Source organism: Cygnus olor, chromosome 19 (genome assembly GCF_009769625.2).
Source record: "Cygnus olor isolate bCygOlo1 chromosome 19, bCygOlo1.pri.v2, whole genome shotgun sequence".
In the NCBI taxonomy this organism is placed as follows: domain Eukaryota; kingdom Metazoa; phylum Chordata; class Aves; order Anseriformes; family Anatidae; genus Cygnus; species Cygnus olor.
The window spans coordinates 11,477,706-11,618,831 of NC_049187.1; the positions used below are offsets into that span (position 1 = coordinate 11,477,706).

Consider the following 141,126-nt stretch of genomic DNA (forward strand, 5'->3'; position numbering starts at 1 on the left):
AATCTATTGAAACTTCACTTCTCAAGATCAAACATCTTAAGCTCCATATTATTCACATTTGTCTACTGTTTCTAACTCATTTCCTATTTTCCAGCTGAGGAACTCTGCCAGAAGCGCTCTTTGCCAGAGATTAAAACAATTTAGGAAGCAGACACCCAATTCCTTTCTGTGGATAGTAGGCAAATTGGATATCTGTGAGAAGCAAGCAAATTTTATTATCGACAGATAGTTTGCTACTTAACTATCCTTAAGAATCCCCAAGTATTTACAGGTTTTTGTTGAGTGTCTCGAGCCAAACAGAAAACATCGGAGCGTGCTCTGCTCTGTGGAGGGACCTGGAGCCTCTTGGCCCTGCCTGGCCCCTGTCCATCTGTCTGTGCGCCGTCAGGTGCACCTCCTGCGCCATGCTGCCACCCCTCCAGGGCAAGCTGCTCCCGGGCTGGGTGCTGCAGCCCCATCCCTTCCCCGTGCAAGTGAGCAGCAGCTCAGCACCGGAACTTGTGTGCTTGGGATGTGGCTGCGCATGTCCAGGTCGCCCAGCACAGCCGCTGCCTCGCCCACCGTGGTGTCGGAGCCTTGTGCTCCATCTTACCGCTGGCTTTTGAAGTGCTCCCGCAGGGGCTGCAGCGTGACAGCTCCCAGAGAGCCGACCCCTGGCTGGGGCAGCTGTGGGCATGGTGCGGGGGGTGCCCGGGCTGCACTCAGGGGAGCCTGGCACTGCCGCACGTGTCGCTGCCACGCGTCACGCAGCTTGTGCCGCCATCACCGAGCACAAGCTACTGAAGTGAGAGCAAGTGTCTGGGAGAAATGAGCAGAACTCAAATGCCACAGGCTGAAGCTCAGCCGTAAAGGAGTCTTCATGGTAGCTGTGTTCTGTTCAGGGCTCGATGTTTTATACCCACCAGAAAAGCTTTGTTCTGAGTTCGTTGGAGGCAATGTGCTGTTATCCTAACGCAGCTTGTGCTGTGTGAATTTGCTTGGATGTTTGTAATGAGGCCAAGGGACATGTGAAATAGCATTTATGTCATTAGCAGTGGCTCTCATTGATTTGTATCAAAATAGCTGTTTTAAATGTAATTACCACTAATTTGTGAAAATGCACCATTAGATATGTAAATTCATTGGCTAATGGCTGCATGAGGCAGACTACATTGAGTGGCATGACGTGGGCTAACGAAACCGGCATCATTTCTCAGCTTGCTAAGCAGGTTCCTGTGAGCTGGTGGGTGCCAGAGGGCTCGCTGGCCTCCCCCGGGCTGCGCCAACATCAGCGTGCACCGGCAGCAGGGTGGGAGCGAAGGGGGCTCGGAGGGGCCGTCCCGGCAGCGTGGTCCTCAGTGCCCTGGTGCACGGCAGCGATGCCTCACGGCCCTGCTGCAAGCGTGGTACGCAGGGCTTGGGTGGGTACTGCCAGGATCCAGGAAAACAAAGGGGCAATGGCTCTTAAATTTACACAAAGATCAAAAAAAATCATGGGATCGTTCATCAGGATTGCTGTAGTTCTTGACCACATAGTAAATGATTTATTTAATCTTAATATATTCCATAAAGAGTCCCCATATTTCCATAAATATGTCATATCTACCTAATACATAGTAATGAACCTGCTCCAAGGGTAAATAAATAAGATCTAAGCTCAGCAAGCCAATGTTTATCAAAGGGAGATATACAGATATTGAGTCCTTTAAAGTACCATTCTTCACAGCAATCGCAGCCAAGTTAGGCAATTTATAACATGTCAAGTCAATTAGAAGTCCCAGTGGGCACAGCGTGAGCCTGGGTGTGGAAAGGGGGAAACCTCTGATGAGGAGTGGGTCTGTGTTGCGTGTCCAGGGGGTGTGCACTCCAGTGGGTGTGAGCACGCTCGTGCACGGCCGCACAGCTGGCACACTGCTGTGCAACGCCGCAGGGAAATGCCACCAGTGCTGCTCCTCCCTCACGGGTACTTCAGAGCTAGCGGGGAGTTTTTTCCAATACATTATCCATCTACTATGGCTATTTTAACATGAGTTACTTTATTTTGGGATCTTTTAGTCTCCATGTTTAGAAAAAAAAATCTTATTTTTTGTTTTGAAGCTTTTTTATTTAAAGCAATTGAAGTAGTTTCAAGATAAATTTTTCTTGGATTGCTTTAATTTTACTTATTGCATTATTTCCACGGAGTTATGTGTAGTAGCGCATAACATAGCATAATATACTAGTCAAGTATTTATTTTTATACAAATACATTATGATACAATTGCAAATGGAATTAACCATTAATTTGTAAAAGTTGCACCTTTTAATCTTATTTTCTATAGCAAAGTGTTTCCTGTCTGTGTTGTAATTAATTTGACAAAGTCAATAATAATAGAATATTCTGATTATGTCAATATGACATGTAATATTATGCACTTCTACTACTATTATGCATATTATGACATGACTTGACATGATATGACAGGTCACATTATGCACTACTACTGATGTCATAAAATAATGTAAAAGTAATGAAAACAAATTTTGAAATGAAAAATTTTTAATGAATTCATGATTTTTTCTAAGACAAATTCCTAGGCCAATTGTCTTCATTTCCAATTTAAAAAAAGAAAAGTTCGTTTTCTCTTCATCCAGAAGGCAAAAGGGTTCTGTAACATTTCCCACGAGCAGGGAGCCCCTTGGTTTTGATCCGCTCACCAGCCCGAGCTGCTTCCTCAGCGCGCAGCTCACTCACGGCCCACACGGGCACCTTGATGCCTGCAGCCTGGCATTTGGCACGTCTCACCCGCTCATGCACGGGTGCTCTGGGTGCACGTGGGTGGGTTGCCCCGGGCAAAATGTGCCACAGGGCCCCTGTCCTGGGGCAGAAGCTGCTGGAATGCAGGGCTGTGTGGTTCCCTTCCCTTTCCCTCTGCCTGCCGCTCTTCAGCTCTGCTGCCACTCACCCTGCTCTGCTCGGGGCGCTTGCAGAGGACGTGGATCAGTCTGCTTCTTTCCCAAGTAAAATATTTTATTCCTCACCCCCTACTTCACTGCCTGCTCATTGCTTTGGTCACCCACAATACAATCTGGTTTTGTGCTGACTTTTAAAATCCTGAAAAGTGGGACATAGAAAACTCCGTGTAAATCTCGGCCGTGTCCTGGCAGCTGATAAGATGTGTGTAATGGAGACGCTTGCTGACATCAGAATGGCAAATGGTTTATTTGTGAGCTTTTTAATGTGAAGTGTGCAGCATGCTGCTCCTATTTTATATTCATTTTTACTGAGATACAGTGATAATTCTCACCTCCCAGAGACACCAAGCAGTTTGGAAAACATTTATAACAAGTCATTAGTGAGCTGGATGCTTAAAACTCTGAGTCTGTCCTGGTTTCATATACGTTGTACTTCTGAAGGTGTAGATTCCCTCTGCAAATCATTAAGAAAAATTGGTACTTGCTGGCAGGTAGGTAGGAGTTTTAGTGGCCTGGAGATTTAAGCAGAAATCGAATATGGTCACCAGGGAATGTAGATTGTGCTCGACATTCTCCTACCTAAGAACCAGTCAGATAACGCAGCAGCTGGAATTTGGATTCATTTTTAATGAAATACTTTCTGCAACAATCCTACAGCAGCCCCAAATGGTGGCAGATCAGAGGACTGCCAGGTGGAAGATCTCCGCCTGTCTCAGCTAATTCAGGAGCCCTTTTCTCCGCACAGGGCCGGGGCCGCCTGGGGAGCGGTGGCTGCGGGCGTGCAGCTGAGCACAGCCGTGGCAGGCAGGGGCACGGGGCGTGCGTGGGGCAGGCGGCAGCTGGTGACTGCAAAGAGCTGCACCAAGGAGAGGCCCCTGGCAGCCCCGAGCCCTTTCGCCTGCGGCCGTGCACCAGGACGGACCATGCGGCGCAGCTGCCGAGGCGCCCCTTCCAGCACATGGCTCAGCAGGGGTGGCGCCAGGCACGCCCAGGCCTGCCGGCTACGTGCAGCCCCCGCAGCCCCGCGAGGCTGGGCTGGCGCGGCTTTCCAGCGCTGTCTCCCTGGGAAGGGGGAGGACCTGCTCCAGGGCCCGCTGGCCCTCAGGTGCGGTGGGCAGGCGTGCACCTGGCTGGCTGCTGGGTGCTGCTTCCCAGCCTGCTGGGCGCCTCCAGCACCTTTGGGTGCCCTGGCACATCCTGCGCCCCCCTGGCAGTGGGATGGGGGCACCAGCAGCATGGCTCCCACTCGGCAGCCTCGCTGCCAGGTCACTGCTGAATCCCCTGGCACCGCTGCCCAGCACAGAGGAGCCACGTGGGTACGTGGGCTCTGGAGGCCTTTCTGAGGGGCCGTGGGTCTCTATGGCAATGCCAGCCGAGTGTGACAGGCCTGGCCAATGCAGTCCACAGAGGAGCCAGACCCAGACGGGGTCTCCTCCTGACCTGAATTTCCAGCCATTATAGGACCTGCGGCCCCACGCCTACCTCCCCAGGCACTTGGAGCCCCCCCCTCGATGTTCCTGTTTTACCATGACCAAGTCCCATCTTTGCCATTTGCCACCTCAGGGGGCAGTGGAAGTCTCTGCACAGAGTTGTCCCCTCATCCTGCGCTCAGACTCATGCCGGAGGGGTCCCAGCAGCACTGCTCCTTCCTTGCCAGCGCTGCAGTTACTGCAGGAGGTGCATTGCGCGCGTGCTTCGCTGAGGCTGCTCTCTGCTGCTGTTACTCCTCCACTGAAGCCACCACAGGATCATGCAGGTGACAGCATGCTGCTGCTCTCGGGACAAATTTGCTTCTACCCACATCCCACCTCTCCTCAGCCCTGCGGCGGTGCCAGCGCTCCTGCTCCTGCAGAGCCTGAACCAGGAGGAGCACAGCACCCGCACACATGCAGCCACGGCCCCTGTCTGCCCTGCTTCAGGGCAGTGTCACGGTGCGGGAGAGGCCCACATCTCCAGCGCAAGATGGGGCTGCTTTCGCCGTACCTCTTGCACAGGAGTGCAGGGGCCAGCCCCCTGGGATATTCCCCACCTGGCAGCAGCGGGAAGTGCTGGGCGAGCCCTGCAGAGCCCATCCTTCCCTGCAACCTCTGTCCAGTAGCGTGTCTTGTTGGGGCTCTGTCCTTCGTGCACTGGACAGGCAGCACATCTGACAACAACTCCCAGGCACAAGGGACCCCGGTGATACAAAAAAGGTCATTAAGGGACCTCACCAGGGTCTTTTTCAAATGGAAATGTCATTTATTATTATTTAGTGCTGAGAGTGCTCAGAATAAAAGCAGCTGATGGCTGGGGAAGCTTCAGCCCTGACAGCCTCTGCTCCCAGTCACACATGACGTGGTGTGGAGCACCTCTGAGCCACCGCCCTCCTGTTTGGCAGCTGCAGGACTTCCCTGCCTGCCTGCCAGGCGTGGGGACTGGTTGGCGAGGGGCTGGGTGCTCCCCACATGAGGTCCCAATGCCCAAGGGGCCCCGGAGCTGTCAGAGCAGGTGGCCAGGTGGGTGCCCAGATGCCAAGAGCTGTGCAACGCTGCCCCTCATCAGCACCCTGACCTCACCTGCGCTCCAGCCAAGTCTGCAGGAGGGAGTGGGACCCAAGGGGACCACCAGGTACGGAAGCAAGGGCTGGGTCTCAGCTGTCCTTCAGTGGTGCCACCCTTGCTTTCTGGGGGGTACAAGGCTGGAGGGACCACCAGCCTGCTGCTGCAGTAGGACATGAGCATGCAGCATCCTCCGTTTCTGCTTGAAACGCAGCACAGCAGAGGTGTGGGAAGTGCCCTGCAGTGCTGGCTGCTGCCGTCCCTGGTGACGCTTGCTGTGGCTGCCAGCTCCCAAGGTCAGACAGGGCTGCCAGCACATCGGACCCACAGGAGTTTCTTACAGAGCTGTGAGGCAGCAGGGGATGTGGGTGAGGAGCTGCAACATCTGCTGATGGCTCTTCAGAAACCGGGGGACACCAAGAGATGCTCGGGCACAGACGTTCTGATCCTGGTGGCCCAGCTGCATGGGCCAGCCCCATGCCCCCACTAGGCTGCAGCTCCGGCTGTGCCGCTGGCACAAAGGATTGCAGCCGCGCTGGCAACACCAGGCTGCCGCCGACCCCGGGGTCCGGCTTCCTCCTGTCCTCCCGAGGTGCTGCTGGGGCAGGGGAGGGATTCCTATAACCGCTGCCCATCAGCACCCGTCTCTGGGTCAGAGAAGGGAATTATTAGTGCAGCCACCACATAAAGCTGAAATCCCAGCAAGGGCCCAAAGAGGAGCACGTTGCCCAGGCACAGCAGCCTCCACTCCCCAGCTCCGCTCGGCCACCGGCCTCCCCACCTGCGGCACGGGCTCGGGCTGTGCAAACAGCCCTGGCTGGGAGCTATCTCGGTGCAGGCGCTCGTTGGAGTGCCACTGCCACCTCCATGAAAGCAAATGAAAGAGTTTCGATCCAAATTGCATTTCCCCTCTTAGTCTGGAGTATGTCGGCACATTACAGCCTATAATATTCCACTGCTGCTCTTTTGCATGATTTTTTAATTAAAAAACTATGGAGTAAACAAACATTCTGCTCTGGAGTAGCCCTGCAGAGACCCATCGATAGGCACATTTACATCCCTACACTTTTTCAAGAAAGTTTATATCTTAACAACAAAAAAATAATAATAATATTACCCACCCAAACAGTTAGTATTGGATAAAAGTTTGAAGTGAAAGGCAGCTGGCAACCTTCTCCAGCCCATGAAATGATATTAACATTTTATTATTCTAAGGTGAGCTTTTTGAAACGGAATTTTAAATGTTACCCTGCTGTTCCAGAACACAAAAACCTTTAATTTTATGCAAATGAACAGCGAGGAGCTGAGCGCTTAATGTAAACGAACACTTTCTTTGTAGGAGAGGTTGGAAGAGAAAAAAAATTTCCCAGGGATTCTTTAATTGCTGTCTGAAATTATGTAAATCCCACTGCTAGGCAGAACGCAATTATCCCGTGCCCCTCTCTGCCAGCATTGCTAATGTCTAACAAAATATCGGTGGGTGACATTTAGTCGAGGTAATGCAAATGAGAATTAATTTTTTTCCAAGACAAAGGGCAGCTAAAAGATCACCTCATTCATATACAGCAGAGGGGGTGTGGGGAGGCAAAACCAGAGGACTCTGGCAGGGAGGGGTGGTGCGGGAATGCAGGAAGACAGAGGAAAGTTGTAGTTGTGACAGCCCACGGGAAGCTGGGACCAGGCCAAAGTTGATGAGCATTTCTGTATCTCTTTATTTTTTAAATGAATGAACCTCTGGGCGGGGGGCTGGTTGTTTGTTTTTCTGTTTAATTCATGGTCATCCTGACAAGGGGGTAGGGTGGGAAATGTGATTGAAACCCCCTAATGGCTCTGCCTTGTGTTGAGTAAAGACTGCTTGTAATTTATCACCTAGTTGTGCTGATAACTAGCAATAATTCTATTAAATATTCAAAGTGAGGCTTTCGCAACACAATTATCAAACGGGATTTGTTAGTTCAGAAATCCTTCATGAGCACAAAAAGGTGCACAGTGTGCTGTAGGGTAATGGGCTTCCCTTACTGCTGCTGCCACCGACTCTGGGGCTACCTCCTGGAAAGCTACATCCCTGCCAGCATTTGGAATGGGGAGGGGGAGGCTGCTTCTATTTTTGTAGCAGAGATCAGGGAATTCACACAGGATTTTTCCTTCTTTTCTCTTTTTGTTTCCCTTTCTGATTTTTATTTTTGGTTCTTGAGTTTCATAGCTATCTTTGCTTCTAAGTCCGCATCTAAGAGCTTGCAACTCTGCTTACCTTTTAGAAGAGAAAAGCAAGCCCCAGTGGGAGATGGTGCAAGGCAGGGGCAGGTATATGTGAAGAATGATGAAGTACATAGATGCTCAGAAGCCCCCGGATCAGGGTAAGGAGTGCTGCTGGAATTATCCTTTGAAATGTACACTCTCTGCAGGGAGGCCCAAGGGATCATCCTTGCTGGAGGAGACGGGCTGAGTTGCACCATCTGCTTGGGATTTAGGACAGGCAGATCTGTGAAAATATGAATTAAAAATACAGAGTACCAGGAAATAGTTTCCTCTTGCCCATCTTTTGATATTATACCAAGCAAACCTGGGTGGCTGGTGCCGCCTGTGTGCCACGGTGTCCTCACGGCAGGGCTCCGCTGCCCGGGGCTGGCTCCAGCCAGCACGGACGCTGCCACGGCTCGCGCCGATGCCCCCGCGCTTCGCATTCAGCCCTAGCGTGTCAGCACCCTGCGGCCCGTCTCAGGCAGTGGGGCTGGTGGGCAGGGCCGCGGTGGGAGTGCTCGTGCCTGCTGCAGCGGGTGGTCCCGGTGGCCGTGGCAGGGGGCGCGCAGCCCGCGGTTCGGCCAGGGGCAGCCCGGCTCACATGCCTGACAGTCTGGTGTGCGGTGGCGCTCATCCACGGTGCCTCGGCAGGGGCACCTACACAGCATCCTCTGGGCCTGGGCCGATGCGCTGCCCCACGCTCCGAGGAGCGGCCAGACCTGGCTGGGTGACCCCGCCAGCGCAGCCTGCAGCCCGCACCCGCTGCACAGTCACCTCGCGAGTGCATGAGCTCCAGCGCTGAAAGGAACAGACAAATCATCCGTTTCCTATCGTGTTCCCTTCCCTTGAGTTGTTCAACCTGGTGCATTGGAATTCCCAAGTGAAAGGAATTCCCAAGTCACCCACAGGGAGCTCTCCAGGCTGCCCAGAACCTCCTGCAGCTGTTCCGGGAACCACAGGGCTGCGCACCCGTGCGGTCTGCCCCGCCGGCGGCAGTGCCGGGGATGGAGGTGGCTCGGTGCCATTGCAGGCAGAAGCTGCCCCTTGCCTGCAGGGCACTGCCGCCGTGCAGACAGCAGCTGTCCTTGTCCTCCTAAAATTTATAATCTTTATAATCTAAGATTTAGACTCTTCAAAGCTTTATGCCTGTCTTTAACCTGTAGCACATGCATAGTCTCAGTGGGATTTCTCATCTGCTAAGAGTTAAGCATGTGCATAAATCTTTGCAGGCTTGGGGCCTAAGGCATTTCTGCTCACACATGCACACACATTCCTGCGCACACGAGTCATGGAACGACTGCCGTGCAAATTCTCACTCGCAAGGCTGTGTGTCAGAGCAGGGAGGCATGCCAAATCCTTTATGCTCGCACCAACCTCCTGAGCATTTCTCAAGCTTTTTGGATGCCGTGGTGGTGTTGAACTTCTGACACCACCTTTAGCAAATTCCCATTCTCTGTCTGCATTTCTGGGAAGCACAAGGAGGGCTGTTAGCAGGCAGTAATTGTGCCAGAGGTGAGCGCAAGCAGGGCGCAGTCATTCACAGTCACAGACAGCATTTGGGTCAGGGTGAGAACAGCAGGTAGCTCAGGAAGAATACTGGCATACCAGGTACTTGGCATGAAAAGGAGAGCATGCTGAAGGCTTGCTGTGCTGTGAGTGCTCCTCTCGCCTCCCTCCCCCGAGCTGCACGCTTAGAAACACGGCCAGGGCAGCAAGCGCTGGGCCCAGGGCTGCCCTATGCAGGCTGGCACTGTCCAGTGCAGCCTTTTGTGTTCACTGTTGTGAAGATTTTTTAACTGGCTCTATCACATCAGTTTCGGTTTCATCAATGCAAGCTAGCCCAGAGTGAAATCCAGGTAAGAAACCAGTGCAGATTTTTTGGTGGCATAACAGAATTGACAAAGCACCACGCCTATCCCAGGCATAGCATTCTGATAGCCTGTGTTTGTGGGGTGCTTCTGCAGGTGCTTGTACTTGGCAGCACAGTATTTGCAGGGGTCTGGTCTAGGAGACTTCACTACACGAATATATAGCCTTTACTTTCTAAGTAGTAGTTTCTGCCATCAAGTGATGAAAAAAGAAGCAATACACTTTACATTTAAAATCATCACTGCAAAACTCCTTTTTTGCCCTCATGCAACGTTGATGTTGTTTTAAGTCAGATGACATGAACTTTCATGAAATTACTCTTTTCACTTCATATCTTGAGTTTGCAATGTGAATGGATACGGCCTTTTTAATTTAGGGTTAGAAAATCCAGGCAAAGACATCAGGTGAGAAGTGGCATTTCATAAATGTCTTGTGTTCTACAGCATTCACTTTGTTAAGGATGAAATCACATTAGTTTCCCTAAAACATCATCTGCACGCTGCACAAAGTTATTGCTGTTAGAAGCAAACCCTCGGAGAAGAATTGCACACACTGGCGTTTGTGATCTGCAGCTTGCTGCGGGCTGCTGCCCACTCGCCGCTCGGCCGCGAGCGCCCGCAGTCGCTCAGGTCAATTGCTATTTGTCAACGGGAGCCGTGGCTGTGCCCCAGGCAAAGTGCTGATCACAGCACAGCACCCTCTGAACTGACCCGGGCATTTAGCCTTTTCTGAGAAATATTTACAGAAAGGTCAGCAAATGCTTTGTGACAAGATGCTAGCACATCCCTAACCTACTCCCATCTCGCTCCATGCCTCGCCTCGTGTTCTGGGCACAGAGCAGCAGGAAGACGAGGTCCTGTGTGCTGTGGTTTCCAACCTATTCCTTAACATTGCAAAAGCACCTCAGTGAGCTGATCTGCCTACCTGGGAGGGATGGGCTTCTGTAGGTAACCCAGTCTGTTTCCAGGGGACGCCTTGCAGCAACCAGCTCCTTCCTTTGTGGCCCCATGAGGTCCGCACCTTCCCATATAAAGAAGAGCTCTGCTTGTTCTGGTTGCAGCCTCCCGCGGTGCCACTGTACCACCATCCCGCAGTGTCGGATTTGGGAGCTGTGGCTGAAAGGGAACGAACAGGACCTGTTATTAGAATGCTGGTAAGGGGAGAACGTTACAGCGGGGTCACGGGGAGGATGGCTCTGTGCACTGCACCATAGCAGCACCAGCTGTCCTTTGCTGACAGCACCAGGTACCCTAGGCTCTGAAGCCAACTGTACTTCCCCGTCCTATTGACAATCATTTCTTGTGGCAAACGTGCCTTTGCTGTGCCCACCATGGCTGCGTAAGGTAAACTCAGCCACCAGGCACTTGCTGACCTGCCGGCTGGCTCCGTCTGGGACTCCCGGCCTGACAGGCAGCAGAGGGAGGCGAGCTGGACATGCCCCGCCTGGCAGTACCAGTTGTTACCCGCGGAGAGGCAGACAGACAGACAGACAAAGCAGCAGCAGGAACCGATCACGCCGAACAGATTTAGCAGCTAGAAAGTCCCTTGTGAGAAAATAGAGCTGTGAGGGGCAAATGGTCCCGAGGAAGAAACCGGCTTACTGTCCCTGAGCCCCCCCTGCCCTGAGATGGCCTGGGTTTCTAAGCAGATCAGAGTAAAAGCCTCCCGTAGCTGGGTAATTCTGCCTCTTTCCGATAAGCCGGTAACCCCATTAATAGAGAGTCTGGCATGGAGGGAGCTGTGCTGGGAAAGCGCTGCACCTCCACATGCACAGCAGATTAAAAAGGACTTAATCACAGTGCAGCCACAAAGTGCACTACATGGCATTATTCCTCTGAAATAAAATTTTATATACAGCCTATCTGAGAGCAGCACAAAATAAATACTTTTAAAATCTATGATTACTGTAGGTTTTTTTTTTTTTAATTTTATATTGGTGGCTGAGTTCTGCTCTTGCTCCAAAGGATTAGAGGGATAATTCTATTACAATTTAGTAACAAGATTAAAAGAGCCAGTTATCCATTTATGGGGGTCTATGGAAACGAGCAGTGGCTTCTGGAGGTCTCAGGATCTGGGTAGGTGTATCACTCACATCACAGACACATCCAAATCAGGTTAAGGCACAGGCAGGACATGCATGAGGTGAAAAGGTCTCCAGGGCCACCTGTCCTTGCATTATCATGAGAAGTGTTCAGGGACTCAGAGGGCAGAAAGGACACAGATGGGCAGACTTTCTAGCGTGAAGAGTCATGGGCCAGAGAAGAAAGGAGGAAACAGCAAAAAATGCTCTAGAGATAGAACTGTCCACACAACCCACCAGGAAGGAAGCACCAGTACTGCCACATACCGATGTGAGGAGCTGTTCCACACAGCAGCCAATGCCAGGTGCCAGGGGTCGCAGTTTTGTTGCTCTAAGTTATCCGTGATTTTTCTGCATTGATAAAGGCTTGGCTCTGCAGATGAGAAATCTTGAGGCTGGCAGTGGGAATTCCTGCTGGGGTGGTGAGCTACGCAGGACATGGCTTGTCCTCATTCCTCCCACGTGATGCAGGTAACAAGGACAGCACTGTAATTACACATCTGAATGTCAGCTTTGCACTGATGATCAGTTATACAGTTATGAGGATATCTGAGCATTTGAGTACAAAATGTGCTTTCCATGAGCACTACTAAGTTTCCGTTGCAAGGATGTCAGCTGAAGATGACCATGGCAGGAGTCACACCCAAGTGAAGGAAGGGAATTATTTAGCTCTTCTGATGAGTACGTGCAAAACTATTCACAGTGTCTCAGACTGGAAATTCCGTTGTCAGAAACTCCCTTGCAAAACTGTTGTACACATCAAGCCACACACGTGCAAATGGCATGAAACACTCAGGGTTATAAACTAGCTGATGCTGTCATTGTTATGTGTATCTTCTGTACTGATTAACTGATTAATTGATATTTAATTGATTGCACTGTCAGAGTAGGACTTTAGCATGTGCTGATTGTCTCACCAACTGTTACTAACAAGTCTGAATTGCATTTAGTATAAATCCATAGGAACTGTACGTAGGAAAGGTGCAGAAACTGCTTTGGTGGCAACAACGAGCTGAGTTCACGGAGTACGGTCAGTGAGCAACGCCATCATTCAAGTATGAAAAGCTCTTTCTTCTTGCTTTTAAAAATAATTGTTTAGATAAATTTGAATTTAGCTGGTCAGGTGGGGTAGGAACTGTCCTCTGTTTGATTGTGCCAGCACGCCCCATACTCACCCGGGTGCCGACCCAGCGTCCGTGCCATTCTGCACCGCTGCCTGCCTCGGGCAGGGGACCGCTGGGGCAGCAGGACAGGGCTTGCAGGCTGGGCAGGATCCGGTCCACCGTGTGCTGGACCTGCTTTGCTCCTGGGGAGTGGTCCTGTGCATGTACGGTACTTGTTTTGCTGTTTGTCAAGAGCTTCTTTAAAGGCCTCTCTGCAGTTACAGCCTACAGCAATCTGTCCTTTTCTCCTCAAACAAACCCTTTATAGACTTGTTCTTGTGAAATTTATGGGTTGTTGGGTGAAACATTAGGAAACATTGCATCAAAAATGCGGAATGCTTTTCCCAGCCTGAACCAAGGTCTGTGGCAAGTGCTGCCTGCTGAGATATGGCCCTGACAAGCCTTTTCTTCACAGCGGCTGGAGCTCCTAAATAACAGCAGCCAGCATGGGGAACCTGGCCTCGGGGCTGGGGCACCTGCAGCCCCTTCGGCCTGTGTCAGCGTGCAGGACCAGGTCATCCCTCCGGAATTACACAGATGCAGAGGATGTCACGGACCATCTTTTACAGATGCGTAAGTAGGCACGCCGGTAAACCCCCCGAGTTCACCGAGAGAACAAAGCTGGCTGCAAAGCAGTTCTAAATGAAGTATGAGAATTTGAAACGACCAATAGGTTTGCAGAAGAGCCACCAGACAATTGTAACAACGTTGTCTTGCTGTATTAGTTTAATGTCCACTTGAATCACTGACCTTAAGGTCTGAAAAGGACTAAATCTAGAAACAGATGATTTTTTCCATGCAACATGACAGAGGGGCTGTGGTCGCTTCTAAATGCAATTTTACGTTCACTTATGGAAATGCATTGTTCCTCGGCTACTTTAAAAAAGAAACCAATATATGTTCTCTTGAAAGGGGTTAGACCTCAATTATTTTAAAGCCATTGTGCACCACGGCGGTGACATCGGCTGGCGGCGCGGCAGCGCCGTACCAATGCTACCCCCTTGTGACCACAACCGACGGCTCGGGCTCGGCGCAGCGCGGCGCCGGGGGAGCCGCTGCCGGGCCGCGGGGCCGGGCGGGGCGGGGCGGGGCCGGGCGGGGCGGGGCGGGGCAGCCCGGAGCGGGGCCCCCGAGCGCCGCCCGCCCCCCGGTGCCGAGCAGGGCCCGGCCGCCCCCCCCGCGCCGCGCCCGGCCCGCAGCGGAGCCGACGGGGAAGCCGGCCTCGGGGGGTCCCCGGCGGGCTCGGCACCGCGGGGTCCGCCCCCGCCTGGCCGCGGCCCCCGTCCCCCCCGGGCCGTCCTGCGGCACCGGCACCGCCGCGCTCGGGCGGGCGGAGGCGCGGCCGGGTCCGGAGCGCGGTGCTCGCACGTCTGCGCCTCGCGCTGCTCGCTCTTTGCGTCTTGTTAATGAAAAGCATGGATGTAATTTCAATTAAAGATAATTACATATTTAAACTTAACATTAAATTCTGCACTAAAACAAAATTACATGAAATCTCAGTGTGCAGCCGTGCTGCAAGGCAGCGTGTGAGGCGCGGAGGAAGGAAATGCTGTTATGCAAAGTGAGCTGATCCCTTCCACACTTATCTCCTGCCCGCGTGATGCTTCCCTGTCCGGCAAGTGAAATCGAGTCTGTTCCCACACGCCACCTTCCCGGCTGATGCCTCACACGCGGTTGTGCTGGGCAGGCCCTGCAGCCACCCAGGCATGGCTATTACAGCGTGGTGTAATGCAGACAAAAATTAAATACCCCATGAGCGAGAACATCCATCAGCGAGGTTACAAATGGGGCTTTGGTGAGATTCTCATTACCAGCAGCAGTCACTGCCTTGGCCAAGCAGTCAGTTCCCAGCCGCCTCTGGTATCCATGGGAGGAAGCTGAGAGACGATGCAGTCAGAGGACCTCTGGTACTGACCAGGGTTCGGCCTCCTGAGTAAAGCTGGGAAGGTGTTCTGAATTAGCGATGAAAAATGTGGTTCCCGGACTACAGAACTGTTTTGTGAAATCCATCAAATGTTTGCCTAAGAAGCAGTTTGCTGAAAATTGAAAACTTTTTTTGATTTTTCTTTACAATACCTCCCCAAATCCCAAACACATTTCATTCTCCCAAAAGCAAATGCATTTATTTCCTGTCCCCAGACACACTGAAAATCGCTGGTTTGAGATAACATAAATGGATCTTTACTCTCCTTGCTCCCTGTATGACCAGCATCTGCCTCTGCCCGAGGAGTCCAGCATTGTCCTCGTGCTTGCTCGCATGTCAGCCTCTCGTGAGCACAGCGTGGGAGAGCAGCCGGCAGGGGAGCATCGAGCATCCAACGCCCCCCCGGCCCTCCACTGCAGCTCCAGCTCTGGTCTGTCGTGATGCCCTGCTGTGGCAAACCAAAGACACTGCGGCACCATCAAACCTTTACAGAGAGAGGCTTTTGTTTAATAAAACATGAAAATTATTCATTGTGTGATTTAATTTGATAGGAAATTCATGCTGCTCCTGTAATAATTATTATCATTATTGATTATTGCAGTGTGGCTTAGCAGCTGCAGCCAAGGGCCAGAGCCCCACTGTGCACGTTGTGTTGGAGGGCAGACCTTGCCCTCGCAGATACACTGCACAGCCAGAACTGGATGCAAATGCAGCATGGAAATAGCAGTTTCGTGCTGGATAAGGGTGAAGCCTGCTAGCAGACTTATAGCTGCACCAGGTTACACAGTTTGAGGACGAGAGAGTCAGGACTTCAGCTGAGCAGACACAGTGCCCGTGGAACAGTGGGCAGTCTCACCCTGGTGGTGCTATCATTAAGTTTCAGCGCGAATGCTGCCTGCAGAGCCCTTTGCTTCCCTCCCTGGCAGCAGCTGCCTTCCAGCCTGAGGCGAGGTGGCTGCTCCTCAGCTGGCTGGAGGCTGGGGGGAGGAGGCTGCCAGGTTTTGCTCGTTCCCCAGGAGGATGCCCTGAGCTGGGGTGAGGGTCACAGCCCCACAGAGGGGCAGCACATGGGCACCCCCGGCACCGTGCATGGCACAGCCACCGCACACAGTGCTGGGGCTGCTCCTTCCGCATCAAGTGACTGCAGTTATCAAGCACTGACAAGTGGCATTAAAATTTATTAGCCAGCATAAAGTTTTATTTAAGGGATGGCTAGAGATTTTGTAGGCTCTGCTCGTCCCTACTTTGGCTGTCGGTGTCACCTCCAACAACTGCCGGACACAGCCCCACAGCCTTGAGCCGCTGGCCGTGTGTACGGGATGGGGTCACAGGGACACGGAGTGTGCTGTTCCCCTGGCAGGTCCCGTGGTGGCCTCGCACCCCATGCCCGCTGCTGCCAGCCCCGCCGTGCCACCCGCCCGGCGCCTGGCGAGGGAGCTCCGCCAGCAGCGCTCCCATTAATCAGTTTGGCAATCGTGAAATACGTTACATGCGTACTGGAGTTTAAATCCTGGACTCACTAATGGTTTACTACCCACTAAATCCCCTTCATGTTATTTAACTTTTAAACCTAAGGAATATTCCAAATCAAAGAGGCTCTGTGTCATGCTCAGTCCATCTCAAAGAGCCAGGAATTAACATCTCTTCATGGCTCGACAGTGCCTGCCGCACTGAGCCACAGCTCTCTCCTTATTAATATTTATGATGGGGAGAGAAAGTTGCATAAATCTTAGTTGATACTTAATTAAACCCCACTTCTTTTGATTTCTTCTCTTTCAGCTTCGCTTAGTGTGGACCGTACAACTATTAGATGCTCATCCTGCAAAGAATAGCCTGGCACGCACAGCACACACACGGGGCTAAATAGGATTTAATGTCCGCGGCCACCCCTGCTTATCTCCTGTGAACGGTCCCCGCTCATCTGCTGGCTTTTGTCATCTTGGGCTTGCTGGGACGTCAGCTGGAGGCTTAAGATTATAAAGGCCCAATAGGCTAATGTGAGCCATGGCTGGAAAAGCACAAACCAAACTTCAGCCCCTTTGTTTTGTTTTATCTGTGTCTTGTGTCTGATCTTTCGTGTGATTCATAAGAAAACAGTTAACACGCAGCTGACATATCTTTGATACAATGATCATACAGAGGAAGCAGCTTGACCCCTGAAGGTTCTCGCATACAGCAGGATTGACACTTCACATTGACTTTGCTTCAGGCTTATCAACAAATCTAAGCCAATTTTATTAAAGAGCCGTGTGTGGTGTGTGGAACATGCCAGTTAGAGACAACTTCATTTATAGATGGCTCAGAAATCAGGCAAGTGCTTGGCTGATTTTCTTCTCATTCATGTTTTCACTTTGCTGGCAAATTTAACTTTAAAAAACTCATTGCGTGTTTCAGTGAAGGATGGAGAGTGGTAAAACCCCTCAACATTTCCTGGCCCTTTATTAAGAACTGGGAGAGAGGTGGCAGGTCCCTGTTTCAGGGTAATAAGGTCTGTCAATGAGTAAGCGGTGGCTGGTGAGAAATGCAAAATGCCGCGGTTGCGGTCTGTCCCAGCCGGACCAGGGCAGTAAATCACCCGGGAGTCAGAGCCGAGGGAGATGCTGCCGCACGCCCTGCCCGTGCAGGCTCATTCGGGCCCGGTTTGCTGCAGGCGGACGGCTGGAAACCCTTCCTGCACGGCAGCCGCCAGCGGAGGCAGGGGGAGCGGCGGGTGTGCGGCCGGGGGGTGAGTGGCCCCTGCGCCCCCGGCACCCTCAGTGCCCCCGCGCCCCTGCTGCCCCTGTGCCTGTCCTGCCCGGGAGGCCCCCGCACCCCGGCTGCTCCCGGGGCTCCTGTGGCTGCTGTCGGGAAGGAAAACTGGGGGAAAACTAACTCCCCAGAAATACCACCCCAGATTCAGCCAACCCCTTCTGGGCGGCCATGTGTAGGACTTTTCTAAACTGGTTTACCAGTTTTGTGCTTTATTTTTTAGCTCCATTTAACGTGCGTGTAATATTTTTAGCACTGAAAGAAGACCAGGGCAGGGTCCCTCAGGATCAGAAGCGGGGCAGTAAGCAGCCAGCAGGATCCACTGCTCTGAGGCATCATTTGGTAATTATGTCTCTTTTTATTCATGCAAATTTTATCAATATTATTTATATATTCAAAGCCATTTATAAATAATATATACATTTATGCTAAGGTAATTGCCTCAACTCGATTATTTGTCCCAGTTTTTATTGTCTATCCAGATGCTGAATATTAAAAGTATGTTTTCTTGTGTACATTAGTAGCTCAGAGCTGGATGCCTTGTCATGGGAACAACGCTGCTGCATCTGTGTGTGTGATGGGAGCAGGGAGAAGGTGGAGGGCAGCTTTGAGACCACGGTGCAGGAGCAGAGAGATGCAGGAGGGACCGGGCAGAGAGCAGGGAGCGTCCTGGGGCTGGGGGCTGTGCCGAGGCCCCAGGCGAGGGCCGTGCACAGTGGTGCTGTCCTGCCCCAGTGCCCCAGGTCCCCCACAGAGCATGGCGCTGCCTGGGAGCCCTGGGAGACCCGCTGTGCACAGCACGGGATGAGCACTGGAACATTCCTCCCAAAAGCAAACACAAAGTGAGCCAGCAAAATGCCCCAGGCAGCCCCAGGTGGGCTGTGCCCTCCAGGAGGGGCACGGTGCCTGGGAGTTATGGCCCAAACCCCATCCCAGCATCGCTCACATCCACCTCCCACCTCCTCACTTACCAAAACTTGACATCGCAATGAAAAAAGATTAGGAGCATTGACAGGCCTGCAAAGGTGACAGCTACAAAGAAATATGGAGCAATCACATTGTCAGAGTGCCTATTAGGAACCTAAAAAACCTCAGCTCTCCTGCACAAGCAAAACTGATTTATTGCACAGCACAGTTCATGAACTCATCAGTGGTTTTGCATGGAGAAGAGATGGATTTTCTTTCAGATGTTTATGGTGTGAGCAGACTGTCCTGAAAGTTATTGTTTGATTTAATAAAATCAGTAGTGCTTGCTAGGGTGAAATAAGAACAGACCTGGATCTCCATCCAAAACACAAGCCAAAACCCATCCTGAGGCCTGAGGAAGGTCCATGCAATGCTGAGATAATGTTGCTCAGGAACAACCAGTACCGCCCTCACCGGATGGAGGACCACCAGCACGGAGCAGGGCTGTTCTGCGGTGGCGGCAGCCTGGCTGGGGTGAGGATTATGTTTTTGTCTCCCAGGAAACTCAGACCATGTAACCTTTTCTGACTGGCTTGCCCATTAAGGTGCAGCTTCCTCACGCGTTAGCGCAGCGTGTGGCAAGCTGGCGTGACCACCGTGCTGGCGCTGGTGCAGCAGGAGCAGCGGCTGCAGCGGCTGCGTGATGCCCGCAGCCCGGTGCCCGCAGCCTGGTGCCCGCAGCCCCGTGCCCGCAGTCTGATCAATGCCCACAGCCCGATCAATGCCCACAGCCCGATCAATGCCCGCAGCCCGATCAATGCCCACAGCCCGGTGCCCGCAGCGCAGCGCTGCAGCAGCAGCCAGCACGTGCTCCTGAACCCCTCCCTCCGGAAAAGGGAGTCTCAGAGGTGTGAAATGAAGTAAGAGGCTTGGCTTTCTGACAATCTTGTATTTCTGTTAAACATGTAAATATTTCCTTCTCCTGCATAGGATTATGCTGCAGATGCCCCGGGAACAGCTGTGGTTTATGTAGATTTTAAAGGTGAACTTTCATGCTCAGTGAAATTTTAAAAGCAGCTGATTTACACATGAATCCATTTCTCTGCAAGTGCCTATGTAGCTGTTTCTCTTCCTTAATGGCTTGTGACTGCAGAGCCGTGCTGCACACAGGAGGTTCCCCGGCGGAGGAGCCCTGCCTGTGGCAGCTCGACCGCCCCGGCCGTGGCCGCAGCCCTGTACCCTCGCCCTGGGCACCACGGCCCGGCCGCGGCACGGGTGCACCGGGGCAGGGGCTGCATCCCCCATGGGCGGTGGAGGCCACCGCAGGGCTGTGCCCACCTCTGCCTGCTGGGCGGCTCTCCCGAAGCCAAGAATCCGCATTGCAAACACAAAACAAGCGCTTCTGCAGCTACTGGTGCAGACCCAGCAGGACGGTATGGAAGGTTGTTTATGGGCAGCAAGTGCTGGTGACTTGACCATCTGCAGAGCCCACGGAACAAGGGATCCATGGGCTGGTGTTGCCATTTAATACTGTTTATAGCAAACAGTTCCGAAAAATTCATGTCTGCTACTAAGCTGCTCTGCTCCGTTATGCACTGTGCAGGGGGCGCATCCCCAGGTTTCGGAGCTGCAGGACATGACCTCAGGCACGCTGTCCCTTCAGCCGCGGCGCATCAGGGACCGGCCCCGAGCCGGCTGCCATCACAATGCGCTCCTGGCCACGTCAGCACCAGTCCCTGAGCCCTCGCTAGCCCTGATCCTTTAAAGACACTCTCTCTTTTTTCCTTTAAAAACACAAACTTTAAGTGGCTCTGAATAAAATAAAAGAGAATAACTGAACTGTGAAGGGTGATGATTGTATTTCTTTCACTTGTAAGAGAGACCTTTATAACTCTCTTGGGAGGAAAAAAACAATAATGGTCCTTCATGGATGAAGTGCTCTAAATATGGTGTATATTTTTTAAAATACCAGTTCTACAGTTATTGAAACAAATTATTGTTAAATGCATTTACAGCATAATAACTGTGCTAATTTGCTGATAAAAAGCATCCAGCGTTAAACCCCCCATACATTATTTTGTCATTAGCATTTGTTAGCTCCTCTTAGGTATTTTCAGACAGAAGGCTTTGTTCTGTATTTAGCACACAGGCCCTGCATTCCTCGCTTTCCCCTCCCTTTGGGATTTGCTTGTGCGCAGAACTGGAGCTTTTTTTTTAACTTCATGTTTAAAAACGGAAAATTTATTTCATTTCATTAATGGGCATGGGAGGGGAAGGGAAGAAGGGAGGAGGGCACGTGATTTAGTGAGCAGCGCGTCACGTGCCAGGCCAGCGTTTGCAACAGCCACGCCGGGCATGGGCGCTGCCCCGAGGGCCATGGGGCTGTGCCCCGAGGGCCATGGGGCTGTGCCGATCCCCCCGGGCACGGGGCACAGACCCACGGCACCACCACGGCCCTGGCCTCGTGCTGCCACCCGCCACGTGCGGAAGCATCAGGCTGCACCATGCCGGGGCCTCCTGCACAGCTCCTGCCCACCAAGGACACCACCGTGGGCACCCCACGAGCCGCGTCTGTACAGCGGGTGTCACACCATGGGATGGGATGGGGACGGGGATGGGGATGGGGATGGGGGGTGAGAATAGGGAAGGAGAACCTGGGTGTGGTCATGCCACGAGGAGATGGGGCAGGGCGGGCGGGAAGGGGTGGCACGAGGATGCCTGTCCCTGAGCATCCCCGCGGCAGCCCGTGTCCCAGCGATGGAGCTAGAGGCACCACTGCTGCGGGGACAGCCCCCGTCCATCCCCACCGCCGCCTCTCCATCGGGCGGGGTTTTCTAGAGCCACTGTTTCCATAGCAACTGTACTGTGATCAGATCATCACCAGGGGAAAAAAAAAGGAAAAAAAAAAAAAAAAACAGCTTTATTATCAACACAGATCTTCCCAAATTAACCCCTTGCACACCCGATGAGCACTAACCTGGGACTCAGGTCTCATGCCCGGCTGCAGCAGGAGCTGACACCCACTCCCACCTTTCTGGCCTGGTCCCCACTCTCCCATCTTGTGAAAGCCCCAGTTTCAAACCCAAAAGATAGCGGTGGACCTTTTCCAAGGACCTTTAGAGGCTGGGGGTTGTTCTGAGGGATCAGGGCTCAGACAAGCCCTTGAAACATCCCTGGACACAGGTTTTTCCTCTCCGACGCCAGCTCGTGAAGTGTCAGAGAATGCACCTGGGTGGATGGTGAGCGTGAGGGACAGTGGTTGAGCAGCCCTGCAAGGAAAGCCGTGGGAAGTTGTCCAGGACCAGGTGGGCTGCACCATGTGCCATGGGCGATGAGGTCTCATCCTGCTCTCTGGGCGCACACCAGCGCACCGCTGCTGTAAAGCCTGGCACTGACATGTGGGGAGATAGCATGGAGGAAAACATTTTTATAAATTTTCAATTTAAATGAGGCTTGAGAAAGGCCCAGACTGATAAAAGGCATCAGAGGGTGTGAAGTGAGCATGCCTCACATGTCCCTGCCCACCGTGCTGCTGTGAGCGCCTGAGGACGCTGCTCCACCCAGGGCAAGGCTCCCAGCCCTGCCCCGCCACATGCGGTCGGGGTCTTCTGCGTTAATGAAACATTAATTCTCCCAAGTCCCCTGGGAGGGTGTGAGCCTGTTGAGTGTCCCTTGCAATCATAAATGTTTATTATTGGCCATGTTACTATCAAAACTTTAAGTCATCATTTAAGCAGCATCAATAAAAACACCAGCAGTGTGAAATGTGTGTTTCCTCGTGTAATGCGGTGCTCGGGGAGCCGTAGGAGTGACATATGGATCAGGTGGAGGGAGGAATGGGGAGCTCCGGGCTCGGGTCCCAGCCCACTTACCCCTCCTAGCTCCATTTAAAACAGGAGATATATATTTCCCCCCTGAAATCCTGAAATATTACTGCTAATTCTCGGTATGAATGTTCCCTGACCCTTCCTGTGGCCTCCAGATGCAGCCGCAGCACAGATAAATAATGACAGTAAGTAGCGAGGAGGGAATCAGAGCTGCAGCAGCAAGGAGCGATGGTGCCGGTGGTAGCAGAGCCACCTAACACAGCGCAGCCGAGGGGCTTTTACGGGGCCCGGCTCGGTGCCCCCGCACTGCTGTGTGCCCCCCCCGTCCCCGCGTCCGCGTCCCGTGCCGGAGCGGCGCGTGCGGCCCCACGTCCGTGCTGCCAGGCTCCCCCCGCTGCCCCAAAACTGACGGGCTGCAGAGTGAACACCTTAGACAAATCAATTAAGATAGCTACTGTATATTGATTAATACCCCAAGCTATAAAAATATAATTGATTACCTGAAGAAGAGCAGAGGTAATGTACAGAGAACCTGTCTGAAAAGTGATCAATACTTACATTCAGGAAACTCACCCAGGAGTATAATTGGACAAAGCAGAATTTGGGCCAAACCAAGCACCGGGAAAATAATTTTGCTAACAACAAGCCATTAGGAAGCCTGCAGGACTGACCGCCATCTATCCCAGGTTTAGTTTATGGCCACGGCAGCTGTAGTAACATTTTTATTTTCATTCCTTTGGTGAAGAAAGCGGGCCCCTGGGACCTGCCGCTTTTTCTGCGGGCTGCAGCTCTCCAGGTGTGGGGAGGAGCTCCTCGAGGGGCAGAGCTGGGCCACGCTGAGGCTCCTTGAGGTTACTGCCATGGGGGGAGGGGTTGCCTGGCATGGCCTGGTGTCACCATGCTGAAGCGGAGATGTCCCTGTGGGCACATGCATCTGCTGGCCCAGCAGAGCCAGGCGGTGCTGGCAGGGTGGGCAGCCCCAAGGTCCAACCCGTGGGTGGAGGCAGGAGCAGTGCCATCCAGCCTCCTCGCCTGCCCTGAGGCTGCATCTGCCTCCCGGCCCAGTGCTGTAACACTCATGGGAAGAAGTTGCTGCAAGGGGAAGAGGAAGAGGGACGGTCCTTGATGGAGAGGGGGTAGGCTGCAAGACCTCTCTGGTCTCCGGCTGGCAGGGGCAGAGCAGCCTCCTGCCCTGACCTGCCTGCAGCGGGGCTCAGCCGGCTCTGCTTTGGGAAGCAGTGGTGCAAGGATGCAAAACGCTTGTGTTTCGTTTTTTTTTTTTTTCTGACCAGCCTGGAGGCACCATGTGGACAGAGCCTCTTCCCACGCCAGGCAGCCCCAGGACCGCCCACCAGCACATGCAAATCCCAGGATGTTTCCTGGCTGCCTTGGCAGCATCTTGCTTCTGGCTGAAGCTCACAGGGAGGCTCCGACCCAGCTCTGCCGAGCGCCTTGCTTGCCTGCTCCTCCTTCGCCTGGGAAACGTGAGCCCAGAGCATGACCCTGGCCCAGCGGAGCAGCTCTGCTCCTTTGCAGCTGCCCCAGCCTCCCCAGGGCTGCCTGCACAGCACAGCCTGCGCCCGGGGCCAAGTGCTGGGAGCCCTGGTGTCAGCGCTGGCCCAGCAAGCACCCATGGCCGGGGCAGCCCCGTGCATGGGGACGCCGCCTGTTGTACAGGTACGGATCCTTGCTTCTTCGTTGGCAGGGTGCTTGTACAAACGGGGGTGCCAGACTCGCTTCCTGCTTCTAACAGGGCAAGGCAATTAGCGAGACATGCCGCAAGATTACAAAATGCAATGAAATACTTAAAATCTACCCTCCAGACTAAAGTAAATCAGACATGACTTTGACAAGGTGAAACCAAAGTGATGAAACCAATCCATTGTGCTTGGGGAATCGATCTCCCCAGCAGGGAGTAGAGAGGCCATCGATTCACAGCCTCAGCAGTCAGGAATGTCAAGCTGCCTGATCTAAATTTCTATATGCATCACTCCAGATTAAATGATGGAGGAGCAGGCTGTGTGCAGGCATTCACCTGCCCGGTGGCACCTGCAGGGATCTGCAGGCTGCAGGACACTGTGAGCTGCGGGGCGCCCGCTGGGTGCCTCCTGCCCTGAGGAGCTGCAGGGGTGCTGGCAGCCGGGGGGTGCCGGGGGGGCCCAGCCTCTGGGCTGCCGGGGCACGCAGGGGGGTCGGACACCTGCACCCTGCCCGAGCACCAGAGAGGGCACGTGTATTACAGTCGCACTGTGAAACCTTCTGTAGTAATTAAGATTTCATTCTTAAAAATTAAATATTTATCTGGAAACATGAGCTCTGGCTGTGAAGACCCTGGGCTGGATCCGTGTCTCCAGACCAGGACAGGGGTCAGGGCCCGTCACGCGTGACAGCACACTGTTGGGGCAAATGCAATCAGCTGCTTTGTCATTGTCATACCAGGCAAGGCCATTAGTTTTGTCAGTGTGAGAATAAAGAGCCGTCTCTGGGGAGAGATGGAAAAACTCGATCCGGCTCCCAGCAGCCCTGAGGGGGTTGTGTTTTACCATTTCTTTATGACTTACCAGCTGGAACAAGAGCAGACTTAGCAGTCACGAGTGGCAGGAGCATTTTCTGCTTCCATCTCCCACTGGGAGTTTGTGACAGAATAGCAGGGACTTGTGGTAGGAAGCTGAAAAGCCAGAGAACAGACTGAGGAGGGGAGGGAAGATGGTGGAGTTCGGTTGTGCCGAACCTGAGATACTTCTGGTGTGCGCTCTGCTCTGCCTCACCCCGCCAGTGGGCAGGGGGCTGCGTGCCCCCAGGTTTGGGCGTTTGGGGGATGGGGCACTGCCCACAGCTCGTGTCACTGCACCACGCTGCTCGTCCCTGTCTCACCAAAGCTGCCTTTTTTAATTGTTAGTGTACAGTAAATTTTCAGTGCAGAGATGCTCTGGTGTAAGTTAAGGAAAAACAAGCAGCCACAGCAGAGGCAGGCTGCCGGGGGGAGCTGGGGCTGCGCCGGGCCCACCAAGGCCAGGGACAGCAATTGGCTCCTGGTACCTGGCTGGGGTGGTGGATTTGCCTGCAAATAATTTCTGGCCTCTGGACTCTTAAACAACTCCAAAATGATCAGAATAAATACATTTTGCCTCAACTTCTTTTCATCCACTGAATGAGTAGGTTGCTCTGTTTAAGCCATTGTATCTCACAACGTATTTAACCATTTTGGTAATAGAGATGATGAGATAATACACAAGTAATTAAAAGTGACCGTGGCCTCTGTCTGTGCTGCTAGCAGAGACGCAGGACATCCTGCCATTTACCGAACAACTGCTTCTTTATTTCTGTCACGTTTTCTGCTTTAATACACGGATATGAGCCATTTCCCTGGGAAAAGCCCGGCCGGGTGGGGCAGTGGGAGCCTGCAGCCAGCTGCCTGTGCCACTGGGCACCGGGGAGCCGGCCACCAGCATCTGGAGAGGGGTCTGCAGAGCCGCCTGCAGCCCTTGGAGGGGAAACCATGTGTGATGGACAGGAGAAGCAGGTTGGTATCAGTCAAATAATCCCTCTCATTAGTCTTCTGTAAACCAGGAGATAAGGCAGTGAAAGGGACAGCTGCTCCTTCTGCTGTGAAGTGGGTGGGGGTTTCCTGTAGCAAATTTGTCAGTGACAGGAGAATCTCCCACGTGAAGGATTCCTCCAGAACACGCTCAGGTACAGCTCGGCTTGCAGCAAAGCTTTATCAGCCCTTCCTCTGTGCCGACCCCAGGAACCCAAATCTTTCTTAAAAGTGCTCTTAAAGAGGCACCATCAAGCAAGGGTCAATGCCCACAGCACCGACGCGCGCTGTCTGGCAGTACCGCAAACACACGGGCACGTCCTCACAAGACGCTCAGCCATTTTCAAAATGGCATCCTTGAAAATGTGCACATTTTGTTTTCAACGATTTTTAAAACTTAGGCACAGCAGTGTCTGCCGGCAGAGCACAAAGGAGAGTCACGAGAGGGAAGCGACGCTGAGCAGTGCAGCCTCATTGTCAGATCTGTGCAAGTGCAAAGCCAGGCTAACAGCGTTACAGTAGCTGTAGAAAAAATGTAAGCCTTAAATATTTAAAATGTTAGCAATGTGATAAAGATATAAGAGCTTCTAAATTATTTGCTTATTTTTTAGCCTCACAAAATCCATTTGCAGTTATTTGTAGCGATTCCAAATGAAACACACACTGGCAAACACAACTGAAAAAAGGGAATAATCTTGGTACATGATAATTGTTTATGCAAAATAAACTGTCACTGCCAATGTTTGGCATTAGTATACATCTTTGTTGACAGTATGTTAGTAATGTTCTATTTTCTGTATGAGTTGTTATGTTTGCAATTACAAGATACGAAATACCACCCGGCACCTACACCAACTTCAGCTTCCCACTCTTTCGCATCACAAGATTTTTGTATTACCTGAAATCTACTTTCAAAATTTCATCTTTCTAGTTACAGATTAAATAATATTAAGCCTTATTAAACTTGAAAGATTTGTTTCCAAGTAGCAAATAGATTCCCCATATTATTCTTTACTGTAAGTAGTTGTTGTTATATCTTATTCATCTGGAAAATAATTTCAAACAGCCATGAAAATAGCAGATTTCTCTCTGTTAAAATGATAGTCAGAGCCTGGGCCGCTGACATATAGTAACATGATTCACTTGGACAGTTACTGACTGCACATCCAATTCATTTCTTCTCTAGAGCACCAAGTTATTATCTGAAATGCACAAGGTGTCTGGGGGTAACATATGATCAGCCGGGGACGCTTTTGACGGCTTGAAGAGCAATCAATAAAAATTGTCTCCAGCAGTTTTGTAGAGTATGGAAGTTGGTGGTGAAATGAAGTGATGGAGATTAACTAGTGGAAGTCAATGCCCTGGTGCTGTGAACCCTGTTTTTTAATTAAAGATCCAAAGCTGCTTTTCAGTTGAATAGGGCTTTTTTCCCCCATACCAAATTCTGTGCTGAAGGATAACTTCCCTCCACTCTGTGTGTGCACGAGTGCGTGTGCACCATGTAATAGCTGCTGCTTCCTCTGCCTGCCCAGGGCTTTTGTGCCTCTGCAGCCTGGCAGTGAGATTTGCATTAGCTGGTGGTACTGGCTGTGCTTCAGCCTGGAGCAGCCCCATTCCCTCCTTCCACGCACCATTTAGGAGAATGCTTTGCTATTGTGGATGGTCACTGTTGCTCACTCTTTGGAAATGCATTTTAAAGATAATCTTTAAAATCATATTGCCCTAATTGACATTCTTGTTCCCAGCTCCCTCGCCCATCCATACCCTTCATGGACAGCTCTTCTTTCATCCACTACAAAAAGGACCTATAATCTACTAGCCTTACATGACAATCATTTAACTTTGGTCTCATATTTATGAGTCTGCATGTACTCTCTCTGAGGTTACTACAAGTTTTTCAATTAACATTAACAGTGTGGGTCTGGGTTCTGTACTCCTTGCAAAGAATGACATTTGTTTTGTGAGTAAGCATGTTGTACAAAGGCTGCTGTGCTTTCTTGCTTATCTGCACGGCAAGGAGATGTTTGCATCACTGAAATGGGTCGTGGCAATGTCAGTGGAGGCACCTGCCCACTCCCAGAGAGCCAGGGACAACCCCAACCTGTCAGCCCTGAGGAAATCCATTTGCCTTTTTAGCATTTCTAGTGGAGGAGAAATACCTCTTTTTAAAGCACTCTGCTAATTTTCTTCCATTAAGCACAGTTCAAAGATATATGTTTTTGGTAGTGACATAATAATAAACATGTAAGGACTTGTTTACAAAGAAATAGTTACTGTTTGCTAAATGGGTTTAATGGAAAACAGCAAAGCTCCCTGCTGGGGTTTAGTACAGGACCACTGTGTATGTAGGGTGGGCAGTCCTCAAACAGCATGCTCTTTGCTTCTCACGTATCAATTACTTGAGCTCAGAAAAGGTTTTCATAACAGCTCCAGCGCCCAAATATCAGATGATTGCACGCTTTGAAGCAAATCTTTCCTTCTGTCTATGCAAGTGTCTTTCCTACCTGTGCCATGTTTAATATTTGGATTTATGTGGACAGCATCTTTCAAGCTAGCCTGGCGATGCTGTGCTTCTACAAATGGTATGCATGTCAGTTCCTGTAAAGAGATGCTACTTTAAATGACCCCTTCCCAGCAGGACGAGAGCTGCATAGCCTCCGGAAGGAGTCCTGAACTCCAGCTCCTGCAAGCTGAGCCTGGCCCAGCTGCTGCAGCAGGAACCAGCCCACACAGCTGGCCGGCCTCCCAGCCCTTGTCCTCGGTGCTTGCTGCCCACCAGTGGCACGGACCTGGTGCTGTTACCCAAGTGGGGGTCAAAAGCAGGCAGGGAATCTGCTCCGGGGTCCCGGGCCATGGTGGGGTCTGGCCTCTGCCCCAGCAGTGGCGCATGGTGGGGATGCGCGACCCAGCTGCTGTGCACGGGAGTGGGAGCGGGGCCACCCGGTGCTGTGCTGCCTGCCCCCGCTGCCGCCACCTGCATGGCCCGTTGGCCCCAGGTGACTGCCTGGGGTCTGGGCTGATAGAGCCAGCCCTTCGGCTCCTGCGTGTAGTTCAGCAAGATGTCCGCAAGCGCAGTATAAAGTAAATGGCAGAAGAGAAAAGGTGAATTGCAATTTGAATACAGCAGCACATGGAGGCAAAGGATGGGCTTAACAGCTTAATTTAGAGCCACTGTGTGGTGTGGTGATGGGAGCAAAGTGCAAATGCTCATGCTGCAGGGGTGAGAGAAAGACCTGGCCCTTGGCCCTGAGGGGCCCTAGGAGGCCCGGGCCACTGCCATCCAAGCAAGCAAAACCTCAGAAAGCAAAGGAGAGAGGAGCGGGGTACTGCGGCCGCAGGGGCACCACAGCCCAGCCCCGCCGCGCTCGCGGGCTCCTCTTGGCGGAGCTGCCTGGGCTCGGCAGGGCTCCAGGAGCCTCGCGCCTTACACGCGTGCTGCAATCCACAAGTAGTGGTTGGCTGCAAGGGTTTGAACTATACCACTTGGTTTAATAAGAAATGTATAAAAATAATAAAAATGGAAACTCATGGATATTATTTGTCAAGTGTGTGCCTAGCAACTCCCTGTTATTTCACATATCGTTCTAGTGGGAACATAAGTAAAACACATTAGCAGTAATTTAAAGTTGCTATGTGCATTGATTATTTATACCCTTACATAAAACTCCAGTCTCTCTGTGCAGTACACCAGCCTTGATAAACTGTGTATGTTAAATCACAATCTCCGAATATGTGGACAGAATCTCCAGGCGAATATTGTAGGTTTTTTTAATATATATAGAGAGAGATAGATCCAGTCTTTGGTAGTGACTTGTTTGGTTCAAGTGCATCTCTAAATCACACTCTACATATAAATAATAAATAAGGGAGGCTCATATCCTTAATATTATTCTCATGTCTTATTAAACTAATATTTCAAAAACTTTTATTTTTCCTTTAGTTGCAGGTCACCGCTAAAGTTAAAAAAAAAAAAATTACAATCTGGCTCTGATGCTTCACAGGAAGAATGCAAGAGTCCCTGGTAAAGCACAGGCATGAATGATTATTCTAATTGCCTGGAGATGCCTTCTGAGATATGGAATAATTAAGCGGTGAGATGATTGAGACCTTCAGCACCTTTGTCTGCGTTCCCCCCCAGGCCCCCTCCTCCCAGGCACGGAGAAGAAAAGGGCCGTTTTCTGAAAGCATGTTTTATTTTTCACTTTATCACGATGAACATTTTATTTGATTTCTTGCCATGAAAAATCTTTCACTGCGTCTGGGCCATTTCTTATGGCCCTTTGTGCACAGCTTTACTTGCAGAGGGAGAGCAGAGCCGGCTCCGGCAGCGCGCGGCCGGCAGGGAGGCAGCGGCGGCTCTGCAGCTGCCGGGGAGAGCCGGTGTGCCTGCACGGCCGCCGGGCAGTGCGAGCCCTACGGCACCGCCGCGGTGCCCCGGCCTGCAGGCGCACGGGAGCGCGCCCTCGCTCCGGCTGCACGTGCCCTCGCCTTCGCGTGGGCATGCGGCTGGCCTGGCCGGGTGCTGCTGAGGCTCCTGCGCGTGCACGCAGGCCGTTGCCTCGGGCTGTGCACGCGTGGAGCAGCGCTCGCCTTCACGTGGACGGCGCACCGTCTCCTACCCGCCTGCCTGAACTGAGCTGCGGGTTATTGATGGCTGTTACCGTAGGAGACTTACCTGTAAAGCCCCGCCATACGTTTACAACACCATTGTCAGCGTGGCGGTGACTGCGATGCCATGGATAAACCAATGGCAACACTGAGAAAGCTCTGAGATAGCAAATCTCTCACAGCTCTCCAGGATCGCTCCCAGGGCCGTGTGGGCGGCAGCGGCTCCACAGGGCTACTGCCGTGCCACGGGAATTGCTGGGGAGTGTGCGGTGACTTGGGCAATTGGGCAAGGTGTGCCAGGCAGCTGGGGACCGCGTGCGCAAACACCTGCAGGATTCAGGGGGTGATTTCTTGGCTCTCCGTGGCAGCTGGGGAGGCAGCCGCCGGGTGCTCAGCTGCAGCCAAGCCAGCAGAAGCCACTGAGCTTGCTCAGGGGGTGATGCATGAGGGCGCCCAGAGGGACAGGCATGGTTCTGCCAGTCAAACCTGGAGTAAACATAATGCATCAAAATTTACTGAGAATTAACATCCCAAACATCTGCTGGAGCAGAGGGTACTTTGGCAGATAGCTGTCACCAAGAGAGCCGCGGGGCCGCAGCTCTGCCGGCAGCAGAGGAGCTGGCCGAGCCTTCTGTCGAGCTGTGGCTGGGCTCTGCAGGTCCCTCGGCACTGGCCGGGTGCTGCCAGGCTCGGCGCACAGGAGCCCACTGTGCGCTGGCATCGCTCGGCCGCGAGCGCTCCTCCAGCCCGTTCTGCCTGCAAGCAGAGCTGCTGAGCGCTCCTGGCTCAGTCCTTCTCCGTTGGAAAATGCCAATTTGTCAGAAGCAAGATGTTTTGTAGGAACGTGCTGCCTTTGACAAAAATTTGTTTCGAAAGAAAAATTGGGGATGTGGGGGGAAGTTTCCCTGATAAGGTCAAAACATTCAGCTTCAACCTTTTCAGAACAGAACATTTCAATTTCCCACTCCAGACTGATATTTCATTTCAATTTTGTACTAAAAATGTAAGTAAAATCAGAAGTTAGAATTAAATGTTCAAATTTTCCTGAAGCAAGCCACTTCTGTTGACCTGAAATTAGACTTTTTACAAAATTCTGTTTTATGGAGCATTTAGGATCCAGCTACTATTGCAGCCCAGCTTTAATTGTTCTCTCTGGATGGAAAGGTCTGGCTTTCTATTTTGCACTGGTTTATTGCCTGAAGAAAGGGTCTCCTATTTCTCATGGGGCTTGCTATTTTTATTGAAATATAAGCAACAAAATTTAAACTAATACATGATAATATTATCAAGGGACATATGAGACAGAGTTAGCATTGCACTCGTGTGACAGTAAAACAGGTAGGAGCTTCCAAGAGAGATGGATGCAAACACAGATAGTGCTTCAAACTCAGCTGTCTGCAGCTTGTCAGACTGATGATACTGCAGTGCCGATAGTCATTTGCATAACCTTTTAAAACGAGGTTTGTTTACTACCGTCCCTCCCGCTCTAATTGCAGGGTATAGGATGCTTTCCCTAGAAACGGACACATTAAATGCTCTGCAGTCTCGGCTCAGCCATGTGAAGCAGCCATGCAGCACTGGGTAAATGAGTGGGCATCTGAGATCATGGGTGACTGCAGCACACAGAGAAAGTCATGCAAAAGGAAGATGCAGCTTAAGTGCCACGTCACATACGTGTGCACGTGGTTTGGGCAGTTCAAAGACAGTTTCTTCAGTGATGGGCAGTGCTATTATCTGATAATACCTGAAATCACTTTATTAGGTGCTACGTCCTGCCTCGGGTGAATTATTCCAGTGCTGTGACTCAGGAGAGCAGTCACTGCTGGGGTGATGGTCTGCACCTGCCGCTGGTGTCTCCTGGCACACAGGTATGAACGTGCTGCCTGCCAGCAGCCCTCGCTCCTCCAGGCTCTGCACTGCTCACCCCTGTTCCAATTACAAGTCTCTGTCAATCAAGGATCCTTCAGAACTCTCCACTAAATCTAGAAAGTTTCTATCCTTAGCAGAGAGCTGATTCTGACCTTCCCAGGATGAAGCCCATGGGCCATGCCAATGCTGCAGCTGGAGCACAGCTGCCGAGCCTGAGCAGCTCGGCTCACGCTTGTCCTGCTGAGCACGAGGCCCCGCGCTCTCCAGGAACACTCCTGTTGGCATGGACCAGAGTCCTGCAGGTTGGAAAGCACAAGGTGCCTGAGGAGAGTGCTCAAATACTTCTGACACCGAGACCCTCTCCCAAGTCAGAAGCTACAGTGAACTCATCTGACAGGCAAACACGGCCACGCCGGTGTGCGAACAAACGGCAGCATCTGTCCGCCTGGCTTCAGTGGTGCTCCTCGTGCGAGGGCTGCGCTCCAAAAGCCGGTGGTGCCCAGGGCCTCGGAGCCAAGTGCTCGCTCTGTGCTCCAGCGCGGGGCGCAGCCTCCCCACTGCACCCAGGTAAGTACACGGGAGCTGCTGAGGCCCAGGCCGGGCGTGCAGGAGCCCAGCGCCCACCAGCAGGAGAGCAGCAGAGACTCACAGCCCCCAAATACAGGAGGAAAGGCTCGGTATGTGCAGAGGGCTAAATCTGGTGGCTGTTGTCTGTGGCGCAGTGGGAGCCTGGCCGGGGCTGGCTTGCCACCGCTGCCCTGGGCGCTGCCCGGGCACAGAGCGGGGCTGTGCTGGTGGCCGGGGACGCTGCGTGGCCGGGGCAGGCGCCGTGGCGGGGTGGGCGGTGAGGGCAGGGGCTGGGACGGAGCTGCCGGGAGCCTTGGGCATGCAGCACGCGTGCGAGCAGGGCTGTGCCAGAACCCCTGCTCTTGGCTTGCGGTCTCCATGTTTTGAGGAGGCTGACGGCACATCAGCGGTTTGCATTTGTAAAGTGTCTTACAATTGTATGCTAGGTGGTAACTGTTTGTTTCCCTGGCTGGAACCCCCGGGGTGCAGAAGTCATCTCTCCCGGTCTTGTGTGGGGCTTCACCCCGATAAATCTGTGCACAGAGAGAGGAAGGTGCTGCTGCCAGGTCACGCCTCTGCAGAGCCGGGTGCAAGCCCCCTGTGCATGCCTGGAGCTGGGTCTTGGGGTGGTGTGAGCATGCGCACGCCTCCATCCGTCGTCTCCAGACAGGGTGCTCAGCCCAGGGCCACGCTGCCCACCCGCTGCACACCCCAGGAGACACAGCAGCGCTCAGAATCCTCTCGTGCTCATCCTTCTCCAGTACTGCAGCCTCTTCTGCGGGTCTTGGCTGGCTCCAGCAGGTGAGGAACCACACGTCTGAAACATTTTGTGCTCCTTTTTCCGGGTTCTGGTTACGGCTGTGGTGGCAGGGAGTGCTGGGCTCCTCCGGTGTTGCCTCCCTCCCCTAGCACGGCGCTGCTGTCGGTGGCAGTGACATGAGAACAATACTTTATGTAAATAACTTCCAAGCGGAGTTACTCATTATTAATGCAGACAGTTCTGAAGGCGAAAGCAAACAGCATTTGGCAGCAAGAACTTTTAATGAGAATGTCATTAAGGAATTCAGACTGCGAACCACAAAGTGATTCCTGGTGCACCCGGCTGACTTCTCTGCCTTTCTGTTTCTTGCCTGTCCACTAAACATAAAAATGTCATTTGTTTTTATAACCCAGAATCCAAGCTTTCTCTCTCTCCTTTTATTAACCAATTTATTAGCAGGACAAGAGCAGCCAGCTGGAGTTGGAGGGCAGTGGCCTATGAACCCTTTTTTTGCAATCGTCCTAATTATTTATTGCTATCAGACATCAGTGTTTCTATAAATTAAACCCTCTCTTCCCATAGCTGCCCCATGGGTTTAAATCAATACAGTGCATCTCACATAATATGCTATTATTAATAAGCAATGGCTTGAGATCATTCTACATAACATTACTCCATAGCCTAGGATGTGCTAAACCAGGGGGAGCGGGGGTCGGGACGAGGCGGAACCAGCCCAGGTAAGGAGGAACACAGCTGGTGCCCACCAGGCAAGGACTGGTGTGGCCTCAGAACTGCATCAACCCTAAAACCGAAGGAAAACTTAAGATCTGAAATGCTCGTGGAACAGCATTTCTGGTCTATGGAACACAGCGGCATTCTGAAATGCATTTCCTCTTGAATTGCAACAAAACTTAAACATTCACGGTAGAACACGAAGAAAAAAAACACTTTAATTTAGAAGCACTGGAGCTGTCTTCTTAATAATATCAAATTGTTTCATTATGTATAAAAATATATTATCAAATACAATATGCTACATATAATGCTAAATAAATATCTCATATTATATGCAATTTTAAGCAAAAGTAATTGAAATAAGAACAGTGAATATATATATATTTTAATATTTTACCTTATCAAATCAAAAATTTCAACCAAATATAAAAAGGGAAAAAAAATTGTTTAATCTTTCTCCCATCAAAGGTGTCATCAAAACTGACATCCCCAGGAGTATTTCCATTTCAATGAAAATGCTTTCCTTGATGGAAAGCTGCTCTCCTTTAAAAACAGAAGAAAATACACTCTGCATCGCTGCCGAAATCCTCAGCAGGGTAAAATTGGGCTGATAAGCTTTCCTCCTTTCAGCGTGGGTTCTGAGTGATTTTGCTCAGTATCTGGCCTGCGCAGTGCTATTTAATCATACGTTTGCTGTGTTACCTGCACTGAACACAGCCACCTGTACCTGCGGGCCTTGCCCTCGGGCACCTGGGGCGGGCAGAGCTGAGGGACGGGCTGGGAGCTGTGCACGGCCCCATGGGGCCAGGTGGGGACCAGCACCTCCCCGACACCCAGCACGCCTGCGCGGCCCTGCGTCGTCCCCCTGCGCTTCTTTTACATTTAATCTTTCACACGATAGAGCGTTAGTATCATTCCAGTGTCTTTGTCGGCTGGGATGCGACACAAGTCCTGGTGATAAAGGATGCCTCAACTGGGCAGGTGTCAGATCCGAGCGTACGGTCACATTTCACTGTTTCTGTTTGGTGTTGATTGCAACTTTCCTGGACCGTGGAACGGGCCTGGCTTCCCTTCTGCCCCACTGTTAAACATTGCAGGGTTTGCTTTGTCTCTGTGCTGGGAGGGCTGTTTTCGCCTCTTCCTCTCATCTTCTCGTACGGTGTATTACAGAGAAAGATCTAACTGCAAAATATTTTAATGATGCAGATGAGCTCTAGCAAATTAAAACTCCTTGGAGCTGGCAGTTCCTCTGCTATCAGGCTAAAGACCTGCTGGTCTCTACGATGTGTTACTTCTTGTGCTTTCTTCTTGGTCCTTATGAAAAAACACCCCATTTTCTCTAAAACAAAACAAAACAAAACCAAACCCCACCTGTCTGGAAGTTACGCCGTCACAGAACAGGCAGCTCGCTCCTTCCCCTGGCATCTTTATAAAATTATAAACAAGCCAGAACGCCCGCAGCTGGACTTTCATCAGCACCAGTCACAATTTTGTGATGAAACGCAACGTGCCCAACAAGGCGTCCCTAACGCACCTCGTTGGGTACGGTGCTGGTCCACCCGTGCTGCACAGAGGCCGTAGCCCAGCGGGCCGCCGCTGGGCGCCGCGGCTCCGGGACGGCCCCGCGGGGCGCGGCAGCCGCCGGCAGCCGCCGAGCCCCCGGCCCGCGGGGCCGCCCCCGCCGCGCCTCGCCCCGCGCAGCACCGCCTGGCGGCCGCCCCGGGGCCGGGCTGCAGCCGCGGGGGCGCCGCCCGCTGCCCCCACGCGCGGCGCGGACGCGCGGGGAGCCCCCGCGGGCCGAGGGCAGCGCCGAGCCCCGGCGAGCGGCAGGGGGCGGGCGGCCGCGGCTCGGGCTCGGGCCGGCGGGCCCGGGGCAGCCCGGGCGTGGGGTACCCGTGGGCTGAGGCGCCTCCTCCCCCGCCTCCCTGCCTTCTTCCCGTCTCTCCCTCCCTCCCTCCCCTTCTGTTTCATCCTTTTTACATCTTTTCTCTTCCCTCCTTTGTCTCTTCCTTTCTCTTTCTTCTCCTTTCTTTCTTTTCTTTCTTCAGTCGAGATTAATTGATGGGTCATTTCTTCCAGGGAATTTGAAGGCTCTCTTCCCAGCCATCGCTTGGGCTAGTGCCAGTGTTTCATTGTGACCGCTCTGTAAATCCCATCTGTGGCAGGCTGAGAAAGAAGAGAAAAGCACCGGTTTGAAAGACTCAGAGATTTTGCCCCTGCAATGAATTGCACAGTCTTTTCAAGGACATCTTCGGGAGTCACAAATATTAGCATAAATACTGCATGCAAATAGAGAAGAAGCCTCTACAGCTCCACTGCAAGAGCTGTTCTCTCCAGCACAATGCGCTGTACGATCACTGTTTGGGAACAGCCCTGCATTCAGGGAGCAGTCAAAAAAAAAACAAAAAAACTTTTTCTTGTTAAAAATAATTATATCTTGTCAAGTATGGTGGCATCTGCAAAATATCTGTTAATCTCAATTACATGATACTTAAAGAGCAGAACTGGAAGCTGTACCGATGGTATTTTTTCTCCCCCTACACTTTTAGAAATTCAGTTAACACGTTTGTACAGTCTGTGCGCCACTCAGGAAGGAGCTGCAGGAGCTATAGGATGCATAGGGGCTGACCCTTCCTGGAGATTTGTGCCAGCACCCTGTGTGACTCCTGTCCTACCTTACTCAAAGCATCACCTAAAAAAGCCTCATTGCTACTGAGCACCCCAGCACGTGGGAGTCCAGGGCAGCAGCCTTTGCAGACAGACAGGGAGCTTTAGCAGTGGCTGTAGCTGGGGCAGAGCTCACCACGAGCGCAGTGCTCAACGTTCAAGGCTTCGCTCACCGCCCCAGCCCCCGCTGCTGGGCCCTGCGGGAGGGAACCTCTGCAGGTGCTGCGGCAAAAGCCCTGCACCGCAATCCCAGAGCATCTCCTGGCTGTGGGCGGGTGGGCCTCTGTTCATCCCTGACAATCGCAGAAGTTTAGATATGAATCTCTTGATTTCTGCAGACTGAGTGTGTGTGGGCAGCGTCAAAGAGTGTTCAGCCTCCTATCTGCAGTGCAGCAATAGCTGGTCCCTGTTCAGGACTTGTGGGGCATTGCCTGCACAGCTGCTGGTGAGCATCTAACTACCAGGGCAGACTCCAGACAAGAGAAGGATCCTTCAGGGACCCCTCAGCTCTCTCCCTTTCTGGTTCTGCTGACTGGGGAGAGGCACTGCACATGTGAAGACAGGGTGCCGGGAACATAAAGGCACCAGTGATAGCAGGAACGGATGACAATACCTGGTGCTACATCGTGAGTCCTGATGAGCTTGTGCACATGTGCCTGGGAAGCAGGAGCTGGGAAGGTCCAAAAGGAGGAATGTGGCTACAAGCAGATTAGAAACACAAAGCCATCTGAGCTGCACACGGCCACTGGGACTGCACAGCAAAGAGCAAGCGCTGCTGCCCCAAGGAGACTGCAGCTGATTACCAGCGACACATCCCGGGCTGTCTCTGCGGCAGAACAATGAGCCCTGGCATGGCCGCCGAGCTTCCTGGCACCTCCGCGCTCCGGCTCTATCTGCACATGCACATCTGTGCCGCCGCCACTGCGTGCCAGCCGGTGGGAGAGCCAGCCTGGCCATCGAGCAACATCCACAGCCGTCATCCTCCCAGGCTCCTGCTATGCACAACACACTGCCTAACAGCTGAGGCCAGAAGCTTTTCCCAGGCTAAGAGGATCGGGGAGCTTTCAGATGCTCTGCCTGCTTGCCTCTCATCTGAGCGCTTGGGCGGGGGTGTGCTGAGGTGCACATGTGGGCCAGAGCCGGGGAGAGGTGTGGGCAGAGGGAGCTGGGGCTTTGGCTCCAGCACAATGCTCATTATCAAAACCTGCGAGACATTTGTTAGCTCGTTAGCACTCCCAGCTCTCGACTGCTGCTTGCAGGCTGGCGCAGGCTGCTCGGAGCACGATGGGGCTGGGCACCTGCAGTCCAGTGTGCTCGCCCGCTGCCGGTGCTCCAGGTGCAGCAGGCTGGAGGCCAGCTTGTCCTTTGGATTTTGTGGTCCTCATCCACCCGGCAGCAGAACCCAGAGCCAGCTGTTTCCTCTGGAAGTGCCGGAGATATCCAAGGGTGATTGCAGAATTTGGGTCCAGGCTTTGAGGACACACAAGAAGAAAAAACATGGCAATTCTTGAGGAGAGTCCTTGCCTGAAGGACCTGGCGCTCATCAGTTTTCTCTAGTCCTGAGTGCGTGCAGCTGCGAGGTGCGCTGCTCTCATGGTGCAAACCAAAATGCCAGCACCTGAAAGGCAGAAACCAAATATGCAGGCACGGTGCAGCTTTCCTGGGGAAAAGGCGTGCGTTGTTAGGATCATGGAGTACTCTTAAATTCCTCACTGATGCTAGCTGTCACAGCATCACCAGCAGGGAACGCTTCCTGGGCAACGCCAGCAGCCTCCCCTGCTGCCAGTGATGGCCTGGCCTCAGCTGCTGGAGCAGCACCGCAGCTGGCGCCAGCCGTGCCCCATCCCCGGCAGTGCCCAGCCGCGGGGCAGCCGGCCCGCACCCGCACAGCTGCTCCCCGCTCGGTGCCCACAGCCTGCGTTTCTCCAGTCCGGCCTTCTCGGAGGCCTGGCCTCGCACACGCTGCGGAGCCTCAGCACGTGGTGCCCGTGCCAGCCCCCGGGGAGAGCAGGAGACAAGAAGCAATCCCAGTGCCTGTGCTGGCAGCCTCGGCTGCAGCAGAGTTGAGGATGAAGTTATAGGGGTGGGTCGGGTGGAAAAAGGAGTTTGGGCAGGAGATGGGCGCAGGAGGGGAGCGCGGAACGGGCAGCCCGCAGCAGGGCAAAGTGTCCCCGTCCAGCACAGCCGTGGTGGCGTGTCGGCGCTGGTTCTGGCCGGCGGGGAGGGCCGCAGGCTGCCCACTGCGTTGGCTCAGCGGCCGCCAGGCAGGGCCCCGCTGCGCTCTGCCTCGCGCTGCTGATAGCGCTACCACGGAACATCACCCCCGAGCCCCGCCACAGTCAGCGAGACATCCGTGAGTGACAGCAAACAACCAGCTCCACACCAAGAGGCAAAGCAGGCTTTGACAAACACTCACTAGAAAATAATAAAGTGGCAAAATAATTCTGCATCGGACACACTTACCGGAGCATAAAGAGTCTGAAAAGGAGACAACATCTTGTATCATCTATCTTCCTTAAATACCCAAGCTGTGACAAAGTGGAAAGCAAAATTATGATGAATGATCGGACATATTTAGTCTGTACCTGTGCTCTTTAACTAGGCCTGGTGAAATGGGTGCTAATGAAAAGCAGAACACCTACCAAAAAGAGGAGATTTCATTGAAAACAAGTCTTTATTACAAATTGGCACTTCGTTTTCATAAAGTGCATAATGAAGGTGCATATTGTGACATAAATTAAAACAGGCAAGTGATGGGTCAGCACTGCAAAACATTACACAAAGACAAATCACCAGTGAGCCCTCGACAATGGCTGTATCTCATTTACAATTTTTCGAGTACATTTTCAGATTGTGAGGGAACACGGCTAGGTTTTGTTCATAAACGGCATGCCATCATTTATTTTACTGCCTCATTTGAATATGATGAATACTGTAGCCCTTTATTTGTTCACAACAACCAAATAATTGTAGATCCGTGGGTTTCTGGGCAATTAATCACATTTTTTTTCTTCCAACAATCCACTATAAACATGACATTGAACAATAAAGTACATTAACCTCTGCTTTGCACAAAAACTTTGCTTATTTAAGCAGTGCAATGGTATCGGCTCCCGCTCTCCTTCAGGATGCAGCCAGATGTGCCGGGGGGTGCCAAGCCCCATGGGACAGCACTGCCCACAGCCCTCTGCCTGCTGGGACGTCCCTGCCAGCGTGCGGTGCGGGGGGCGCCGGGACATGGGAGAGCTGACCTTGGCACTTGTGGGCTTCGCCAGGAGCGGCACAGCTGCCACCATCAAAGGCATGGCACGGCACAGCTCAGCTCGGCACAGCTCGGCTCAGAACAGCTCGGCTCAGAACAGCTCAGCACAGCATGGCTCATAATGGCTCGGCACAGCTCGGCACAGCTTGGTATGGCATGGCTCACAAAATCTCAGCACAGCTCAGCTCAGAACAGCTCAGCACAGCATGGCACAGCAGCACCTGCCAGGACTGAGGGGATGACCTAGAGCCACTGAAATTAGGGAAAGAAAAAGGGGGGAGACGCGTCAGGAGAGGAGGTGGAAGCGATGTGACCTGCAGCCTCCTCATCACCCGCCGAGAGCTGCTTCCAGGCGGGTCCGGCCTCCCCAACCTCCTCCCTGCTGGCAGCCCGGGCCGTTGCCCATGCTGGGACACAGGGACTGTGTGAGGCTTCTCTGCGTGCGTGACGAAGGCTGTTCCTTCAGCTATGACATTAATTATGGGCAGAACCACTTCAGTGAATTTCTGACTCCAAAGAAGATGGCCAAAAGCTTGCCAATGACACAGATTTCCTCTGTTTTCAGAAAAAAATCCCAGATTTTTCTGAAATAAGAAGGCCATCTCAGTGCACAGCCCAGGCTCCAGCTGCCCCAGGCAGGCCCGTGCCACGCTGCCCGTGGCAGGACGCTTGTGCTGCAGCGGCTGCCAGGCGAGGCGAAGCGAGGGCCCCGCTGCCCCTCTGTCGGTCGTGGCACCAGACCGAGCCCTGGCTGAGCCCCGGAGGCTCTGCAGCACCTGCCAGCCCAAGGCATGGGGCTGGGCCCCAGCCCTCTCCATGGCACTAAACCCAAACATATTATTCTTCCATGTTCCTGTTATTTTTAGCATTTTGAAAAATCCTGTTTTTTTTGTTTTTTTTTTTTTTAAATCTACCACTGGGGATAGAGCCTGTCTGGAAAAAATGTGAGTGCAGCCACTGTTAAGCCATGAAAAGCAGCGACTGGACCGTTATCTAACACTGTTGTAAGGTTACTATTTATCTAGAGCAACTGAAGTTGGCACTCACATCTGGCGCCTGGTACTTAGTGCAATTATTTATGATTTCCACCAAGATTTAAAAGCTCATCGCCGGCCTTGTAATGCAGTAACTGATTGCACTGCTAATGTAATTAAGAAAAGATTATGATGTCCACGTGGCACACCAGATGGTGGCATTCATAGCAATCGGCACACACAACTGGCAGACAACTGCACAAGGGCAGTGAGGCTCAGGCAGCTGGAGCGCTTCATTTCGTGCCACGCGCTCGGGGAGGAGGGGAGGCTTCAGCCGGCCCGCGCCGCGCAGCACCCGCCCCGGGCACGTCCCCGGGTGCCTGGCGCCACGTGCCCCATGCCAGGCGGTCCCATTCCCCCCGCACCACGGGGCTGCGCAGGGGTCCTGCCCGGTGGCTGCACGCGGCTGCTGCTGGCACCTGTCCCCGCTCCCTGCCCATGCTCTGCCGGGATGCCAGCTGGGTCACAGGACAGAAAGCAGGCGGCAAGCAGCACCCACAAGTTTCCGAGAGCTTCCCTCACCTTGCCCCCCTGTGGGAGGTGGCCTGCTCTTGCCAAGTGGCGCTGAATTTAACTTCTGGAAATGGAGAGTGCCGCCTCACGGCCCGGAGACCTTGCCCTGGCTGGAGACCCCCATGTGTCTCCTCTGACGTCCTCACCCTTGCTGGGACCCCGCGCTCCACGTGGGCAGGAGAGGCTCCTCCTGGCACTGCTGGGCACGTTACGCAGGATTAATGCCCACGCGCTCGTTGGACCTTCTGTTGCAGAAATAATGCTGCAGCTTTGACTTGCTTCCAGCAGGGCAAAGCAGAAAGCAGAGTTAACATTCAGTTAGAGCACAGGACTGTTTGCTCTTGGAAGCCGTAATGTATGCAAGGAGCTTGTGTCACCTAAAGCCCATTCAACATTGTGCGTCGCCTTTCCTCGCTATTGCGTGTGAATTTAATAAAGTGGCTCTGACTCATTCGCCCTCCGTGGTGCAGCTGACATAAGTAAATACGCAGGCTGCAACCTCACTGGAGATTTTATACCATCTGTATTTACAACATGAATATTTCAGCAAATTTGACATTTTGGAGACTTCTGTCTTCCAGGTTTAGTGACGATGAGTATCTAGGTCAGGAGTGCTGCAGGTTCACAAGCAGCATCCTGTCAATAATTTAATGCTCTAAGTGCTAAGCAGCGTTAGCAGGACGCACTCCGTCACTGCAGGGTTTGTTGGCTCATTGAGCTGACACAGTTTTGAAGCAACATAAAAACAGGTTTTGATCTCTTGCTGTTGGCCTCTGCCTGAAAAGCATAAAGCAGGAGGCAACCCTGTGGCAGCTATTCTGCTAATGTCACCGTAATGTGGACGCTGTTTTACTGTCACTTTCAAGATGAAAACAGAAGCACACTGGGCAAGGCAGGATGAGGCATTTCTCAGCCCTGTTTCCCACTGCCGGGTGCCGAGGCGGGTGAGGGGAGGCAGGCCCCTGCTGCGCCCTGGGGCACACTGCTACGGCCCGGAGCTGGCGCTGGGCAGCCCCGCGTGGGGTGGGCAGGGGCCTGGCAGTGCCCTGTGCTCCCCCAGGCCCTGCCCGCAGCGCCGTGCCCGGCTGCTGAGATGCCATGGGGCACCTCGCCGCTTGGGTCCCAGATGAGCCCAGGGGCGGTTCACGGGCACGGGGTTGGATTCTCCAGTTGCCTTTTCTCTGGAGGATGGCAGGGCGTCCTGAGCACGGCTCGGTGCTCTGTCACAAAAACACTTGCAGCCCCAGCCCCGCTGAGGACGATGCAGGTGTGGAGCCCTGTGGAGCCTGATGGCCTGACTAGCCCCACCTGGCCCCTCAGCTGCCTGGGGCCAAGAGCACATTTAAGCACAACTCTGGCCCCACAGCCTGTTTAAGCTTTATGCTGTAGCATGCTGGTACTCTGCTGTGGACCACATTGTTTCAGATTCTGGCCTGCAGGCTGGCGACTTGGCCTTGATCCTGTCTCATCCCCATCGAGCTGACCAGCAGCAGGACCTGAGCCTGACCCGTGGGTTGGCTTCCTGGATTGAACTCTGACCTCACGCCACGGATGTGTGTGTTGGGCTGGTAGCTGAACTTGGCTGTGGCCTACTTGGGTGCTGTGAGGGCTCCTGGCCAGGCTCTGCCCTCAGCACAGCTCCTGTACCCCTGTGTGCACACACGTCTGCAGTGCCTGCACCCAGGGCAGCTCCTCATCCTGCAGCGGCTCTAGCTAGTGCTGTCCTGGGCTTCCAGGCCAGCACAGCACTGGTGCAACCACTCCTCCCTCCCTAGTGGGCAATGTGGCACCCGCAGTATGAACAGAACAGCCAAGAAACAAAGCATGAGATGAGCTGTTGCAGTAACTCCCTGATTACCAAAAGATGGAGGACTGGAGTGTCCTACAATCAGACCTTTGATAGAAAAAGAATTCGGTGAATAGACCTTCCTGACTCAGGTGAGACTTTTTTTTCCTTTTATGAAATCCTACTCTTGAAGTGTTTGCACTGAAAAAATGTAGCACTTTCCATATAAAAGCTATGCTTGGCACAAGCCTCTCCTTAGATAGAAAGGAACTGGAGGAACCCTTCTCTTTCTCACGCCAGCTCATTATTGTGTTGTTGGAGCATGTTATAAACACTGGAAGGAAAGTGTGTTTTCACAATGTATTGAACCTCACTTTGGTTAGCAAGAAATTGATCCCAGCAGCAGAGGAGGTGTCCTGCCTCAGAAGTGTTGGCTCTGTGCAGATGTGCTTTGAGGGAATCACATTCATGTAATTGTGGAACAAAGACCTTAAAACTTATGTAGGAATAAACTCAAAGCTAGAAAGGAAATAAAATAGGATGCCAAATTATGTATTCAAAGAATAGTTTCTTGTTAGTAATGCTGGAGGATCTGTAGCTTCTACTATCACATGATACCCATCCTCTTGTTCAGCAATGCGGAAATGTTTCTGAAGGAACTGGATGATGTGCTTCATTTTGGATTCATCTGCCCCCTTGTAAGGATTGTTCAGTGTGTTTTCCTAGAGGAATCCTACAGATTGCTTCAAGTATCGGTATAGATGGAAGGATATTAAAGCAGGTGCTGAGTATGCAGCCATTTCCCTGCTGTCACTTCAGTGTCTACATGGTGGATTGTGCAGGCAGTTGTACCATGGGGATGCTCAGAAACACTCAGTGGGGCCAGGACCATGGTAGGGGGGCCTTAGGTTTTTCATTTGATTCCCTGTTTCTGAGCTCATACCCCCATCTCTGGTCCTGAGCCTCAGCTGTGTAATCTGGCTGTGTCCTGCCCGCAACTGAGGGTGCGGTGAGCCCTTGGGGAGGTGACCTTGTGCCTGGGGACTGCCTGAGCAGGGCTGGGCAGGCTCTTGCTGTTCCTGCTGGCTGTTCAGTAAGGATATCTTCCAATTTTTCTGCTCTCCCAGTGATACTGTAATTGTCCAGTTATGACCAACTTTGGCATCGTTATGCATGCTGAATGCTGTCAGATGGATGAGAAGCTCGCTGGGGTGCTAATATGCACAAGCTGCAGTAGTCAAGGAGCCAAGCAGCAGCAGCTAATGCTGCCAGCTGGCCTGGGAATTGTGATGATGGGAGCCAATGCCCTCTGAAAGGAGGGGATGGAGCCTTTGGTGGCACCTGGTATTGCTGTGCTCCTGCACACCTCACAGTGGCAAGGAGTGAGGCTGGTGGGTGGACTTGAGTTGGAACCAAGGGTATAAATTCTTTGGCTGCAGCTTTGTAACCGCTATGTTAATTATTTGTTTAGGAAGAACGAAGGGTACTGGCTGTGGCTCTGCTTTCTTAAGTTTAAAGATCAGAACCATGCTTTTGAGGTCCTGTATCCCTAAATGAAGAAGGGGCTGCTCTTAGAAAGTCTTGCAAAGTTAGCTGAACTGTGACTGACTTACTGTCACTGCCTGCCAAATGGTCACCTATTAAATTATTCACCAGCATTCCTTTTTTGCAAACACCAGGTCATCTGAATGCTGTCTGCCAGCATGTACCTGTGACGACAGCAGTTTTGCATCCATAATAACCACTAACCGTGGCTTTTCCCTTCACACATCCCCATGGAGGACTAATTACTGCAGTGAGCAGTATGGGCTGAGTCCAACTCCCTCCTGCCCCTCCAGTGGCCATAGGGACACCCCAGGCCAGCCTCTAGCCTGTACTGGTGGGCCCTGAGCAGTGAACAGCTGCTGCAGTGACCTGCTCCTGCTTAAAGGAGAGGGCAACTCGTGCCTGAGGCTTTACTCCTGCTTCAAGGAAGCCCTGACAGTTCTGCCCTGAGCCAAAAAGCAAGGCATTTCATCAGAGAAGGTTTGCAAAGAAAACATTATTTCCCCAAATGTGTTCATCATTCAAAATCATTCAAGCAAAAGTCTCCATCTTACTGTAGCTATTATTCATAATCTGAAAACCTGGGTGTGTGGCAGTTCTTGGTAATTAAGCTGCATACAGGTGTGTTTTTTTCCTGTGTTTGGGTGGAAGAGCAGCTACAACTCAGTCCCAGGGTGTCTCTGCAGAACAAATGGGGCTGGTCCTGGCAGTGGAGTCTGGAGAGCCTGGTTTCGGTGCTGAGCCATTAAAATAGCAGCGCCTTGGGCAAACTGCTCCCTGTGCCACCCAGGGCTGCTTTGGCCTGGCTTCCATGTCACAGGAGGGAGCTGATGGAGGTCCCTTTTCCTGGACAATCTTTGGATGAGGAGTGTCTTGAGCCTGTTTCACAAGGGCAAGGCTGAACACTTGCCCTGGCTGTGGCTGTCACTTGGTGCTCTGTAAATCGTGATTTTGTTGTAGGTTGATGTACCTTAGTTCGTAACTGATGTGGGCTATAACGCGATGTCAGGGCTTATATTTGGAAATATAGCATCAGTGCTATTTAGTAGTGAGTATAGGATAAGAAAGTATGTAAATTTGAGAAACAGTACATTTTCCTGATAAACTTTGTGTTGCAAAGTGAATCACAAACAATGGTTCAGAGCAATTAGCTATAAAGGATATTTTTAATAATTTCCAGGTGTTACTCACTTGTGATGTTCCAGGTAGTGAGTGCACTTGCAAACAACTTTGTAAATGTGCATAGGGTGGAACTGGAGGAATTCAGCTGGCAGGGCTACAGCTGCCTCCCTTGCGGGGTCCTGGACATGTGCTTGCAGGTGCCGGTGGGATGCTGCCCGTGCCTCCCCTGCTCCCATGGCCAGCTCACCCCAGGGTGTCTGGCAGCCTGTTACAGGGGGCAGGAGGCAGTGACCTGCAGCTCTGCTGTGCATGGCTGGTCCCTGCCCCAAACCCGACAGGCTCCAGACCTTGACCTGGGGCAAGAGCACAGGTGCTGGCCCAGCCCATGGCCAAGCACCCTCATGTGGGGTGGGGGGGTGGGGGCTGATGCCCTGGTGACTCTGGCTGCTCTCACTTGGGCTGTCTCACTGCAATAAGCAGAAACTCAGGCTGTCCCTGTGGGGCTGCCATTGAGTAACTGACCCTGCAGCCTTTCCTTTAATTCAGTGAACTATTTAAGCATGTGCTTAAAATTGAACATCAGTTTTAGTGGTTTGCTGACCTGGGGCTAGGTGAGGAACTGATAGCACTAAATAGTGTTTCTTTTTTTTTTTCCTTCTGTATTGAGGCTCCTGCATGAGCTGTGGTGTTGCCTTGGGAGCTGCAAAACCGGCATGAGTGAAGGAGGAGAGTGAGCTGCCTGCTACCGCTGTTCTGAGCGGACATCCAGCCCCCAGCAGGGCCTGGCATGGGGGCTGTGGGGCTCATGTCTCCAAGCACCTCTGTCACCAGGTAGGACAGAAGCCAGACCTGAGGGACCGTTAAGGACATCTCACATCAGTGAGCAGAGCTGTCTGTTCTCCATGCATCACCTCTGCACTGATGTCCTGGCCTGAGGAGCCCTTCCTGGTATGCTCGTGTCCGTAGTATGCAGGCATCACTGCACCGTTACCGCTTCTGTCCTTGTGCTTGGTCCTTGGCTTGTTCATGGTTCCTTTGGTACTGTTCTAAGAAGGTTAATGCTCATTGTTGGAAGCAATTACTGGCTGAAGTGGCATGTTCATATGCCTTTCTCACTTATGGATGCTTTCTGTTGGCTGCATGGGGCCCTGAGGTGTTGCCTTCTCGCTGCAGCAGCATTCAGCGCTGCTACAGGAAGCTTTGTGTTTTTAGGGTTAAAATACGATGGGCCTGGTCTGCTCCAGTTGCATATTCTCCAACAAGCGGGTAGGGTGACAGCTTGTCAGATCTTTGTCCTGATACTTGATGAAATGTACCTCTCCCAGTTACACTCCAGTTACACTGGGAGTGCCTGGGTCCAGCCTGAGCTTGCCCCCAGACCTGCCAGCATGGGGGTGCAGGAGATTGGTGGCCAGGCATCAGTGCTGCAGTTGTGCTGTCTGGAAATTTATGAACAATTCATAAATGTGTTTTACAGACAGCTGTTAGTATGTGCTGAGCAATACTCATTCTGTCAAGGAAAACCAGTTACAGGGTTATAGCCAGGCCACTTAAATATTATGATCCATAATATATAAATAGTGGGCTGAGCGCTGCTGCTGCTTTGTGCTTTAAAGACAGGCCTGTGCATTCTGCTCAGGCTCTTGCAATTCCATACCAACTAGTACTGTCTGCAAGCTATGTACTCACAAAGATACTTGGTGCTTCTAAAAATCATCCTTTGCACCCTGTCCTGGGGTCACAGCATGCTTACAGTTAAGCTGTGTGCCACCAGGCTGTCTGGCTGCAGTCGGAGGGGAAGGTTGGCTGAAGATGCGGTGCGGGTCAGGTAGCAGACCTGGGAGCCGTGCTGCTGGCTGTGGCCTCAGACTTCGGGCTGCTGCTTGGGGTTTTACTTTCATTTGCCCAAAGATGAAGATACGGGGTGAGGCATGCCTTTTCACTGAAGGGCCTTGCGGGTAGGTGAGCACAGCCACAGCACCTTGGTAACAAAGCACAGAGCTGACAGAAGAATACGGTGGAAGTTTCAGTTTAGAAATGTCTCTTGACATCATGCTGTCTTTCAGCTGATGTTGTGCACTTCCTTGGTGTTGTGGCCAGACCAAATCGAAACAGACAGAAGAAAGGGTCGGTGCAGCAGCAGTGGGGAAGCGGGAGCTCTTGCTCTGCTGGAGCGGCTCGGAGGACCGGGGGCTGCAGGCCTGCAGCGTGCCTCGCCTGGCTGCCCAGGAGCTCTGCTCACCAAGTGCAGCCTGGCCTGCAGCAATAATGTGCACCAAAGGTATGTCAAATAGCCAAAAACAGGAACTGCTGTAGTAAACTGTACTCTTCCCTGCAGGAAATACTACACAGCCTTCTTGAATAAGAATAAAAGATTAAACTCAAAGTACAATGAAATGCAAAAAATGCTGTGAAATCTGGTGGGTGGTTTGTTTTTTTTTGATTAGTGAGCTCCTGAAATATTCCTGCATCTCAGGATCATGTCACTACCTGAAATGCTTTGCGATCTCCTTATTAAAAAGCAACCCACATGCATCCCAGTAGAAGGCAGGTGTCTGCTGCAGAGCTTGCAAGCCTTCAAAAACCTGCCCTGAATGGGTTGTTTCCTATAGTTAAGAATTTGTCATGATTTTAAGAAGTGGTGTTTTAGCTCTATTGCTGTTGACCTTCAGGCAGGGCAATGCAGTGCCTAAGGCTCTCGCTATCTCTGAGGACAGGATGAAGGTTCAGTAACTACCGGGGTACCTGGCAAACCCTGCCTGGGAATCATTAGAGCTAAAAGCCACCCAGAGCCATCTCAGGACACGGTTAGTCTGTGCTTGTGCACTTCCCTCATTCTACCTGTCAGTTGCTATTCTCCAGGATGCACAAGTGGCTGGGAGATGTGCATTGACAGCTATACCTTTCCCAGTTACAGAGGTGCCTAAATTAAAACCTCCACAGGAGATACTAGGACCTTCTAATTCCTTTCAGAATAATCAAAGTTTAAATGAGGAATATAGAAGGGAAGTAGCTGTATGGAGACATTTTGGTGCACAAAGTTTAAAGGCAGCAGGCTAAACAAATGTGTGCCTAAAACTAGGTGGCAGCCGCTGAGCCTTGACCTGCAGCAGTTTCAGCATGCGGCTGAACTCTGGGCTGACTTTCTCTAAAGGCAGGCACGGGGAGTGGGGTGGGGTGGTGCATGCAGCAGTATGAGCCTGCTGTGAACCAGTGCTGTCCCCAGCACTGGGCCCTGAGGAATGATAGCAGCAGTGGGCTGGCCTTGGCTCTGGTGTTTAGCAGGAAGGGTGATGATCCAAGCTGCCAGAGTGGGGTAACAGAAATAGAGCCCCCCTTCACTGCTAACAAACCTGGCAAGTATGTGTGATAACTTGGAACAACGTTCTGGAGGATGAGAAGGATGAGTGTGTGTTCAGCCACAGCTCCACTGTGATAGTCAAGACTGGCTTAAATTCCTCCTATTCAGCATCCCAAAAACAAGACACTGGTGTGAACTGGACAATACTTGTGTGACTGCAGAACTCAGAGGAGATGTGGCTGAAAAAAAAAACACCTTGAAAAATTATGTTAAAATATTCAGTGGATAACAATTCAAATACTTATACTTTTGAGTAACTTTATGGTGGTAGATTAACCAACTGCAGCATAGTTATTCACATACCTAATACTAAGTGTACAAGTATTTGCTGATTCAGAGCCTGTGCTTATGCTCTGTGAAAGAACACAATAGTGCCTTTTGCTTGGACTCAAAACTCTGCCAAGGCTTCAAGGTCTCTGTATGTAGTAGCTCTGAGCCCTCACCCTGAGCTGTGCCAGCCACCCCCAGCTCCAGTGGGGAAGCTGATGCTGTGCTGCAGGGTGGTGCTTGCTGTGGGCAGCTCCTTGCAGGGAAGGAGCAGCTGAACTGTGCTAGAAAGTGACTTGTCTCTTGGAAAAAAATGTTATTGCAGATCATGCCATAGACACGTTGAGATATATGTTTGCAGTGTATCTTAGAATATTTTGTGGATACTAAGCAGCAATTAGTCTTCCTTTGGAATCAATTCATTTCATACTGCTGTGGTAGCAGGGAGGATCTTATTGAAACTCGAGGATTTTTAATATTATTACACTAAAGACTCAGTATCAGCATCTCCATGGGGGAGTATTAGCACACTGTAATGTGTAACAACTTCTCCACTTCAGGAAATCTTGTTGTATTTGTAATAGGGCATTTGGGGCATATATTATGTATGGGACATATTTCTCTTTTCCACCAGGCATCATCTTTCCTTCTGTCTAAATTACTCTCCAAATAAAGAGAAAGAGGAGGAAAAAAAAAACATTGTATTCCTTATCTCTCTCTATATATTTTAATCTTCGGACCCAGAAGCCACTACCAGCAATCAGGGCTGCATGTGGTAGAAGCCAGAATGCCTTGGTTGAACAGTGAGGGAATAGAGCTGTGGTTAAGAATAGCTGGCTATTACCTCTGTTCAGCAAGTGCAAATCTAACATGCTTTACTGGAGGGAAATGCCAGATAGGACGGGAGTGCCATGTTTCTAGGACAAATGAAACTGTGGCTCTGCACAGGCAGCAGGTGGTGTTTAAGTCTTTAACAGACCTGGGGGATCACCTTGCCCTGTGCCTGCCCCAAAGGAATGCCTAGTGATGTCTGAAAGCTGTTTTTAGGTGGTCTTTCAGCTTGATCAGGGACAAAACTGATCTGATTTCTGGAACAGGCTGCCCAGGAAGGTTGTGGAGTCTCCTTCTCTGGAGATTTTCAAGGCCTGTCTGGATGCCTACCTGGGCAACCTGTTCTAGGGAACCTGCTTTGGCAGGGGGGTTGGACCCGATGATCTCTGGAGGTCCCTTCCAACCCCTACAGTTCTGTGATTCTGTGGAAAAACTCTCCAAGCTGTGCTTCACTGTCTCATTGTAAAGTTTTTCACCATACCTTTGCAGAATCTTTCTTACTGCAATTCATACACATCACTTCTCAATCTAGCCACAGAGGACATAACAGTTTATTGCCCTCCTCTTTAATGCACCTACAAATTAATGTTTCCCCCTCTCTTTTACTTCATCTTTCACCCCATTTTTTTCATTTAATAACTCCAACTCTTTCAGTCTTGCATCAAAGGCTATTGATGTCAGTCCTTACATCAATCTTCCTGTTCTTCAGGTTATTTTTGATGATCTCCCTTGAAGTAAGGTGCTCAGAACTGAATGCAGGATGGCTGCAGGATTAGTTTAAATGATTATAGCTACAGGATACACTGCTGTTCCAGGTTATGCTATGATTTGCATTGCCTGCTAATTTAGCAAATGTGCTCCCAATTTCGTCACTGGAATGTGATGATAATGCCCAGAATGCCACAGAACCTCTGTCTTCTGTGCTGTGAGCAGGCCTCTGATGGCTTCTGGTCGTCCAGCTGCCCTGTCAAACACTTGATTCTCTGGACTGTATCTGCATAGTTTGTTTTTTGGGCCTTGGTGAGAGGTAGAATCAAATGTATGACCGAAGTTAAGGAGACTCCCAGAACTGTTTATCCCCTAACCACCGCAAGCCGTCCTCTCAAGAAGAGAACAAGCTCGGCTGGGTGCAATTTGCTCTTTGATCTACAACAGCTGCTGCCACTCTCCAAGATGCAGCTCGGTTTAGGGCAAGGACTTAAAGAACTACAGTTCTCCGGTTCTTTTTCCTCTGGACATCACCTGTCTTCCAAGAGCTCATGGACCGTGCCTCGGGGTTCGGTGGGAGAAACTACTCAGAGGTTTCTGCCGAAGTACAACTCCACAGAGGCAGCGTTCGCTTTCCAAAGTTTCGGTTTTTGCCCCGCGGGGCTCGCGGAGCTGCCCCCCTGCTTCCCTCGGGCCGGGCGCCCCGTGTTTCCCCGTCAGTGCGCCGGGGGCACCGCTCGAGGGCAGCCCCCGGGGCCGGGGGCGCTCCCCGCGGGACCCCGTCCCCGTCCCCCCGCGGGGCTTCCTGCGCGCCCCCGGCGTGGGTGTGGCGGCGAGCGCGGCGAGCCGGGCTCGGGTTTGCCTCCGCTGCCGGTCTCGCGTCGGGCCGGTGCGGGAGGAGGGCCGCATGGCCGCGCCGGTGAGTGCGGGGCGGCTCCCCCGGGCCGGGGGCCGCGGCGGCCGGGGCTAGGGCCGGGGGGCGCGGGGGCGGGGGCCGGGGCCTGGGCGTGCGCGGCGGCGGGGAGCGGGGCGCGGCCGAGCTGCGCCGTGCTGCGGCCCCGCCGCTCCGCAGGCCGGGCTCGGGCCCCCAGCCCCGCCGGGCGAGGCCCCGCGCGGCGCCGAGCCGCGGCCTGCCCGCCGCTCCCCGCCCCGCGCCGCTCCGCCCGGGCGCGCAGGCCGCTCCCCCCCGCCGCTCCTCCCGCCGGGCCGCCCCGCGCCGCCCCGCCGGGCGATGAGGAGCTGCTTCTGCCTGCGCCGGGGGAGCCGCGACCCAACGCCCGCCGCGCGGGCAACAGTTAAGTGTCCCCGGGCCCGCCGGGCCCCGCCGCGCCCGGCCCCTCGGCACGGCCAGGCCGCCGCGCTCCGGGCCCGGCCCCGGCCCCGCGAGCTCCCGCGGGGCCCGGCGCGGCGGGGCCCGGCCGTCCCCTCCCGCGGCCCCCCAGCCCCTCCGCGCGTGGGGCCGGGCCCGCCGCGAAGCCCCCGGGTGTCCCCGGGGCCGGGTGCCCGCCCCCGGGGTTCGCTCCCCGCGCGGGGCCGGCGGGCGCGGGGCGGCGGCGGCGTTGTCCCGGAGCTGGGGGGGGCACCGCGTGCGGCCGGGCCGGGCTGCCGGGGGCTCGGCGGTCGCGGGGTCTGACCGAGTCCTCGTGCCCCGGCCTAGCAAAGAGCTCGCTGCGAGCGTTACGTGACTGGTTGGGGAAAATACTCCCAGTACTGCGTTTCTTTCGGTCTGTTGCTGCAGGTGTTTGTGGTGTGGATTTGCTTGATTGCTCTTTTTTCTCCCTCACCCGTTCTCAGAGGTTTGTGCTTAGCTGGAAGCGATGAACACGAGCTGTTTGTCTTTACTGAACGAGCCAGAAAGGGGACACCGAGCTGCCCAAGTTTTATTTGCTCACTTCTTACATTGCCAGTGCTTAGGAGTTTTCACTGTGGTTTCTGGAAGGATTCTCAAAGATCCACGGAGCTTTAGTATTTGCTTTCTCTGAGTTGCGATGCTCACGGACCGGTCATTATAACACCAGCTGGGTCCTCAGCTGAAATGGGAGAGCTGGGCTTCAGAAGGTGTTCAGCTGGTCACATTAAAATCTACATTTACCCATCCTGTGTTTATTTTAAAACCAGTGAGAGTGTGCAAACGCAAACCTTGGTGCAGCCTGTCATGTCCCATGGCAGGTTAGCAGTGCGGTTCAGTGTCCCTGTAATTCTCTGCTTTAGCTATTACATTCTCCCAGCATACTGGGATGAGGGCTTCGTTTGAGCTTCTGGAGGTATGAAAATAAATACAAAATGTTCTGGTTCTGCAGTGCACACTTCTCTAAGTGAGTCCCAAGCTTTAAGGCACTGTAGCTGCCGGGGACTTGTCCGCACAGGTACCGAGACAGAAGTAACTGAACTGAATGTCATTTAAATTTTGTTGCCCCGGTAGAAGGTCATCTGTGTATGGAAATCTATTTTGGTTTGAAATAGGACACTCCTCGCAAATGACTGCCCACCTGCTGTGAAGCAATTGGAGACCTGGGTTTTGCTCGCTCCGGGCCGAAGTTCCTGTTTCCATTGAGGTCGGTCACCAGCCGAGGTGGGGCGGCCGGCTGGAGGGTGGGCGGTCGGTGTGGGGACGCTCCCGGACGTGCCTTCGTTTGGTGAGAGCTGATGCTGAGGTGCTGTCTGCTTGTGACCGAGGCTTTGGGGGTCCCAGCTGCATGTCCTGCCACGGTCTCCTGTTTCTTTTCTGACTCAAGCAGTTGTGCTTCAGGAGCAGAAATAGCAGGCCAGCAGGGGCTGCGTCCTGTTCCCGGGGATTGGCAGCCCTGGTGGGAGGACCAGGCGTGCGGAGGGGAACGCCAGGGTAACCTCCGAGCAGTCAGTGCTGTGCCGCCTGTACCCGCCTCCTTGACGAGATGATGCAGCGATAACCAGAGCACGTGGATGATGTCTCAGCAGCGTGTCTGCTCTGGTTTGATAGGATTATTTCCTGCAGAGTGCAGGAGCTTGGGTAGTTGATAGGTTTTTTTTCAGTTTTGCCTTTGCTCATGGTTTTCTGCTCTGTGGGAAAAGCCAGATAGTGTCACAGTGCAGGGCTTGCACCTGAAGGAAGAACCAGTAAGACCATTCTATCTCCAAGTCCTCTGCTGTTTAACTTCAGGACTTGGCCTGCTTTGCTGGCAGCATGGAGTTTCTATGGCAGATACGTCCCCAGGCGTGATCTGTTCACCTGCCACCTGCTCCCAAACTTGCCTCACTTGTTGAAAAGGAACGCCAAGAGGGGAGAGCGCTCTACAAGCTCAAAATAATGCGTTTGTTTCTAAAACCGTGTTCCTTTGTTACGTGTGTCTCCCAGCCAAAGCTCAGCAGTGCGTGTGGTCAGGTCGCCTTAGTGTAACGCTCTAAATGGACAGTGAAGCCAGTAGAAAAGTTTGCCTAGGATAAACTAATAAAATGAGAGATGAGCTAGGAAGAACGCTGGTGAGAGAATGCAGAAAGGATGGAAGCAGACAATCTCGGGGGCTCCAGGTGCCGGGGGAAGGGGCGATGTATGTGCCCGTGCAGCCTGCCGGGGGCTGCAGCGGCTCCCCGCGGTGGGAGGCCCGGGCAGCCGAGGCGCGCTGAGCTGCTGGGGAGCGCTGGGTGCTGCCCGCCGCGGGCAGGCGAGGGCCCTGCGGGGCGAGCTGGGGCTCGGCAGCGGGTGGGCCCGGCCCTGGGCGTCGTGTGGCGGCGGATCAAACCGCAGCTCGGGCTGCATCGTGCCCGTGAGGGTTCCTGGCAGTGCTGCTGCCTGCTGTCTGCACCCCCTCTGCTCTCCGCGCCCTGCCTGTGTTTGCCCTGCGGGCTGGGAGGCGGTAGGGCCGGACGGAAGGCCGCTTCCTCTGCCTTGCCTACGAGGCCTCTGCTCCACGGGCTGAGAGCTTCCCGGCACGGAGACTTGCGGACACCCGGTTAGCCGCTCTGCGCGGAGCCTGCCCGGTCCCTGCTGCCTGCAGAGCGACCGCTGCTGGGGTGGGTTGAAGCAGGAGCGCTTGCTTCGCTGGTGGGCTGGGCTGGTTTTGCTGGCGTTTGTTCCAGGAAAGTCAGTTTCCGATATTCCCGCCTGCCGCTCCGGAGGGGGAATCTTCCCGCGCTCTCGGGCCGCCACAAGGAAGACGCGGCACTGCTGACCTGCAGCAGTCTGAATCCCTACGCAGAGCTGGCCGAGAGCGTGGGTGGTGTTCCCGCGGGCCCGGCAGGGCGCAGAGCGTGTACCCCTGTACCTGCCTCTCAGGGTGCCGGTCCATCTTCCGCCCTGCCGGCCGGCGCAGGGCTTCCCCAGCAGCTGCTGGGGGCAGCGGCCGACCCCAGCCAGCGCCGCGTGCCTGCGGAGGCGCCTCTGGGGGCCGGCCCGGGCTGGGGCCGCGCGAGCGGGATCAGGCTGCCCAGGACCCCACGCCTCCTGCCCCCTTTGCCCCAGGCGCAGCTGGCTCGAGGCTGCCGGAGGCGTTCAGAGCGAAGCTGGCAGCGCTGCAGCCGAAAGCTGCGCGTCCTCGATGCCTCGTCCTGCGGGCGCCCCGCTCTGCCCTGCGTGCGGGACCGGTGCCAGCAGGGTGCGTGCAGCTGTGCGGGGCAGGGCGTCTTCGGCGCAGGCACGGCCTCTCCCCGCTGGCTTTGTCTGAGCGGTCCCAGCGGGGCTGGCGCTACATCCTGTCCCGGGGCTCGTGTCCGGCTTCCCCTTGGTGCCGGGAGCTGGATGTGGCCCTGCAGCTGAGAACAACCTCCAAGGAGCATGCTCCCAGCTAATGGGAAGAATGTTCTTGTAATTGTTCCGGGCTGTTCCCAGAACAGCCGTGCGGCAGGAGGAGCAGCAGAGGCCCTCAGAGAGCTCGGCGAGCAGAGCGGAGCGTGGGATGTGCCGGGCTGTTCCCTGGTCAGCTGCTTTGAGTTCTCAGCCACCACGACGCTAGGCAGGCGTATGGGTCAAGCTTACGTTGTTTAAAGAGAACTTTGTTAAAATAACAAGCTGTCTGATAGGAGTATTCATAGAATCCTTCTCCTTGATGTAATCTGTTCTGTCACCGTTTGGTTTTTCTATTATTTCTAAGTTCAAAGGCGTGCTAGAAAAGAAACCAAACTTGCAGCAAGCACCCTGAGGGAGAAGTGAGTTGCAGCTAATCGTCGGTATGATTGCCCAGCCAGAAACTCCTCTTTGACCTGTGTAGAGCTCAGAAAAACGTTTGTCTGGGTGCACAGGCTGGTTTCTGCCGCTCCGTATCTGTTCCAGATGCATCCTTGGTACCACCTACGGACCCCCGGTGGCCGTACGAGGGCCGTGCCTGCGCTGCTGCGCCCGCTGCCGCCCCTCCTGCGCCTCGCCGCGCCTTCCGCCTGTGCCCCGGCAGGAAGCCCCGCGCCTCCGTGCGTGGCCTCCGCCGCTTCCGCCGTGCAGGGGCTTTGTGTGAGCCCTGACAAAGTGCGGATTGATGCGGTTTCCTCTCCCCTCCCCCTGCCGTGCCGTGCGTCCGGCCGCGAGAGGCTCTGCGACAGAGCTGCCTTTCTTCCCTGCGCCGAGGGCAGCTTTGGCCTGGGCGGGGTGGGGTGCGTGCTGCGCCTCTGCCGAGCCCTCCCCATCCTCCGTCCTCCACACAGCTGCCGTAGTGCTGAAATCTGTTGCGTGCCGTTCTTTGGTGCATTGGGGAATACCGTCGCTTACCTGAATTGCAGCTCCAGGCGGTCTAACAGAAGCTGGTATCGGCATCCGTCGTCTCCCAGCTCCTCCCGGCGTGTAATAGCAAGTCATCAAATTATTGAGAGTGGCTTGGAAAAGTTTCAGAAAACATGCATTCGTATGAAGAACAGATTGCAAGTTCTTTATTAAAGTCACGTTATGTTTGCTCAGTTCTGCACATTTTAGGCAATTGTTTCCGCATTATTTGCGAGGTATTTTGAGGAGCTTGTGGGCGCAGAGCGGGCGTGCAGCAGGGCTGGCTTTGAGCAGCACCCGGTGGCATTGTTAGCTGCGCAGAGCCCTGTGTTCCCTGCTGACCCTGACGACGTGGAGGCTGTGGTGAAGGGAAGGGGGCGAGCAGGTAGGGTTCAGGGTGCCCTTCTAGTTGTGCTTTGGAAGCTTAAATCGTGTGGGTAAGAAAGTGGGCCTGCTTCAGCTGGCTGTGTGTGTGCTGGATGCTTACCAGGTGCTGAAGCAAAGCTCTGTCCTCGATTTGGTTCGTTGGCAATGGTATTTTTGTCATTTTGAGCACTTGTTTCCATTGTTTTGGACACTTCAGGCAGTCTGCTTGTTTGTGTGGCATTGTCGTTTATACAGGGCCCAGACTTGCTCTTTTTTTGTTGCCTGCAGCACGATGTTTGTTCAGACTGGGCATTGTGAAGTGTAAACCCAGGTCCTACTGGCGCCAGCACTCACCTCTGCCTTTTCTAGAAGCAGTAAGTAACTAGCCATCTTCGCGGCCTAGAAGCGCTGGGTTTCATTGCTCTTAGGAGGGAACCGAATGAGGTAGCTCTGGTTCTCAGCTTGTCTGGCTGCTCGGCGGCGGTGCTCCTTCACACGCGGCGCTGCCCTTCTGTCTGCAGGCGCATGGGGGGCGGTGTCCTGGGGCAGTCCTTCCCGAGAGCCAGAGAGCTCCGGCTCTAGGTGCCGGCCTCTGCAGGAGACCACGTGCTGAGGCAGCGGCACCTTTCCTCCTCCTCCTCGGTGAGCTATTTTGGCAGCGCTCTTGTCCTCTCCCCCTGCTTCCAGTAGCAGCATCTCTCCAAATGGGTTGGTTTCACCCGCTTCTCTCCCTCTTCGTGTCTCTCTTTCCCCCGAAGTATTCGGTGCCCTTCTCCCTTGTTCCTGGAAGATGCTCAGGCCTCTGTCTGCTTTGCATCAGACCATCCTGTGTTGCTTCCTCTGCGTTCCCCTGGCGCTCAGTTCCCTGCAGCAAGCAGAGTTTTGCATATGGTGCCAGATACATCTGTGCTGCTACATGAAAGCGGTCTCATTCAGGGGCGTGCGGTGAGACTGAAGCCTCGCAGGGGAACCCTCACCGTGCCCAATGCCTGCGTTGGATGGGGAACCTCGTAACGCACCCATTACCAGCAGATTTCTTGCTGCTTAAAATGGCAGAGCTACTTCAACCAGCCTGACTGGGGGACGAAATTTGCTCTTTATCTGGGAGGGAAGGGATGAACTTGGGTTTTCCCATCACTGGTAGATGGAGACCAGCCCATACTAAATATCCTGGAAACAGTGAAATTAATCTCAGAAGAGGCTGCTGGCCCAAATTCCAAACCTGTTGGGCATTGCACAAATGTACCTTCTTATCAAAAACAAATGAAGGTGCAGAAGGTGTGTCTGGCCTAATCCTGTGTTTAACTTGGCAGTCTGTGGTGTTTCAGCACAAGCACTGTGGCATGCACGCACGCAGGCTCTCGGTGCTCTCTGTTCCTCTGAGGTGCGCTGCCCAGCAGCCCTTTAATTCTGTGCCTTTCTTTCAGGATCAGTCCATGATGCCTGAAGTGCGAGACCTCTCCGATGCGTTGCCTGACTTGCCGATGGATCCCATCACGGGCGTTGGTGTGGTTGCGTCCCGGAACCGTGCACCGACAGGTTATGATGTAGTAAGTAGAGCTATTTCAGCTGCTGTTGCTAATGCTTTGGTTCCTCATTAATGAGGCTTTGCTTTGCTGGGAACGGCGTCTCTTCCAGAGAGGGCTTGCCATCAGACGTGTTTTAAGAAGTAATTTGGTAACCAGCTGCCCACCTCTCAGCCCAAGGTACTTAGCAGTGCATTTGCTCAGCGGAGGTTTGTGGGTGCAGTCATGCCACTTCATCTGTGCTCCAAGAAGAGCGTAATTACCTGGAGGAGAGGTTTTCAGAAGCAGCTGGCCACTGTGGCAAGCAAATTTACTGATCCTAGTAACGTTCATCCTGAAGGATTCCTAAGCATCGCACAAATTACATCTCTGAATAAATGGATCCCACATCAGCTGTTTAATCCCACATATCAGCACTGCACAATAATGATGAGAAGCTCCAGATTGGGAAGCAAATAGCTTCACAACCAGCTGAAATTGCAAGGGCAATTTTGATGGACAGAATGCAAACCTCTAAATTAAGCTTTGGCAGGAGGCTGGGCAGCAGGAAAAGGCAGCTGGATACAGTAGAGATGAATATGTGAATGGGTGGATGGAGGTCACAGTTTAACGGCTGCTTGTTCCCTGGATTAGTTGCTGTATAGCCACCAACATGATTGGTTTTTGCCTATAAAATGAGTGTCCCAAACAGTGGAACATCATGAAATACTGACGTTGCAGAGTACTGCATGGGAAGGCTTGCCCTGTGGTCCCTTCTTGTGTATCCTGCTCCAGCTGCTCTACGTCACACCTTGGGTTTTCAGTGTCACACAGCTTGTGTAATTGAGAGCGGAAACCCATGGACTGCGGCTTTGCTCACGCGTTTACAGCTCTGGATCATGTATGATCGCTGGATCACTGTACAGTATGCCCTGTACAGTGTGAGAAGGAAGAAAATGGATCAGGCTGAAATAAGGGGCGGGGTGTGTGTGTGTGAGACAAGGCTCCTGAGAGACCTGGAGGGGTTTTTGCATTTACTGCATTTTTCTGAGTGCTGATTACCTGTGTGAGCCAGGCTGTGTAATTAGCTGCTTGCCCTGATAAAGGAGCATGGGACAATGTGAGAGTTGTGATAACAGAATTGCATTCTGCCTAAATGACTGGGCAGAGAGTGTGCTCACCCCAGATAGCCTGTCTGAGGTTTAATAGGGAACTTTAGCACTAGCACAGTTTAAACTAAACAAGATAAAAGATTCTTCCTGTGGCTTAATCCAATTACAGTGGTGTTGTAATAATGCTTGTGAATGTGGGTTGCTCTCTCCTAGGGGGCACAGAGCGGAGGCTGCCTTTCCTCTGATTTTTCTGTTTTGCTTTGCGTTTACAAGGAGCTCTTTTGACCCGGGGCCAGTGGTCCCTGCTGTGGGCAGAGGTGGTGTCTGCTGGCTGCGGTTGCTTTACCTGATGCGTGGCTTCCGCACGTTTCCTCCTTCAGCTGCGCGCATGGCAAAGCGGCAGCGTGGCTCTGTGCCTGGGGGCTGTGCTGGGCCCCCGGAACTGCCGTCAGTGGCCTTCCACTGCGCAGCACCTGCTGTGGTGTGGCCGCTCCAGGGGTCACGAGACGTCCTTGTGCCCAGACCCGTGGGACAGGCGAACGCGGGGCTGTGCTCCTCTTGCCTGGATGTCTGGGAAGGGGCTCCTCTGCACGAGTCAGCTGCACCTGGTGTGTGGGGGCACCGCTTCCCCACGACCGCGCTGGAGCCCAGCCTATAGCATCTCAAGGCACAGAACCGAGCATGCAGAAGCATCCTTCTGAACGCAGAGGGCGAGGGCTGTAGCAAGTTGTGAGACGCGGGCAACATGTGGACTGGAGCAGTACCAGGCCCTGTTCCTCCAGATCTTTTAATAGCTGAAGCACCAAAGACCGGATTTTGCCAACACACACGGAATGTGTCTGAATGTAGATTCCTGAAAATCTGCCCAAACTGGCAAGACTGAGCCCAGAGGTGGGGAGGAAAGGGAGGAGAGATGGGTGGAGGTCTGGGGCCAGGAGGGAGGTGTGGTTCCCGCGCTGCTGCCTCTCGCCGCAGGCTCGCGGCCAGCTGGGCGCTGTGGGTTGCTCTGGGGCTGCTGTGCCGGGGCAGGAGTGGGGGCAGCCCCTGCCAAGGGGCAGGCGGTTCAGCGTGCCTGTTTGCCAAAAGAGCTGGCCCAGGGCTGCCAGTAGCAGCGTGCCGGCTGCAGGTCGCTGCGCGGCTGCAGGAGCGGGCTGGGAGACGCCTTCCCTGCCGCGTGCTGCTCCTCTACGTCCAAGGAACGTCTTCAGCTCTGAGGAGAACGACCTTCTCTTGTGGGGTGGGAAGGCGCTGTTGCCAGGCGGGCAGGCACCTGGCTGTTCAGCTCCACGTTCCACTTCCCTCTGGAGCCCGTCCCCGCCCCCTCTGCTCTCTTGTTCTCTGTTCGTACCCCTCCTGGACCTCTGGGCCCAGACAGCCCCTTACAGCAGGGCACGGGCTGTGAACTGGAAGAGCCTGGGCCTACGCTTCGCAGTCGTGTCTCTGGAGTGTGTGAATGCCGGGATTCCCTCCCGCTTTTGGTGGTCGTTGCAGACAAGGGGGTGGGAAGAAGTTTGGCGCAGCCACACCGGAGCCAGCCCAGATCTGGGGGTACCACTCCCACTTCTCCCTCGGTAAGGCCAGGACAGAAGTGTGCCCAGGGTGTTGGGCACCATCTCCGCCATCCTGCATGTTCCTTGCACTTTACCGAAGCAGGGAAGACGTGGGCTGGGGTTGCTCAGCACCCGTCCTGCTGGGACAGGCCTGCCGCGGTCTCTCCACATCCCTTTCCCTCTCGCGTTACTCCACGTGGGCACGTTGCCCTCACGCAGCTCAGGCACGGTTCTGCTTCCAGGGGTGGTGGGGATCCTCCTTGCCTGCAGGAGCCTAGCAGATGATGTAAGACGTTTCCTGTTTATATCACTCTGTTTTCTTTCCCCGTGAGTCTTCTGACAAGTTAATGCATGCTTACGTTCTCCAGGCTTGGAAAGAGGCTTCAGCAGGATGGTGCGGAGCCACAGCGTTCAGGATTAATCGCTGGGGATGGAGCCTGCAAGTGTTGCATTTCAGCAGCAGCAGGCGTGGCTTTGCTTGGCGTGCCCATGGGGAGCTGGTGAGGTCTTAGCCCCGGCTGCTTTCTGTTTTGCTGCTTGCATCGCCCTAAGCGCTGTGCGGGAGGAGTGGTGAGGGGTGCGCGCTGCACTGGTAGTGGGCAGCGGTTTGGCTGGGCAAGGAGGTGCCAGGGGAGCCCAGGGGCTCGAGCCCCAGCTCTGCAGGGATGCCTTCCCTGTGGGAGGCAGGAGTAGGGCTGCAGGGAGAGAGCCACTGCACCTTTCCAAAGATGAGTGGAGTGCTGTGCTTGGTGACTCCCTGGGAAGCTAGCTTCAACCGCTTTGAAATTTGAGGACTTAGAATTGCAGGGTAGTGGCCTAAAAGGGTTTGCGGTGTGTTTTTTTTTTGTTCGTTATTACTTTTTGAGGATTTTTTCAATGCTGAGTCAGGGCATAGCACTGCCAGGCTCTCACTCCTCTGGGAAGGCAGAGGTGCCAGCTTGTGCACGCCCGTGCCGGAGACTTCCTGCCTTTCAGCTGGCAGAATCAGGTGTCTCTGGGGCAGCTAGCTGTGAAGGAGGTGGTGTCAACTGAGGTGTTATACTGCCATCTCAAAAGTCACCTGTTGTCGTAAGTCATACAGAATTCCTAAAACTTAAAGGGTTTAAAATGCAAAGCTGAATTGGACAGCAACCGGTGTAGAGGTGCCTTTACAGCTTCAGACTGGGTTTGTTGTTACCTGTTGAGGTTTGAGCATCTTTAATGTGGGAACAAAGGAAAAACTGCCTAATAGAGGAGAAAATGAACGGTAGAACTTGAATGATATTGTTAACAAAGTAATTCAATTTGGTTGTAGTCCCTCAAACTGTTTGGAATTCAAGCAGCGTGTCCCTATATGTCAGTGGTTTTTTATGTAATCAGTCTGTTTTCTGAATGTGTTTTCATCAGGACTGACTTACTCTTGGGGGAGGGGAATGCATGTGGATTTTAAGTATTTCTAACTAGCACCTTAAGAAATAGTTGAATTCAAGGAGTAATTAACAAAAATAAAAAAAATGCTGTTTTAAAAATTCTACTATTTCAGAATATGCCGTGTGCTTCTTTGTGGAAGCCCGGCCACAAAAGCTACATCTGCTATGCAAGAGGAAGAGGTGAGCAGGGGCTTGTAGACAGCAGTTGCCAAAATGCAAAGAGCCAATCCACTTTGCTGCTTTTGCTGATCAGACAATGCATACGCTCTTCTCTCCTGCACTTGGGATAACCGGAGGGTTTTGTCAGCACACAGCTTGCTTCCTGCACTCTGCACAGAGCCTCTGCTTGACAAAACGTGGGTGCAGGCAGTACCAACTAATGTCAGCTGCTTTGTTGTCAGACTGCTGTGTGGCCAAAGTCTTACTCAACGCAGTAGGGGCTGTTAGAAGCAGCTTTTGGCCTGCAGGCCAAGTTTCCTCAATTTCTTCTCTGTGAGGGTGGCACTGAGATTAGGCAGTTTGCTGAGCTTGGGTCTCGTGAGGTGGTCCTTGAAGCTGAGCGTGTGCAGCGTAACTCTTCAAGGCGGCTTGTTGGAAGCATTCATCACGTGTTTCTCTCAGAGTGACAAGTAACTCTCGGCTTTTGCAGTGATACCCAATTTTTGGTAGTTAACAGATTATTTTCCTTGGAGTTTACTTTCCTGGCCCTGTTTTGCCTGCTCATCGCTTTCTCTCTTTAAGGCATAATGGCGTTATGGATGTTCCTTAGCGATAGGCGTGTAAGCGTTATTAACTCCTGAAGCCTCTCCTGACAGCTCAGAAGAAGGCCAAGCAGTGCTTGCTCCCGTGCTAGCCTTGCTGGTGTGCTGGTGGCGAGAGCAAGCTGAGACAGTGAGGTGCGGGCCGTGGCCTTTGGTTCACCTGCCCTGTCCCCGCTGCCAGCGGGGGAGCTGGCACGGTCCCATCTGCAGCCAGGTCGTGCTGTGACCCGAGGCTTGCTCTTGTTACCTCCTTCAGGGAGTCCTGGAAACGTCTGTACCTCCACAGAGAATGTGTGGAAGCTGTTGGCGGGTAAACTGGTGTCATGCTGTGAAGCAGTTCGCAGAGTCAGCTATTGTATGGGTTAATTTCTTAGGGATCCTGCGGTCAGATGTTTTCTGTTGATAAAGGCTTGCAAGCTCGCTTCCAGTTTATCGTGGGGAGAAGCAACGTCTGGGAGTGGGCTTGAAGGCAATGAATGCAATTAGGTCTGCTTTCCTTGGAGGTCTGGTGCCCTGGGAAGCTCCGGGCTGGCAGGCCTAGGAAGGAGGGAGGTGTGGGTCAGGGTCCTGGAAGGCAGCAGGTGTACGCTCTTGTGCAGCGAGAACAGGGGCTGTTCTCTAGCGATGGGTCTGCTCCAGAGCTCTGCTGTGTGTGCAGGGCAAAGCCTTCATAAGAGGAAGGGAAATTGAGGTATGAAAAAGGCATACCCAAGTTTTTCATCTTCCCGAGGGAGCGAAATGCAGGTGCTCTGGTACGGCAGCCCCAGTCCTGCGGTGGGATGACTGGCACAAGGGCTTTGATGTGCCTCTCTGTTGTAACTGTTGTAGCGCCACCACTCCTGTGAAGTGACATTTTAATCCAGTTTAAATCATGTGTGAAATCACAAGGAAAGGCTTAAAGATCTTTGTGGGAGTACTTCTTGTTACAGCCTTTGTCTCGTCAGGAGAAGTGGCTGTGGCTCCTGGTCAGCCCTGGGGCCATCGCTTTGCAGACGGACCTTGTGCTTTGTTGGGATGGACCCCCCCTTACAGCTTGCAGTGTGCCCCTGCACGTGTGGCGGTAACGAATGCCTCGGTATGCTGACTTTTCCAAACTATTGTTTGGAGATTGCAGCCAAAGTTGCTGTTTCCTCATCAGAATAGCTTTTGTCAGAGCATCTTTAATCAATGGACTCCCAAGTGGCAGCATTTTTAGAACTTTTTTATACCTCCTTTTGGAAGTTCTTTGCACTGCACCTTGTGAAGAAACTAATGAGATGCTGTGAGAGTTCGGGCTGCTGTTAATTAGAAGAGGTCTGAAGAAGTAGTCCTGCACATATATTAACTTTATCTTGTCTCACGTCTCCTCTCTCCCTCTGTCTCTTCTTTCCAGGTTGCACAAACAGCAGATGGCTTGGATGCTGACCTCTGGAAAGATGGCTTATTTAAATCCAAGGTCACACGATACCTGTGCTTCACAAGATCATTTTCAAAAGAAAATGTAAGTCCATTTGCTGACTGTCTGCATGATTTGCATCTGTGCCTGGTATGTTCTTACCCATAAGATGATTCATTTTATTGAGCCAGTTATAATTCAAGCAGGCATTTAACTGTGTTTTGGTGACTAAGGAGGCAAACTGCAACGGCCAGATATTTGTGTTTTGTTTATGTTCTTCATGGAGGGAAATCACTGGCGAAATCTGTAACAAAAACAGCAGAAGAGTGAACGTTTACATTTCAGCACCCCCCCTTACACTAGCAATGCATGCTGCATGCTCCAAATCCTGTTGAATTTCTAGCTCTAATTACACAGAGAAGCAAATGCTGCAGATAATGTTGACAACGGAAATGTTAGTTTCTGAATCCAGGGGTATCACACCTGTCTTCTTGCAGGATTACCTTTTCTTTCCTTATTTTTTGTGTTCATTCTTGAAAATTTGGCTACATCGTGCTTATACTACCCTATATTTGTGATCTTCTAATATGGCTATTAAACAACTGCCAGTGATCAGAAATGAGCTTATGTCTGCCCACGTCCCCTGTGGAAGGGAGGAGACCATGTGCAGTGAGAGCCTGACGCCTTCTGCTGTGTTCATTTAATTTTTCAGTCGAGGGTAGTGTGAAGACTTCTTTTCTGGAGGAGCTATTTAATTCTACAATGAATGCGCTCCATCTAGTGGGTAATTCTGCTTTTCTTGGTGTTCTGGATATTCACAGTGACACAATTGTCAAGGGTATGGAGATACCATTTTGTGTTTATACCAACAATGGGAGCAGAAAAGTAGCTGTGACTTTGGGGGCTGATCGCAGCTCTTGACAGGAAAAACAAGGGCCTGCGCATTTCCAGCATTTGCCCTTTATTCCATGCACTTTCTCCAGATAAAAATAAAGCTCCAGAGCTATGGGAAATACTGATTCCTCAGGTGGATGGACGGTAGCTGTGTTTTTTATCCTTTAGTACCTGCAGCAGCAGGAATAGTAGCGCCAGAATAGGTAGGGAGGATACTAAACAGAAAGATTTGTGATCATTTGGGTATTAAGTTTATCTGCGGCTACCTTAAATGCAAGGTTGTCAGAAATAATTATGGGATAGTAGCAACTACTGGCTACTGGAGACAGTGTAAATCCCCCCAGTCAGTGCCTGTTGGGCTTTGGCATGAATCATCTGCTCTGCATGGCATGGGAATATGTTCCTCATATTTATGAGGAGTGAATTAAAGGGGGGGGGGGATCGAGAGGGGGGTCTCAGCTGTGCAGCAGACGCATGTGCGAGGAGCAGCGCAAGCTGCTGTGTCCCACGCAGGGGTTGTCTCGCAGCCCGTGCCAGGTGGGTGTTGCTGGGCTCCCGGGCAGCAGCCGCGGGCCGAGCTGTGGTGGGACCGCGCTCCTGCGGCTCGCCGCTGCCGAGCCCCGATGGGTGGCAGGGAGATCCCTCTCTTCTCGGGCGCTGGATTTCCTGAGGTCCGTCAGCCCGCTCACACCCGTGAGTGGGTCCTCTCCTGAGGACACTCCTCTATCCAAACTCAGCAGAAGGTGCAGCTCACGCTGCTTAAGGCTTTTTCCAGAAGAGCAGGCCATTGGGACTGAAGAGCTTCGTTTAGAGTCCATATGAATTCTGAACTGATGCCTTGAATCAAGGCTTGAAGAGCTAAAAACACAATTCAGAACGACAGCCTCCACGATTGTTTAGAGACCAGATTTTCTTTGCAGTTCTCATTAAAGGTTTTGTGTGTGCTTGGGGCCTCTCTGTGAGGCAGAGATGATCGGTAGGTGGTGCAGCCAGCCTGCCAGCCCCCAAGGAGCACACAGCTGACCAGCACTCCTGGTCCTCTGTCTGCAGGAAGGTTGGAAATGCAGGTTGTGTGGCCTGGGAGGAGGAAGGGGCAGATGAGCAGCTTTTTTTTCCTGGTGCAGAGCAGCACCTTTGTCCCAGAGCAGCCCAGCAGAGCTTTCCATCTCCTCGGTCTGCCCCAGCCATGCAGGGCTGCGATGGGCTGCACCCAACCTGGGGTCCCCACTTAGCAGAGCACTGGCTCACCTGGACCTTCGTGTGTTGCTGCTCTTTGGGCTGCAGGTTTTAATGCACGGGGGTGTTTGGTTTTATTTTTTTTTGGTTGTTTGTTTTTTACAGAGCAGTGGGAACTACTCGTCCTGAAGAACATGTTAGCAGAGTAAATGCAGCAGTTACCTGGTTTATAATGGAGACAGCCTGCAGTGTCCCTTTATCAGAACAATCATTCTCAACAGCTTAAAATATTTGACAAATTGTAAGGATGTTTTTGGTATTTAAATGTCACGTCTAGGAGACCTGGAATGGTGCATCTCACAGATAGAGGGATGGAGGCAGCCAGGGGCTGTTCAGCCTCAGTTGCTTTGTGTGAGCTGGGGACACAAGCCATGCGTGTGTGCTGGTGGTCAGGGCTGCAGGCCTGGGTGCAAGGAGCTGACTGTGAAATGCAAAACCTCAAAATCAACTCTGGCCTGATCTCCCCTTAGTTCAAAGGCTACAAATTCAAATATGTTTTAAGATAGCTCAGAATAATAACCAGATGAATGAAATAGTTTGTCTGCCAGACAAAAAATACCTATCAGGGAGGTACCTAGAAACAGGTAACAGTGAAACATTCTGGCAAGTGTGATGGCTTAGGATGAAATTTTAATTTTTCTGTGTTGCGTTTCTGTTTGTAAAGGCTGTGTAGTATCTGAAGTGTAGGGCTTTTTCTTCAACACGTGAATGCAGATTACTGGGAGCAATGTTGGCTTTAATGAGAACTGCAAAGAAAATCTGGTCTCTAAACAATCGTGGAGGCTGTCGTTCTGAATTGTGTTTTTAGCTCTTCAAGCCTTGATTAACAGGGCAAGGCGTCAGTTCAGAATTCATATGGACTCTAAACGAAGCTCTTCAGTCCAAATGGCCTGCTCTTCTGAAGCACGCCTGAGCTTGGAGCTAGAACTGTGTCTGTTCAGTACTAATTAGCTAATGCATGTAATAACTCTGGCTGTGCCTGCAAGAATCATCTTCCCGTAATGCTTTCTGCCGTTGCTGTCGCAGAAGTGTCGAGTTGCTCTTGCAGCGTGAGGAGTAACGTCACCTGTGTAGTGGGAGGGGTGGTGGAGGTGATACCCTGAGCCGCCGTGTTTTCAAAAAGGAAGAGTTGGGTTCCTCTTCCGAGGATCCAGAAGTACAGCTGCGGATGAGATGGCTGAATCTGTGAATGCCAAAAGCTGGCTGGTATTTCATATTCAGTCACTGTGTAGTTTCTGCGGGAAGGACAGTTCCGGGTGTTGGCGTGGTACCTCCTCGCCTGCTTTTCAGTGGTCAGATACAATGACAAGGCATCTTGGGATTCAGAAGGGGATAAAAGCTGGGTTTGAACTGGATCACGTTGTAATAGTTGACTGTTTCTTTTCTCTCTTCAAAGAGTCATTTAGGCAACGTCTTGGTTGATATGAAGCTCATTGACATAAAGGACACTTTACCTGTGGGCTTCATCCCCATCCAGGAGACCGTTGATACGCGTAAGTTGGTGTCGGTTCCTGCAGTGCCGCGTCTTGGTGGTGCTGCCGGGTGGTGCAGGGCTGTGTCCCGGGCAGCGGGATGCTCCGAGTGCTGCTCTGGGGGGCATCTTTAGGGGTAGCTCTTCCCGTGCTCTCCAGGCTTGTTAATACTGCTGCCTGGCTGCCACCAGCTCGCCCGCTCAAGCGGGAAGGAATAGTTTATTCTCCCTTTTTGCAAGGGCGAACTGGGCCTCAGGGGAACAGAGCTGCTGTGATGGGGGATGTGCACAGACAGGTACGAAAAGGAAAGTGGGTGCACATGGGGCTGTGCTCACGCACACATGACTTCTCACCACCTGTTGCAAACAAACAAAAGCCCAGCTCTTGGCAGGTGGTGCTGAGGATATGTGTTTGAGCTTGCTGAGAGAAGCTACAAGTGTGGCATCCAGGGGAAATACTGTCCTCATTTCTGCAAGGCAGAAGTGGCCTTCCTGCAGCATTTAAGCAAACTGCTCGTGAACAGGGTCTTCTGATCCCCTGAGACTTGTGGCAGCAGCAGCTGGAGCCATGTCTGGTCACAACAGCCCAGCCTGCAGCAGGCATCAAGTGCTCTTGGCTCGTGGTGCAAAGCAGCCTGGGGCCAGCCCCGTGGGAGCTGTCTGGGAGGGCTGTGGAGCACCGGGTGCTGGTGCTGAGGGCACGGTTACCACACAGGAGCGTAGGCTGGCTGGTACCAGTTCCTGCCGGTAAAGAAATCCAGGCTGGTTATGAACAGAAAGGAGGTATATGGACCTGCTTTGCAGGGGGTAATTCATCCAGATCTGCAGCAGGTGAGGATCATTTTTCAGTCACTAGTGACCTGGTTCTGATTTGAACCTGTAACCTAGAAGCGAAAGGCTCTGCAGCCTGTTGCTGAGCCCACGGGTCGTCCCCTTTTCCTGGAGAATTCCTTAGCACGTGTGACATGGGAGATCCGCACCCGTGGGAGAACTGGACAGTTGTCAGCTGTTGGTGTAGCTTTTGTAGAAGTCTGGGTAGAGAGGTGAGAAGGGACTTTGTAATTAATTCAAAATGCATTGAATTGCAACCCATACAATCTTTAAAGCGGTGGCACTGTCTGTATTAATGAAGTGGTGCATATCCCTGTCTCCATTAGCACGACCGAACACATTTCGATTGTCTGTATATAATATGTTTACTTAAAATTAACTGTGGTTAAGCATGAGTAATTAATGGATCCAGCTCTTAAACCAAGTTTGCTACAGACTGCAGACTCTATCCAAGCGTGAAAGAGACCAAAGACAAAAGCAAATAGTGTACTCAGCTTTATACATATTGTGAAAGTCGAGTAAGAGGCACTAATTTTGTTTAAAGCCAATTTTTTTGGCTATACATGTTTCTATGTTCTTCTCTAATGATGCATGACTTGTAATAAATACATTAAATATAGCATTCTTTAGTGGTTCTCGACAAAATTTTCAGATGTGGAAGCCTTAAACCCTGGACTCCTTAAATCTGTTTTAGGTATGTCAAAAGCTCTAGTTTACCAAAGCAGAAGGATTAGAGTTCAGGGATGTAGGTAGTTAATATCTCTAAAAAGCATCACTGTTAATCCGAAGTTGCATGCACAGATGCCGTATTGTGACACACCTCACACTGCCTGTACATTTGTTGGTGCTGGTCTGACAGCAGGCTTCAAAGGCCAGGATGAATTGCTTTCTCCAAGGTAAAGATTACGAAACAGCAGGAGCCTACAGAGACAGGACTGCTTACCAGCTGTTCAAGTGAGGGCGTATTTTTAAACTGGAGAATACTTACTCATATTAAACTGGAGGGTTTTTATTCTTCTCCAAGTGCTTGTTTATACCTGTTGGTTGCTTTCAGACTTTCATTCAGTGTCTGCACTTTTGATTTTTCACTTTATCAGTAAAAGCTTCTGTCGTGTCTTTCAGTTGTCTGCATTCACAAATGGAACCCTCACCCCGCTCACGTTGAGAGTCCCACAGATTTTTAGGGGGAGGTGGAGCAAATCTGTATCTGTGTGCCAGTACCACATTATTCTGCAACTGACCCATAACTGAACATAGTTTGTACCTGCATGCAGACAGATAGTAGGCTTATCCATGAACTCATTATACGGATAAGTCTTAATTGTGGGCTCTAGTTTTTTACAATGAGTAACATGGAAACAAGTGAAATTTCTCTGTGATGCACAGCAAGAAAGGACCATGCAGGAGATTCACCTGCCCTTTGAACACGGGTCAGCACAGCCCAGTTACCCCGCCGGGGATCCTAGCAATTCTGCTTTTAAAACCTGTTTTTAACCCTGCAAAGACACCAGGGCAGATGTAGTGGGAGTATCGCTTCAGTGCTTGCTGATGGAGTCAGAAGAGGCTGTTAGCACTTAGTAGAAGTCACCTCTTCAAATCTCCCTGTTAGCCGCTCTGTGTGACAGTGTTTTTCTGCCTGCTTTGGCTGTTTGGAAGCACTTCTCAGAACAAACTGTCCACTTGTGTCAGCAGCTTCCAGGTATGTTCCTAGAGGCAGAGCTTGTAGAAGAAATACTTGGGTATCCAGGCCAGTGAGTCAAATGCTGCTTTGGAAAGAGGAAGTGAATATGAGAAGTATATGGAAGTGGGAAAATCACCTGCCACTTCTGTTCTGTAGTGCAGTGTGCTGTGGCATACGTGATGTCTTGTCTTCCCTACAAAGGGAAGTAGGGAGTACTGGTTTATCACAGTGCCTAATAACAATTCCTGCACAGTGTACAGAGAGCTCATAGAAAACTTCTTCAGTCGTTGAATGGCACCGCACTGTCTGGTTTTCTGACATATATGTTCTTTGGCTCTGCTTCCTGCCGTAATTATCTGCCAAATATCTGGAGAGACAATAAACAATATTTATACCCTTGTCTTGCATAAAAAAACAACTTCTGTTTTTGTTTTGTTTTGTTTTTACAGAAGAAGTAGCTTTCAGAAAGAAGAGGCTGTGCATTAAATTCATCCCTCGAGATTCTACAGAGGCAGCAATCTGTGATATCCGAATCCTGAGTAGATCTAAGCAAGCCCCTCCTCAGTACACATTCATAGGGTAAGTACCCCTCACTCTAGAAGCTGCTTCCATATTTGTAATTGTGCCAAGCATCTTCTTTTCCTGTAATTGGTAAGTAGTTGTTTATAAGAGACAAAGCTCGTCGTTGAAAATATTTACATAAATACAAATGTTACTGAGTTTGATATGGGAAGTAACTAACCCTTTTTTCCACTATTTCTTGCTATCCAAGGTGTTCGTGAAATTTATCTGTTTGCTAATTGTGTATGTGTGCAGCATGTGCTTATAGCGTTAATGTCTTTTGTGTCAACTACACAGGGAGTTGAACAACATGGGCATTTGGTACCGGATGGGCAGAGTTCCCCGCAACCATGAGTCTTCACAACCTGCTACTCCTGCCCAAGTACCGTCTTCAACACCAGCTCCTAACCTGCCGAGGTGAGTTTTCTGCTTTCCAGCATCTTCTGCTTGATGCAGCGTGGCATATTGTTGCAAAGCACCTGCATGGTGGAGTCAAGACTAAAGGCACACCTTAGTTCAAATGATTATGTAGTCTGATTTGATAGTGAGGGAATGAGTCATTCTTTCAAGTGTTTGCCTAATTGGAAGTTCTGTGATTGTCGTTGCATAAAGCCATATGATTAAAGAAGTCAGAAGGAAGGAAAAAAAAAAGCCTCCATAGGAGTGGAAACAGCCAGAAAGCTATACCTTTTCTTTGTTTTGTACTGTGTAAAATTTTTGTAGCTTCCCAGTACACGTGGGTTACCCTGGAGAACGGGTGAGAGCCATAGTAGCCAAGCTGGTTTCCCGCTCCTTGACCAAAGAAAGGGAGAACTGTTCATACAGTCCCTAGTGCAGAGGAAGACGAGTTTTGCTCGTTCTCCAAAATCAGTCCACTTACGGTTTGAAGTGCTGCCCCCTTTTTTTTTTTTCTTAGACCACTATGCTCTAGTCTTGCAGCTGACATTGAGTATGCAGAGCAGACTGCTCATTGTACCGTGAGTGTCAGGAGTAGGTCATAAGTTGAATGCTGGCAAAGGGTAGGCAAGATAAGGGAAAGAGATGTCATGATTATTAGAGAGCAGATCTTCATTTTCTGTCTGCAAGAAATTCCTGCTTGGGCATATTTCCAAAATAAAGAGAAAAATTATCATAGCAAGAGAATATCGATGGCAGTCCTTAATCACTAAGTGTGGAAGGGTCACTTTATGGCCAAGCAGGGAAGGCTGTAGAACAGCTTCAGAGCTGTTGGGAACAGGGCCAAAATTAGAGCTCAGAGCATCAGCGACAGTCTGAAAAGAAGTGTTTACAAGGCTTATATATTTTATAACCTCTTGTTGTACAGTTTATGGTTTACAATGGCTGCAGGGAAATTGGATCAGTTTTGTTTTACTTGCCAAATAAAGCAAATGTCAAAATAGTCAATATAAAATGTATTCTAATTTGGCTGAGTTAAAACAGCCAGCATGCAGTGGAATAATTGAATGTTACATTAATGCCTCCTAGTAAAAACCACCTGTCTGTAGCCAGCTCCACTCTCGTGCCCGGTGCATGATTTACAGGTAACTTTTACACCACCCGCCTGATCTTTCAAAGCATCTTTCATGTCTGTTTTTTACTCTGATTATTTATTATCCAATATATTTTTTAAGAAATAGAAATATATATAAAGGTGCATCCTGCAAATATTTCATTATTACGGGAAAGACATGCTACTTGAAAAGCCTTTTCTAATACTCTATCAGCAATGTGATGTTACTCAAGTTTAATGTTTGTGGAAGATTGTAGTCACAAGTAACCTCTTATTTTTACATCACCGTAGAGATAGGAGAATACAATGGTAGCCAGTTTGCCATTTTATTCTGTGTGGATATATTTTGACAGGAACTGCAGTGAGTAGCTCTGCTACTGCAAGTGCTAGGACAAAACTGGTGAGCAGTGCAGAACAGAGCTCTGTGGAGATCCAGCTGTTAGGTTGGTCAGGTATTTAAGCTATTCAGTTGCTGGCTAGCATTATAAGCAGTTTTAAATTAAGATGGTGTGCTTGGGTGCTTCGGGATAATTGTTAACACTGGATATAAACTAAAGAAGTAAACCATACCAGTGAGCTGCACAGCAAACCTTTCTGCAGGGAAGAACTTCTTGCTGTGAGAGGTCTTTATTTCTGTGTCAGCCATGTTCCCTCCTCTGACCCGTGGTACAAGTTCCTGGTGGCAATGGATGGCGGCACATCAGAGTTTTGTTGTGTGTCAGAAGTTTGACCTCCCCAGCTCGCTGTGCGTCAGCAATGCTGCTTCCTCTGCTGTGTCGTGGGGTTATGGCTCGCAATCAGAACTGCACAAGGGGAAGCTTTGTTTGATATTCTTGCTGGACTGCATATGTTATTTTCTAGCCATTTCTTCTCCTTGGTGTTTAATACTACAGGCATCTGGCTTAATGGTCTCTAACTGCAGCCGTCACGCATCCCAGTGAGAACTGCACGCTGTACTGTGGAACACAACCGTGCCGTTGTGCAGGGCATCAAGCTGCTTTACTGTTTTTTCTCTCCAAATTTTGCAATGGCTTCTTGGCACTAATGGCAGCCTGGAGAAATGCATTTTTAGTTTCCCATGCTAGAAGGCTGCTGCTAAAGAGCTGCTTCTGTTGACTTGAGTCACCAGTGAGAATTTAGAGTAACTTCCCTCAGCGTGTCTGCGTTTGGGGCATGCGCTCTCCAGTAAAAATTGATGCTAGTGCTACGTTGTGACATCACTTTGGGGAGCAAGTAGGTAAGCCTCCCCCAAAAGAAGAGGTGCTAATAACAGGTAATTCATTTGTTCTTCTGCGTACTTTTGTTTCATCCAGCCTATCACTGACTGCCAGTGCACGTGTTGGGGACTTGGAAGAACATGTTGCAAGCATTAGAGCGGTGTTTTAGGGCTTAGCTCCTCACTGGCTCAAGCTCTGTCTGGGAATAAGCCAGAGGAGGGTTTTAATGACATGTTCTCCTCTTCATCACAAGTCCACTTTGAGCCTTTTATGAGCAAGTCCTTCGCTTCTGCAAATGCATGTGGCACCAACCCCAAGCCTCTTTGCTCTGCAGCTGCCTACGCGATGGCTCCTGTTGCAGTTGCAGCGCTGTGAGCCCATGTGGCTTTTTTGGTGTGTGAGTACAGTTCACATCCCTTCCCGTGGTGCTGCAGGAGCCTCTACTGCCGTCATTCAAACGGTCCTCTCACAATTTGTCAGCTGCAAGCAAGATGTCAGTCAGTGCTGCTGAAGTGTGTTTTACAGTGACAGACATAATTGCACTTAACTTTTTGCATGGATGTTATCAACCTGTGACAGATACTTTGGGAAATTGAGCACTCTGATTGCAGATGATGTGTCACAGGCGTTTAATCTTCCTCTCGGAGAGACCAGGATTTCAGTCACAACTTTTACTTGTTGATGTCAGGTTTTGAAAATGTAGATTCGCGCTGACCCTGGGAACCGTTCAGTCATTTAGTTTGCGGGGCTGTCATCTGAAAGGTTAATGGCTTACTAGGGAGAGAGAAGGAAGATCACGCTGCAATTGGCTTGTGTTCACGCCATGTGTTACCATGGCTGGGCTGACGGCACTTGGTCCTCCTGCTGTTTGAAGATCCGACCGCTTCCACCGGCCTTCCTGGGATGCCCGTGGCACATCTCACCCTGTTCTAATGGAAAATCCGAGTGGCGGTGAGGGCAGGCGGCCCGGCGTGCTGGAAGCTCAGGGTGTCCCCGTGCGGCCATTCAGGCCCGGGGCCCTGTGGGACGGAGCCACCGCAGTGCCTGTGGAGACGAGCGGCGGCCGAGCTGGCACGTGGTTGGCTCCGGCCGAAGAGCAGGAAGGCTGTGGCAGGGTCAGGGCGCTGGGCAGCTCATGGGGCAGCCGGCGGTGGAAGTCCCGTGGCAGCGAGGTGCTGAGCTGCTGGTGCTGGATGGGGTCCAGCTGGACAAGGCTCCGGTGCTCCTGCCCCATCCCTGCCTCTTCGGGGGTGCCCAGGGCTTTTGCACAGAGAGGGGCTGGGCGCTGGGCCCCAGCGTATGCCTGCTGTGCCTGCAATTCCTGCCTATCTGCACAGTTAACGAGCCACAGGAACAGCTCATTTGTGCTGCAGCTCCCACCCCTTGCAGCTGGCAGCCGTCCCTCCTTGCGTGCCCTCGCGGTGCTGCAAGCAGCCGGTCCCTGCTGCCGGGTGCTCGGCTCTGGGCAGCACTGATCTGGCAGGAGCGCTGACCTGGGACTGTGCTGCTCCCCGTGTGATCAGGAGGTAACTACCCGGCATAACCCCCTGAAATAAGAGCAGGATGTGTAAATATTCCTACCGTTCTCCCATGTACCTTTTAAATAGTTACCTACTTTGCCTAAGAACAGGGAAATGATTTGCTCCTGTTCCTTTGCTCCCAGCGGAGTTTAACATTAAGGAATGTAAGGATTTCCTTTCTAGGCAGAGAAGTCTGATTTTCAGATTGACTTGTTTGAACTTTGTCGTGTGAGCTTGGAAAGTGATCAGTGTGTGGCTTTCTGCTGGAGGCCGATGATGTGCAATAGGTGGCAGCTAATAAAGCAGCACCGGCAAACCCGCGTGTTGGAGACCTGCGCTCAGTGTGACGATAAGCCAGTCCTGCTCTATACGGCGGGTTAACTGAAGGCAAGTGGGAAGCCTTTTACCTTCCCTGTTTTTTAAGCAGCAACGATAGTATTTAGAAATAACTCTTAACTTCTTCTTTAAGATGTTTCGAAGAGATTTCATGGAGAGTCTGTAGAGCAGAAGGTTCTGAGGTTTCACTTTCCTCCTCTGGTGAGGAGCAAAGCCAAGACTTCGTGAAGTTGTCATGGACCAGAGACAGACACTACTGGTAGCCTGATGGCTAGGATGCTTTAGCAGAGTGGTTGGGTTTCCATTAAAGTCCCTCATCTGAATGAAAGACTATCAAATAAGTAGTATGTTGGGGTGGATCTTTTTGGTTTGACTGGAAACCACTCTGAGAAACCTGCCAGTGAAAGCTCTGACAGCTTGATCCTTTCTACAAAGTACTTTGTTCTTGATGGAGATTCATTTTCCAATATGTTTCATCGAAAGAGCTCTAAAGTAAAACTAATTCACAACTAATAAAATAGATTCTTTGACTATTCTTTGCGCCGGGAAGGCTTAGGTTGGAAATTCTGAGAAATTTCTTCTCAGAACGAGCAGTCAGGCACTGGAACGGGCTGCCCGGGGAGGCGGTGGCGTCACCGTCCTTAAGGAGAGGTTGGACGTGGTGCTGAGGGACATGGTTTAGTGGGTGACATTTGGTGGTAGGGGTTGGACCAGATGATCCTTGGAGGCCTTTTCCAACCTTAATGATTCTATGGCTTGAATGCTCAGATTACTTGTGTCATGAAATAGAGCAAAATATTCTTAATTTTTATATGATTTATCCTACAAGAGGCCAAGGATTGCACAAGGGCTGAGAATGGAACAAGGGCTTCACAGTAGCTATGGATAAGAACCAATGAGACTGAAACGCTAAGGCGAACTTTGGAAAAAGTGTTTTCCGTAGATCCATTGCAGTTCCTACAGTAAGAAGCAACATTTCAGGCTGAAATGTATGTGATGTGTGTATACTGTGCAAGGCTGAACCTGATGGTTTGTTTGAGTGGGTAAGGAGTGCTGGCATACATTTATGCAGAGTCTGTTTCACATAAGGAATTTGTTATGAAACTACACTGACCATATGGCTTGCATCCAACTCAGCTGGATGAAGACGTGCAAAAATTGGTCATAGTCCAGTATGTTTTAGTGGCAGAAAACGATGATTAGGAAAAAATGTTTAAACAATATGAGTGGTTTCCAGGCACAAGAATTCCTTGCATCAGTTGAGAAAGAGGGACATTAACTGTGGTTAGGAAAAGCTTGATTTAGCTGAATTTGAGGATGCATTGAAAAATTTTGGGGAGTGCTCTGACTGAAGAGGCTTCAATATCCTTAGAATCATGAATCATTTTTCTTTACAGAGTCCTGTTCCTGGTATAGTAATAGTCCTCAAGGCATGCTTCTTTAGGGTGTAGTGTAGGGTCGTTATATCCGAGCCAAAGGTATTCATTCAAAGAAGCTGTGTGCTTAGTTGTTAAATAAGCCCTGTGGGGGAATTGAGCATTTTTTCCCTAAAACATCTATGTTGTCTGCTATTTAATATGATCTCTGCCACTGTTGATTTGTAATCTGTGCTTTCACCCTGAAGTGTATGTGGTTGTGTTCAGATATTTCCGTCTTTAAATCAATCACTTTCACCATTTTCCAAAACACTTCTCGAGTTTATTGCTTTTAGTAAAGTGTTTGGACTGTCATTATTTATTACTGGCAAAGCGCTGACAACGTGCTCTTCCCAAATGAGTCTTTATGTGGAATATTTTTTTAGCAGGTTCTGTAGGGAGGTGCTGGGGCTGTGCCACAGCACCCCGGAGCTGCGGGCCCTGCCGTGGTGGCGCCAGCCTCAGGCGGGCTGGCGGCACGGTGCAGGCAATGGCGCTCGGGTCGGAGACGCTTCTCCATCGGGCGTGTGATCTTGGGCTTCGTTCTGATTAATTTGATGGAATTTAAAAACCTAGCCCAGGAAACCTGCACTGTGTGTAATTTATCTTTTTGGAGTATTTCTGCTGTTTGGCAATTTTTCCCTACTGCTTCATTATCTGAAAACTCCTGACTCCAGAGAGCAGCTAGTGAAGGATGTGGAAAGCTGCACTCATCCCACCGCAGCCTCCAGAGACACTGCGCTGTTCATCTCAGACAACCACTTCATAAGCACTTCATGCTTACAGTATGAGGTCTTAGTTCTTTGATGCAGTCCTCTGCCTATAACAATTTAATGGGCTACAGCTCAGACTTTCAAGCAGTGTAAATTAAACTTGTTGGGCTTTTTCTATTGTTTGGCAGCTGTTCCATCCTAGTTACTTAAATTCTCTGTTCTAAATTAATCCCTGAACAGAGGGAGCCGCAGGAGCTTCGTTCTGCATTAAGCCTTACATTTTGGGTTGCTGGTCTGCAGTAGATCATGCTCCCTTGTTAGCATCATCGGGTCTCGTTCCGTTCAGCTGGTGAGTGCTTTCGTTCTGACAGGGTAGCATAACATCATTTTCCCTTGAAACATCATTTTCAAGGCGTGGTCATTTCAGGAGGGGGATGTGCAGCGGCACACTCTGCATGATGCATTGGGTAAGGATGCTGCAGACAGGCCTTTTTCCCTTTTTACCGCTGGGAAAATGAAGTGCTTAAATCTAAAAGTGGAAAGAATCACTTGCTCCCTTTTTCATTCTCTCATGTGTTTGGTCTTTTATAAAATCTGAGTCTGGCACCATAAGCACTCATTGATTTTTTGGGAAACAGGATATTTTAGTAGTTTGGAATGAGATGAAATGCTTGCAAAGCCCATATGTTGCTTGTTTTAGGCAAAGGGTCAGTAAGGTTTTAGAAAGTATTTAAATATTTGGTTTACACGATTAGAATAGATTGTCTGGAATGAAGTCCATTACCCGAGGTGATTCTTGCCTTGCAGTTTCGTTTTTCACTGCAGTTCTTTTGGGTATGAGGTAGGTGTTCTGGCATAGCAATGCCTGAGCACAGTAAAAGTTAAGAACTGTGAATAAATACTGTAGATGGGATTCTGGACACTGCTGGAGCCATAGATATCTGCTGTGCCATTTTCTGTAAACTACGGTTTGGAAAATACATTCTGGTAAAGTGAGTGGTCATGGAGAGGTCCTCTGATTTCTGTCAGCGAAATGCTAGCAGCTCATTTCTTAGAAACGGGCTTTTTCCTCTGCCCTTAAGGCAAAGCTTTCAAGTCAGGTTATGTTTCTTGAAAAGTACAGCCTGACATTAACTTCTTGTAGGTGTGTTTTTAGCTTTCTGCAGCTTAGAATGTGTTTAATCATTCTAGCCTCAGTTTTTCGTGAGGCATGTGATCTTTGCATAATCCATTGATTATGGAAGATAAGATTCTTTTTATTCCAGGATATTCCTGTGAGACTTTACAGTATCTGTGGCACTGTTCTTCATTTAGAATAAATTGCAATCATGGCGGTGGTACATCAAAGAACAGAGCAGATCCAGTTCTGTAGCATGCAATATGCTTTCTAACATATTTGACAATGTGGGGCAGCTTTTAAGGTTTGACTGATTTCTCTACAATGTTTGTCTAATCCAGTTGGAAACCAAAAACTTACTATTGTTCTTTTGCTGTGTGTTGCTGATATTTTTATATGAATTATGAAGCATCCTTTGATATCTGGCATTTCCCCTTATGATCTTTTGTTACTTTTTATGAGTACTTGCTCCCTGACTTCAAAAGCAGTTCATCACCTTCATGCAGACAGTTATTAATAACTTATTTGGAACTGTTGGGCATTCCTGAACCTGTTTTATGCAAGTTTCTCTCTAGAAACAGTCAAAAAGTGACCATAATGTGTGCAGACCTCAAACCTCTTTTGCTAGCATCTGAAGGATCTCTCTCTCATGTCCTTCTTCTGTTGCTGCTGTATGTAGATGCATTCCGTAGATTTAACGAATAAAAGAAAAACTAAAATTAAATGAGTAATTAAATCTAACCTGTCCTGAATTATGGTAATGTGGCTGTTTCATCCTAAATTGTCTGGAAATTTACAATATGTTGGGGAAAAATATTTTTTGTAATGTTCTCTCTCTTTAACCCATGCTGAAACAATGGGTTTTTTACTTCAGCTTTGGTGAGAACAGGCCTGAAGTCCTGCCGTGAGCCTCACCGGGGCAGGCTTCCCTCCTCCCTGAGGGACAGACGGCACCAAACCCGCCTTGTCGCTTGAATTCAGTGGGGAGGAAAAAACCTTTGTTTTTGACAATTCAGAAGGAACGTAATTGGCATTAGGATAGTTAATGCGAGTTGCCATTCCTTAACATTAGAGATTCCACTAAAGAACTAATAATTACTGTTAATATCTTTCAGTAGAAACTTTCAGAGTAGACGAGCACTGGTTGAAGCAGTATTTAATGGCATGCTGCTGGCATGATAAGAATGCAAATAAGCGTTATTAGCCTAATGATTTTGCTGTCGCCATGGCTGTGCGGCAGTAGTGTTGTGAATATGTCATGCAGTACCCGTGAATTTGGAAAGTGTGTCAAAACACAACTTCAATTAGTTTGCTCTAATTATGGCCCTAGAGAGTTCATAACTATATCACTCCTCATTAAAAGAGATTTTCGTATATGGATTAATACAGCACGTAAGGATCCGAGGCAGGGCGGAAGGAGGGTGTCCACGGAGCGGCGCGCGGCTCCGGGGCAGTCCCAGGGCCGGCCCAGGGGGCTCCCCCTGTGCTGGCCGGCCGCTGGCTCGGGGTCCGTGCCCCTTGGAGCAGGGCTTTGTCCCTCAGCACGCAGACCTGGTCAATGATTCTGGACACGTTCTTCAGTTAATTTAAAAAACAAAAACAGAAAACCAAACCAACAAAAAACAACAGCAGCAAAAAAACCAAACCACCACCCCAGAAACAACACTTGGTGGCAAGATTTGCTTTCCGGCCTGGAAGAGTTGCTCTGAGAAAGGTCAAAGAGCATGGGTAGTCAGCAGCCTGTGGGATGCCCAACGTGCAGGTACCTTTTGCAGTGCATTTGTTACATCCTTTAAATATTGTCTTTTTGTATTGTGTGAGCGCGTTCTTCCTTTGCAGAACGGGGAAAAGATTCTTGTGCCCGCAGGTGAGCAGTTGGTGAGGGGTTAAAGTAGTAATTGTTTAAATCTTTCAGGCTTTCCTCCCAGTTCTGTGATAATTTGATGAAGAACTTCACCCTAATTAAATATTCAAATTAGGAATAAGTGTCAATATGGCTTCCCATTGCCTGGAATGATGATTAATTGTATTCAAAACTCTAGTGGCCGCTGTAATCTAAACCAAACCGTTGTTCTTGATTATTTCTGCAACACATTTACCATGTTTTTGTTTTAAAATTTAAACTGGTAATTGATTTGCCATATGCCACAGAGCTGCACATACTTTCACGATATGTGTTTAGGAACTTGGGGACTTCGTAATTGGGATTTTCTTGCTTTTCAATGGCAGCCTCTCTTTCTTTTTTTTTTGTCTTCTACAGTGTAAAATGATTTGGCTTTCACAACGCATAAGGAAAATGCATTATGCAATCAACTGACTAGGTATAAGTTATATTGATCCTGGCTAAAGTTTGCATTAATTTAAAATAAATTAGACTTTGTTTCCCATATTTCCCTACCATGTCACACTCTTAAAAGAGAAAGGGGGAGGGGAAGAACTGATCTCGTTCTAGCAGTCGTTACCCTCTGTCTTGTGGTCTTACAGCTAAATGTTCTCCTTGGAGAGACCTAGCTCTGCACAATGCAGCCTGGTAGAAAGGATGAAATACCTGTTTGTCCTGCCTCGGAGAACAGAAGGTGGCAAAAGAAGTGGAGACGTAGAAACAACGGCATTTTACGTTGCTTTCAAGCACCTTCATAACAGTGCTCAGGACGCTCGGCGCTGGAAGGTGACCTGCCGTAGGTGGGATGGGCGCTTGTGGCACGGAGAGCCCTGTGAGAGCAGCTGCAGAGCTGCCTGCCCACCACCACCAAGCATCAAAGCACGCACCTACCTGTGGTGCTTGTACTTTTCCCCAGCTTGAGGGAGTATTTTGGTATGTATTTTCACGTTGATACATCTGGAATGAAAAGCAAATAGGATATTATGTCGAGTTAAGAAGCGAGGTCCGGATATGTGAACTTCTGCTGCCATATTTGTGTGTGTATGGTCAGAGTCCGTCAGACTGTGAGTGATTCATTTTAATTACGCGCGTGGAATGCATGCACCACTTTAACACATGGTGTTTGTGCAACCTGGTGCTGCCGTGAGCTGCCGTGCAGACTTGGTAGTGCCCGGGGACTTGGTTTGGGATGTCTTTTGCAAAGTAAGACTTCAGAGCTTTGTTGGAAGGCTGTGGTGTTTGTTCGTGGAACTGACAGCACTGTAATTTTGCTTACACAATGCCTCTGTGAACTACCTGTGGAGCTGTCCTTTCCAGTCCTGCAGGTCGATGCGATCTGCATGACCGGCTTCAGCAGCATGCGGTGGTCTCTCTGGGCTTGGTGGTGGCTTGCTGAAAAGAACTGTACATATGGAAAAGATTTAGCCTCTTACAGCAGAAGCTGGGATAAACTTTTAAAGTACTCTGCTCAGAAATGGGCCTTTTTAAATAGACCTGCTTTGTTTACTTCCAAAGCGTTTCCTGCTGTTTTGTTTAGGTATGAAGAAAACAGTCTGCAGTACAAGTAAGAGAAATTCAAAAATCTTTGTTAGCTGTTTTGATGCCTCAAAGTATTTTTGGATACTGCTAAAAACAAATGAAATGTGTGTAATGCCTACAGGCAGCGGTCTCCTGTTTTAAAGTGTGTTCATGACAAACCTGCCTGTGCTGGCCAAGAGAGTCTCATATGGATTGTGTTTTAAACAGAAAACTGTTAGCCAAATTTGAAAATATTTTCACACCATCTTTTTTTTTGTTGTTGTTAGAAATAGCTCCAGGAAGCACAAGCAAATTCAAACTGATGTTTGCTTTTTCTTATTTTATCCATGCTGTTCACTATCGGCTGCATCAAGATCCAAAAATATGTAGCTCTTCACAAAATGTGTCCTGTTTTTAAAGGCAGATAATTTCCAGATGATCTGCTCGATAGATAAAACCTGCTAGCTAAGAAAATGGATCTGGTACTATGCTAGAGAATACAGAGGGCTCTTTGTTGCCCATCACAAATACCATAGCTGAAAAAAAGGCTGCCTTGTTTTCTGGCAAAAGGGCACGCCAAGCACCTCGCCATATTCGGGTAGCTTTGCCTTTTGTGAAATGGTAGCTGTTGCCTTTGTTTTCATGGTAGAGTGAGTCCCTCTATGGAGAGGGAGCATCTTCAATATGTATGGCAATGGGGTCCAGAAGATTAACGATAACGTTTTGCAGGAATTCAAGTAGACTTGAGATCAGTTTTAGAAAAAATACAAATTTGAATTAGAAGGGGGAAGCTGGGATCTCTCATCAAAGCGTAAGAATCTGTGGGCTGCCAGTAACAACGTGAGCAAGAAGCCTTTCCTTGGGGGGAGCTCCGCGCGGCTGCCCTGCCCGTGGGGGGGCACAGCGTGCCGCTGGGGGCAGAGCTGTGTTCTCTGCCCCGTGGGGTGGGTTGGGCAGCAGAAAAATGTGTCGCGTCCTTCCAAATCCGAGTGCTCAGGTGTCTGGGCAGTTCTGCTGGGTTGCGTCCTGCCAGCGCAATGAGTTTTGGTGAGCAGTGTGGGGCTGGTGTTCACTGTTGTGCCGTGTCCCGAGGGTGGCTGGGTCCCATCCTCCTCAGGACTGGGGGCGCTGGTGCCAAGGCTCCAGGCTCCAGCAGCGTGCGGTGCGACCACCTTTCTGGCCCCAAGAGCCGGGCTTGCTGTCGCCTCCATCTCTCCAATACCGCGTTGTTTCTGGGAAGGTTGTCTGTCTCTTCTTCAAGCCTCTGTCCAGGCTCACTGTGCGCTGCTTTTTCCTTTTAATGACCTCTGAGCCGCTGAAAATAGTTTCACCTTCACTTCTCTGAGTTCCTGTTTTTTTCCTATTTATAGCTAGCACAAGGAGGATTTAACAAAAGATGTAAAAAATGTCTCTGCTGCGGGAAAGGCTGTGCAGAGAGCTGTTGGTAGGCAGGGCACACTTGCTGCTCCACTTAGGGAGAGGCAAGGGGTGACGTTTGGCTTTCCTCTCCTCTGTGGCCAGTGGAGGAAAGCTCAATTTGTGCATCCTCCTCTGCATCAGAGAGCAGGGTAGCGTGCAGCATGCCTTGGTTAAGTCTGGAGCAGACCACAGCCGTTGAGATTTTAAAGGTTTTATTTATGAATGTACTTAGTTTTTGATACAGATCAATCCAAAGCACTCACTAATAGTGTCCTCTGCCTTGAAGGAACCACAGCCAAGTCCCACCGGGTGCACTTAAGGTGCCTTTTGCTCGCAGGGGGAGACTTGTGCTCGCCAGCCACCATGTGGGTGTTTCGAGGCTGTGTCCTGCTCTGGAGCCCACCTTGCAGGCAGATGCTGCTGCTCTGTAGTATTTTGATTGTTGGCTCAGTTTGATGTTCAGTGGGGTGGAGGGGGCTTGCGCCAGGGTAGAGGCCCTGTCCTGCTCACAGCTGGACTGAGAAGCAGATGCAAGCAGCTGAACGGCACTGAGCTGTGATGGTGGAATCGCCACCTCTGTCTCCTCACTGTTATTTGGGATCCACTCCATCTCTTAGAAACGTTAAAACTGATGTTTGCGGCTTAACCTGAGCACGACTGTAAGGCAAGAATGAGCTGATAATAGTAGTAGTGTCTTTTGGTCTGTAGAAACATCATCTTGATTTCCCCGTTTCTCTTCTCCAGGCACATCTCGCTAACTCTTCCTGCTAGCTTTCGAGGCAAAAGTCACAGCACTCGCCTGGACTTGGAGCACCAGCACTCAAATTTGTATGCTATATCAGGTAAGCTGGCGCACACAATGGTTTCTCTGCACCTCTAATCAGAAGTGTAACCAGGTAAAGCAGCCCTGTTTGCATAAATAGCCAGATGTGTGGTATCTGTGAAATATGCTTCAAGCTTTTCTGTCAGTGCCATTTAATTGTCAAGAGCACGAGGGGCGCAGAGGGACTCCAGAATATGCACAGGCACGAGTATTACTGGCGGCAAACATTACTCCTCACAGGGGAGACTGCAGACCTCAGGGAGGGATGCTGCTGCCCATGGGGGCTCTAGATGAGAGATCTGGTGGAAAGCAACACTGGCACAAACTGCTCCTCATCTTTTTCGTGATCTTCACAGGTGGGTTGTAAAAGATGACACCTCTGCACATTTAACAGGAGGCTTCATCTAGCACTGCAAGGATGAGTTATCATACATGCAATTCTTTGCTACGCTCAACATACCCTAACGTTGCTGTTTTTAACAGGTAGATTTGAAATTTGATGTTAGGATGTGGGGGATTCTACTTTACTTTTAGAAACGAGGTGCTTGAATGTGCACACCCGTTCTCTCTAGCTGTGACTTTCTCTATGTTAGCCAGTCCTGGCCAGCATGCAAATGCTGGAACTAATGTGTTTCCAGATGCCAGTGTGGGGAGGAAAAAATAAAAAAAAAAAAAAAAATAAAGCTGCTAGTGAATATTTTTTCTATTTTTAATTTTCACTTAGTCTGTAGGGAAGATGTATGTTTAATAGAGTGGTGAGGCTCAAGCCCATGCCTGTGCCCATGTGGGTACAGGTGCTCTGTTACTGTGCTTCAGGGCCACGTGGTGGGTTCATTTTGGAACTGGGGACCCTGCTGAGCTGTCCCTGACAGCTCTGTTCTTCTGTGGAGGTCTTGCTTTTGAGTGCTTGATTTCTTGGAAGATGAGTGTGCTGAAAAGGAACACAGCGTGTTTCTCAGGGCCCAGGATGAACACATGCCTGGGAGCGAGAGGCAGGGATGCTTTACAGAATTGCACCTCTCGGAGTCTGTCACTGCTGGTAATGCAGAGGGCTGTCCGGAAGCTGTTTACAAAGCACTGCGGAAGGACTTTTGTTTCTGCAAACTAAAGGCAAATGCTACGTGCAGCTCTGGCACAACAGTGCATTTCGCCTGCTTGTTCTCTTATGGGATTATCTCATTCTGTACTTCAGATAAGTAGTGCTGGAGTGCAACATATTTTCCTTAAAATTATTATTTTGAGTAATCTTACAGCTGCACAAGTACTGTGATAGCCGTAGTAGAAACACACTTCGCTGCCGTTTTCTCTTTGTTACAACATTTTTGCAAGAGGAAAAAAAATACTAGCTTTAACACTGGCTCTGCAAAACCTAATGAAGGTAAAATCCCTTCATTTGGCTGAAGCAGATTTTCAGGATGGTTTGGAAACCCAAGAAAAGCAGCAGTGGGTTGTACAATAGGTACTTGCTTGTGCATAATCAGAGAAGAGAAGATGGCAAAAATGTGCCATTCACAGGTCCTTTCTATTAATAGTGAGTGACACTTCTAACATGGGAACATGGCATTAATTCATGTTCCATAATCAAAGGGTTATTTAAAAGGTAATCTCTGACTGAAACTGCAGCTTCAGGTTCCTAAATAGATGGAATATAACAATGGCATAATTCTTGTCAGTACTCGTTTTTCTTGTTACTTTCCTGCCCTAATAGATTTAGAAATGTAAGGGAAAGCATGTTCTTGTGTTCACATGAGACCATCCTACACAGAGGATGGGAAGGCTGTTGCTTCTCTCCTAATAAAGCATCAAACGCACTAACAGTGGCAGCAGTTCTACATGAGTGTTACCGGGGATAATCCTGCTTCTGGGACTTCCCATGGACTGCCTCTGCTGTAGCATAACCAGCCTGGAAAGATGACCTATTTTGCAAAGATCCTGAATGTTTTACCAGGTAATTACAGGCAAAGTATAAAACACACATGAACAACTGAGCATAGTGTTAGTCCTCTGTGTTTATAGAAGCACGTTTCAAAATATATAACTGTGCACCCCCCCAACGGCACACATTCTCCTCCAGGCACATTGTTAGACAGGTTGTGCATACGCGTGCTGTAATGGCTATTGCAGCTGTGAGACGTTTCTGAAGGAAGGCTCTTGTCATATGAAACATCCTGTGCCTTGGCAGGGATCTTCATGCATAACTCCTGACCACTGCAGCCTTTTCAGCAGCTGTGATTAGGTGCTGTGACAGTTCCCTTTGCGTGCTTAAACGTTGCCAAGGTAGGTTAACCCCAAGACGCACAGTGGAAACCAGTCAGAAGTTTCCTGTTATGTCGGTGTAGTTTGCAGCCAGTCCCTTTTATCTCTGCTGCAATGTTAGTGTCTCGCTGCAGTGCCATGGCAACAGGAAACTTATTAATGCTTCTGCACTGCCGCCCCTAAGTGCTCTGCCAGGTTGCGGTGTGCCGCCCTGGGGTCCTGCGGCCCTGGGGGTGATGGGTACGCAGGGAGCGTGGGTTTGCTCCTGTGGGCGGCAGGGAGCCACGTGGGCTGCGGTGCTGGGCGGCCACCGGGACGGGCGAGGTGACCACGGGGCCGGCAGCACAGGGACGCGGCTCTGGTTCCGCTGCTGCAGAGCGGGCGCTGCCGGCGCGTGGACAAGCTGCTGGCTCCCTCTCTTGGCTCTCAGCATAATGGAAGGTTCCTGGTACTGGCACAGGGAAACAAAAGCCATTATAAACAGTCTCTCGCTTTCTGATTCTGGTATCGCGTCAGTCTGGATTCTTGTGGTGAGAGCAGGATGGGGTGCTGAGGAGGAGAGAGGGAGAAAGGAGGGTGACATGAGGAGTTGCACTGTGGTCTCAGACACCTAAGACTTTCTCGGTAGTCGTGAAAATGAAGCTCTCAGCGGCTTTCAGCCTGTTTGTGGTAGGTGAGGTGAGTTCTGGCTGTCAAGCCTACCTGGTTCTACCAACATACACTTTGGAAGAAATTGCCGTGTCCCCACTGGAACTGTCCTGTTACTTCTCCATGTATGCAATGTAATTATTACTGCAAATCTGGAAGAAATGGTTCTGAGAGTAGTAGTTAGTCTTTAACCAGCTCTTTGTCATTTCCAGTCTTGGCAATTAAACATTGTGCGACCAGAAAGTTAGGGAGTCTCCTGTTTGCACAACAAACTAATTAATCAGCCTTTGACAAGCTGCATATAGGAAACTATTGCCCTGCCCTCCCAGCACTGCAAAGGGAACCTTCCCCGTGCTGCTGTATGTAGTGCTGTGCCGTGCCGCTGGCCACCTCTTCCACATTCAGCAGGCTCCCGTTCCCACACCGCGCTGTGCTTCCAAGGCCAAAACACAGAATTGCCTATAAGTTGATCTGCCAAAGGTCTCTGGGAGCATGGTGCTGAGGAGCTGACAGGTGCAATAAGCATGTTCAAATGGGCAGCTGCTGGAAGAAGAATGCCTTGCTCTAGACAGACCTGTCGACAGACATTGCTCAGTATTTCAGAGCATAGTCTTTCTTCATGGCCTTCAGCTTAATTAAGATGTTGTCGTGACTACATACTGCCTTCATTTCAGACTTCAACATCCTCTGGCTGCATATTGCTTTGGCTTATCAGAGCCACAAGGACAGAGGGAGCCCTCTCAGGCAGCCACAGTTGATAACGTGCAGGGAAAATTCCTGAATGAAGTGAAAAATTATTTATAATAATGGTACTCAAATAGAAGGGAAATAAGTCACTTTAAAGGTATATAAATTTTTATGATAGTGTATAAACAGCCACAGCTTGCCTTGTCTCCCATCTATCCCTGCAGAGAATGAGGGCAACATCTAGCATAAAGAAAAATATAATAAGAAAACAAAGAAATGAATGGGAAGAGCTGGAGGATTGATCACTCAGTGTATTTGTATATCCTGATGTAAAAGGTGCTGCTGACAGGTGGCCAGGTTTCTTCTGTATAAAACCATGTGTGTGCTGTCAGGGCGGTGTGAGCAGCCTTGTTTCGATTGATGAATTGCCTGCTTTCTTGATTAAACCTTCCGTCACTTAAGAAACAAAAAGCCTGTGTTTGGATGGCAGAGTGGGACATGTCAAAAAAATCTGTCTGCTTTACCTTTGTGCAGATGTTGGGCACAGACTGTAACATGTATTATTAAAATGAATGTGGCATTTACTGTGCATTATTTCTTTCCTGGGAGAAAGGACCTGTAAATTATATGCTAATAATAAGCTTTAACCCTTTTAGAAACCAAAAGATTTAGAAGTGCAAATATTCTCACAGGCAATACTAACTGGATGGGCTTTAATACCGCTGACTCTCTGAAGTGAATAAACAGTGTGTTTCAGGCCAAGATGCTGATGCCCCTTGGGAATCTTGCTTCCAGTAAGTTTTCTGCTGTGTAAGTGTCAATGGGTAAACCTTCAGAATTACAGGATTTTCTATTGGAAGCCTTCAAATTCTGACTACAGGCAAAAGCTGTCTCCCTGCTGGAGGACAAGGCCAGCAGAGGAGAGGTTACACAGCCAGCCAGGCACGACCCGCCTGGCAGCAAGGCAGTGCTCTGCCTCAGGAGCTCTCAGAGCTTCCCCGCAGCTGCATCAGCTCCAGCATTTGATTTAACTTTCAGAATTGCTTTAACCTGCCAGTCAGACATAATGCAACCAACTTGCCATTTCAAGAAAAGGATTAGGGATGGAAGAAAGTCTTAACATTCCTTGCAGTGCATGTGGCAGGATTTTGCATTAGAACCGAGTGGCTAAAGCTTGCAAAATGAGATTTTTACTTTCTCAGCTGTGAGTTCCAAGGAATTACAGGATGGTCCAAGCAGTGTGCTTCCATGTTGTGCAGCTTTTGCCTGCTAATATCAGGTGGGCAAAGCCATCACTGGCTTTGGTGTGTGACCCTGCATACCACTGGGCAGGGCTGTCATTTTTTGGTCCTGTAATTTTACTGTAGCCAGCTTCTAAGTCACATTGCAGATAAACACGTTTGCTGGTATTCTTGTAGAACACAAACTTGTATCGACTGCCTTATGTTCAAAATTTGTGTAACTTCTGAAATTTGATGCTCTTGGGCTGTTAAGATAGAAATTGCAGTGCATGAAGTGCATCAGATACTTCTGAATGGCCCAGTCAGAATGCGTGCAGAAAATAGTTAGAGCCTCTTTGTATCAGTCTTGTATAGGAAACAAACCTGTGAACTTCCAGATACTGCTTCAGCTTCCATCTCAAAGGCAGAAACCTAGCTTCTGGCATAGAATTCTGTACCTCCAGGGATTTTTGCTCTAGTGGAAACATGGAGATAACAAGATGATCACAGCTACCCTTGTATATGACTGAGTTTAATTTATTTTGAACACTAAAGTATGGAAACTGTGCAGAAAAAAAAAAAAGCAGAACATACTTTGCATGTTTGTGTGCAGTATTTTCAAATAATGCTCGCCAATTGTCAGCCCAAAACAATTAAAACATTGTGCAAATACTTTAAAAGGAACAGCTGATATTAGCTTGGCATTAATATGCCATCCATATGCTTGATACCTCAAGCCATATTAATCCATGGAAATAAAACGGCGTCCAGAAGCACACATTATTTGTACTGTATGGAAGTTATCTGAATTGTTTTTTAAAATATAGTTAAGATTCTCATGGCATTTGAAAAGTTTTCAATTCAGTTACGGATCCTTCAAAAAGTATTCGTGGAGCCAGCAGCCAATGCTCCCTGTGCAGAGCTTTTCCTATGCCTGCAGCTGAGCTCTCAGCAGCTGAGCATGAGCAGCCAAGCTCGGCGCCAAGGGGCTGCTGCCAGAGCCTTGGCTCGAAGCGCTTTGTGCAGCCAGCCTGTAGCATTGCTCGCTGTTTGCGTGTTTAGTTGTATGTCATTCAAATGTGTCTTCTAATTTTTCTTAAATCCTTTTATCCATTCAGACTGTATCTCTAATTATGGCTGCTATTTTCTGAAAATGTTAAGTTTTGCTTATATTGAACTGAAGATGAAGGTTTTCATACTCTTTCAAAGGAAAATGCCCTGTCCTCCAGGCTGAAGCTTAGATATCTTAGATGTCACATCCCCGAAGGAAGCTTCTTACTTCGCAAATGTGCGGTGCGAATGCCTGTAAGAGAACAAATGGCAGAAGGCTTTCTCAGGCCTGGGATCCTCAGTTTGGACAGTGAACAATTGTGTACATGGCTTACTTTTCGTACGGCATAAAAAAATCTAGATCTAATAAAGAAATGTTCACGATTGTGAACTAGGCTGCAAAATGTGTCTTCCTTTCACTTGGGAGCAGTGTGTTTTTGAAGCGGTTATTTGATGCGGTGATACCTTCAGGTATATTTCTAATGTTAAGAGTGCTGTTTTGTGGCTTTTTATCGACACTGTCTCCAGTTACTTGTGTGAAGTAGCTTCCCAGAGAAGCTAGGCTCAGCGTGAAGGATGGGGGACGCTGCCTGCTGCAGGGTGGCACTGGGTGACCTGCTCTTGCCAGCTCACTCTGAGGGAAGGATGTTTCCCTGGGAGCTCTTGGAGGTGGCGCCTCCTGCACACCTCCAGCTTTGTTTGCTTTGGAATCGTGCACCTTTCTTACTGCTCCCCTTCCTCCTCAAAGTGCTTTCTTATTTACTTCTTTATGACACTGTGGACAGGTCAGAACAAGCTTTGTGAAATTAATATTTTTTTCTTTTTTCTTTTTTTTTTAATTAAGACAGAGCCCCTGTGCCACCCAGGTGGCTTTCATCCACCCCAGCACAGGCGCATGTGTCCCATGTGGCCCATCTGGGGGTCGCGGGCTGCGCAGACGGACGTGATCCGATCGGGCAGCTGGGCTCTTTTGGTGCCATTTGGGCGCTCCTGGTGCCGTTCTCTGGTGGGCCGCGGGTAGCGGGTTGGGGCGGGTGCGGTGGCAGCAGCAGCCTTCGCGGAGCGTGGCGTCTGGGCCGCAGCTGGCGGTGGGAGCGCTTGCAAAAGAAGGTTCAGGTCGCAGCTCAGTCTGCTGGCCCGCTGAGGCGAATCTCCACGGCATGAAGCGACTCCGAAGCAGAGGACATGTGCCGGGGGGACGGTCGGGCTGGCCGGAGGGGCAGGGGGTGCACCCCGCAATGCAGGGCCCCGGGGGCCCTGTGGGCTGCGAGCGCCGGCTGCCGCGGGCTGCGTCGCCCTGAGCTGCCGGTGAGTCGCGGCCAGGATGCGGCAGGTATGCGGCTCCTCTAGGAAGTTTGGGAGGATTTGGTAAATGGTGTTTCTTCCAACGCCGGTTTGTAATCCGGGAATGGAAACTGCTGTTAGGGATCTGGGAAAACATCACAGTCAATGGGTTCCTGGGGTGGGGAGGGAGTTGCTTTCCTGTATTGGATAATGCAGACCTTGGCAAGGAGACTCATAACTTTTTGTGGGTAGCTTTTTCTTTTTTTTTTTTTTTTTTTTTTTGAAGGGTTTATTTTACACACTGCTCTTATGGTAGCAGTTTGCTTCCAGATTCTCTGTCCTTTCTGGAGCTCGTTGGATTATTCAGCACGGCCTTGAGTCTTGATGCTCTTGTGCTCTGGAATGCATCGGATGGAAGGTGCCGGCGCATCGCTGAGGAGCCTGGGGGGGCTGGGGGGGGCTCGTTGCTCTGCTTTCTGGCAGCTTGGATTTTCCAGTGCTCTGCGACTGACTCAAGGGTGCCTTGTTGCACGTGCCACATTAGGAAAAACAAATAAATACAACCCACTGGTCTTTCTAGATTAAGAAATGGAAGAAAAATGAAAGATTTCGTTACATTTCAGTGCCCATATGTCAACTTCTTTCGTGTTGCAAAATGTCAGGTTATCTATGCTACAACTGCCACTTACTTCTCTTCAATGTACATTTTCTTTTAGAAGATACTGTATCTTTTATCTGTATGTAATGAGGACAGACGTTTTAATCAGAGGTTAGTCATTTATTTTTGCAAACTATTGTTTTGCTTCATCATTTTTGCAGATAATTAAATGGTTCACTTGGCACAGTGTGTCTGCTTTATTAAAACAGGTAATTTTGAAAAAAAGAAAGATGCTATTTTTTGGATCACTGCACAAGAATTGCTTTTATCTTCATCTTCCTGCATAGTTTCTGGTGGTTTTGCAATACCCTCCTATCTTCACGTATTTTAGTACATTCTTCTCTCTAAAGGGGGAGGCCCTGTGCTATATCCTACTGTTGATCCAGATTTCCACATGTATGTTCTTTGCACTTCTTGAGAATAAAAGCAGAATAAATTTATTTTTGTGACAACGAATTTTAATCAGGATGGTCCAAACAAAAAAACACCAGACAAGTTGTGACACAAGCTTTATTCTGCATCGAAACCTCTACTGGGCTGAGATTAAAGTCATCCTGTTTTTCTGCCCTATTGAAATTTCCAGTCTTTGGACTTAGAGACCTGGATAATCTTCAAAATATAAGAGGTTCTATTAATAACCAGCAGTGCAGGGAGACTGAAGGCTCATGTAAGATGCTGCAGCTGCGTATTTCAGAAAGGGAAATGTAAGTGTTACTTAATACTGTATTTAATGAGATTCAAAGGAGCGTATTTCCTACTAAATTCAGCTCATCTGTGGTATACAGATTTTTTTTGCATGCTTGCTGATGTAGCGTAACATCCCGTGTTTTCAGTGCTACGCTCAGGTGGGCTCAGACCAGACGGTGAAAGATGAAGCCACGAGTTTTGCTGCCTGTATAGTTTTTTTCGGGCATGTGATTTTTCTGATTAACCTGATGTAGTCCAAAGTGAAATTCTGTCTTCACCATCCCATTTTTCCATAGTTGTATGAAGGTTTTGGCTGCGGTGCTGCTCTTTGTCACGCGTTTCGTCTGTTATCCCATGAAGCTGCATACTGGTGTGTAAAGTTTCATTTTTTTTCACGCTGTAACGAGCCAGACTTGGTCTTTACTCGTTTTACTCAGATTGCATGTCCTCCAAGGGAAGTGCTTGTGGATTTCCACCTGGAGGGTTACCTGGTTCCTTGCCCCACGCGTGCAGGCAGGCGTGTGGGCAGGGGCTCGCACGGTGCTCGCTGTGGGAGGACGCGGTGAGGATGGTGGTGAAGGTGTTGCTGGCAGGGTGCCATCAGGGCAGTGCTGTCGACCTGCGCTTGCTTGGAGAGACGCTGGCACGTGGCTGCTCCTGAGGACTTGCACTGGTTGCTTGTGGAGCACAACCTCCAAGGCGGGCTGCACTGTATTTGTTTTGCTTTTCTGAGTGCCATAGTTTAATTTTTTTTAAATAGGAAGCCGCTATGTGGTTTGGATATTTAAACAGTTATTAACCGAATGACAATTAACAGATTGCATAGACAGATTTTCTTTTCAAAACCTCTGAAATTGAGTACAGTTTGCAAAACTATCACGGCATAGTAATGACAATGAATTTTGATTTCCCGGAACTGATATTAGACTCCTTATTAAACTATGTGCATCTGCTTTTAATTTACTCCAAATAATTGGAAAATGCAATGAAGCTTTCCAATTAAAGCACGGCTTTATGCTGTTTAATAATACCCCCATAATATTATAGCTTATGAAGTGACAGGTGAGTTGGTATATGAATAAAACATAAAGGCAGCAATAAGGGACAGAAAACCAGAGACAGTTGTTGGGGATTTTGAATGCTGGATGTAATTTGCATATATTAATCTCTTCTTTTCAGCCTTATCAGGCGTTCTTCAGTATTTGAAGTTAAAATAGCGTTGACAGGCGGGAGTACGCTTAGTTTTTTCAAGGATTTATTACTTGTATAATTTCTGATCTTTAATAAGCAGATATGACTGATCCTCATAGTTCTATAGAAATCGGTTAATTGTTCCAGATGGCGTGTACTGATTATGCAAAATTACTTTTCACACCATTTTTTTTTTCTGATGGAGTTTGGAGTAAAATTAAATTTTTTATAGCCTTCTTATCATGCTGTTTTACAGTGGTTTTTGCACAGAAGTTGAATTTAATCTACTATATTACATTGACCAGCAGAGTTATTCTAATGTAGTATTTTGTGATTTGACAAAGAATAATAGAACACATTGCTCATTGTTCGTTACTGTGCTGCTAATAAAAAGGAGTTCTAGTGCAGAAAACCAGGCTGTTATTTATGAAGAATGCTTAATTTGCACAGTTAAAAATGCAAAATTGTTACAATGAGATGTTCTCTCTTTTGCATAGAAGATCTGGGCAGAACAAATGAAAATAGTCTTGTTGGTACAGATTTCATCTAACAAGGATTTTTTTAAAAATAACTAGCGTGGTTAGACTGTTTTACTGGGAGAAGCAGTCATCCAGGCAGCATGCGCTGAATCCTATCAAGAGGTGTCACTGGTGTTTTCCCTGATCATCGTGATCTGGATATCTCAATGGCATAATTTCATAAGTGAATAGCATTCGTGAAGGTTGCGGGGCTTCATTTATCTAATGAAATGCTGTTTATACACAACAAGCCACATGTGAAGCCCCCTCACTAACCAGGCTACTGTGGTTCGGGTTGGTGTGAACTCGGCCTGCAGAGGAGGTTCCCGGGGCCCGCATGCCCGCGGGGCGCTCGGGCTGGGCCCCGCCTGGCCTGGCACCAGCGCCGGGTTCCATTGAATTTCCTCGTTGCCTCCCAACGTTTGTTGTACCCTCCTGCAGCCCTGCGTGGAGCGCTGGTCTCTGGCGGCACTGACACCATTTCTTCCCGCTGAGAGTCACGCCTGTTCGCTTGTTTTTCCTTCCTCTGGCCGGCTCTGGGGCTGGTAGTGCCCCTGCCCACAGACGGCTTCGCTGCCAGCGCCCTTCGCAGCTCCCGGCCCTGGGTGCCCTGCGGTCAGGGACAGCAGCGTGAGCACGTCCCCGTCTCAGGGGCTGGGCTTCGTCCTGAGGTCTCTGCTGCTGCACGTAGATGCTTGTGGAGAGAGGGGCTGAAGGTATGGTCCAGGGCTGAGTCTGAGACGTCTTATTAATCTTTGAAAAGCAAAGCAGCAAATGTTTAAAAAAATGACCCTGTGGTTAATGGAATTAAAATCTCCAATTAAATTAGAAAAGTGGGGATACAGTAAATGGACTTTGGTAAAGAGTGCTTATTTTTAACTCAGTAGAAAAAAGACAAGTAATTAACTCAGCCATTAGAAAGCTCAAAATTCCTCCCGTCTCCTGTGCAACGAGAAAATTGTTTTGTGTATACTTCTATATATGTAGGAATAATATATAGGGAAACGACTAATGGCATAAATCAGAAATGATTAGAAAATATTTGTTCTAATGAAGTAATAATTTGGTAGTAATGCTTTTCATCAGTGTAGCTTAAGGCTACATTAAGTGGACAGACTTTATATGGATTCTCTAATTTTAATCTCCAAAATGCTATCTAATGTCTCATTAAGACTTGCATATAATGTATCTTAAGTACAGTCATTAAATATAGTTTAGGGAGATTTATGTTCAGATATTGCTTAAAGATGTTTTAATAGGCCCATTTACTCTGATGATATTAATGAGCTCTTAACACATATTAAGCTTCTAAAATTGGTAGTGTTCCTCTCACAGTGAGCAAAACAACTTAGGAATCGTAAATGAATTGGGTGCTCCAATAAGGCTCTTCAGTCGAGTCTGCAGACACCCTCTTGAATCCGTTTCACTCTAAGTATCAGGCTCTGCGCCTCCTGCCTTCCTGCAGCATGCCTTGCACGGGCTTTGCAAGGTCATTCAGACCTTCTTACCAGCGGTTATCTCCTGGGCATGCAAGGGTTAATGGCGATCATGGGCGCTCCTATAAGCGTGTATACCCTAGAGCTGATGTAAACGTGTAAAACGTTACACAAATCTCGTTGCATATTTACTAAAATAAATAGATATTTTAAGGAAAAAGTACGGCCCTAATTTTCATAAATTCTTTGCTTTTGATCATTTCAAGTTAGCATGCAACAACTGTAATTACGTATAATAAGAACTGTTCGTTCCCATATTTTCACTTTAGTTCCAACCCTGAAAGTTATTGCAAACAAGATGCTCCAGTTTCATCACTCAGCTCTTAAAAATCCTTCTGAGTTCAGAGACTTTTATAATTACTAAATTGGTTTGTTAGAAGGAGATAATAGCAAATTTCTTCTTTTCATAATTGGACATTTCTTCCCTGTAGGCTAATGTATGCGCAGCACTTGCATACACAATAAGCTGTGCTTTTGAAAAGCCATAACTAGCTAATAAGTGCTGTGGTGTCATCAGAGAGTAATGGTTTGCTGATTAGCATAATTAATGACAAATGGTGGTGTGGAGCTGGTGGATTGGTTTAGCAGATGATGAATGCATCGCAGCCCAGGTTGAATCCTGCCAAGAAGGCCTTGCTGGCTGTCAGCCGTCTGTTCCCGCGCAGGTAGACCTCATTAGTCACCGCCAAGCGTGCCAGTTCGCCTTCGTCGCCGGCCGGGGCTGGGGGGCTCGGCACGGCGCTGCAGGCACCCCTCCGCCCGGGCTGGCCCTGGCCCCGCGCCCGCTGAGCGCCGCTGGGGACCTGCCGGGCGCTGCAGGGTGCTGCTGCGCCTGCACGGGGCCCGCTGGTGGGCGCTGAGCGTGCCGCTCCCTGGGAGGGCAGGAGGGAAGCTATAGGCGACCGCTCGTGCTATGAGATGGGCGCATTTATCTGTGACTTGATTAATCAGGGCTAATTTGCATTCACAAATGAGACTGATAAAAATGGAGTTACCTTTTCACCTTTAAAGGGGAGGAGGGATTATTTCTAGGTTGTCTCTTTTTAAGTGATAAGCAACTCTTTTACCAGTAAGGATGAAAATACTTAATTTGCATTAGCAAAAGAAGCTAATTATTATATAGTTAATTAGCATCTGGAAATGAGGATTATCTTAATTACAAAGCACAATTTCCTTAATAGCTACAAAACCGTAAGTTTGATCTGTGTGGAGATTGGCGACTATTATTATGTAATTAGTGATCATATTAATGGTGCAATGTATTTAGATATAATTTGCATATGCAAATGAAATTTACCTGATAGAAATATGTGGCTCCACTAATGGCTCTGAGCACTTAAAGTAAATTACATTAGGAGATCCAGATCCTGGCTCGCCACGCAGTGGTGCTGAGAGCTCTCCTCCTCCAGGAGAGCCGGTGGTGCGGGGTGTGTTGTGAGATACCGGGGGCACAAAGACACTGCCCAGCCGTCTCAGTTCCCTGGGCTTGTCCACGTTACAGCTTCTGGCAGCTGAGCGTTCCCTCGTGCAGCACAGGCATTGCCCGCGCCGTGCTGGCATCCTCTCCTGCATTGAAGGCATCAGTTCCCTGACAAGGCTGCTTTGGCTGGAGAAGTGTTGTCCCTGGAGCAAAAGTTGGTGATTTCAGGAGGAAGCAAGCATTGCATGATGATGGCAGTAGTGAGCTACTGGGCAAGGAGATGCGAGTCCCACCACCTTCCTTTGTAGCATGCTCGTGGTTCCTTTCTGCTCTCCATTCACATTTGGGGATGCCTTGGTATGGAAAGCATGCCTTTTACATGACAGCTCATCCAGTGCCTTTCCCCTGCCCTTGCTGGGAGCAAAAAGCTGCATGTATGTTCAAAACAACAACAAAAAAATAAGAAATAAAAACGCCTTTAAAAGAAAACTGTGTAGAGAGAGAAGGTGCTGCGTACCTGTATGTTACACAGGGAGCCCTGTGGGACATGTACTGGTTGCACAGCTCGAGGTTGCGGGGTGCTGGTGCTGAGCAGGATCGCAGCTCCCCCTGCGAGTGCCTCTGGCCCCACGGGACCTGGCCCCTGTGCACAGCGGGGTTTTCGAGCAGGGGGATCCAGAAGATCCTCTCACGGTGACAACCTCCCACCTCCGTAGGTGTCTCAGCAAAGGAGAATTAAAGCTTCCAGGGCCAGATACTGTAACAAAATGAAGTGTGTTTCTGTAATATGTCCTGGTTCTAACCTGTGGTACTGAAAATTAGTGAAGTGAAAAAAAAAACACAAGTGCTGGAAGGAAGCAGCCATTACTGAGCAGGATGTTTCTCTCATCAAGAGGGAGAAATTTACAGCTGCCTGCCGGGGAACACTGCAGCTATTGTGGGTGCTTCCTGCGATGCTTTTTGCAACTGTTTGCTCAAGCCTGAGTTCTGTATGCCTGCGTCTCCACTGCAGACAGACATTACAAGTTTAATGACTTCCACGGAGTCTGTCTATCGTTACAGTTAGAGCTGAAAGTAATTGAAAAATGTCTGTGTTTCTCTTCAGCACAAAGGCCTGCGTGCAGAGGCTGGAGGAATACCTCTGGTTCGGTGCTGCTGTTCGGGAGGGTCGCTGTCCTTATGTGAGACCTGCTTAAATTCCTCCGCAGCCCAGCACAAGTACCCTGTTTTGTATCTGCTCTGGTCTAATTAATTAAGGGTTGTTGCTTGGAAGCAGCACATGCTTAGGTGTGATCTTTGAAGTTTAGTATAGTGCAGAGACTTCAAAGGAGACATTTTATTAAAAAATAATAAAATCAAGAGCTCCTAAACACTTGCAATTTGAAGAGCTTGTTTGAAGTCTATCCATGTTCTCTGGTGCTGATATAGCCGCGGTACCAAGGTACTATTTAGCTGTTACCATGCAGTACTTAACCTTAACTTTATTTTAAAAAAAAAAGAGGAAAATAATCAAAACCAGGAGTATTTTCTCAAGTGTTTTCATGGCTTGATCTAGCAGTAAAGAACTAATTATGTTGTGTCATGAGCTGTGCAGGAAATAGAGAAAATCAAGGCTGACAATCAAATTAGCAAAAATGAAAATTTAGTCCAGGTCTGTTTTTTCAATCAATGTCAATTCAAGATGAACAGAAAAGCTGTAAACTGTTCCCATTGCTGAGACTCCTCTCCGTGGTCAGGGAGGCAGCGTTAGGCAGGGCCCGGCTGCACGGCGCTGCCTTCCCGGGAGGCACCAGCAGAGCCCCGAGCGGGCTGCGCCTGTTGCTCGGCGCCCTGCCCGCGCAGCCCGCTGCCTGCAGCGCCCGGGGAGGCCCTGCGAGCGCTGGTCGGGCTGCCATAGCCAGCTGGGTACGACTGTGGGCCAGGAGGTGCCTCCAGTTGGGCGGTGTTGGTGCCCGTCAGCGCGGCGGGCTGCGGGGCAGAGCGCCTCGCTCTGGTGCAGCAGGCTGAACGCGGAGGCCTTGGCCCGTCGGGCTGAGCCCAGTGAGGGGTCGTGGCTGGGGGCGGCACCGGCAGGTCCGGACGTCAGGGCAGAGCCCCCTGTGCACCCCGCGTTGTGCCGTGGCAGCGCTTGCTGGAGTGGAGCTTGCCTGGAGACTGCCCTGGTCTCCTCTCATCAGCACACTTGACTAACGAGGGGCTGTGTGGGGCCAGCCAACCTGCCGATCCTCTCGGCACAGCCAGCGACAGCAGCCTCTGCAGCAGCGGCACAGATGGCAAGCCCGAGCGACAACGTAAACTACAATATGTCTTGGAGACACTGTCAGGCTGCCGCGGATTTGTCACGTCGTGGCAGACTCTGGGGTGGGGAGCAACTACGCGTCCCCTGCTCATGCCTGAGAAGTTGCTTGTTGTGGGGCTGCTCCTGGTAGGCTGCAGAGGAGTTGGACGCAAGCCAGAAGAAACAGTGGTCAATTGCTTGATATGTGGGCACTTCATTAAACAAATAAGTGTGCATTTGGGGGGGCGGTGTCTGAGTCTGAGGAGTGCAGTCTGTGGCAATCGCAGGCGTTCTGATTGCTGAGGATTTGGCAAGAGCTCGCAGGGAGAGTTTGCTTTTGTTTTCCCCCTGAGATTTTGCTATCATTAGTGATTTGGAAATGCAGAGCGGTGGTGTTCCATCTGGGACTCGGTGCACAGTAGCACAGAGCACACACACATGTTTACTATTCAGGCTGCTATTTAAATTACTGTGTACAGAAATACAGAAGTAGGAGGCTTAGCTGTACGTTATGAAAAGAGTGGTTTATTTTGAAAAGCTTGCATCTTCTTCTTGATGCGTTGCAGGCTGTTGTAAAAGGTTTTTTTCTGCACTTGTGAATGACTTTCCTCTGCACTGAGATCACGTAACATTCCTTTGGTGTTTGATGTCGGTGTCCCGCAGTCCTCCACGTGCAAGTGTAATGGCTGAAGCACGCCCAAGCTCTCGCTGCGGTTCCGGAGCCGTGCGCGCTTCGTAGGGGATGAAGGGCACCGGGCGCTCTGCTGGGGTACTGGCAGTACTGCCCTGTGCCCTGCCTCCTCCACGCACCAGGCACACGTCCCTCAGGAGAGCAGGGCCTGCCTTGCACCCCATTCCCCCCAGCCGAGTCACACCCTGATCATGCATAATGTATTGCCCTCGATTGCCAGAATTGTCTCTTGTCCTTGGCGTGCAGCACAGGATGGCACAGGGGCTGCGGTCTCCTGTGTATGTGCAAGTTCTGTTGGAACAGGGTGGGCTGCCCAGGTGCTGTGCTGCCCTCACCAGGCTGGGCTCTGTGGAAAGGGAGAGCAAAACCTTCCAGCACTGCCCTGGGAGCGTGGTGTTTCCGTGTTCATCCAATTTATCGGTGGTTTTTCTTGGCTTGTGCACGTAGCTGCCCGCTCTGATCGCTGGAGCACCAGCAGTCTGTGCTCAGCCTGCCCTAATTCTTGCACGTTTCCAAGTTCCTGATGAAAGCAGTGAAGATATTTCCTATAGTGTCATTTAGCTGAAAATTAAGTTTCTCTAAGCAGGTGAGCTTTGTAGTTTTTAAGGTATTACTCTAGGCTGTTCTGTGAGATATCCATTGTGGTAAAACATAAACACTGAAACAGTGTTTGAGGTCTGGGGAAAATCTGAAGGCTTGTGCGGTATTACAGAAAGCTATTTCTAACATCTAAGATGATTTAAATTTTAAAAGTGGCAGTGGTACATCCCGTGTTGTGGGGGTTTTCGTTTTTTTTGGGGGGGGGAGGAGGGTGTTATCAATGTTTTAATTTTCATAGTAATGTAGGAAAATGTTTTGCGAGGGACTTACTTAAATATTTTTAATATCAGAGGTTGAAAATTTGAGTGTAAAAGGCCATGCAGAAAAAGCAATAAAGAAATCCAAAGCTATAAAAGCGTCTGGTGAGAATTTAAATGCAGAAACAGCTGTTATTTCCTTGGGAGTTGAGGTATATAAACTTTTCTATGGCTATGTATCCCCACAATAGTGGTGTGAAGAATTAGCGCTCACTGCAGTGTGCAAACTGAACCCGCCAAGCACTGAGGCAGCTATTCATCTATACCCAGGAGCTAAATATGACAATGTTAGCATTTTTCATTTCCCTGACGTTACCATTAATAAAGCAATGATCCAAAAGAAGCTTTGCTGAGTCTGTTCTTTATGCTTCCATCACTCACGACTAGATAATTTCACACAGGATCGTTTTTAAATTAAATGACGATAAAAGCGCTCTGCTGTCCTGTGTTCACTAGTTCATAGAAGTCTATCAAGTCATTAATGTGTCATGACAAACTGCTAGTTGGATACAAGAGTAATTAATTATTTGCATAAATAACAGGTTGAACTTCGTGCTTTGAACTGCAATGACATGTGCATAACATCATGGGCATCTTAAAACCTCTCGTGGAGAGTTCACAGGAGGGGTTAAAACTGAGCCGCGTGTGTGTGTGAAATCGTATCCTCACTTAAAATGGTCAGGAGCTTGGCTTGAGTTTTGATGCTTTTTGTGTTCTTAGGTTCTTCATTAATGGCTGTTTCAAGAAAGCATCTGATCACTGGAGATTTCAATGAACAATTATAGAGATTTTCATAATCACCATTAATCACCACATATTTTTCAAGATAATTACAGCAATTATTATTTAGATTCCTCTTTTATGTGTACATTGTAGAAAAGAACAAGTGCTTATTACACTGGGTAGTGTAGAGAACTACAGTCTGAAGTTCTTTGTCATCCAGAAACTCATTATGTTAACTGATGCTGCCTGTGAAAGTTCGTCAGCATGTTTAAATTAGGGTAGCATTGGCAGGTCTGATTATTTAAATCTGGTAGCTTTGCTAAAAATATAGTTATTCTAGAAAGATGAATTACTAATTTGACAACTGAGATTTAGTTGGAGTCTGCAGCACAGAAGGCAGCATCTATCGTATGCTTAGAGGAGGGTGACAGTACTTCTTCATATTAAAGAGCGAATTTCTAAGTGAGCTAACAAGTTGTATTTATAGAGCCTAGTTTTGTGGCATGCCCTTTAAAGGCTGATAATAAGTCTTAGTAAACTATGATGAAGTAGCAGCAACCAGGCAGAAGCTGGACGTGCTTTCCTGCGGTCCTGCGTGGTGCCACCAGCCCAGTCTCCCCTCAACTTGGTCAGAGCTTCGCAGGGAGATGCTCCCCTCCACGGTTTGATTGCAGGAGTGCAGTTCTGGCAGTCGGCTCCTTTTGACTCTTATCTAATTCCAGTGAATGAGCTAATTGGTTCTAACCCTCAGGGAGGAGCTGTTCCTCCCTGAGAGACAATAAACAGCCACTGAAAACATTTTTCTTTCTGAACTCCCTTTTTATTTTTTTCCATTTGGAGAGTGAGCGGTGGAGGCACCTCCCTAATCTGTTGCAGATGCTGTAGCTGTAATTACGCGGAGGGGAGAAGCTGCTCCTCCCGGGACTGCCAGCCCTCCACAGCACAGCTCTGCCCGGCCGCGTCCCCGTGCTGGGGGTGCCCACGGCCGAGCCCTGCGTCCGCGGTGAGGGGAGCGGTGCGGAGCTTTCTGCCAGGCCCTCCTGCTGCTGTTGGCCACGCAGCCCTTGCGTGCCAGGGAGGTGGCAGGAGGCGTGCGGCCGGGGCTCTGCCCCGTTGCAGCTCCTCTCGAAGCCTCAGCGGCGAGGGGCCGTGCGCCTTCGCCTCCATCACCTCCCTCGTGCGCCCGCCCGGCCGGGCCGCGCTCCGCCTGGAGGTGCGGGCTGCAGGCGCTCCGTAGCAGTGGCCGCTGCTCAGGCCCTGGCTGTGCTTCCCCTGCTGTGCTGCCAGCCCCGGTGCAGCCCTGGCCTTGGCGTCTCTCCCATGGGCCTCTGATGCTGATAATTAGTTAGACCTTTTCTCTGCCTGTTGTACAAGTTAAAATGGGCAGGGAGTTGCCAGGGTCAGGGGGTGGGAGCCGCTGGCTGCCGTTCCTGCAGGCAGGACAGGCAGTGGTGGCCCGAGGGCACCCCGCCAGGGTGGGCAGCACTCTCTGGACCCAAAATACAGCAAAGGTGGCCAATAAGTCATGAGAAAAGTCAAAATCCTTTGAAGCGAGGTGTGTCCCATGCTGTTGTCCTGGCTTATGGAAGCGGCTGCTGTGCACAGCGCCTGGTCAGGCTCGCGGGCGGGCGTGAGGTGGGAACTCAGAGCGGGCCAGATGGGCAAAGCCTGAAAACTGCGGAAAAGCAACGAAGGGCAAGAAAATCTATGTCGACCTGTGTAAAGAGGCTTTTAAGCGACAGGAGCAAGGCAATTTATAGATCTTTAAAAACATTTCAAAGTTACAACCTTTTAAAAATGTCAAAACCTGTATGGGTTATTACATGAGCTTACTCATGTGGTGGTATGAGTAATGCTACTTGCAGTAATGCTGCAAAAAGGGGACTTCACCCACCTCTTTTGTTCTGAATCAGTACGTTTTGCCTTTGGAAAAAGAGTTTTACTTTATCATTTGTTAGCACCAGTTCCTCTTATCCCCTTCTGTTACTGGCTGCTCATCCTGAAAGAGGCACCAGTGGGCACTAAGAAGTGTTGCACAGCTCTCGGCCAGACTAAAACTAGAACTGTTGCTCCAGACCAAAGCGTGGCTGGTCAGTTTTGATGTGAAAACATTAACACCAGGCAGCATCTCAGTGCAGTATTTCTCTCATCAGAGACTGCCAGGAGTGTCTGAAAAACAGTGGAGGGAGGCGTGAGGGGGGAGGAGAAAAAGAAAGGAATCACAGGCTGCTGATGATGTTTATTTACAGCACAACATCAGAACAAGAGACATGGAATTAAAAGCCTCCTACAGTTCTGGTCTCATTTAACTTTATTATGAAATTAACTGTCTGCTGTAAAGTGCAGTTGTACGCTGCCTCGTGGTGCGCGGTGGGAGCGAGCGATGGCACTCGCACCCAGGCCCTGGCGCTGGACACCCCCAGCAGATCATGGTGCAGCGGGGGGAGCTCTCTCCTATGGCACCTGCCTGCTGGTGGGGGTGCTCAGCCCTTGGGACTGCTCCCTGGAGCGGGGTGTTTCCCTCTTTGCGGGGTGATGGTGCGCTGGATGCATGGCGTGTGCTCGCACATATGCAGCCCCATCGCTGCGGTGTTGCTGCTCGTGCCGTGTGGCTGTACTCCACCCGAGGGGCACGGAGAGGTGGTCCTGTGCGCGGAGAGGATGTCTGCCAGGGCTGGGCACCACTGCTGCACCGGCAGCGATGGAAGCTGCTCTGCCACCGTGCGCTCTGTGCTCTAACCGCTGGGAGACCTCGGTGCTGCAGCCTGGCTGTGTCAGGAGAACGCGAGTCCCGCGCGCGGCACCAGCGCTCCCCAGCAGCACCGCTGCTGAGAGCGCTCTTCTCTCCCGCAGATGGTTTTTGTTCAGGTTAGTGCTTTGCGTAGGACCCATGCCAAGCACACTCCAAACCTGAGGAGAGGCGTAGTGTGACAGAGACGTTAACAGATACCAGTTCAGCGTTTTGGTGGAACTAATTGTCACTGCATTTATTAATCTTCTTGGATTTGGATTTATATGGCTAAAAGGAGGTCAGGTGCCTCATCCTTGAAGTTGTTGTAAATGTGAAAAAACACTACTGTGGTAACAGTAATTTTGAATCTCTTTCTTCCTGCGTTAAGCATTAATAAGACCCCACTCAGCACCTTTGAGGGTGAGGTGTGGGGAATGGGGGGATGTCCTTTGAAGCACCTACTTCGGCCTGGGCCATAGTTCAGCCCCCAAGCACTGAGGCAGTAGGAGCTGCCGCTGCCCGCGTGCTTCAGTGCCCCCGGCAGAGCCGTCTGCCTCCAGCCTGCTACACGTTGAAGCCGCCCTCACCAGCTGCACCAGTACCGCCACTGCACCCAGCCTGGCCGTGACACGGGTGCTGCAGCCGCAGGGAGGAGGCTGCCCCCACTGCCTGGCGTAGCACGGGGCTGGTGGTGCAGCCTGCAAGGACAGCCTGGTAGCGTATTTGTGTAAAGTTTCCCCAGTTGGTGGGTATTTAAATCCTCTTGTCTCCAGTGCCTGGCTGTGAAAGGAACTGTTGAATGAGCTTGTTGTTTTCCGATTCTTCCCTTTGATGTATTTTACAAGCAGCCTAGTGACAGGCCCGATACGCCAGCTCAATGCACCCTCCTCACGCTTTGGGATTGCAGCATTAATAACACACTTCCATGCATCATGCCATTTTTAAGCATGATCGTTATGATAAAGGGCATATACTTAATTACAGGCCTGCTTAATTACAGCTCTGTTGAAGCTCGTTTGTTTAGGAGAGTGCTAATTGTGCTGCTGAGGCCTTGGCACACCCTGCTTTCATCTGCTGCCTTGCTCTGCAGTTCTGAGCTCTGTCAGGACTGAAGTGTTCGGGACCGAAGGACCGATGGAGGCAGTGCAACAGGGGTGGCAAGAGGGGAACATGCAAATGCACCATGGCTTATTCTTTAAATTACTTTACAAAAGCTGGCGTGTGACTGATCAAAGCAGGTTTCTGTCGGGATAACAAATGCAGATGGTCTTTCAGGTTCAAAACTTCCTGGATTTTGTGATGCTGCTTTTCATCTGTTTCCTTTTGTTTCATGTAACACTGCAGCTGCCACATAGCACCTTTGATAATGAAATTATTCCAGTGGAGTGGATTTTTTGTGTTTTTTAAGTTGAAAATATACAAAGTGAGTGTAAAATGCTAAGTATTCTTAAATAGCCGTTATTAAAACACTAACATGGTAACTCACTGGTGCTGGTGGCAGTTGGGAAACAGCAAGTAGGGAAATGCAGGGTTTGTGCACACACTCTGTGAAAGAAAACCCTGTTTGAGGATTACTTGAGGGCATTTCAGGGGTTAAACTTGCTCCAGTTTGAAGTTTTTACTTCTTTAAGAGCTGAAATTTAAAGACTTAAAGGTGTAACTGAAATAAAGCATGTGTATCTGGGGCTGCACTCTGCCTTAGAAATGTGCCCTTCTCAGTCTTGTGTGGAAATTGTTGAGATACATGCTTTAAAAATAAGTGGTTCACTTGTACTGACATGTCCTGTGGGAGGATTTCTGTGAAGTTTCCGAGGTGGTGATAACAAGACAAAAACACTGAACATTGTTGCAATATCTAAGAATAATATACGACATTATAAATAGAAAAAATCCTCTTAATATCGTTATGGTGGTGCTACAGAGAGTGCCTAGCACGGTGACATGTCCTTGTGTCTCTCCAGCTACTTCACTGGTTTCTGTCCTCCAGATGTGGTTTGCATTTTGTTCAAGCTCCATTGCTTGCTGTTGAATTTCCAGTGGTGGCAGCCAGGTATGGGGAGGTGCTTGCTTTGGTTCTGCCCGGCAGTGCGTACCTACTGCTTTGTATTTGGAAACGTGAAAGTTATCTGAACCAGGTACTTTCCTTTTCCTCTGGTTAGGACACCAAGTTAGCTCAGATTGTTCTGTGTGGTAGCGATAAATAGATGTCTGTCCTTTTAAACTGTTAGTATTTGTTTTCAGTTTCAAATGCTGTCCTTTTTTGGCAGCTGGACCAAGTTGGAAGCAGACTCAAAACCGAGACTATGAAATTATATGTGGGTAGAGTAGGTAGGGTTTATCGAATTCCTGACTTGGTAGGAACTAACCCAGCTGTCTTGAACAGAGAAAACACTGGGAGATTAGAGGGAGAAAAGATTGGCAATAACTTCTATGAGGTATCAATCAAATGTCAATGCCAGGTACACTTGATATGTTGTTGTGAATGTGTGGAGCTGCATGTCAGAAGTGAGCTGGAAATGTGATGTTTTTGCTTGTTTTGTCCCTTACAGCGATGGATGGAGTACCTTTTATGATTTCAGAGAAGTTTGCCTGTGCTCCTGAAGGGGTGAGTTAGCTTCATTCTTCTTCCCATGTCTGCAATTCGTCTTTTCACGGAGAGCGATCACATAGCATTGACACAAATTACCAGCTTCTGGGACCTTTTCTTCTGTATGATCTAATACATGCCTTGTGCTTGAGATGACCCATGGTTGCACTTCAGAATACTTTCCTGTAGGGTGGGAGCAGCTTTTGCCAGATCTTTTCTGAAACTGAATTCTCCCAGGAGATGAAGGTTTAATGCCATTAAAGATAGGAGTGGTGATTTGACCTTCTGTGCACTGGAAACACTTTTAATTTCCTAGTCTAGATTTTAAAGAAAGCTGCAAATACTCAGGTCTCCTAAATTTAACCTGTTGTGGAGACAGCATAGTACAGTCAGCCTTACAGGTTGACTTTTTGCACCCCATAAGCTGAAGGCAGCAGGAACAGCACAGTGTTTGCTGGCGCTGACACCCAGCTGCTGCTCTGCAGGCGGCCGCGAGGCTCCCCCCGGCGTGCTGCGCGCCCCGTGGGAGCAGAGCCGGGAGCAGGGCGTGGGCGAGGAGGGCAGGGTGCCTCCGAGCGGGGCCCAGGCTGCGCTGCCCTTGCTTGGCCGCAGCACACAAGGTGCCTGTGCACGAGCACTGTGGTCCCCAGCAGGTTGGTCCGCGTGCACCATGGCCGAGCCAGGGTTCCCCTTTCCCACCCGCCTTGCTGCTAGATGCGGTGCCCAAAAGGCCCTTGGTGGCAGGAGTGGCAGGAGTGTCTCTGGAAAAATGCCTAGGGAGCACCGACAAGGCGGGACGCCCCTGTTTTCTCTGCTCACACCAAGTACGACTGGCATCGCCTAAATCCTTCAGAGCTACCGGATCTGAAGGAACGCCGGTGATCCTGCACGTGGAGCGCCAGTGGCTGTGGTGCCCCGCAGCGGGGCTGCCATGGCTACGCTGGCAGAAACCCAGTTCTGCGGGAGGCTGAGCCGTCCTGTTCACCGATTCCAGCCTGGAAAGTTTAAGGAGGTGCCTGCATCCTAATGACACCGCAGCTGGACCTCTGCGGGGTGCCAGGGAACAGAAACGGGGATAGAAAAATGATTTTAGTGTTGCTGTTGCCCTCTGGTTTAAGAGATTATTTAAGCCCAGGCATCTCAATTGCAGCAGCAAAACATGCGTGGTTATTTTCACATAGAGCATGTTTCTGAGTGAATTCCCCTTGCAGAGTAGGGTCCTGCCCAGCACGCCCAGGAGCTGCCCAGCGGCAGGGCACGGTGCCTCATCCTGCCCACTCGGCTCTGGGCACGGCAGTGACTGCAGACGGTGACACCGACATTCTGGGCAGGGCAGCCTTGCACCTCAGAACGGGCACCCACCCCAGTACCAGTTCAGAATTACTTTTGAACATCACTGGCCTAGCACTATCTTAAGTTGGTGATCCAGAGCTCAAAGGCTCCGCATCCCATTACCAGTTCTCTAATCCATCCAATCCCTAAAACAATATCTCTTTAAAATAATTTACAAGATGCTGTTACAGCAACCACAGAACCGTCAATTGTGTCTGATTTTTCACATCATACTCCTGCTTCATGCATTCTTTTTCTCACTGACACAACCTGTGTGCGCAGCTGGATGTGGTTTTTCACAACCATTGCTTTCTGCAAGGGTTGTTTATGGGACATTATTCCTAGAAAGCTGGAGGGCCCTGCTGCGAGGACAAATGCAGAAAGATTAGGTCATGCTAATCTTCCTTCAGATCCTTTAGACACCATTGCCACCATATGGTCAATATGATCGAGGGTTTCCACAGCCGGTGCCACTCACACCTGCGTGCTGTGGCCATACAAAATCCATGGGGTATTACAAAGCGTGTTCCAGTAACAACTGTCCCATGGCAGAGAGATGGCTAAAGATTTACCTGTTTAAAGTGACACTGTGATGAGTGTCAGCTGTCCCCATTTAGGGAGAAAGGCATTAGAGCTGTTATCCCTAAACCGCCTTCTGCTGCTTCTCTCTTGTGGTGCACTGAGAAATAGGATTATGCATGCATTTACAGATGGTGCCTCTAAATCTCTGGTGATAGAGTATTTGCTGACTTTAAACAAAATCAAAACAACAACAAAAATTGGCATTTCTGTTTCTTTTTTTTTTTCCCACCAGATGCAGCCAGTTGATCTTTTGGGCATCACAATCAAAACCCTTGCAGAAATCGAAAAGGAGGTAGGTACCCAGCCATGCACTAAGAAGTGTCATGAGATCTGTGTTCATTTACTTGTAAGATTTTCCCCCCTGTGGAAAAGGTCTTGTCTTTCCCAAGTCACTGCTGGTAGGTGAAGTCAATGCTGAGTCAAACAGTAAGTACAGAATTAGAGACGTGTGATATGTGCCAGGTAAAGAAGTGTTAGATGTTGAATCTAGTGGCAAAGTCTGCTGGCCTCCATTTAATTCCAGATGTCTCTGTTATTTAACCTTTCTTTCTCTTTTACTAACAAAACGTGTTTGTTACAAGCAAGGCGCTGTTTGTGTCAGGAAGCAAATGAAGTCAGCTAAGTAGTATAAAGTAAACTACATCATAATTTTTCAATTAGAATCTGGAGGTGACTTGCTACCAGGAAAAACAACTGGCATTTTTAGCAAATGTGGGTCTTTCAGGAGGTTAGGGAACAGGCAGGAACCAAACTGAGACTGTGTTCCCATGGGAGCATTTTGGCACATGGATGACTTCGGCTGCATGGTGCTGAGGAGGCACCTGCTCTGCAAGAGCTGCTTCTCAGGTGCATGTCTAAGACCAGGAGGAAGAGTCTCAGCAGCATTTGTTTCTTTGGGCATCCTTGGTCACAGATGTCTCTGTTGTGCAGGCCAGCAGGGTTAAAGGCAAAGAGTAAGAAGATAGTATAGCAGTACTTCAGACTCTTCTTGGCTTCTCTGCTCTTTGGTTCCAGTTGTGGGTCCAGTTTCCTAAATCACAGAATCATGGAATGGCCTGGGTTGAAAAGGACCTTAAAGATCATCGAGTTTCAACCCCCCTGCCCTGGGCAGGGTTGCCAACCACTAGAGCAGGCTGCCCAGAGCCACATCCAGCCTGGCCTTGAATGCCTCCAGGGATGGGGCATCCACAACCTCTCTGGGCAACCTATTCCAGTGCCTCACCACCCTGAGTGAAAAACTTCCTCCTAATTTCTAACCTAAATCTCCCGTCTTCGTTTAAAACCATTCCCCCTTGTCCTATTGCTACCAACACACATAAACAGGCGTTCCCCCTCCTGTTATACCCTCCCTTCAAGTACTGGAAGGCCACAGTGAGGTCTCCCCGGAGCCTTCTCTTCTCCAAGCTAAACCAGCCCAGTTCCCTCAACCTTTCTGCATAGGAGAGGTGCTCCAGCCCTCTGATCATCTTAGTGGCCCTCATCTGGACCCGTTCCAAGAGCTCCACATCCTTCTTGTGCTGGGGGCCCCAGGCCTGCATGCAGTGCTCCGGGTGGGGTCTCACAAGAGCAGAGCAGAGGGGGACAATCCCCTCCCTCTCCCTGCTGGCCACCCCTTTCTTAATGTAGCCCAGGACATAGTTGGCCTTCCGGGCTGCAAGCGCACACTGCTGGCTCATGTCCATCTTCTCATCCAGCAGGACCCCCAAGTCCTTCGCCACAGGGCTGCTCTCAAGTTCTTCTTCTCCCAGTCTATATAAATACCTGGGATTGCCCCAGCCCAAGTGCAACACCTTGCACTTGGCCTTGTTGAACCTCATGAGGTTCTCATGGGCCCACTTCTCCAGCCTGCCCAGGTCCCTCTGGATGGCATCCCTTCCCTCTGTTGTATCGACTGCACCGCTCAGCTTGGTGTCATCTGCAGACTTGCTGAGGGTGCACTCGATTCCGTCGTCTATGTCGTCGATAAAGATGTTGAAGAGCACCGGACCCAAGACCGACCCCTGAGGGACACCACTTGTGACCGGCAAGTCACAAAATCTGTCTCCTCTTCCTGCCTTGAAATTTTGCCTGAGTAAGAAAAGAAGGTGGCTGGTTGCCAGAGCTTTTCAGGCATCCGTCAGCGCAGCGGAGCGGTGTGGTGGTGACTCTGAACATGCTGCCCAAGTGTGGAAATCGCTGGCAGAAGCACCCAACTGCTTCAGGCGCTGCGGTCCTGCCATGTGGCACGCCTGCTGTCCTGCTGGGGACAGCCACGGTGTGCTTGGACAGCCCCAGCGTGTCCTGAGCGCGTGGAGCCCAGTGCTCGGGGAACAGCTGCTCAGGGCTGACGGCCCCGAGCCCTTCTGCCTCCTGTCCCCCTCTCGCCAGCAGTCAGCTGCAGGTGCCTTTTGCTAGAGGGGAAGCGCAGTGGCATTAGATTTCCTGCTGCTGCCCTCTCCGTACTGCCAAGCGTGGAGAGGTCTGGGCAGCTCAGCGTGCTGCCTGCAGCCCTCTCCTGAGCCTCTCGCGGGCCTGCAGAGTGTGGGGACCGCTACTGGCCACACTGGTGTGGCTGTGGGAAGAGTGGCTGATACCTGCTGGTTCTCCCCACACCCTCCTGTTCCATTACAGGCTGTGTGTGTTTCGGAGTAATGAAAAGTATAATTATGCAGCATATATTCCTTGATGAAGCATCTTGTCTGCACATAGCTAGCTGCGCATATAAATATTGTGAATTTCCGCATGGTTTTATTTCCCTTGCAAGCAATAGCACCATTACAACAAATCTTCTGGATTTCCAGAGCAGCAAGAACATTTTCCCTGGAGCTAGATGCCATTCAAAAATATTCCCAAAGAATTCCAAGAGTTATTGTTCTCTGTCGCCACATTTGCAGATGTATGCACCCATCCTCCAAGCTGTGAAGTGAGCCAAATGAAAGGACCCCACCCTTTCAGGAAAATCAATGAAAATAGCGTGCAAATCCTGTACTGCACACCCAGCCTGCAGCTGAAGTGACGGCGTGCTCAGGCCGCATCTCTTCGCACCAGGCACTGGAACTGCACGGCCGTGCGCTAGGGGGATGTATGAAGTGGTGAAGCCCAGTGGGAGGAGAGGGCGGGGAAGGTTTTAAGCTGAGTTCGCCCAAGGCCATTTTGGTGGATACAGGGCAGAGAGGAGCACAAGCCCCTGCAGCAGCCTCTCCTTGCAGGGCTGCGGGGGGACTGTGCTTGCTGGTCCTCGTGTACCGGGTAGGGAAACTTCCCGTGTCAGCGTCCAGGCAGGCGAGATGGTCCCTGCCTGAAGAGAGTGGTGCAGGCGTGGGCAGCGGGGCTGAGCACAGCCCCAGCAGCAGGTCGTGCCGCACCGCGTGGCCATCAGCAGCACGGGCAGGCTGCCGTGGGCCTCCCCTGCTCACGGGATGTTGGCAGAGAGCACCGAGCCTTCATTTCAGCTTGGCATTGAGCTAAAAGTCTGGAGAGGATCTAATTAGTAAAGTGAGCATCTAATATTAATTATTCTTTTTAAACTGACAAGGAAGGCAGTTCATTTAACCACTTAATTGCTACAAGTTTTCATAGGCTGTTCTTTGCAAATATATTTAATGAAGAAGTGGTAAATCTAAAAGAGCTTAAAATTTTAATTTTATACAGAAATCTTTTTCCTTGTTCTCGTGTTTGTAGTCAATTCTCCAGAGTGTAGTCACATGAAATGTTCTTTAAATGAACATATTTGCTAACTGGCATGATTTCAGTTTTTAAAACATTGGTTCCAGCAATTAGGCATTTTTTTCAGTTCCCAAATGACTAGAGAAATTCGTCTTGATTATAATTGCTCTTAGCCACGCATATCTAATTTGTGTCTTTTTAAGTGTTAATTAGTAAACAGTTTGAGCTGACATCTTTATGTGTTTGCGTGTTGAAAAATGATGCTTAGTGCTTATTTAGCTTGGGGCTGGTACTGCTGGCTGTGACATCGTGACATTGAGGTGAAATTAATGAAGTCACGTTTGCCAATTAAAAGGCGGTCGTGAAAAAAACGACTTCTTGACACGACCTCCCTGCACAGTTTCTACTGGCAGACGTGACGCGTGCGCTACACGCGTGCTTTTTGTAGTTCCTACAAAATGGAAGCTCTGCGCGCTTCTGGTGGCGCCCAGTCCTCGGTTACCCAGCCAGCAACAATTCCCGGTTCCCCGTTCCCGAGCGCTGGCTGCGGGCAGGGGAGCGCGGCGAAGCGCTCGCCGACTTCAGGTGCCTCCGCAGCCGGTCGCCGAGCACCCCCTAGTGCCGCAGCGCCTCACTGCACGGCCCCGCCGCGCCCGGCGGGCGCTGCTGCGGGGGGCCCGGGGCCGGGCCGACCGGGTCCCGGCTGCCGGGGCCTCGCCCGCCCGGCGCCGCCCGGCGCCCCGCCCGTGGCCGCCGGGGGCCGGCACCGCGCGGCCGGGGGAGGCCGAGCCCGCGGCGGGCGGGGGAGCCGGGCCCGGGCCGGCGCCCCGGGCGGGGCCGTCGGGCGGCGGCCGGCAGGTGGCGGTGCTGCGGCGCCGGCTCCGCCGCGGGGCCTCGCCGCCGGTGGCCGCCGGGCGCCGCGTGCGCGGGCCCCGTCCCGCAGGTGCGGAGCCGGGCCCGGCCCGGCCGCGCCGCGCCGAGAGCGGGGCGGAACGGAGGCGCCCTGGGCTGCGCTGCGGCCGCGCGTGGGGTCGGGGCTCGCTCGCCTCGCCGACCCGAAAGCGCCTGGCGCCGCGGGGCAAGTGAGGCCCGCGCTGGGGTCTTGCTGCTGGCTGCCTCGTGGGGAGGAGGAGCGCGGTCGCGTTCCCGTTGGCCCTGGGATTGAGGGAGGGGAGCAAATTCTCCCTGCGGCAGGCAGGCTCTGCAGGCGCGGCCTCGACCCGGGGCGGGGGGGATGCGACTGCAGCTGATGCCTTTGCCGGGGCCATCCTGCCTGTTTTTTCTGCTCGTCGCGTTCACCCCGTGCAGGGCACGGGCTGGGGGGTGCTGCCGGGCAGGTGCCCCACCGTTCCCTGTCTCATTTCTTCCGCAGTACGACTACAGCTTCAGGACGGAGCAGAGCGCGGCGGCCCGCCTGCCGCCCAGCCCCACCAGGTGCCCGCCGGTCCCGCCGTCCTGAGGGGGCCGCCGGCGCTGGAGCAGCCGTGTGCGTGCATACTACTGAGCGGGATGCGGCGCTAGGGGCCCTGCCAGCAGAGCTCTGCTCGTCCAGCCGTCGCCACCCACCCTGCGCTGCACCGCCTCCTCCCGCACACGTTATTCCACGCATTTGGACCGTGCAACCCTTCGGCAGCTGCCCTCGCCCTTGTACGCTGCTGCGGACAAGTGTCCACGTGAGTACGTTACTCAGAGCCTGACTGGCAGTCTCTCGGTTGCTTCTATTTCCATGTACTCTGCTGCAGGACAGTCACAAAAACAATAGACCGTAACGAAGCCCTGTGAACAGCAAGCTGTTAGCTCACAGACGATCAGGAATGCTCAGCAGCGAGCCCTGAGAGAGAGTAAAAGATAACAGCCGGTTAACAGCAAACTCCAGACCTGCTGCCCAAGCTGGCTGCTTTGCTCTCGTCGCCCCACGCACGTCGCTGAGCAGGCAGCACCGAGCCGTGGCAGACACTTCATTGGCCTCCGCTGAGGTCCGGGCATGCAGCAACTCTGCCGTGGCCAGGTTCAACCCCAGACTGTGGTCTTTGTTTTTGCTGTAGGCTCTTGGAGCCGGGGTCACTTGCTCAGATCTGCTTTGGGCCCTGTCCACAGTTGCTGGCAAGGGGGAGGAGCACAGAGATCACGAGCGGCACTGCGGTCTCTGAGGTGAAGCACCTTTGCTTTGCTCAGGGTGTCCGCGTGTCTGGCAGCACCTCGAGTGACAAACGTCCCACGTGTCCTTCTGGGCTGGATGCTGACGGCAAGCCAGCAAGACCCCTGCAACGTCACGCTGACCCCTTGCTGCAGCAGCCTGCTGAGCTGTGGCCCTGCTGACAAGGCGGATGCTGTCACCTGTCTGTTACTTTGGACAGTTTTCTCATTTTTGCCCCGCGAGCTGCTAAAACAAAAGAGATGTGCCTGTTCCCCTTTGCACTCATGGAAGGAAGCACTGAAGTCTGGCGTAGCGCAGGATGAGAGTTGATGCATTAAACCTGACCTCAGCCTCCTTGTGATCGGTGACCTTAGCTCACTTCTGAGTCAAATGCATGTCTTGGAGAACTCAGTTGCTGTAATGAGTTATTTAGGAATGGCCATCTGACTCTGTGCTGCTTTTTCAAGTCTCTGCTGTAGAACAAAACTACATCATGGCAGCAAAATGGCAATTTTTAAGTGTTCAAATGTACAACTTTTTGTATTGTAAAATACTGATTACCTAACCCTATTGAAACGCAATTGCCATAGTAACAAATAACAGTATTGCCGCTCTCGGTCTGGGTCACATGTATGCCCTGACCTGCTTTGCACTGCTTTTGGTTGATCTTGTATTTTGTAGTTGGACAGAATGGTAACTAACAGTAGGTTTTGTACTGTCGGCTTGTATTTTTTATTTGTACATATGTAAAATATTTCTTGTCCAAAGATTCATTTCTGGTTTTAAAGCACCATACCATATCTGTAGGATAATGAGCACAATATACCTTAACATTCAGGATAGACTGACTCCAGTTACTTGCTTTAACTCCTTCTAATCAGGTGATAATTTTCTAAAACTGCCTCCGTAAAGCAAGGCTGTGCGATTTGAAAGCATAGGCAGATTTGGTTGCAGGTGTGTCATAATTTGGTCAAAAGAGTTAAAGCTATGTCATTTGCATCAACTCTGAAGGTTTGGTTGACCCCCTGGAAGTGCTCATTTACTTGAAGGTTGCAGCACCATTTTTAGTTCTTATTTATCCTGCAGGAAAGCAAAGCCAGACCTCACTGCCAAGCTTCACAAAGGCTAGATTGATGATGCCGACATCAACAAATGAACATACCATGGCAGCCTGGTCATTCGGCTCAGGTTCACTTGAAGTTCAAATCCACTCTACGCTGTAGTAGTATGCCCATCTCATCCATCTTTTGTCGTTCTGTTTTTCTGCTTGTAATTTGTTCTGTAGTTTTCTGTGGCATCCACTTATAGCTTCTCCTTTAGTGGACACTGCAGGTAGGTCGAAGCTGACTGCAGCAGTGCATTCCTCAAAGCTTTGGGACGACAGAGTTGCAGACAGCTGACCTTCCCCGTTACTGATGGTGGGCGAGCAAGGGCTGCAAGGCTAGTGCTAAGCTGCCAGTGCAAAGTCAGCAGAGCTCCAGGGGCAGTTTTTGCTGCCAAGAGAGGGAGACAGCTACAAGGAGCACCTCCTCCATCCACGTCTTCCTGTGCTGAAGGCAGGACTGACTGTGCCACAGTGAGGAGCAGCTTTGGTAGCTGCCAAGCTCAGCATCCAGGCGAGCAGTTCCTACGTATGTCTTGGGAAAATGGGCACATAGCTTTGAGTCCCTTCCCATGAGATTTAGCTTAGAGCATCTGGAGATAAAACTGATGCTTTAATATTTATAGCAACAGTTGCACTTGCTCAGTCTTCTTAGTGATAGTAAGTTCAGCTTTCTCTTCAGTGACCTACAAGAAACACTGGATGGCTCAAAATGCTGCCAGGACATCCAGCTGGGACAAGCATCTAAGAAATCTTCGGGATATATTTGTATAGTTGGTTCTCACTGTCTCTTCTCTTACACTGGCCTAGCAAAACTACTTCAGGGATGCATCTGCAAAGAAACTTGGAAGATAAATTTGGTCTTTACAGCAGGGTTTTGCACCGTGGCACTTCAAAGATAGCTGTTATTGAAAGCATGAACAGTACAACTGCAGTTCTGTCTGTATGAGTGCAGTAGAGATGTTTTGAGTAAAGAGCTACAGCTGCTGAAAGCCAGTTGTGCTCTCAGACATACTAACCAGAGGCTAGAAAACCGTGGATATCTCCAAAGTGGAGAGGGCTCAGAGTCAGTACTCAGAAGCACAGTGAGACAAACAGCACAGTGTGACTGATTTTACCTTCTCAGTCCACCGATTCTAGGAAGCTTTCCTGCTGCACCTCTGAATTCCGCATGTCGCGGGCATCAGATCAGCATTGCCACAGGCAGGTTCTGTTTGCTGTTCTGTAACTTTTGTACTCTCAGTAACTCACTGCAAGGCTGGTCCTTGTATCCTCACAGCAATGTGCCAGAGCCAGCACAAGCATCCCTCTGCATCTTCCGCCCTCCCTGTCGAATAGGCAAGTGTGCTACCACTGGTCCGGGCAGTAAATATTCAGGCAGCCTGATATTGATGTTTGTCTGTGGAGAAGCCTTCTGGGGCATAAGGGGCGGGGATGTGTCAGTGGGAAGCAACAGAAGTGGATTTGCAGAGCTTTACCAGATGTGTTTGGCTACCTTCTTTCTATTTCTAGAACAAAACTGGGCACCAGGTAGCTTAATCTTGTGGCTGATGCAGAGATTAGTTTGCCAAATTATCCAGCAGATCCATATCTCTGCAACAGAGACAGAAGAGCAGCAGTGAGGGGTTTACTTACTGTAAAATATACCTTCCGATGTGAGTTAGTAGTGACGTGCTGCCTCCTGGATTTCCCACAGCAAAGAGCGTACCAAGATGATTCATGGACCGTCCGGGACAGACGGCAATGTCTAACGTGTTAATTATGGAAAGGCAAGAAGTTAGTGCAGAAAGTAATGTAAAGCGTGAACTTTGTGGTAAAATTCAAGTGTGGACTGACTTAGCAGATGTCTTCCTGTGGGAGCATCTCGTAGCTGTAGTTGTATAGGAGTAAACTTTGTCAGACTTCGTTCCTTTGACTGTCACTGAGATTGCCCTCAGTGTTTGTAGGAAAGGATCCCTTGTGAGCCTCCTGTGTAGTAGGACGTTGTTGGTAGTTTGTAACTTTGGGCTTGTTGGGTTTCACACCCGCCCCGTGCCCCTGCTGGTTTCCTGAACTCCTCAAACCGAACCTGCGACCTCAGAGCCTGTAGGAAGTGCTGACTGGGCACGGCACTGCAAGGTGGATGCTGGTGGCGAGGGAGCGCGTCCAGGAGCCTGGGCGCCTGCTGTTCCTTGTGGCCCTGAAAATCTCCTCAGCCGAGGGAGGTCGGGACGCGGCGCCCTCCTCAGCTGGCTAGGCCCACATTCGCCCTCACCCCACATCGCGTGGGCCTGTCCGCCCCAGGCCTTGCCCACGCACCGGCGGCTGTCCCACGGAGCAGGCGTGGCGGCGGCTCCCCGGACAGGGCACACGCGGCCCTGCCGCCCGTCCCGCCTGTGCCACACTGTGCTGGCGCGCCAGGGCTGGCCTGCTGTGGCTCTGCCTCGCCATCTTTCAAACCGCACACGGCACAGATGGCTGTGTAAAATGGTGCCTATGACACTCGGCTTGCCCGTGTTTTTAAAGTAAGAAGAAAGTAAAACTCCTGCTGTGCCCACCTCACGGCTAGGGAGTGTTGCTGGCGGACTGAGCGCCTGGCGAGGGCGCCCAGAGCCCCAGCCCCATGGCACGGCCACGTCCCCCAGCAGTGCCCTCGTGCGATGGGGCCGGGCACGCTGCAGAGCTGCCCTGGGCCCTGCAGGCCCTTGCCGGGGGAGTCCCCCCCCTGAAGCACGTGTCTGCGTTTAAGCATTACCTCAGCCTCCAGCCTTGATGAACAGACGGGGTGTCCCGGCAGCGGGGCAGCCGAGCGGTGTCAGTTAGCTGTTCTGAGCCATAAACCAGCAGCGCTGCAGGTAGGGGGGGTGTTCCTCTGTTAATTAAAAAGCTCAGTAAGGTGCTGCTCAATTCATTCAATACAGGGAAACCAAACAGTTTGGATATTATGGTCATTTATTGTGAAATTCTTTCTAAACAGCAACAGTTTTGAATGCCATCATACAAACGTGAGAGAAACCTTTTATGCAGTTGGAAAGTGTTTTTTTAAGATGCTATGCATTTTGTTGGGTTATTGAAAGTGAATTTACTGTGCATTAATCTAATGAATGTTATTACCTTTTGTATTTATTTTAGATGACTCTCCTGTATTTTACAAAGGGAAGTTTCATTGTGTGATAACTTAGTCTGTATTCTTAATATAATTGTTAAATAAAATTTGTTTTAATCAGTTTATTCTCTGTTTTGCATGTGTATGTTCCTTGGGACCAGCTTGCACATCTTCCGTCTGTATCATTGTTGCGCTGACTTCAGATCTCAAACCTGGATGTTTTGAAAGTAGTTAAAACACATCAGGAGAATGAAACATGAGTTAATGCTTAGTCTGAACTCTGCTGTAGTGTAGCAGTTTCAGCTGTGTCACCTGGAACCACTTTTATTTCTGAATGAGATTACAAGTTTGTTCGATACAGGTGATGCTTTCTTACAGCAGACTTGGACTTCAGTGAAGCAATTGGCTTTGTACCAAGATGAACGCTTGTTAAGGAGCTAGAACGGTACAGGTGGATGGTTCTAGTGGTGTCCTACAGAGGTGAGTTTTCTTACCTTCCGTCTCTGTTTGATTTTGATCGTGTGGAATTATAAATCGTCACTCATATGTGTCCTTGGATTGGAAGGTCTCAGAAAGGAACAGGTACTGCAGGCTTTAATGCAAGAGACTCATTTACAAAGGTGCTTTTTTCTCTGTCACAATTGTGCAGGTCACCTTCTGCTTCTGCTTGGGGCCAACAGGGACTTTCTGAGTTTTGGTGGGACATGAGGGCTGAGACCAGAGACACCCTTTCCTGTGCTCTCAGGCTACCCAGGAAGGTGAAGGACACTGCAAGAGATGTGACCTGAATTCAGACACAGGAGTGATAAAGAGATGGGAGCAGAGGAATCATGAGCAGTTGGACCAGGAGCTGTGAATCCCTGAGAAGGAGCTGGGGAGCAGCAGTGACTGCCCGCAGCGCTGACAGGTACCCTGACTGACTGAAGCAGGTACTTCCGAGGTGACGGCATGATCCCTACATAGGTAATTCGCTTTTGCTTGTGTTGTTCCCTATCCTTGAAAATAAAATATAAGAAGTCTTGGAAAATCAATCCAAAATGTCTCTGTTAAACTTTGTGCTGCAAAGTCAAAAATCAGTAGTCAAAATAGCTCAACTGAAGTGTTTTCTGGAGGATAAAGGACCACTCATGATCCCTACGCTGCTGTACAGGCAGTGTCCCAAATATGTATGGCAGTGAGTGTGTTCAGTACAGTAAATGCTGGCAAAGTCAGTGAAACAACTTGTTTATACTCTATAAAGATTAACAGCGTTAGTGACCTGTAATTATCAACTGTATAATTTGCATTGTGTGTCATTATAAGGAGGTCAGGTTTAAGTCATGGAGTCAACCTCACAGCTTGGCAACACCAGCGTCTGGGCTTGACTTTTCAGCACAGTCTTTCATTGAATTAATTGTTGTTACCGTGCACGTGCTTGTGCACAGCCAGTCCCTCAGACGGCCTTTCTGCGCAGCGGCACATCCCCTGCTGGGGACGCTGCTGCTGCCGCAGCCCAGAACAGGGACGGCTCTACTGGGAGCTCCTGGCATAGCAGCAGTGCACAGCAGGTGACAGCAGCATGCAGCAGGTGACAGTAGTGTGCAGCCTGAGTGCAGCGTGCAGCGGGTGAGGGCAGCGCGCAGCAGGTGACAGCAGCGTGCAACTTGTGTGGGGCTGCAGGGCACCTCGCAACCGCGGCCCCCCGGCCCCGGCTCCCTGGCTGCTGCCCCCACTGTTGCACAGTGACCTGGCAGCAGGCAGGGCTTTTGGGCAGGGCGTTCAGGCAGAGCGTTGGGGCAGGGCTTTCTTGCCTGGAGGCCACCCAAGTGGCTTCTCTCCTGCGCAGCGTTTCGGCTCGGAGCTGCCCCAGCAGGGATGGAGGCTGCGCGTGGGCCAGGTGGGAGCATTTCTGTAGGATAAGAGCAGCCCTGCCCAGCTCGGGGCTCCGTGGTCTCGTTTTTTACAAATATTATAAACTGGGATTCTGCAGAAATAAACAGGGTTTTATAATCAACTTTGAAATACGGCCGTGTTTTAAGAGAGGCAGTTAAGGGTGGAAGTGTGAGTTACAGGGAAGGTGCCGTGCTTTTATGACTCACGGTCTGTACTGTGTGGCCCTGCTTTGTGCTTTCTTTGTCGAGTGCTGCTGCCTGAGAGTGTTTTAACGGCACTGGAGGGACGTTGCTGGGACTGGCCTTGGCTCAAGCGCCTGCTGTCAAGTGCGGTGCTGGAGGGCGAAGCCCCTTTGGCGGCTGCCTCGCAGCGGTGGGGAGAAGCCTCAGCACTGGGCAGGATGGGGAAGGACCTGGCACAGGGGCTGTTCCGGCAGCAGCGAGGGCAGCGCACTGCAGGGGCAGAGCCCTTCTGTTGCACCCTTGTGAGAGCCGTTGGGGGCAAAATGGATTTCTCAGCTACAGAGAGGCTAATATCACCCCATTAGAACTCAAATTTGTTATTCTTTGTGCTAAGTTATTTTTCTGAACTTGACCCAAGTGGTGGCGTACACTACGACCTCTGCCATCTTCTCTCACCCCAGCCAATATTTCTGTCTCACATACTTAGAGTGGCCTTTGAATTAGAGGAGATTAATACCCAAGTTCCCAACATTCTCTTCAGGCACATGTTTTTATAACCTTTTTAAAGCGAGTACCACTGGTTCTGCCAAAAACTAAGAAACTGCACCGCGGAGTTGCTGTGGGAGCCGTCACCGGCACCTGATTGAATGTCCCGGCCGGGGGAGGAGGCAGGCGCGGGGGGCACATAAACCAGAGGGGGCCGGTCCCGCACCACCCCCTGACCTCCGTGGCTACGTGCAGCATTCGGGCGCGTGCGCGGCCGCCGAACCGTCGCTGCGCAGGCGATGCCTGCGACCGGCAGCACCGCGCCTGCAGGGTCGGCTGCTGCCTCTGCCGGGGGCTGCGCTCAGCGGGGGCAGCGGGGGCAGCGCGGGCTGGGGCTGCACAACTGCTGCTGGGCGGCAGCAGCGCCTCCGGACACGCCGGGCATCCCCGCCGCGAGGTCTCATCCCCGGAGCTCGGCTTGGTTCGTGGCTGGACCTAGCACTGCCCTGGCAGGGCGTGTGCTCCCCTTCCTCTGAGAAGCTGCTCGGAGGCCTCTGGGATTGCTCTGCTGTTGAAATACTCCAGATTTCACCAAAACACCAGTATTTCTGCTCAGCCTCTGATCTTTGTATTTCCCAATTCAGCTGCTCAGAATCCCCCTGTAATTATTGAATGTTAAAAGATTCTTCACCGAATACCTCTGCCATTTCTGTGGAGTTTCTTCTGAAGCAGCCACGGTCTAAAGAGCCGCAGTGACTGGCGCTGATGTGCTGGAAGGGGGTCACCACCACCGCTGTAAGGAGCAACAGCAACGTTCAAAGCCAGGGGGAGCGGTGGTGTCCTGCCCCCTCTGCTAGGCACGACGTGATTGATGTTTGGGCTGGAGATGCTTGCTCATGGGCCACAGCCAGAGCATGGAGCAGTGGAGGCAGCTGCACTGCGTGCTATAGGTCATGGTGTTCAAAAGTAGATAGAAAGAAACCCAGAGCCTCACCTGCCATGTTTCTTGGTGCCAATGCCTGAACAGCATTTCCTTTTGTTATGAAAACCCCTAAGTCTCCATCCATTGAGCCGTCATTTCCTCCTCAGCTAAAACAACATTCTCTGGTATTTCAGCTCCTTCTCCTGTGCTCATCCCTTTCGGGCAAAACAAATTTAAAATTGTCTGCCAAGGGATTTTTGCTGCCCAGGGGACCGCTCAGCTGCGTGCTGGGAGGGGCGATGGCCCCAAGCCCAGCAGGGGCCAGGAGGGGACGGGGCAGGCGGCTGGGGCGGCTGGGAGCGACCTGCCAGGAAAGTGTGTGCCACCGTGCGGAGACGTGGCAGTGTCACCGGCTGGCGTGGGCGCTTGGTGTCGGCTGGGTACGGCCCCTCTGCTTTGCTCCGGGGCTGCGGGACCCAGGGCGGCTGCGTGGAGTGGTCCCAGAGCTGGTTTGTGCTGTGTGTCATTCAGAGAATTTGTTTTCTAAGGAAAGTCAATAAATTAATTGAACTTCGAAGGCAGCCCTTCTGCTCTGTTTCATACTCCAGTCACTGGGAGCTGCCATTTGTCTCCGAAAATGTGAGCACCTCGTCATTCTTACCGCAAGGCAGGCCTCGTCTCATGAAGACGGGGAAACAACAGGCGCGAGGGGTGGAACGAAAGCCAGCCAAGGGTATGTGTGGTGTCAGAAAGCTGTGCTGGGCTTTGTGTTTCTGTGGCTTTTTTGTTGGTGTTTGTTTTCTTTTCCCCTTCTCCCTCCTACAGCTTTAAAAATTAACTTGCCCTGGGAATTTCTGAAAATCTTTTCCTTTCTCTGAAATGATTGATAAGCCATGTAACTGATTGTCATGGCCCTGGAGAGGATAAACATCTTCTGCAGTTTAAAATAAAACCTCCTCACTTCTTGGTTAATAAGTGTTGAAAGAAGCATAAATAGAAAAAACACAGGATTTCCATGACTAACAAGATGACCACATCAGTGAATGTTGTTTGGGGTTAAAAATGACTCAGCTTTTGCTTCCCCAGGGTAAGATGTTTTATTCCGCTGCAGGAAAGGCTGCCAACAGTACTTTGAAGGTCTAGCAAAGCCGACATAGCTTGGATTGTGAGCTGGGAAGTGTTTGAATGCACAGTTAAAAAAAATAAAAATCCTGAACTCTGCTCCATGTGTGCAGATTTCTGAAGATAAAGGAGCCCACAGCTTTATCCAGCTTGTGCTGACTCTTTTCTTTTCAAAAGCCTTTTCAGATGTTTTCACTTTTCTGCTTGCTTTGTTGAAAGATGTAAAAATTTAAGACGACCACAAAGTAAACATTTCGAAACTTTCTATTCTGAAAATTAGTGACATTTTCAAAATCCCTTGAATTCCAGTTCTGCATTATCAGAAATGAAGATGTTTGGCATTTCTTTGACAAATTTTCCAGGCAGGATTTTGTTTATTGATAACCTTTCTTTTATTTTTTCAAAGAAAATAGATTTATTATTCGGTAGAAACACTAGATAAGTAGATGTCTTGTCAAAATAAAGCAGGTTTTCTTTATTAGAGTGAAATAGTAATGAACTCATCTGCTTCCAATATTTATAAAGAGTAGAGAAGGCCATTAATTCTACTGCTTGTGAATAAAACCATCTGTGATTTCTTTCCATTTGATGTGTTTTGGTTTTAATATACATTTTTCACAAATAAGTACAGGGATTTTTTGTGAAAATGTCACATTCAGAATCTCATAAAGAAAGAACGCAAAGAGGGGGGAAACGAAATGTTTTGTTAGCTAAGTAATTTCTCACCTTGCACAGAGAATAAAATTCATGCCAACTTTAACACATTAGGCGACAGAATTACATGTTCAGCTCTAATGCAATCCATGACATGTAACAAGGCAAATAGAGTATGTTTGGAAGTTTGTTTTCCTTTGGGAATCGCACAGTACATTTAACCTAATCTGTCCTGACACTTGAATTATAACATTATGAGCTTCTTCAGAGAAGCAAAACGGTAGATGCCTCGTTTTAAAGCAAAGCAGAAGTTAATAAAACAGGCAACATGTCAAGGAGAAAAAGCCCGATCAAATCACGGTGCAGTCCTCTGGAGGAAACAGGTTCTAGGTTGTGTGTTTTTCCACCAGATCTTGGAAGTCTCGTGACGTAGTTCTACTGAAGGTGAAATTTGACCTGTAGAATTTTGCTCGATTAAACCAAAAACTGTGAGAACACCCCAAGTGGGACCACTTTGTAGTTTGACTTGTGAGTGTTAGATCTTAAATTAAAATGAGTATTCATCCAGCTGCTCTGCCATATTTATATATATATTTTACAGTCTTCCCACCAACTCCTACTACTGAGGCTGTACTATTTCATGGGTTTCCAAAACTATGCCTGTACCCGTTAAAGGAGTGCTCTGCAACACGCTTGCCAATGCCGAAAGTCCCAACCAAGCTCCAGGTAACCCCCTCGGAGGGGCTTCCACAGGAATGCCCCTGAAGACGCCATCCGCTCCGCTCACTGCTTTGCTCCCTCCCTGGGGTCCCCAGGAGTGCCCGGTGCGCTCACGGGGCCCGGTGAACAAACCTACTGTGAAACCCCATGCGTTACTGCTCCTCTTGAGAAACTGCAGTTTAAAGAAACACGTCTTCCTTTTTTTTTTCAGTTAAAACTAAAATGTTACTTTTCGTAATTTGAATAAGGCCTTTCAAGGAAGGCTTAACCCAAATCAGATCAACAGCTAGTACCTGGAGGCTCAGCTCCTGTGCTTTGCTTTCAGCTGCTCGGAGAAGCACCTCTGGTACCCAGGTGGATGTGGAGCTGCCAACCCATGCAGCTGAGCCTGCGCGGTGCGTTGTCGCCCACGCTGAAACATCTTCACTGGCATAATTTTTTTTCCAACTTTTTTAAATTTAGAGGGTATATATATATATATATTTTTTTTTAAGGAGAATATGTTAAATCATAAACAGAAATTCACTGTTGGTTTTCACTGAAAAAATTAGGAAATCGATTATTTCTCCAGCCATTTGGAAAAAGGGGGAGGGAGGAAAGAGAGAAAGAGTGTTTTGCCCCTAATTGCCATGCTCTTTTTAGGCTGCAAGCCCTCTTCTCTGTTGACTGCCTGAGTCAGGATTCGCTTTCTCTACTATTTCCTGCAGCTGTTGATTCCTTGGTGTGGCAAAGACCAAAAACAGGTAAAAGAAGGCATGTTCATCTCCTAGGAAAGTTTTCATACTTATGTCAAACAGGTGAGTCTACCCACTCTTATAGTTTTATAGTTTAGGCTTTGTTTCAGCTGCTTTGGCTTCATCTTTACCAAAATGCAGTGTATTAAAGAAGGGTTCTTTGTCTCTTACTAAATATCTTTGATTCTGCTGTGGATACAATAACAATGTTTTGCAAAATGTGTTTGTCTTCACTAATACAGAGTAGGAGCTCCTGTTGGAACTAAACTCTTTCTCCTTCCTCTGCTGGCAGCTGGCACATCCTGGTGGCTCCTTGCTCGTCCCCAAGTCTTCTGGGAGCAGACCTGCACCACCATGCAAGTACACGCACTGCTCGCAGGAACAGGCCTTGTAACAATTTCACCACTGCACAGTAACCTGAGGGTAGAAGGGTTTTCCTGGTGCTTTCAGATCCAGTGCGGTCCCAGCACTTGCGTACAGGCACCGTCTTCACAGCAGCCGCTGTTTGATGCACAGGCGCAGCACAGCTCTTCTAAGGCAGAGTGGGGGCTGGAAGGAAAGGTTGCTTACATGTGTTTGATAAGCTTGAGGACACTGCTAGAGGATAAGAACAGCAGCTGTCTCATGCTTTGTGCTGAATGTCTGAATTTCTAGAAATTCAGGACTGGAGTTTGTTACTCCTTGGAAACTAACACTTGAGGTAGATGACTCAGGACCACTGAACTCCTGCACAAAGGGACCAGTGAAACCCAACAGGTTTCTGGGAGCTGGCAGGCATGAAAGTTTATGATGGCAGAGTTGTGGGAGAGCGTGTGTCCCTTCTCCAGGCTGATTCCATTTCCTGCATTCTCATTCACTTCTTTATGTGCCAAAGAGATGATATATGTCCCTTATTACCCCATTACTGTATCTCCATCTCCTTGTGAAAACCCATTCAAAGCCATGGGGTTAGGACTAGATCACTGGTGTATGGGATTGTGCACTGCAGATCCAGGCAGCAGGAGGTGTAGAGAGAGCGTGTGCTATGTCAACAGGGAACGAATTCTCTCAAATGCCATGTCCCATCCTAAAGACTAAAATGAAGTCAAGCAAGAAAATTAATTGATTTATCTGCTAGTAACTGAGGTCAATAAACACGTGGCTCTTACAGAACAAAGGTTATTCCAGCAGGGATTCACTTTACACATCCACTCCAGTGCCCACTAAATTATCTGATGCAGAAGAGGGGCTGTGAATGCCCAGTGACCTAGCACCGGAACCAGTTAGACAGGCCAGAGACAATCTGGCATAGAACAATGAGGATACTAATTGTTTAGAGCACTCCTTTGACCACATTAAGCTGCACTGTTAGCTGGGCAAGGAAACAAAATCTTTTTATCAACCTTAAAAAGTAACTGATTTTGGACATTAGTTTTAGCAGTTTCCAAGAGCAGTCACGTCTTAGATTAGGCCGAGTGTGGGTACTGTTTTGAGAGGTTTATGGGCACCCTGACCACAGGACTATGTTGGGTGCACCACAGCCAGTCGAGCAATCAGTGCATCTGCGGAGGTGGCCGGGGAGGACACCTACGATCCTCTCTGGTGTTCTCCTCTCCTTGGACAGAGAGCACAAAACGTGCTGGGTTTAAATGGTCACAAGGAAAATTCACACTGGGCATTAAAAAACTTTCCTGAAGCTGAAAACATCCGCGGCCTGGGGAGGCCTCCATCATTAGCCTCCATCGTTAAATCTTTGCTGCAGTTTTTGGGAGCAACAGAGGTGAAGCCAGGCCGCTCTGGGGAAGGTCGGGTGAAGTGGTCCGCGGGGTGCCCCTGCCTCCTCCGCGGGCACACGTCTCTGCTGTGAGCACACCGGTGGGCAGTCCCCACGGTCCTGGCAAAGATTTTGGATTTAGGTTTGTTTGGGTTTGCTGGAAACTGGGGGAGGGTGCCTACAAAGTCACTGAAGAGTCAAGAAAAGGGAGCCAGGGAAGCTGAAGTGCCGTGAGGTCGTTTTAGGTCATTTCCCTGCCAGGGAAATGCTCCCAGCAGGAGTGTCTGAAAATAGACATTCTTCAAAAAAATAGGCAAGAAGCCTATTATTGCTATTCCTTGTAATGTGTCCTGCAAAAGCACCTGAGGGCTTCATCAGGATGCGACCCGCAGCCAGGCAGCCTTCACCTGGCTGCCACTCACCCAGTGCCGGGAGGGCACCGCGCAGATGCTATGGTGAGATGCACCGTGTAAGGACCTGATGGCAGCAAGCTGAACCTTGCTGCTAAATGGGATTTGTTTCTGCAGTAATGATTTTCTCGCCTGTATAAAAAATCTCACTCACAATTTTGGCCCCCTCCTTGGCATCCCCAGAGCAGTGGATGGGGCTGCAGCAGGGAGCTGCACGTGTTCGTCGCGGCGAGTGTGTGAAGCAGCAAATCAGCCCAACAGCATGGACTTGTCCATTTTATAGTGCCTAGCAAGCTCTCCCCTGACTGGAAAAAAAAGTTCTCGTGTCAGAATCAGGCCACGCTCCTGGCAAAAACTGAGAAAGACAAACTTAAGGGCTATGTAAGAATCAATTTGTTTCCTGAGCACTGAAGGGAATGGAGGTGGTTTCCTGTGACTGACTTTTATCTGAATTATGTGAAGATTTTCTGCTCTTTCCACCTACATCTAAATGTTTTCCTGCAGTCTGCTGGCAGTGGCCTGTTGCAGCCAGAGGCAGAAGCCAGCTGATGGACTCAAAGCCCTTAATGCAAACTTTTCGCCTGTTCTAACTTTGAATTCCTTTTTCTGCTCAAATGTCTACTTACATGAAACTTTTGGGAACTTAATTATCCTTGAGACTTCTACCTCTCTATGAAATCTGGTTTAAATCAGTTAAAAAAAAGGAGTTCAAAGTTATTGGGTAGGACAGGCAGACAGACAAGCATACGTGGATCACAGGAACTTTGTTTTCATAGGAAACTAGATTTAAAAAAATCCCACAGCAGTTACCAGCTCTTTCAGTGGCAACCCCCCGTAGGTCTGGCGCAGCATTTGGGGTATGGGGGCTCCCCTCAGCGCAGGCACAGCAATTTGAGTTTATGCTCTCCCTAGAAGTGGAGAGAGACTGGAAGAAAATCTGTATCTCCTTGCCAGGAGGTGACTGTGACTGTGGCAGCAGTGATTCTGCAGCCTGTCTGCTTTTCCCAGCTGGATGCAGATTCATGACATCCCTGCTTTCTTTGGCATGCAAACCTGTACCTAATTTCTTCTGAAAAGGGCCCTGAGGAAGTCAGCAGATGTTATTATTAAAGCATTGAGTATCAACAGCTCCTGAGATATTGTCAGTCCGTTAATGAGCTGATCAAACTGTGGAAAGCAAGGGGTTTCCCAACTTCTTATTAAGGAAAATAAGACCTCCAAGGTTAAAAGACTTCTTCTAAATTGCACCAGGTTTATAGGTTGCAAAATGTTCTTTAATCAGTTTATTCTTAGAAGGCGCTAGCTGTCCAGGCACAGTAGTGGGTGTTATCTTAAATGGTCCCCAGAAGGAAACATTGCAGCTCTCTTCTGGAAGTGGTTGCTGTCATTTTTGCTTGCTAACTCTTCTTAACAAGCCAGTTCCCCGCAGTTTCTGCAAATCTTTTGTGAATTCTATGTGCATCACTGACAGCAGCTCTGCCCTGAGACTTCTGCTGATTTGCGAATTATTATGTTCTGCTGTTTAAAAGTTAAACTGACTTTCCTATCAACACATTTGTATTCTCTGTTTGGCAAACCTTAAATCTCAGATGTTTCCCGAGGCTGCAGAAGACACAAGATGCATGAGCAAGCAAGAAATGACCCTGAATCAAAAGTTTCCTTGTACCTCTTCTCTGCATTAACTCACTCCTGAACTATTTCTGTATCTGGGGATGCATAAACTATTGAGCAGATAAAAGCAACGGAAAATGGGTAACCCATATTGTTGGGTCTTTCACTTACTGACATGTGATCTGGAAGCTTCTTTGGAGTTTTTCAGCTGCAGGAATGTTTGAAATATAGACAGGAGTGCTAATGAAATTAGAGTAAATTTGTAACAGCTAAAAGCTTAGGAAAATTATTTATTATTTCTGTAGTTCGGCAGAAGATCATGACTTTCCTTAAAGGTGAGGAGAAGCCGAGACAAATTCTTGTCTTGGGGAGTTTAATTATATCAGAAACGTAATTAAATAAACAGCTATTGAGAAATGAACAAAGACGATACAGAGAAGGCTTACTTTAGTCCTCTCCATCTGCTCACCGATATAAGAAAGAAAGAAAAAATAAGGGGGAAGAGGGGCAAATTCCCATCCGGCAGAACTGTGTTTGGCAGTCGTGGTGTGCCCTTAGCACAGCAAAACACCTTTGTGAGCAGGGCAGGCAGCTTGCCCACTGCCCGCAGAGGCTCAGCTGTCCAGATGCTCATCAACACTTCCTTCTCACTGTGGGTCACGGCGCTTCACATTCGTGTCCTAATTTATTTGAGCACGGACATATTTATACCATCTGATAAGCAGCGACTGCTATAAATATGTCTGTGCACTCCCTTTTGCTATGCACCACTGAGGAAGGAGCATGTTGTGATAAATTGACCCTGAAATATAGTGTATGATGAATTTATAAGACGGAAAGGATTGTGTCTTTCTGCTGTGGTTCAGTTACTTATTTCTAAAGGCATCTACTGAACTGTGGCTTCCGGGGAACATTTCTGACATTACCTGTATTTTTAATCCTAACTCGTGTCACTCGGTGAAACTTTATGGGCACTAATAAACAAACAGACCCTGAACTGTGGCTCAGCATCAAAGAAACCTTACTCTTTCCCCACTTGCCCAGCCCTCTGCCCCTTCCCGTTGCTCAGGAGGAGGCAGGAGCCTCCACTCAGCCCAGCCCCGAGGCGCAGCAGGCATCGCGGGCGCGAGGTGCAGGCGAGCAGCCCGGAGCCCCAGGCAGGCTCCTCCTGGCTGCGCCGAGCAGCAGCACCGAGCTTGGCAGAGGTCCTGCAGGCACCCCCAGCTTGGCCAGTGGCCCCCATCCTGTATGCGGGGGGGGAGTCACGGAGCCGTTTCTGTGCTCCCCCTAGGGCCAGCCCCGCTGCAGAGAGCGGAGGCTGGAGCCCGTCAGCATCTCTTCGTTCCTTGCTCTGAGTGATGCCCCACGTAACCTACGGACACCTTTTTAACCAGGAATGGCCAGCAAGCGGTCTTTCTGTATCCTGCACCATTTTGGATGGCTTCAAGTAATAATGTATAACAGAGAAATAATAAATCACAGAAAGCTAGTGCAGAAACAACCCAAACGGTCTAGAGCCAGGTCTGCCTATGGAGGAGGAGGAAGGCATTTGCACACAACATACCCAAAGCCAGTGTCACCACACACAAAGAAAGTCAAACAGGTGCAAGCTTGCAGAGTTGGGCTCCTTAAGCAAAAGTAAAAGGAAGAACCTAAAAAAAAAGCCTTCCTCTGTGAGGAATGCTGGATAGTTCTTTTCCCTTCATCGCTTTCAGGTGTAGAGCCAATTAGTAGACCTTTGCAGAATGGCTGTTAGAGTTGCTGCTGGCTGCGTTTTCTTCCAAACAGTGAGTATCAGCTCTATTTTTTCCTCTTTAAAAGTAACTTCATAATTAGCCCGGAGTTCTTCAGGAAGAGGCAAAGGCCACGCTGGCTTGGGTTAGATTGTTTTGTTAAATCTCAAAAAACCTGTTTTTCATTAAAGAATGTATGTTGGCTTCTAGGGAAGTGGCTGAAGACCTTTCCCCTTCCTGGTATTTAAACACTTGTGCATTTTTAAATTTGATTTTATTTTTCATTTAAATATTTAAAGCTTGCCTATCCTTTTGGTTTCATGAAGCTTGAACTACACAGTGTGTTGCAGACTGAAAGAGCCTTGGCTGTATAAATGTTTTCAATTTGCCTGGTCAGTAACTGAATAGCCCAAGAAGGTTTGTTGAATTAGAGAGAAAAGGCTGTTTTACCAAGCAATGCTGAAAAGTTGCTGGTCTCCACACAAGGCAGAGCAGAAAACTTGCTAGGTGGATTAGGAAAGGTAAAGCGAGCTTTACCGCTTAATGTGTTTGAGAATTTGGCTGCTTTCTTCCGCTCTATGCAGTAGCTTATGTTTGGTTCATGCTTGAATTTAATTTGAGAAGTGATGTTTCTGGATATCCATAGTCAAATCCGTTTTCTAGATATGTTTTTATCTTGTTTTGTGCATCCCTCTCGATGTCAGCAGTGTTTCTTCTGTTTCATCTGGTTGAAGGAGCTGCTCTGGCTCTTTAAATCTGAAGAGGCCAAGTAAGCTATGTAGATACTTTTTTTTTACGTAGCACAATATAGCTGTATCTATGTTGTGTTGTGCAAAACAAACTAAATAAAGTGGCTCATCATGCAGCTCCTCACTATGCTGTGAGGCTCGTTGCCATAGATTGTTATGAGAGATGGAAGTGAAGAAGTTCTCTGAGTGCTGCTAGACACAGAGCCAGCCATTTCTTGGGAAGTTCCCCTTGCAGGCTCAGAGGGATGTTGGTGGGATGTGTACTGCTCTGTTCTTATCTTCTTCGGGCATTTTTCTCTTGGCTAGTGTCAGAGAGCCTTGGCTGGACGAATCATACTTTACCTCTTGTAGTTGCTTTCATGGTTTCCATTAGCAAGTTGTGGGGTTTAGGTGGAAAGTCTTCCTGCAAACTTTGCAGGCAGGAGAGAACAGCAGGAATATCGTTATTGCTGAGTATAGGAAAGTTCTCCCCACCCCTAGCTGGGAGCCTGCTGAGGCCATCTGCCCCTGTCCATCTGTGTCACCCCTGCTGTACCTGTGCAGCCGGACCTGTCCTTTGACTGCCTGGGAGCGGAGAGTGGGCGATGCCGGAGGAGCAGGAGGCAGCCATAGGAGCTGCTGTGCTGGCCGGGCTGTCACTGCTTGGGAGTGAGGTCTGTGTATTCAGTTAAAATAGTGCTATGGTGAAGACTCCGGATGCGAATTCCTTGTGAGTTTTTGACCAAAATAAATTTGAAAGGCATTAAAATGGCAATTCTGCACTCTTACCACCCCACATTGTTTATGGTTCCATGTAGGTCACTGAAACCTTAGGAAACACAAAAGCGTTTCATGTAGCCAAAAAGGACACTAGATACAGGCACACTTCTGTATTCACAAAACTATTCTGGAAGAAGGAATGTTACAAGAAAAAATATATAAAGAAGTCTGTATCTTAGCATTTTTGCCTTATCATAACACCAAAAGGAAACTAGTGCACCTTTTGGCAAATTAGAAACAGGTTTGAGTATTAGACTTTACATTGATGGTACTCGGGTATTAATCCATTAAAGTAATCAAAAGAGCTTAAATAAGAATCTGAAGGCTGCAATATATATGTCAATGAACAAGCTGTAAAACTTCCTGAAAAGGTGATTTCAAAGCCATATTGCCCAAGCTTGGCAAATTGCATATTTAATTATTTTGTCAGTCCCTCTTTCTACTCTAATCTTTTGGTGAAATACCTTTAGACATATGAAATCAGTTAAGATAATTAGGGTATGATGGAATTAGGTGTTACTTGATTTTTAAGAAAGATACCATCCTCTGCCTTGGTATAAAACGTGTGCAGACCCAAAAAGCTAGACTGTATTGTAATGTTTTCTTTTCTATAAAGATCAAAGGTCTCCAGCCCCTTTCAAGATGTTTGCAGAATTTGTTTCCTAATTATCCCACATTTACTTATTTGTGTGCTGGGACATCAGAGTTAACTCTTTGATTGTAAAGATGAGATGGGACAATCATCCAGATGACTGCAGGCCAGCAAAAGTCTTGCATCTCTAAATTGTTTTTTTATATTACCTGGCTCCACTAATTCTAACATTCTGGCACAGTTAAAAAATCTGGCAGATGAGGTGTTGTGTTTGCTTTATTTTAATACCTCAGTCCTCTACAGCAAAGATTTGTTTTTCCTCAGTAAGAGTTTACACCTTCATTAATGTCCTTTACAAGTTTACATACTCTTCATAAGCAATAGTAAACTATTTAGTCTTTGATTTGTCTGGGAGTTGGAACTGTTTTCACCAAACCTTTATGATCTTTCCATGATGTGGTGCCTGAGTTTTTTCAGGAGAAATTTCTATAAAAGTTTTGAAATTAGAATTTTTTGGCTCACTTCATTGACTTTATTTTCCCCCCATCTAGAGAGATATAAAAGACTGACAGGACACACCAGAAATGTGAAAACAGGCTGTAAGGTTTGCAGTTTCAGTTGTGAAGTTACAAAAATAAAGTTGATTAGAATAGCATGAAATCTATAAAATAAAAAGTAAAATGTTTATAGGGGAAGTCTAATATGAAACATTTTTAAACAATGTGTTTTATTTACTTTTTATACATTTCCTTTCTCATATTCTTTTGAACTTTTTTGAATCTTCTCATATGTTTCCTAATTACATTTGCCTCTACAACTCCTGTCTCTATTTTTTTTCCTTAGTACTGAAGGGGCTGATGGTTATTTTACTTTTTTTTTTCCTTTACTTTGAAAAATAAAGATGCTGTGTCAAGCTTTTCTGAAGGAATAATCAGAGAGGGGAAAAAAACCAACTAGATAAACAACAGAATTTAGAAATCATGAATACCCAAAGAGCCGTATGAAATGCAAGTAGTTAAGATAATGAGCAAACGACACATGCCTGTCTACTTAAAATTCTTTGACTGGCAAATCCTGAGATCTGGCAGAATCTATAAATCCTCTCTCTTTGAAGACGATCATTCCTACTATTTGACCCCTTTAAAAGCAGCTCACGGCTGGCAGGAAATGCAAGCTGCGGCTTTCACCCGTCCCTGCGGCATCGCCAGCTTGGGGCTGCTGCTGGCCCGAGCCCTGCTTGGCAGTGTGTTTGCTCACTAACGGATGTGCCGTGTTCCCGTGTGGGCGCTTTTGTAAGAGGTCTGGGTGTGCGTCGGGGGGGAATTGTCAGCTGCCAGAGATGAGGTGGCTTTGAGTCTGGCAGCCAGCAGCAATCAGAGTCACAGAACCTGCTTGTGGTGGCAGCTCCTTGCTTCCACCGTACGACCCAGTAGCTGGCAGGATTCTCCAGAAGTGGTGCTGGCACCAGCCTGCTGCCTCCAGAGCGCGGCCGTCCCTCCCAGGGCAGCGCTGGTGCTGCACAGCCCAGGAGGTGTCTCCAGGGCTGCTTGGATGGAAGTAACACCTGTACAGCGCTTTGGGGGAAAAACTGCTCAAATGCCATGTACTGACAGCTTTCTTGCTTTCACCAGGAAGCCCAACTGGCCTGCTTGTGGTTCAGCATGCCCCTTTGCTGCTGGGTCTGGGTGCGGGCACAGTTCAAACTGAATGGGGCTAACCAGGAGCCTGCAAGGACCAGGAGGCCTACGAGACCGTGCTCTGGCCACGCTCCAGCCCTGCTCAAGGGGACTGGCCTCCTGTCGCTGTCCCTCTTTGTGCCCCTGCCAGGCTCTTGCCTGGCCTGGCACGGCCCTGCCACGCTCACGGTGCTGTGCTGGCAGCTGGGTGGGTGGCGTTCTGTGCAAGCTGTGGTCTCCCTGGGCACAGCTCACAGCTGAAGTTTCTGTAGGCATTTGCAGAGCGCTTATTGTCTTGTGCTGTGGGCTTCAGTGCTGCTTACCAGCAGACTGGAAGCAGAGCCTCCTGCTGCTCAGCACGGTTCTTGCTGCAGAGCCTGTGCCTCAGCAGCGCTGCCCGTCCCTGCTGTGGGACCCCCGGCGCAGGCCATGCATGGCCCAGCCGAGCCCCCAGCACGGAGCAGTGCCCAGGCATGCCCCGAGGCTCCCCAGCTCCTGCGGGCAGGCTCTGCCACGGAGCCCTGGCGGTTGCTGTGCGTGTGCCTTGCCAGCTGCCCGCAGCACTTGTGTGTTCCCCTGCTTTTCTGTGTTTTTTTTTTTTTTTTTTTTTTTTCGGTGCTATTTATTTCTTTGCTGTCTTAACTCAGGTATGGGGTTACTTGAGGGTTCTCTTTCTTCTTTGTCATCTCAAATTCAGGCGAGATTTTCTTCAAAATTCACCATTTTAATCTTTGCCCTTAATTTTTTTGTTCAGCTTAGAGATTTTTGTTTACTGGTTATTATTTACTGACTAAGGGCTAAACTTGTCTCCAGCCTTTGTGTTAGGAACAATTTTCTTATTTACTCAGTAATGAGTTACTTGCTTTTTTCCCCCACCCCAATAAGTCAAGAGTCATTTGATGATATTTGCTTGCTGTTATTTTTGATTTCAATAGTATTACAGATGAGCTTTTATATTATGTAACCAATTCAGGAAGATTTCAGTGACTTTTTTTTTAATTAAAAAAAAAATCTAAAACTTCTCAGATGCTTACAGACTTCTGTTGAGCTTAAGTGTTTCCATCACTAATTAATATTTCATGTGAAGCTTTAGATCGTGACGTGTACATCATTCTTCCTGGACAAGTCAAAACATTTAAGTTCTTAATCTCATGTATGGCTACAGTTTTCAAAAACATACAAATCTGAAATGGAAAAGCATCTTCGGTCTTCTAGAGATAGTCCTACTGGAGGTCAAAAAGCTCTCCTAAGCATTTAGGTAAGGGTTTTAAGTAAACTTGGATTTTTAAGAGTCATAGGAGCATTTGAAAAAGTTTGCGCTGTATTTCGTGAAGGGGTACCATAAGTGACTGTATCATTGCCTCTTAAGAGACTGCTTTTGATACCCATAGTAAATGAAGTCTAGGCAGATTCAGATCAAGGCATTTGATCTGGTCTTGTATCAAAGACTGTTAGTCTGAGCTACTTGAGATCTCTAGGACTACGTATCTGGCTTTTATCTGCAATTCTGTCTTGATATTCCTTCACCGGGAAGTTGTATTTAGAAAGAAAAGAGAAGCAAGAAAAAAAAAAATGCAGAGGCTTTACTGAAGAACTTCTGTAAATTCTGGACTAACTTGAAATCGCTCAGAGATACAGAAGTGCATAGTATTGCCTCAAATAGCAATACAGAGCATTAACTCTTCGGTTTTCTGCAAGCATTTTCCTTTAGATATACCTACCACATTCCTGGAGGGAAGGGGGGGGGGGGGCAATTCTCTGCTTGCAGGTATTGCAAGCATTGCAACAGAATAAGGAATCAGCAAAGTAATTATTTGAACAATAATGCAAGAGCTTCAACATGTGTATGTGATATTGCTGCTAGATTGGGGTTGTCTTAAAATGCAGTTTTCATTCCCTTTAATTACTGTGATAAGCAAAATAACAATTTTCATCAAGCTTTCATGGAAAACTCTAGATACATCCTTGTTCAAATGTTTTGAATAAGCTTTAAAGATTAGAATTCCTAAAGCAAAGCTATCCTCATTGAAATACGTAAGGGATGTTATTACTAGTAAGAATTGTTAAACTTTCTTTATATTTAATTCTAAACAGATTAATAAAATATATTAATTCTATGGAAAGCCTTACACAAATTCATATGAAAGAAAAGGAAAAATTGCTGTGCTATATTTTCCAACTACTTCAGAGTGTTTAATTGATTGTAACTTATGCCAGAACTTTTAGCTAAAGCAGCAACAAATATATTTGAATATATACAAAAATCACTTAGCATTTATTTCTTAAGCTGGTTAAACACAACTATAAAAATCCAAGCATTTACCTTATTGTGATTAGATGCAGCAGATGCCCTAGAAGGTAAGGCGCAGTGATGTTTCTATGTGCAGTTGAGAAGAAGCCCGTGGAGGATTAGGGTGTGTTAAGTCTCTCTTCAGACAGGTGCACAAACACTTCCCCCTTTTAGGTGCTACCTGCTCTTTACTGGACGTTTATTACAAGTCAATGCAATTTCACAAAGCACCTGCATGCAATAAAAACCTATTACATGTGTGAGGCCTTAAGGAAATTAACGGTTCCTCCCTAGGGATGCATATTTTGTTAAGATGTTTATTACAGATGAAGTGGTCCTGGGGTAAAACATTAACAAGTTGTAGAGTGATAAAAGGAATTTTATCATTTCTCAGTGACATAAATAGGAAGAAACCTTTAACTAAATCTATAAAATTCCTGTTTCCTAATGAATTTGCTTTAACTATTTATTAACTGGATGAACTTGTTCAGGACATGATTTGTTTTTCTTCTTCCTTATCCCCTTCCTCCCTCTGCCAAAAGCCAAGCAGAAGCCAATCCAGGGTATTGTCTGTAAACTGATGTGAGCTCCGTTGTCCGAAAAAGAAACTTCACCTCAATATCAGTTTTAAAAATAATGATAATTCTCCTTTGTGAGCTTAAGGCAGAGCCATAAAACTCAGCTCACTCCTGTAATACTGATTTTAGCATTAAATGTAACCTTACATTTCTGTATTGCTATAAATAATGCTAACTCATATATATTGCTATCAATAATGCTAACTCATATATAACACACAAATTGCAAGTTTTATCTTAAGGTTCAGTCCAGCAACTTTTTTGGTTACCGTTACAAATGCAAATTTTTTTTTTTAACACCATATTAACCAAGTTTGTCTGTGCACCATTATTAGAGATGAAAGCATAGAATACTGGCTTTGGACTAAGAATGCTCAATCTAATTGAATTATATGAATGTAGTTAAATGTCTACTTCAGAAAGGCTATATTCACTTTCAAGATTAGTTACTCCAAGAGTTAATGGGCTATTTAAACAACATAGTCCAAGAGCCAAACACAGGTGGGCTGTGTTAATAACTTTATTTAAACCGTTTTTTCCCCTTTTGAGAGGCACAAGCCATCCATTAATGCATTCATTAGAGTTTATGGCATAGTTCTGCTTTTCTCCTAATGACACTATCCAGACTCAAACTTGCTCAGCTAATTTAGCCCAGCTGCCCTTTGCCTCTCAGCAACAGGTCTCTTGTTCTTCGCTCATACATGCTGAAGTGTCATGATGATTAGTTTTTGGTCGTTGCTACTCTTTGCAATATTCTTTTGTGTATTCTCTGCATCAGAACTTACTTCCCTTCATTTTTCTTTGCTGAAAAGTTTGTGTAAAGCAGCTGTTGGAAAGGGCATGGTGGCATAGAGGCATCACCACACTTGCTGCAGCACTTGCATTCCAATGTGATTGAGCATAATGGTTTATTACTTTACTCTGACCAAACAAGCACACAGGTTTCAATATCCCATTCTGCTGAAGGTGTTTGTAGCAGTTCTTTGCAACTGCGACATCTAAGCTTTACCTTGACTTCTCAGTTTAAAATCCAATCTAAAAATGCTTTTTAGTGATGTCATTACAGTTGTAAAATATATAACTGAGGACAGAAGTGCCTATTTCTTCCAGTAGCTACAATGCAAGTAACCTGTATATGTTTAATAATGAATTCCCCAGGTACCAATGAACATCACAACGAATAAGAATTACTAAAGTGTCACTCAGAAATTAGCAGCCAGGAACTATGTGGATGGATTAGAATCTGCATGGTCAGCTACTAACATTGGCAGAGCTTCTTTTGGAATATTTTATCAGTTTGTTCCTAGGACTTCTGTGTTAGCTGTTGACTTCCACCTTGAAATACTGCCTCTGCCCTATACAAACAGTGAGAGTTGTCTTAACCATTGCCAGATATTGGTATTTGTCCCAGTCTTGTTTGAGAAGGACCACAATGCCAGTGAACTCAAATGACTGTAGGGATGAGCATTCACAGATACTTACTAACAGATGTATTTGCAGGACTAATGGCTTAGAACATTTCTGAACTGATATGTAGAGATAGGAATACAATTTTAGTGGGAGTGCAGTATGCTGCAGATACCAAATGTTTCTACTTTGTCATGTATCAACGATATGCAAGATTTCTACTGAGTCACGCTCCAGAGCCTCTACACATAGGAATCACAGTGGAAAGGAATTTCCTTTTATTAATCTGGTAAGGTGGTATGTGCACCTCTGACACCATATAAATAGTGATGTACGTTGCCTGTTGGATCACTTTATGCAGTACATGGTCCCGAGTGCTGCTGCTGAGCAGTTCTGTCCAGCCATGCTGCTCATGCTTTGCAGACTCAGCTTGGCACCTGCAGCTGGGGCGGTGCTGGCAGGGATGGGCTGCAGGTGAACTCAGGCCGGACGGGCATCTTGCTAGCCCACCATCTGGGAGGGATCGAGCTTTCTTAAGATTCAGCTGACTTTGTGTGTTGTTGCGCTGCATGTGACACAGGCAGCACACAGCTCCCCCCAAAGCTGGAGTACTTGTTGGCTGCGTGGTGGTCTCCCAGGAGGAACAGAGGGACTGCTTTGTACACCTCAGTGACGCCCTGCACGGCCTGGGACAGGCACCTGTGCCTTCATGCCAGATCCTG

At 49.7% G+C, this 141,126-nt stretch overlaps 2 protein-coding genes across 15 annotated transcripts; one reads left to right on the forward strand and one right to left on the reverse strand.

Moving 5' to 3' along the window:
• Positions 1-3,183: 3,183 nt before the first annotated feature.
• Positions 3,184-12,187, reverse strand: LOC121057570. 6 transcript variants are annotated; one of them, XM_040531951.1, is made up of 5 exons: positions 11,899-12,187; positions 10,506-10,696; positions 7,723-7,953; positions 4,964-5,109; positions 3,184-3,446 (listed from the first exon to the last, which is right to left on the reverse strand). In XM_040531951.1, the coding sequence occupies exons 1-5, from the start codon at positions 12,099-12,101 to the stop codon at positions 3,399-3,401; spliced, it is 819 nt and encodes a 272-aa protein (XP_040387885.1). In that variant the 5' UTR covers positions 12,102-12,187; the 3' UTR covers positions 3,184-3,398. The 6 variants fall into 6 exon arrangements, with proteins under 6 accessions (XP_040387885.1, XP_040387884.1, XP_040387887.1 ...); XM_040531950.1 differs by having other exon boundaries at positions 4,918-5,109; XM_040531953.1 differs by lacking the exon at positions 4,964-5,109.
• A 38,933-nt stretch (positions 12,188-51,120) lies between these two features.
• Positions 51,121-121,183, forward strand: MVB12B (multivesicular body subunit 12B). Of its 9 annotated transcripts, none has more exons than XM_040531166.1 (12): positions 51,121-52,321; positions 57,689-57,807; positions 58,861-58,983; positions 65,143-65,250; positions 68,672-68,768; positions 71,708-71,837; positions 72,117-72,236; positions 85,211-85,308; positions 108,234-108,289; positions 110,418-110,477; positions 120,533-120,634; positions 120,804-121,183. In XM_040531166.1, the coding sequence occupies exons 1-11, from the start codon at positions 51,736-51,738 to the stop codon at positions 120,593-120,595; spliced, it is 1,560 nt and encodes a 519-aa protein (XP_040387100.1). In that variant the 5' UTR covers positions 51,121-51,735; the 3' UTR covers positions 120,596-120,634; positions 120,804-121,183. The 9 variants fall into 9 exon arrangements, with proteins under 9 accessions (XP_040387100.1, XP_040387102.1, XP_040387099.1 ...); XM_040531168.1 differs by having other exon boundaries at positions 120,536-120,634; XM_040531165.1 differs by lacking the exons at positions 120,533-120,634; positions 120,804-121,183 and adding an exon at positions 115,203-120,278 and having other exon boundaries at positions 51,127-52,321.
• The last annotated feature ends 19,943 nt before the right edge of the window (positions 121,184-141,126 follow it).

Excerpts from the sequence above, each read along its gene's own strand:
- LOC121057570 (XM_040531948.1), bottom strand. The coding sequence starts at position 12,101 with ATGTCCTGCGTAGCTCACCACCCCAGCAGGAATTCCCACTGCCAGCCT. Across the intron at positions 10,697-11,898 it reads GTACTGGTGCTTCCTTCCTG|CCACAGCTCCCAAATCCGAC; the intron begins GTGGGTTGTGTG and ends GTTCCCTTTCAG. Across the intron at positions 5,110-7,722 it reads TTGCTTTTCTCTTCTAAAAG|GGTCCCTTGTGCCTGGGAGT; the intron begins GTAAGCAGAGTT and ends TTGTATCACCGG.
- MVB12B (XM_040531165.1), top strand. The coding sequence starts at position 51,736 with ATGACCGAAGTTAAGGAGACTCCCAGAACTGTTTATCCCCTAACCACC. Across the intron at positions 58,984-65,142 it reads CACCGACAGGTTATGATGTA|GTTGCACAAACAGCAGATGG; the intron begins GTAAGTAGAGCT and ends TCTTCTTTCCAG. Across the intron at positions 85,309-108,233 it reads AAATTTGTATGCTATATCAG|CGATGGATGGAGTACCTTTT; the intron begins GTAAGCTGGCGC and ends TGTCCCTTACAG.